Genomic DNA, 144,179 nt, shown 5'->3' with positions numbered 1-144,179 from the left:
GGACCCGAGTTCGATTCCAGCCTCGGGTGACTGTCTGTGTGAAGTTTGCACATTCTCCCCGTGTCTGCGTGGGTTTCCTCCCACAGTCCAAAGGTGTGCAGGTTAGGGTGGATTGGCCTTGGGAAATTGCCCCATAGAGTTAGGTACATTAGTCAGTGGGAAATGGGTCTGGGTGGGTTACTCTTCGGAGGGTCGGTGTGCACTTGTTGGGCCGAATGGCCTGTTTCCACACTGTAGGGAATCGAATCTACTTTGGGACATTGTGCAGAGATGTCTTCAATTGCACATCATTACTGGTTACTACAGGTACTTTGGGGTAAAAGCACCTAATCAGTGTTAATAGTTTTAATGCAAAAATATTCTCTAATTTATTTTTGTTAATTTTTCTCTCTTTCTCCCTGTTTTCTCATGTTAGGGGGCACATGTACCAACTGCCTGCTGCTAATGTTTCATCTAAACACATGAACTGAGGCAGTTGCTATTGAACTTGAGCAGGCATCGCAATAGAGTCTTATATATTGTGATGAGCAGCAGTGGTCAATGGAGCATTGGATCAGTGATCACAGTGGTGTGAAGCCCTACAGGGGCAATGGATTCCATGTTGGGTCTCCGGTCTGTTATGTTTCAACTGACTTTGGCCACTGGAATGATTGGGCTCTGAAATCACAGCCGGTCAGGCAGCACCCAAGGAGCAGCAGGAGAGTCAACGTTTTGGGCATAAGCCCTTCATTAGGATGACGTCGACTCTCCTGCTCCTCGGATGCTACCTGACCTGCTGTGTTTTTCCAGCGCCACGCTTTTCGACTCTGACTGTCCCGCGTCTGCAGTCCCTCGCTTTCTCCTGGTCTCTGAGATCACTCGAGTATCCACAGGCTAAGGAGAGGGAAAACAAATCGTTTAGGTTCCTTCTCCTGATTGCTGTCCCCTGGCCCCAGTGGAAAATGTGCACAGATAGATGCCAGGGGAGGATAAAATCAGGGTTGCTTGCACTGCCCCATATTATTGAATAACCTGTTGATGTCTCTATATACACACACACACACACACATGTGCGTGCATACACACACAGACACACACACACACGTGCGTGCATACACACAGACACACACAAACACACGTGCATGCATACACACACACAGACAGACACACACACACGTGCGTGCATACACACAGACACACGCACACACACAAACACACGTGCATGCATACACACACACACACAAACACACGTGCGTGCATACACACACAGACACACACACAAACACACGCGTGTGCATGCACACACAGACACACACACGCACACAAACACACGCGTGTGCATACACACACACCTGTATGCGAACATCTTGAGGAGAGAAGAGACTACAGGAAAATGATTAAAACAGAGCTTCTTCATTTCCAACCTAAAATATAGAATATCAGGAATTGGAGGCGTGGATATTGAATTGACCAGGGAGTAGGAGAGAGCAATAGTATTGGAAATGTTTTGTGAGTGGTACTATGTGCCTCACAGATTCCCTAGGGATCTGAGCTGGGGCACAGTTTCTCACAGTAATGATAAATGGCTTGCATGAAGGTAGAAAGCCTTTTCTGATGACACCACACTCCACAGTGTAGTAACTGTTGTGGGTCTATGTTTGCTTAACACTACTTTGTCAATCTCACAGCGGCCCTGGTAAACTAAACACAGGCTCTGTTTATTTGAAGCTACACAGCAGGATACACCACGACCTACAACTTCCCCTCCAAACCACACACCATCCTCACATGGAACTAGACTGTCGATTCCTCAGAGTCGCTGGGTCAAAATCCTAGAACTCCCTCCGACATGACATTGTGGTCTCCCTACCTCTCGCGGACTGCAGCGGTTCAAGAAGGCAGCTCACCCTCACCTTCTCAAGGGCAACTAGGTATGAGCAATAAAAGCTGGCCCAGCCAGGGATGCCCACATCCTGTGACAAATGAAACAAATTGCTTCGCAGACTGATTCACTATAAAGGTTCAGTGACTATAGTTACGAGAAGCAGAGCTGAAAAATCTCCCACACTCCATGGTGCAAAACTAGACCATCTATTGATATCATGCTCTACATTGCGGTTACTTCCTTATTAGCATATTCACTCGTAAATTGATATCAGAACAGGAAATAGAGGAGATGGAAACAGAACATTGCAAAGGGATTAAGTGTGTGGGCCAAACTGTGGAAAATGAAGTTCAGCATAGGAAAATATGAAGTAATTCACCATCAATTCAAGACAGATAGATCAGAGTACTTTGTAAACTATGAGAAGCAAACACTGTGGATGATTTGCGAGGTTTAGGAGGAAATTTCTGGAAGCTGGTGGGCAGGTACAAAAAGAAGATTTACATCAGTAGTGGGTGTAGGTGTGCACATTCAGGAACAGGCTGTGGATGAAGGATAAGGGCATAACACAGGACAATGTTCCCTTTAAGCTGAATGCAGCCGTGTGTTAATGTTAAAGGGTGTAAGAGCTGAGTGTGCAAAGCTAACAGAAGTTAGAGGGAACCTTCTTGACTACAGTGCCTTTGTAAAGGAATTGTTTTGCTGCAGGCTTCTTTATAAAGGGAGCTGACACGTGTTCACAAATATAATGCATCTCTGTACATGGAGGAGGACAGCAGCCACAATGCCCTGTTATGTTGGTCCCCTGGACCTTGTATATTAGTATCTAAGGGTCAGAGGACAATATCCACAATTTTTTTTGCCTCTGCCAGGAGGTTGATTTGATTAATTGTCACATGTACCTGAGTACAGTGAAAAGCTTTGTTTGTGAGCAGTACAGGCAGACCATGGCAAGCAAGGGCAGACAGATCAAAGTACAGATCACAGTGGACAGAGTAAGGCAGACAGATTACAGTAAACAGGACATGTGTGAGGCAGACTGCAGAGTTGCAATACGTTGGTGGGTGTGGGTCATAGAAATGATCCCATCTGGGATACCTTGTCGATCCTTTCCTTTCCCATTTAGCACGTGTGTATCTTAGTATGTTCCATGTATGGGGCATTCTACTCCATCTTCCATTTGGATCTAGAGATTTAATTCTTCTAATCTTCCCTGATTGTTACAGATTTTTGTTTTTTTAAATTCATCCATAGACGTCAGTGTCACTGGCTAGGCAAGCATTTATTGCCCAAGAGGGCTGTTAAGAGTCAACCCCATTGCAGTGGGTCTGGAGTCACATGTAGGCCAGACCAGGTAAGGATTGCAGTTTCCTTCCCTGAAGGACATTAGTGAACTAGATGGGGTTTTCCCAACAATTGACAATAGTTTCATGGTCATCATTAATTCTTAATTCCAGATTTTTATTGAATTCAAATTCCACCATTTCCCATGGTGGGATTTGAACCTGTGTTCCCAGCGCATTAGCTGGGCCTTGGGATTAATAGTCTTGCAATAATATCACCAGGCCATCAATATCCTTACGGTGCCTGTACCCTCTCCAATACAGAGACTTTATTTTGATTGCATTACGAAATGCTTCAGCAAATGTCCTGTACATTTCCTGTATACTACAGCCCTGGTGGTATAACCCATTAATCAATGGTTTCATTTTTACTACTGTATCACCACATTGTCCAGACATTGACAATGATAAATCAAAAATGGGTTCATTCCTAAAAGGCTGAAAGATGATGTGAATGCCATTCTAAGCCAGCCTGTGTTAATTGGGATTGTAGTTGAAACTTTATTGCTGGAACAGCACAGCAGGTCAGGCAGCATCCAGGGAACAGGAGATTCGACGTTTCGGGCACAGGCCCTTCTTCAGGAATCCTGAAGAAGGGCCTGTGCCCGAAACGTCGAATCTCCTGTTCCCTGGATGCTGCCTGACCTGCTGTGCTGTTCCAGCAATAAAGTTTCAACTTTGATCTCCAGCATCTGCAGACCTCACTTTCTCCTAATTGGGATTGTATACTTGTTTTGATCAATCTACATTATTCTGCATTGAGACTGTCTCAAATTTCATTTGCCTTTTATCTCCACAGTTGTGTAACAGATCCATTTCTTTCCAACATCACCTGTCACGACTACTCTGTTTATTTGAATATCAGTAGGAGTTTTTCCAAACTTAAACTTCAGTTTCAGATTCAACTTATTAATGTTTGTTAGAAATAGAAGTCTAAGCAACATTCCATGTACTTTCTTTAACTACATTACTCCCCAGTCTAATATTACAGCACCAGAGACCCCGGTTCGATTCTACCATCAGGTGACTGTGTAGAGTTTGCACATTCTCCCCGTATCTGCGTGGATACCTTCCTCCCACAGTCCTAAAATGTGCAGCTTAGGGTGGATTGGCCATGCTAATTTACTAGGAGAAAGTGAGTATTGCAAGTGCTGGAGATCAGAGTCGTGAATGTGGTGCTGGAAAAGCGCAGCAGGCCAGGCAGCATCCGAGGAATCCTGATGAAAGGGTCTTGCCCAAAACATTGTCTCTCCTGCTCCTTAGATGCTGTCTGGCCTGCTGCGCTTTTCCAGCACCACACTTTCTACTCATGCTAAATTACCTATAGTGTTCAGGGATGTGCAGGCAAGGTGGATTAGCCATGGGAAATGCAGGGGTACAGGGATAGGGGAAGGTTTTGGTCTGTGTGGGTTCTTCAGAGGGTTGGTGTGACTCAATGGGCCAAACAGCCTGTTTCCTCACTTTGGGGATTCAGTGATTCTAGGATTGCAGTAAACGGTATGTTTCCTACATTTTAAGCAACTCTCTTATAAGTTTAATTTAGTTTGATGTTGTCATAGAGAGATATAAAATGAGTGGTTATGTGATAGAGGTAACAATGAGGTAAACGTTTAGAGAAATGATCATTGACTACTCCCTGAAAGTTTGAATGCAGCGTGAGGGGGACACACAGCAACAAATGGAGACTTGCCCTGCTTTGTAAAAACAGGGCAGAAATGAAAGTGCTAGTTAAATGTTTGACTTCACCTCTTTTGGTGATATGATGTTCAGTTTTGGTCGTCTGCATTTCGATTGTTTGATTGATTGACTGTTGTCACATGTGCCGAGGTACAGTGACAAGTGTTGTTTTGTGTGTCACACAGACAGATCATACCATACAAACTGCACTAGGGTAGCAGAACAGAGTGCAGGAAACAGGGTTACAGCTGCAGAGAAGGTGCAGAGAAAGAGATCAACATTAACAATGAGAGAATCAAGATTAGAGTGGTGCTGGAAAAGCACAGCAGGTCAGGCAGCATCCGAGGACCATTAACAATGAGAGATCCATTCAAAAGTCTGATAACAGGGGGAAAGAAGCTGTTCTTGAATTTGTTTGTATGTTTTTTCAAACTTTCATATCTTCTGCCTGACAGAAGAGGGTGGAAGAGTTTTAGTGGATTGAGAGAGGTCTTTGATTATGTTGGTTGTTTTCCCCAGGCAGCAGGAAGTATAGTTGGAATCAATGGATGGAAGCTGGTTTGTGATGAAGGGCTTTTGCCCGAAACATCAATTTTCCTGCTCCTCGGATGCTGCCTGACCTGCTGTGCTTTTCCAGCACCACTCTAATCTAGACTCTGATCTCCAGCAACTGCAGTCCACACTTTCACCTGGTTTGTGTGGTAAACTGGGCTGTGTTCAAGACTCTCTGCAGTTTCTTGTGATCTTGTGATCTTACCAAACCAAGCTGTGATACTTCCAGATAGGATGCTTTCTATGAAGGATATTACAGCTGGGCACCACGAATGATATTTACCCTGAGATATGAAGGTACATTTGATGACTTGGATTTGCTCACCATGGAGAAACAGGGGTCAACCGGGGGACAGACATCCACAGTTCAGTCTTCATAAAAAGCGCAGATCTGAAAGCAAGACCTGTGTTTATATACAGCATTTCACAAAACAACCATCACATCAGGGCAGCATTTGCCCAAGTGTGGGATTGAAGAGCCCTGATAACATTGAAGTCGATGGGACTTGGGGAGAAATCTCCACCGGCTGGGACAACGGAAGGCCAGTTGTGATGGTTGGAGCCCTTCAGCTGTGATATCACTGACCATTATAAGGGACAGTCATGGTATTGTCACAAGTGCTAGGCCACCACCTCCAGCATGAGGAAATCTAACCACCTCCATTGGATCAGAAATGTCATTGGATCAGACACATAAAAACTGTGCCTCAAGATCACATCAGAGACTGGGAATCCTGCAGAGAGCTCAAGACTTCTCAAAGCCTCCTGTCCACCATCTTTAAGGCAAAAGCCAAGACTGGGAAGGTGATGGAGCAATCCCCTTTTTTCTGGGTGAGCGCAGCTACAGCAACACTTGATGAGCTTGAGGACCAGGACAAAGCATTTCACGGTGCACTTCATCCACCATGTTAAAGTTGTGCTGTCTCTGCCACCAGTGCTTAGTGATAACAGTAGATATTCCCTACAAAGTGCAGTGCACTAACTCACCAGGATGGCTGCACCTCCGAAGCCTACAAATGGTATTGTCTATTGGAATAAGGGCAGCAATGTATTCAAACACCACTCTCCTCGAGGTCCCCTCCAAGTTACACTCTGCTAACTGTGAGGGGACTGTGCCTTTAAGTAATGTTCTCTCCTGCTTCTCTTGCAGAGAGGTGTTGCCACAGTGGTGCTAGAATGGCTTTTCTCATAAGCAATTGCTAAACAGCGTTGAGTTCCCTGAGTGTTTATTTTAGAAGGCTGAGTGGGTGGAGTCAGGCTCGCGCACACCCAGGGTTTTAGTTTGTGGGGTTTGGAGTTGGCTGTTGAAGCTGATATATACAGCTCTCTCTCTCTGCTGCAGCAAAAAGCTTGTGTTCTCTCTCAACCACTAGATTGTTTGTTTTTGGTGTTCCTTTCTCCTGGGGAGGAGATAGCACAGAGGAAAATCTGCTTTGCTGCATTTGTCTTTGCCAAGGGTGTGTGTTTATGAAATACTGCTATATTGAAACAGTTGGTGATCAGTAGTTAAACAATATATTTTTTCTAACTATTTCATTAAAGTTATACCAATTCTTTTTTTTTGTTTTTATTTTAACTGTGTTATGAGAATAAAGTGTGTTTTGCTTCGAGCCAAGTAGTGGACCAATCGATTCACATCTGGAACACAGCACCTTACACTCGCCTTTAAACAAATTAACAAGTCAGGGTCGAGTCTATTTCCTTGATATATTTTGAGGGGGGTTTGGTCTGGTCCATGACATGACTTGGAAATATATCATTGTTCCTTCACTATATATCATTGAACCTATTCCCTAACTGCTCTGAACATGTACTGAAATCGCGCCCACTTGGGTGGTTCAAGAATACAGTTCATCGCCAGCTTCCCAAGGGCAATAAATGCTGACCCTGCCAGTAATGTTCATGGACGTGGAAAGGGATATAGTGTTCAGTTCCATTTGCAACTCCCCAATAATGAAGTAGCAAAGGTTGGGGAATATCTAGCACAAATGCTAGGCAATGACCATTTCCAACAAGAAAGATTAAAACCAATCTCTGTGGTTATTGAACGGCTTTGCCATTCTGTGCCTGAGGATCCCCATTGACTGGAAACTGCCATGTATAAATATTGTGAATATGAGATACAGTCAGGTCGGAGTATTCCACAGTGGGTGACTCATCTCCTGACTCCCCAGAGCCTGACCACCATCTACAAGGCATGGATAAGAGACTGATGGAATACCCTCCATGTGTCTGATGAGGGTGACTCCTCCAACTGCAGAAGCTTAATAGCATCCAGGATCAAACAACCCGCTTGCTTGGCTCTGCATCTGGTACCTCAATCTCTCCACTGGCAATGCCCCATGACCACAGTGTGTACCACCTGCACGATGCAGCCTGGAAAACTAGCAATGTACCTTCAGCAGCACCTTCAAAACCCTTACCTCGGAAGAACAGAAGGGCAGCAGTCACATTGGAACACCAGCACCGCCATCCCAACTCGGAATCATATCGCCATTTGTTGATTGTTGCTGGGTCAACGCTTGGATTTCCCTCCCTAACATCACTGGGGCTGCACTGACATATTGCAGTGATTCCAGTGGGAGTTCTATATCACCTTTCGAAGGGCAATTAGGAACGGCCAATAAATGCTGACCTTCTGACAACCCACTGCCCACGAATTGATGTTTTTTCCAAACGACAAGGAGCTGAGGCGTGGGTCTAGAAGCTTTACTTTTGCCGAGGTTGAGGATTGTGGAAAGCGAAACGACTGTGGATGCTGTAAATCAGAAACCGAAACAGTGATTGCTGGAAAAGCTCAGCAGGTCTGGCAGCATCTGTGGAGAGAAATCAGAGTTAACGTTTTGGGTCCGATGACCCTTCCTCAGAACTGTGGGCCTGGATTCCAGAAGAGGAGTGTCTGAGGCTGAGGGATGACCTTGTAGAGGTTTATAAAATCACGAGGGCCATGGATAGGGTAAATAGACAAGGTCTTTTCCCTGCGGTGGGGGAGTCCAGTACTAGAGGGCATAGGTTTAAGGTGAGGGGGAAAGACTTGAAAACACCTAAGGGACAACTTTTTCACACAGAGGGTGGTGCATGTATGAAGTGAGCTGCCAGAGGAAATGGTGGAGGCTGGTACAATTGCAACATTTAAAAGGCGTCTGGATGGGTATATGAATAGGAAGAGTTTGGGGGGATATGGGCCAAGTGCTGGCAAATGGGACTAGATTAGGTTAGGACATCTGGTCAGCATGGACGAGTTGGACTGTAGGGTCTGTTTCTCCTGCTGTACATCTCTATGACACTAAGAGGTGATTACAGCAAATGGAAGGGGAGACATCTTGGACAAGAATTCATGGTTTCCAAGCTCGGTTGAGGAGGGTTCAGAAAAGAACTTTTAATAACAAACTTGTGAATTGCTTTTTTTTGCCTTTCCCTGGAATTGGTGCCCTGTGTGAATGGAAGGAGCCACACATGGGTTTCTGTGGTGTTCAAGGCCTTTTCTCAGCCTTCAGATATAAAGGTCAACAAAAGCTTTTTGAAAGTCTAAGTAAATTATTAACAGATGTCACACTGCACTGTTACTGTCCTTCAGGTATTGCTATCCCACTCATCTCTGGGACACGGAACATTTCCTAGTTTAAAACCTTGGTCAACAAATCAATGTGCTTGTATCAATTAGTTCACTGCAACGGGATTGAAGGAATGAACCATTCTAACCTTTTTGTTCTGCCGCAGTTATAGGCCAGATCAAAGGGCCTCTCTGTTCTTATGAATGTCTCCCTGTGCTGTTTTATGTTTTTGTTCTTTAATGCTTAAGTGTAGTTAAAACAAATGTTTGTGGTATCAGCCGGTAATTGGTAATATTGACTGTCAATAACTGAGAATATTGTCAGGCAGTGGTAAACTGTGCAAAAGGACAGTCAGATAAATTGTTTATCCGTGAGGGTATATTTTGAATGTCTCAGCAACAATCCCCTCAATTGTTCTCACTATCCCATTAAATCTAAAGCCACAGTATACAAGGAGAGTATTAATTTCCTAGACAACTCAGCATATAAATTGTCACAAAACAACAACAGCAGGAAGGTAGCACCATCAAATCACTCTTCATGGGCTAGCTAGTTCACAGAATGCAACTTTGCCTCCTTAGCACATTCCTTGCACCTCAAGTAATTCACAGAAGGTGAGAGGCTTTGGGTTCTGGCAACACCAATGCAAGGAGAAATAAACTGCTCAGAATTAAATACCAAAACTGACGAGGAGTTCATGACAGCAGCATCCGCAGTACTCCCCCTCACTGCACAGCCTCACTGTGCCCTTTGAAGACCCTCTTCCTACCTTTGCAGTTCCTCTCCCACAGCATCTTTGCGGCTGGCTTCACTCCATGTGAAACTCCTCGACCATACTTTACAGCGACACTCCCCTTTCTATAGCCTCACTAAACCTCAGGCCTCACTTTCCATTCTAACCCTCCCCCATCCCCCTGCTGTGCTCTCTGACCATACCTTCCCCGTCCTGTATACTTGTCTTGGCAGCTCAGATCACTCACCTTCCCACTGCAACTCCAACCAGAGGCTTAGGCTGCTTCTGAAATAACTCCACAGAGGCTGGTATCCCGTCATTAGATCACCCCTTATTTACCCCTGTATCCGGGTGGCGTGCTGTCACAGTGGTTAGTACTGCTACCTCACAGTGCCAGGGATCTGGGTTCAATTCCAGCCTTGGGTGATTGTCTGTGTGGAGTTTGCACCTTCTCCCAGTGTCTGTGTGGGTTTGCTCCGGGTGCTCCGGTTTCCTCCCAAACATACTCAGGTTAGGGTGCATTGGCCAGACTAAATTACTCATAGTGTCCAGGATGAGCAGGCTGGGATGGAGTAGCCAGAGGAAATGCAGGGTTACAGGGACAGGGTAGGTGGGGTGCTCTTCAAAGAGTCGGTGCTGACTCAATGGGCTGAATAGCCTGCTTCCACACCGCAGGAATTCTATGATTCTAACTCCTTACTAAGAGGGCACTGGTGAGGGTAATGCTTTTAGCTCACGAAAGGGCAGGTGGATTGGGGGATTGAATGGAATTCAGCAGGATTCAGGGTTTATACACATTAATGACCTCGATATCGAAGTCACATGTAAGGTGGTCAAATCACAACAATGAGGAAATAGCCAGGCCAGTGGAAATAGGATCGAACAAAAGATTTTCACCAAAGATCCTCAGACAGCACCTTCCAAATCCACGGACAACTTCCAACTAAAAGGACAGGGGTGGCAGATACATGGGAACACCATCTTCTGCAAGTTCCCCTCCACTCACCATCCTGACTTGGAAATATATCGCCGTTCCTTCACTGGGTCAATACGCTGGAATTCCCACCCTCATGGGGTTGGTGGACTGCAGCAGTTCAGGAAGGCAGCTCATCATCAGCTTCTCAGTGGCAACAGGGGACAGGCAATAAATCTGACCCAGCCAATGACTCCCACATTCCACAAATTAATCTTAAAAATGTATAAAGTGGGAGAGATCCCTGAATTCTTTCCACTGCTTTAATGGCAGAGGAGTCTCCGTGGGACAGAACTCCCAGATACTTCTTATTTGTGATGAGATGCATGTCGGGGCCTTGAATGCAAGGCTTACTACTCAAACGTGACCATTGAGGTGTGTCATGAGAGCCAATGATCCCTTTAAGCTGCTGAGAGGATCCGTACACACCAATCAATGTGCAGACATATCATCTTCCAATTCCAGAAACTTCTGCTGCGCATGATCCCTGGAGATCGACACAGTGAATGGGAAAAGTTGTTGGGAACATGGATGAGGAGAGGATCTCATGGAAGACAGGCCTAAAGCAAGGAACTCCCAATAGTCTTTGCAGAAACGCAGAACCTATTCTTATAACCTGTAAATAGTTGCGGGGAGATATAAAACTACATCCTGTTTACTCTACACGGTTCCTATCTTGAGCCAGGAAGTGGTTGTGATTATACACACTAGACCACAGAGATCTCTGAAGAACCCCCACACTTAGGAGATATGGAAGGCAGCACATGCAACGTAGTGATTGATCTGGGATCTAAAGGTTTAATTTAGTACCAAAAACACTGGTAAGCCAGAAGGTCCTGAAGGAAATCAGATACTGCTGCCTGCCCAGGGCAGCAATCTCCAAAGAAACCTCACAGCATCTCTCAATGTTGAAGAGTAATTCAAAGAATGACACTGGAGGAGTTTCCGTCCCGATCATAGTGCTAGAACAGATGGAATCTATAGTGCCAAGCAGAGATAGAGATAGAGGCTACATATAGAGGTGGTCTGTGGAGGAGATCCATGAGACCATAATACACAGGAGCAGAAATTAGGCCATTCAGCCCATCGAGTCTGCTCCAGCATTCAATCATGGCTGATAAGTTTCTTAACTCTTTTCTCCTGCTTTCTCCCCATAACCCTTGATCCCCTTGATGCTCAAGAACCTACTTATCTCGGTCTTAAATATACTCAACGGCCTGGTCTCCACAGCCTTCTGTGGCAGTGAATTCCACACCTCGGCTGAAGAAATTTCTGTTTACCTCCATTCTAAAAGGTCTCCTCTTTACTCTAAGGCTGTGCCCTCGGGTCCTAGTCTCTCCTACCAATGGAAATATCTTTCCAACATCCACTCTGTCCAGGCCATTCAGTATTCTGTGAGCTTCAATTAGATCCCTCCCTCATCCTTCTAAACTCCATCGAGTATAAACCCAGAGTCCTCAAACATCCCTCATATGTTAAGCTGTTCATGCCTGGGACCATTCTTGTGAACAGGCTTAAGGGCCAGTACATCCTTCCTGAGATATGGGGCTCAAAGCTGAGTCCAGGTTCAGTGGTGAATGAACAGATACCAGAGGTTGCTTGAGTAAAAATGAAAAATCCCTGGTACAAGTGGAAATTTTAAACAGCGCAGGTATTCGTGGTACTGGGAGTGCTTGCTGCAGTCTGCAAATACCACAACAAGAAATAGATAAAACAAACAAAGCCAAGCGAGAAACTCATATAATCTAGGAGCAGAAAACTGAGGAAGTCACAAACCTGGTAATTTAAAGCAGATAAGTGTTGGCGAATTAGAATCATAGAATCACTACAGAATGGAAACAGGCCCTTCAGCCCAACAAGTACACACCGACCCTCCAAAGAGTAACCCATCCAGACCCATTCTCCTACCCCTATATTTATGTCTGACTACTGCACCTAACCTACACGCTCCTGAACACTATGGGCAATTTTCTTTGGCCAATTCACCCTCACCTGCACATCTTTGGATTGTGGGAGGAAGCCAACGCAGACACGGGGAGAGTGTACAAACTCCACACAGACAGTGGCCGGAGGTTGGAATTGAACCTGGGTCCCTGGTGCCGTGAGGCAGCAGTGCTAACCACCTCGCGACCATGCCATCCAAGAAGTGAATAGTTGTGATCTATAAAGAAAGTCCATTGCGATTAGATTAGATTCCCTACAGTGTGGAAACAGGCCCCTCGGCCCAACAAGTCCACACCGACCTCTGAAGGGCAACCCACCCAGACCCATTCCCCTACATTTACCCCTGCACCTAACACTACGGGTAATTTAGCATGGCCAATTCATCTGACCTGCACATCTTTGGACTGTGGGAGGAAACCAGAGCACCCGGAGGAAGCTAACGCAGACACTGGGAAAATGTGCTAACTCCACACAGACAGTTGCCCGAGGCGGGAATTGAACCCGGGTCCCAGGCGCTGTGAGGCGCTGTTGGAACCCATTCCAACAGTCACAAGCCATTCATCATTTTTTGACCTAACTGAACCAGCCTGCTGTTTGTCAGAATCTTTGGCTGATATTTCTTTCATGGCCATCTACACTTGTTTGTGAGGCTCATTGTGGTCAAACACTTCCATGCAAAATGACTTGGCTTCTCGCAGTGAAAACTCAGCCTCCTCCATGCTGGACATAACTTCTTACATTTCTTTCTGATGCTCTTCTGATGCTCTGCATCTTGGCCCTTCGCCATGATCTGTTTGCCCTTTGGGTCTGGAATGTGTATCAGCATCAAATAAGGCCTGGCATGTTCTTCTGTGAATGTGAACCACTTAAGGAGTCACAACTTCAGCCCTTCTGCACAAGTTGATCACTTTCCTGAGAGTGAGTTTCTCCTCCCACAGCAGATGTGCTCTCAGTGCAGGATCTCTCATGCCTAATATAATCTTCTGTTTAATTAATTCATCTTTTCGAGTTGTACAGTCAGAGGATTTTGAAAGCTGTTTTAATGCAGCGACATATTGGGCTCTAATATTGAACATGTACTGTTGATAAGTTATATTCACTTGACATTCAAAGCTTACCTTCAAGGCTTTTAAAAGATTTTGTTCTTTTCTATGCTTTAAGCAGATTTAAAGTGGATAACACTTTGAAACAGACTCTCTCCAATAGTAATAAAGGCATAGCTACATAGGTGCTTTGGCTTATTAATTAAATCTGTTGCAAACTGATAGTTTTGCCATTCTATGAATGAGTTCAGTTTTATTCCACATTTAATTTTAACCTGAGCTGGAAGAGGAACATTGATAGCCAGTGCTTTCAGCTGTGTCTTGCTTCTTTGTTCCTTTCTAAAATCCAATGTTAGCAGCTCCAAACATTTGTGTTCCTTTTTTAGTAATGATACTTCTATACAGCTCTTCAATGTCTAGTCTCAGCCCAACTCTGTTAAGAGCTCACAGAACAACAGTCTTGTTTGCATCACAAGGTTGAGGGCAGCTAATTCGGCAGAGGCTGGGAAATGCGCTGGGACCTTCTCAGTGTCTGAGACTTATATCATGGGGGGTTGCTAATGTCCACAAAACTATTCACAGATCCATCAATATCATATTGGAAAAGTATACCCAACTGGGGGCTTGGTTTGAATTGAATGCAGTTGTAACTCTTTCTTGCATACAATGTGACCGTTTGTTCCTTTCATGAAGGCCATGAATCCATACTGGCAAAAAAACAGGTAATACTTCAATGACAATATTTGTGATAGCAAAGGCCATGTTGTTTCTTTGTTACTCAGAGTGACAAGACCAACAGGGAGAGATTAGTTGGAAGCTAGCCAGGTATTAAGTAAAACATTGCCGATGAATGTGAAAAGAATGACTCACACCCTGTATTGTTAAATCTATCAAGTGTTTGGATAACGTCCAATGTCTTAAGAGCTTGAAGAATTTATTTTGTTGTGAACTGCAAAGCCACAGTTACTGAAGAACAGTAATATGCCACTGTTCAACCTCAAATGTCTCTCCTTCAGGACAGGACCCACCTCCCAATCCCCAATACATACAGTATCCCCAATACTTATGTGTTCCGATGGATACTAGAATTGACCTTGATATTCTTGAGTTAGTGAGGTTAACCTTCACCGAAGGTGAGAATAAATGGGCGTCAAGAACATAAGAGTTGAAAGAAGGAGGAGACCATTTGGCCCTTCAAGCCTGGTACTTTACTCAATGAGGTATTTTTGAAGCATGGCAGCATTGGCGTTAATGACTGGAATTAAGTTGGTACCAACCATTCAGAGAAACAAAAACTTGTCTTTGAAATCTGTTGCACAATGGTTCTAAACCGATGCACTGTTAGGCAATTGTTCACTTAAACCAAGTGCACCACCAGCTCTGTCCAGCAAGATACAATTTCACAAATATAAAATGTCTGTGGTTGCCTGAGAGCTCAAGCTAAGGAATGTTGCAACAACAGACCATATTGCCGTATCTGATGGGGGGGCTTTGTCTGCTGTCTGAGAGCTCTGTGTCGCCTCCTTCTGGTAAATATCCCAGGGGTGTTCAGCTGCAAACCTATGCAGTACTAGGCATCCTGGGGGGGAGATATCCTAACTACCCCCACCCAAGAATCTGCCAAATAATCTGAAGCACCGTCCAGTCCATCTAAAAGCTTCCCCACTGTCTCCAAATAAACCTCAGGGAAGGGCATTAAATTACGCCCAAAATGCAGACTTCCAAGATTTAATTTTGCTGGCACTGTTTGTTTCTTTGTGGTTCTTTAAGTACCACATGAGCCAAATGCTGGCAAGTGGGACTAGATTAATTTAGAACATCTGGTCAGCATGATGAGTTGGGCTGAAGGGTCTGGTTTGGTGCTGTATATTTCGATGACCATGACTCTAACAATTTATAGTTTAGCTCGAGAATAAGCTTTTGATTTTACAAAGCTGTGTTGGTCCTGGTGCTCTTTGCTGCTCACCAGATTTATGGAAAATTTAGCATGAAATGAATCAGGTTTATTCAAGTGCAATTTCTGGACCAAAGGTTGCAATGGTTTTAACGCAATTCTAATCTTAATAAGAATGGTCATTTTAGTAATTAACTACACTGAATTTCTTCAGTTTTGCAAATGCTTCTTCTACACATTTCACTCATAAATAGCAGCATGACAGATCAATGGGCCTCACCTGCTTGAGCCATGGCTGGGTTGCTGTTTTTAAATTGTTGATTTCTTTTTGGTAGTATGACAAAAGAAGGATATTATTAAACTTGGAAGCGGGGGGGGGCGTGGATTCAGAAAAGAATTACCAGGATGTTGCCAGGAATGGAGAGTTTGAGTTATAAGGAGAGGCTGGATAAGTTGGGACTTTGTTCACTTGAGTGTAGGAGGGTTGTAGTGGTTTACAAAATCATGCTAGGTAAAGATACGGTGAATAGCAAAGGTCTTTTCCCTAGGGTAGGGGAGTTCAAAACCAGGAGGCATTTTTTTAAGGTGCGAGAAGAAAGATTTAAAAACGGACATGAGGGGCAACATTTTCACAAAGAGAGTGTTCCGAGTGTAGAATGAATTTCCAGAGGAAGTGGTGGATGTGGGTACAGTTGCCACACTTAAAAGACATTTGGATAAGTACATGACTAGGAAAGGTTTGGAGGGACAGGGGTCAGGAGCAGGCAGCTGGGACTAGTTTAGCTTGGGATTATGGTCAACATGGAGTGATTGGACCGAAGGGTCTGGTTCCATGCTGGATGACTCTATGACTCGATTACATTTTTATTATCTTTATTTCGAATTAGCGTCTTGTGCAGCTTGGTTTGTCTGAATTTTTGCTCAGGCCTTTACACAACCATATATCTTTGCATTTTGCTGGTGGATAATAAATTTTAGCTTATAAAGTTGATAGCCTTGGAATTCATTGTGTTGCTCCTGACAGATAACGTGGATTGGATTGGGAGTGTTGGGGAACAAACCCTTCAGGCTCAATGGACTGGATTTTTCCGTCTCCATGAGGTTTTAGTTTGAGAAAACAGAATAAGGACAGTTCCTTGAAGTGTTCTGGCCCGCTCAGGAAACTTTATCAGGTTCAGTCTGTGAGTTGGGCTGCTTGACTGTCTTATGGAGATTGGCAGCCAATTCACACAATTAAAGTCTCACTTAAAGTCTACTTTGGACAGGAAAAAGGCAGCTGACCAACTGATCCTAGCCCACTTAGCTATGGTGCAACTTAAGCCTTGCAGTTTCAACACAGAAAAAAATCCTTTGCAACTTTTTAAAACTTTTTATTTCAGGTCAAGGTGAAGTGACCACAAAGCTTCTGGCTTCTAGTTATCCATTCTTGAGAGGAGTGAGTGACCACAGAGTGAGGGGAGGTGAGGATCCTGAGATTAAGTGAATTATTTAAACTATATTTTTGAGCCAGGAACATGTTACTGTGCCTAGAACGGCAAGCAATGGAATAGGGTTGTGTAGCGTTTGGGATGAACACAATTATATAAAGATTCTGTCAAAAGTGTAATTGTACAATGTTTAAGGCTTCACTTGATATTCAGCTATTTTCTTCCTCCTCAAATTCTTTCTCCTCTGCACTTTCAAAGTATCAAACAATAAGGGTTGAAACATCAGATTAGTTTTTCTCATAAGACGTCCATGAATATCAATTCTGTATTATAAATGATATGAGGTCATTATCTCACCTGCTTGCCCACCAACCCACTAGCAACTCTGTTCACTCCTGAATGTTTTCTTTTAATTCTTACAGTGTGGAAACAGGTTCTTTGGCCCAACAAGTTCACACAACCCTTCCGAAGAGCAACCTGCCCAAACCCATTTCCCTCCCCTATAATCCTACATTTACATGTATCAAAGAAAAAGAAAGATCCTATAAAGTGGCCAAGAGCACTGGGAAATCAGAAGATTGGGAAGGCTACAAAAACAAACAGAGGATAACAAAGAGAGAAATAAGAAAGGAGAGGGTCAAATATGAAGGTAGGCTAGCCAGTAATATTAGAAATGATAGTAAAAGTTTCTTTCAATACATAAGAAACAAACGACAGGCAAAAGTAGACATTGGGCCACTTCAAACTGATGCTGGAAGCCTAGTGATGGGAGATAAGGAAATAGCAGGAGAACTTAATAAGTACTTTCTGTCAGTCTTCACAGTGGAAGACATGAGTAATATCCCAACAATTAAAGGGAGTCAGGGGGCTGAGTTGAGTATGGTTGCCACTACAAAAGAGATAGTGCTAGAAAAGCTAAAAGGTCTTAAAATTGATAAATCTCCTGGCCCCGATGGGCTACATCCTAGAGTTCTGAGGGAGGTGGCTGAGGAAATAGCGGAGGCGTTGGTTGAGATCTTTCAAAAGTCACTGGAGTCAGGGAAAGTCCCGGATGATTGGGAGACCGCTGTTGTAACCTCCTTGTTCAAGAAAGGATCAAGACAAAAGATGGAAAATTATAGGCCAATTAGCCTAACCTCGGTTGTTGGTAAAATTCTAGAATCCATTGTTAAGGATGAGGTTTCTAAATTCTTGGAAGAGCAGGGTCGGATTAGAACAAGTCAGCATGGATTTAGTAAGGGGAGGTCGTGCCTGACAAACCTGTTAGAATTCTTTGAAGAGGTGACAAGTAGGTTAGACCAGGGAAACCCAGTGAATGTGGTCTATCTAGACTTCCAAAAGGCCTTTGATAAGGTGCCAAATGGGAGGCTGCTGAGTAAGGTGAGGGCCCATGTGTTAATCACTGAGCCACTGTACCTGAATGTTATCTATCTGCTACATTGGTTGAATACAAAATAAATCTGTAATGGCCTTTGGCTGGAGCATAATTTCCAGTCTGAAGAGACAGCCTGTATCAGAGTGAATTAATTTGAATTTATGTATCAGCTTTCATGCCATTTGAAAGTGCATCATAGCTAATAAATGAGTCTTGAACAGAAGTATAATGTCTGCAATACATGGCAAGGTCCCACCGACAGCAATGGGATCAATAATTGAATCATACATTTTGGTGCTTTTGGTAAAGAATTAAATGTTGGCCGTAGAGTGAGAAGTCACACGACACCAGGTTATAGTCTAACAGGTTTATTTGAAAACACAAGCTTTCAGAGCGCTGCCCCTTTGTTAGGTGAAGCCATGTTGGCCACAGAGTCATTGAGTCTTACAGAACAGAACTCTACAAGCTCACCCTCAGCCTCCACTGCTCCGGGGAAAAAAGCCCCAGTCTACTCAGCCTCGTCAGGAGTGTGATGGAATACTCCCCATTTGCCCTGGATGAGAGCTGCTCCAACAACACTCAAGAAGCTTGACACCATCCAGGACAAAGCAGCCGCTGGATTGGCACCACATCCACAAGCATCCACTCTCTCCACCACCGACGCTCAGTAGCAGTAGTGTGTACCATCTACAAGATGCACTGTAGAAATTCACCAAAGAACTCCCCTACCCTAGGGAAAAGACCTTTGCTATTCACCATATATCGCCATTCCTTCACTGTCGCCTGGTCAAAATCCTGGAATTCCATCCCTCAAGGCATTGTGGGTCAACCCTCAGCAGGTAGACTGCAACGGTTCAAGAAGGCAGTTCACCACCACCTTCTCAAGGGGGCAACTAGGGACGGGCAATAAATTCTGTCCTAGCCAGCGAAGCCCACGTCTGACAAATGAACAAATTTTTTAAAAGCCTCTGTCTATAGCTTAAACTCTCCAGTCCTTAGGAGAACTCCTTCTGTCTTCTTTCAACTAGTTCCATGTGATCTATCTGTGTCGTATAGTACAGCTTAAAGTTAATGTCCCAACTAAAAGGCAGTACCTCAATTTTGCTTCGAGTGGGTGCTCAGTCTTAAAACATGGCTTGAGCAATCAATATTCTGATTCAGGGAAAGACGCAAAAGCCCTAATCTAACATTACCAGTATTATCCTATACCCATACAGCTAATATATTTGCACAGTTAACCTTGACTGCCTTTTGTTGTTGCTTCCTACTAGCTCCACATCCCCCTTTCACTTGGGATTTACAAATAATACCTGTTCCGTAAGTTACTTTCTCTGAACTGATGGGATTTGTGTTTGTGTGTATAAGAGTATATTAATGCATGGGATTAAGGAGACTCAGCGGAAAGGCTTCTCATTAAAGCTCTTGATAATGCATAGCTAAGTGTTGGGTCAAAATATTCGAGCACTTAGGAATGCTTTTGAAAGGCAGCTCAAAATGAACGCTGACAGTTGTGCATACACCCTACCAGTTTATTTTTCCATGCATTTGTCTAATAGATGGAGGTGGTGGGAGAGGGAATTGAGGTGGGCGATAGTTGCGGAGAGGCTTGGATGTTTTTATGCCAAGATCTTGAAGAATTGCCTGTGGGTTTATCTGTCTCAGCACAGTGGTTGGACCAAATGACTGTGTCATCACTGGGTCTGACTGAGCCATCAATGGGCCTTCTGTCTGCAGAACGCTAACTGTACAAACTTCATCAGCCTGCAAAAGGTCAAAAATCTACTGGGTTTGACTGAGTTCAAGTGAAGTGTATTTTACCAGCAGCAGGGTGTTATCCAGTTTCTCAGTAAATGGCACTCAGTTAGTTTTTGTGAAAGTGTTCCAGGATAGATTCGTGGTTTGTGTTCGAGCTGCAGGACATGTGGAAAAAGTACCCGGTATTTTCCAAAGTTGACACTGCCTGGAAAAATCAAAACAGCAACTGATTTGCTGATGAATACATTTCACACACGTTCAATGTGATCATATTCAGGGGATTGCTGGCTGCATTCAGTCAGTTTGTTATAAGGGGTTTGAAGTGTTTCCTGCACTGACTCTGAAAACATTCCATTTCAAAAGACATTTATCAATAAAGACTAGGGAAGTAAAACCAGAAAGTCTTTTAACAGAAAGCAATGTGAAATAGTTTCAAATCTACGATAGATTGGAGAGAACAAAGTCTTTTGATTCAAAGACTGTCAGTAAGTTAGTTTTAACTAAGCTTGGCTAGTCCTTTGAACAAATGTAGCCTTGTGCTACATAAACAGGCAGGTTTATTCATAGGGATTATTTTGCAATTGGTGAGTTATAGCTTCTCAAAGGCACTGGATCTTTTTGTTTCAGTCTGGATGGGGGTGGAGGGAATCTCACACAAAATAGGATGGATGTCCTGCCCATTTCATTTCTATCCAACCTCAAACTCATCTCCATAACTTGTTTGATGTACGCATGCAAAAATTAGCAGCACCATATTAATAGGGCACCATATAAGAACTAATTGGGTGGCATGGTGGCTCAGTGGTTAACACTGCTGCCTCACAGCGCCAGGGACCCAGGTTCATTTTCACTCTTGGTTGACTGTTTGTGTGGAGTTTGCATGTTCTCCCTGTGTCTTCCTCTGGGTGGTCCAATTTCCTCCCACAGTCCAAAGATATGCAGGTTAGGGTGGATTGGCTTTGCTAAATTGACCATAGTGTCCAGGGATGTGCAGCTTAGGTGGGTTAGCCATGGGAAATGCAGGGTTACAGGGATAGGATGAGGGGGGAGGTCTGGGTGGGATGCTCTTCTGAGGGTCGGCATGGACTTGATGGGCCGAATGGCCTGCTACCACAGTGTGGGGAATGTATGAATATAAATAACTAAGGATTATGCAGTTTGCAAACAAGCCATTTCACCCTAATAATGCGCTGCTTCATTGGAGTGGGCAGCCTGTGCTTTTTATAGATATTTTTTAAATGACAATGGGGAGAGGGAGTTGTGCTATCTTCCAGGGGTGTCCTTCTTCCTGTCTGTCTGCTGTCAGAAATTCACCCCCATCCTCATCCTCTACCCCCAGCTGACCAAACACTTCCCATCTGACATCTTGAACTCATCTCCTTCAGTCTTCAAATCAATGGGTTGGGATTGGTTGCAGTGCTCACACTGTCGGACTCCTGGCACTGCCAATGCAGTCCCAGTGACAGACCTTCCTCCCATGACTGTGAGGGAAGTTCTATTCTTGACCAACTTAGCCCACCTGCAACACGTTATGAGGTTCTGGGGTGATCTTTTCAATCTGTTGGTTTCTGGTGAGGTGGGTGGTCCATCAATCCCCTGTGTAACAATTTTCCCAAGACTCCTTACCTGGAATCTAACCCATGCCACACCTAACTCACAAACAGGTAAGGAGGTAATGTGCAGCAAGCTTTACTCTCCATCTAAGCCTTCCTATAGGTGACCTGGAATTGTCCAAGGGGACAATGGAGATAGAGCTTTCGTCACAGAATCATGTAGATGTACAGCATGGAAACAGACCCTTTGGTCCATCCCGACCAGATATCCTAAACTAATCTCATCCCATTTGCCAGCATTTGGTCCATATACCTATTCATGTACCCATTCAGATGCCTGCAAGCTTTAATTTGACCTGGACCTTTTTTGATAAGGAGCCAACGGATTTGAAACATTAACTGCTTTCTCCCCACAGATGCTGCCAGACCTGCTGAGTTTCGCCAGCAATTTCTGTTCTTGTTCAGATCTTGAGCATCCACAGTACTGTACTTTGTTTTATTCTGGCCTGGCATAGTTTGGTGAAACAGTAGAGGGAGCTTTACTCTACAAATACAGAGGGAATGAGCTTTCATAATGATGGTGGTGAATTTCGAAAGTGAGACTGTGTATGATACCTTTCTCCTCACAAAAGGAAGCTAAAGAAGATTGTTCAATTTAAATTCATCCAACTTTGCGCAGCTTAGCAAATCACGCAGTTGTTTCAAATGGCTACAAAGTTGAGAAAGAATAAAACTCGGGTGAAACCACCAGCATTGAACTAAGCACCAGAAATGGTCAAAGGCAACCACTTCCAATTGTTCTTTCAAGATATTCCACAGTAACATTTGGAGAAATGTGCCAGAATTATTTTTTATTCATCCATAGAAGTGTCACTGCCTGGGCCAGCATTTATCACCCATCCCTAATTGCCCAGAGGGCAGTTAAGAATCTACAAAATTGTAGTGGGTCTGGAGTCACATGTAGGCCAGACCAGGTAAGGATGGCATTTCCTTCCCTAAAGAACATTAGTGAACCAGTGGGGGTTTTCCTGACAGTCAACAATGGATTATGGTTATCATTAGACTTTTAATTCCAGATTATTATTGAATTCAAATTACACCATCTGCCGTGGTGGGATTCAAACCCATGTCCCGAGAGCATTACCTGGGTCCCTGCATTAACATTCTAGTGATAATACCACTCAGCCATCATCTTTTTTAATTGGGAGATTGGTTGAACTGAAGGCATTGAAAAATGTATGTCAGACTGTAGATGGAGCTGTTCATCCCAGTGTTTGTTGGCACAGTGGAGACAAAGTCACATCTAAGTATTAAACCTTTCTTGGTGTTATGAGGTACTCCCACCGCACTGAAGTGATGAAGAGGTTCAGAATAGATCTCACTGCACAAAACTGGATAATCAGGAGCACTGTGTCCAGCAACGGCAGCAGAAATGTATTCAACAAATATATTCTGTAACCTCAAATATATTCTGTAACCTCAAATATATTCTGTAACCTCATCCCTCACTTCATCATTATCATCACACCAGAGAATCAAATGTGGTTCAAAGAGGAATGCGAGACTGCAGACCATAGAGTCACAGAGTGTTCGAGATGAACAGCACAGAAACAGACCCTTTGGTCCAACTCGTCCATGCCAACTAGATATCCCAACCCAATCTAGTCTCATTTGACAGACTTGGCCCATATCCCTCTAAACCCTTTCTATTCACACTCCCATTCAGGTGCCTTTTAAATGTTGTAATTGTACCAGCCTCCACCACTTCCTCTGGAAGCTCATTCCATACACGCACCACCCTCTACGTGAAAACTTTGCCCCGTATGTCCCTTTCAAATCTTTGTCGAAAGGTATGGCACTGGAAAAGCACAGCAGGTCAGGCAGCATCCGAGGAGCAGGAGAATTGATATTTCTCCTCGGATGCTGCCTGACCTGCTGTGCTTTTCCAATGCCACACATTTAGACTCTGATCTCCAGCACCTGCAGTCCTCACTTTCTCTTTTAAATCTTTCCCTTCTCACCTTAAACCTATGCCCTCTTGAACTGCCCCACCCTGGGAAAAACCTTAGACTTTCACCCTATCTATGCCTCTCATGATTTTATAAACCTCTATAAGGTCACCCCTCAGCCTCCAACACTCCACAGAAAACAGCCCCATTCTATTCAGCCTCTCTCTGTAGCTCAAACCCTCTAATCCTGGCAATAGCTTTGTAAATCTTTTCTGAACCCTTTCAAATTCCACAACATTCTTCCTACAGCAGGGAGACCAGAACCGAATGCAGTTTTCCAAAAGTGGCCGAACCAACGGCCTGTACAGCCGTAACATGACCTCACAACTCTTATGCTCAATGTCACTGACCAATAAAGACAAAGAAGCAGCACAAGGCATATTGCCAAGACCCATTGAGGCACCACACCATAAATTGAGCCCTGTTAATCCTAATCTATTATTGAAAGATTTTTTAAGGTATGTACAGTGTCCAAATTCAAGCTTGACAGAAAGCACAGACCAGGTTTCAGTAGAAACAAAAATTATTATCTATTATACTATAGTTACAGGGAAACCAATACAAACCATTGGCATCTAACATTACTAACTAAAACTTTAATTCCTTTATCAACTGTTCAAAAATAGATTCTTGGTGGAGGGAAAGAAAAACTGGAACATTAGTTCACTTCATTTGCTTCACTATTCTGATATTTCTTTGGCTAGCCTGAATCTTGGTGTTGAGTTCTCTTTCTCTGGATGTTTCCTACTGGTTTGTAGGAAGTGCAGAGGGACTGGTTCACTTGGATAATGTCCCTGATTTGTCATTTCAAAAGTCACAGCTCACAGCAACTACTGCAGGGAAGTTAAACAATTTTCTCCAAGTTTACTGCAGAGAACAGGCAGCTTCTGCTGGGGAGAACAATTGCACACACTTCTGCATCTTTCTCTCTCTCTCTCTCTCTCCATGTCTGTGTCTCTGTAACTTATTTCCAGTTCCAACCTGATCAGTTAGTTGAGAACCAATCAGCTTCAAGTTTAAACACCTCCTCAGCTCCTCATTGTCTGCACATTGCAGGAACCCATAACGACGATAAAAACAGAATAGACAATCGATGCCTAGTTTCTTCCTGTGAAATTAAGCAGCCTTCCTGCACAATTTAAAACAAAACAATTCTTTCTCCTTGCAGTGCATAGTTTTTAAAGACTGAAAAATAAAAATGATTTGGAGACGCCGGTGTTGGACTGGGGTGTACAAAGTTTATTTGGAAGCCATGGTTCTTGCAACAGTCGAAAATGAGATTTCAGCAGGTGAAACTAAACACCAAACTACTTGTATGTTAAGCAGTGGAAGGCGGCAGGTAATGTATAAAGTAATCCTGCACCAGCGAATCAGATGAAAGCTCTGCAGCCCTTTAATCATGAATGGAGTCGATAATTAAATAAATAAGGGAGGCTCCACCAATGTCCCCATCCTCAATGATGGGAGAGCACAACATATCACTGCAAAAGACGAGGCTAAAGAACTTGCATCCATCTTCAGCCAGAAGTGTTGAGTAGATGATTCAGCTTGTCCTCCTCCAAAAGCAGGTAGACAGGGAGGAGGCTGGAAGAACACAGCAAGCTAGGCAGCATCAGGAGGTGGAGAAGTCATGTTTCAGGTTTAACCCTTCTTCACAACTGGGGGGTGGGTATAAGGCGGGCCGAAGATAAAGTCGGGGGGGGGGGGGGGGGGGGTGGGGGGGGGGTGGTTGGGGGAGGGTTTTGGTTGGGGAGAGGGGCGGAATGGTGAGGTAGTGATAGGTGAACATCGGTAGAGGGTGCGGCCGAGGTACCAGTTTTCAGACAATTTGATTCACTCTTTGTGTTAGGAAGGAATTATTGAAGACTTTGGATACAGCAAGAGACAATATCCCAGATGTGGTCTTGAAGATGTACGCTCCATAATTAGCTGCATCCACAACCAAGCTGTTCCAATATAACTACTGCCAGTTGTGGCAAATTTGACATATGTGTTGATTCTGATGAGCACAAGATACAAAATTCCAGCACAATAATCTCTCTTGTCAGCAATATTCAAGTGGGAATTGGAACATTACCGATCTTATTGAAGCCATGGCCTTGGTGGCATGACTTCATTCAAGATTATTCTTTTCAATTAGATTATGCTTTTTGAGTTGACCATGGGATAAAGTCACATTTTTCCAACTTGGTAGGTGTGGTTGTTTCTTAAATTGACCACGAGCAGAATTTTATTTCAAGTATAATTCTGCAAAGGAAAGATTTATAATGCAGTAACATGTCAGACTGGGTCACCTATCAAACAGTAAACGTGTGACCCATATTCAATGACCAATACCCTTCAGGATAGGCTATGGCGTGGTGGTATTCGTGCAAGACAATTAATCCAGAGACCCAGGTAATGTTGTAAGGACCTCGGTACAAAGCCTGTGGCAGGTAGTGGAATTTGAATTCAATAATAACTTGGAAATAAGTGACTTAATGATGACCATGAATCGGTTGCTGATTGTCAAAGGGGGAAAACACATCTGGTTCACTAATGGGGAAGGAAATTTGCCAGCCTTACCTGATCTGCCTACGTGTAACTCCAGACCCACAGCAATGTGGTTGACTCTTAACTGCACTCTGGGCAATTAGGAATTGGCCATGAATGCTGGTCCAGTCAGCGACACCCATATCCATGAATGGGAAAAACACCAAAAAAAGTGATGGCTGAAATCGGTGTGTCAGATTCATTTTCTATGGTTTCGGTGATCAAACCTTTTGGCACTTGGATTGGGCTGTCTACTCCTCAAATTGATCAGACAGGACCACTTGAGAAACATGCAAGGATACTGAAAGAACAAGTGGAAATTGTGTCTGCACTGGCTATAATGTTCTGATTTTTGACACATAGGGATGCTACTATGTTCCACCTTTGTCCAAACGTGATTGTAAAGGTAAGTCCAGCAACTGCAACACAGTCAGTTTAATCTTGATGATGGGGAACATGTTAGAAACAATAACGTGGACAAAGTTTGTACTTAGGCAAATGCAGTTTAGTTATGAAAAGCCAGCATAGATTTGTTAAGGGCCAAATCATGTTTAACAAACTTCCTTGAGCTTCTTGATGGGATATCAGAGACCATTGTTGAGGGTAGTGCTGTTGGATGAAGTGACTGACTGGAGAACGGTATATTCTGGTGATCACCAGGGATCAATATTAGGACACTCTTGATTCCCAATACGCATTGCTAACCCAGATCTTGGTGCACAGGCATAATTTCAAAATGCAAAACTTGGAAGCATTATGAATCATGATATAATGGAAATCTTCAATGAGACATAGATGGGTAGAATAAGTGGCAGACGAATGTCAATGCAGGAAATTGGAAAGTGATACATTTTGAAGGAAGTGCAGAGCAAGACAAATAAAGGACCTAAATCTAAAGAGAACATAGTGGGAGGGGGACCTGTGTGTATTTGTACATAAACCAGGACATCACAGGATAGATTAAGAAGGCAGTTAATAATGCATATGGCACCTTGGGCTTTATAAATAGTGGGGGAAGGTGAGGACTGCAAATGCTGGAGATCAGAGTCGAACATTGTGGAGAATGGACCTTTTGGGCATAAGCCCTTCATCGATTCTCCTGCTTCTCGGATGCTGCCTGACCTGCTGTGCTTTTACAATGCCACACTTGACTCTTTATAAATAGTGGCATGGAGTACAAAACTGTTTAACCTTAGAGAATAGTTAGGAGTTGGAAGGCACTCCCCAACTGGGGACAGGTTAAGTTGAGGTCTTGAAATGGGAGTATTTGCAGGATGAGAATTAGAATTAGGTATATTGTCACATACTCACACGAGTACAATGAAAAGTTTGTAAAGTGGCTGGTTACTGCACCATCTTAGGTACAAAGGTACCTAGCTGCAGATTCTTAGGAATAAATTACCAAAAAAATTCAGATTTCAATAGTTCACTGTCGGTGACACAGCTGCCTCACAGCGCCAGAGACCTGGGTTCGTTTCCTCCCTTGGGTCACTGTCTGCGTGGAGTTTACATGTTCTCCGTGTGTGTGTTTCCTCTGGGTGATCCGGTTTCCAGACATGTGCAGGTTAGGTGGCTTAACAATGCTGAAATTGCCCATAGTGTGCAGGGATGTGCAAGCTGGGTGGGTTAGCCATGGGAAATGCAGGGTTATAGGGATGGGGTGAGTCTGAGTGGGATGCTCTTTGAAGGGTCAGTGTGGACTCGATGAGCTGAATGGCCTACTTTCATAGTATAGGGATTCTATAATTCTACAATCCTTCCAGTCTGCACTGGGCTTCACCTTGAGGGTGGGTGTCTGTGCAACGTAGGGAAAGACAGGGAGGGAGACAAGGTCAATTGCTCCTGCTGATGGCCAGGTCAGAAACAGCAGCATGAATGGCCTCATTCTCTCTCTTATGTGAAGGATGTTGTGAAACTTGAAAGGGTTCAGAAACAATTTACAAGGGTTGCCAGGGTTGGAGGGTTTGAGCTACAGGGAGAGGCTGAAAGGGGCAGTTTTTCCTGGACCGTCGAAGGCTGAGGGGTGACCTTACAGAGGTTTATAAAATCATGAGGGTCATGGATGGGGTAAGTAGACAAGATTTTTTTCCCTGGGATGGGGGAGTCCAGAACTAGAGGCAATAGGTTTAGGGTGAGGGGGAAAGATTTAAAAGGGACCCATGGGGCAACATTTTTCATGTGGAGGGTAGTGTGTGTATGAATGAGCTGCCAGAGGATGTGGTGGAGGCTGGTACAATTGCAACATTTAAAAGGCATCTGGATGGGTATATGAATAAGAAGGGTTTAGAGGGACATGGGCCAAGTTCTGGCAGATGAGACTAGATTAGGTTAGGATATCAGGTCGGCATGGACAGATTGGATTGAAGGATCTGCTTTATTGCTGTACAGCTCTATGACTCGGCTGTACCTGTTCCACGATTTCACATTTCTGGAAACATCTGGGGGTGCTCGTGGAACAATCCCAACCTCCCGCTTCTCCATTCCCCCGCTCCCATTGTTTTTCGAAAGATCTGAATTGGAAGGGTTTTCAATCAAAAGAAATGCAGAGAAGGGGAATTGCGGAAAACGCGAATAAGATCCCAGGAATAATTATAATTTAATAAGATCCCAGGAATAATTATAATTTAAGAGGCACAAGGGAAGGATGAGTGACCAGGGTCTGTTCCCTGAGAAATGTGTTAGCGTAGATGCAAAGATCTCCAGGGGCCGATGGATTCCATCCAAAGGGTCTTCAAGGGCTGGAGGCAGGAGGTGCATTAGTTTAAATTTCCTGAGTTTCCCAAGATTCTGGAAAGTTCCAACAGATTGGGAGCTGGTGAACGTGACCGGAGTGATTACAGGGCAGTTTAACATTAGTCACTGTTGGGAAGGAGGTTTATAAAAGGGCAGCACTTCAGAAATCTCCAATGTCAGAGGGAAATATTGGGGAAATTTCCACTTATCAGTGACTCTTCCCTCCCCATTCAATCAATATGGAAAACAGATGTGGGCGGGCGGGGACATGACAATCCAGGCAAAATATATAATGATTTTATTTTTATTTACCGCCCGACCGCACAGCGGCGACAATCTTTCGGTTGAGGTGGCGGCGGGAGGCGTGGTTTGGTGAGCGCAGTGACGCGATGCGACGGGAGGCGGGGTTTGAGGAGCGCGGTGACGCTATCCCGTTGGAAGGGTGGGGTAAGAGGTGCGCGGTCACAGGTGATCGCGGTGGGAGGCGGGGCCAGGGCCTCGCGGTGACGTCGGGTCCCGTTGGGAGGCGGGGTCAGAGGTGCGCGAAGATGAGTAAACGCGTTGGGACGCAGGCCAGGGCTACGCGGTGACGTTATAAGGAGGCGGGGTCGTAGGTGCGCGGTGACGGGAGGTCGCGGTTGGAGGCGGGGCCAAGACGACGCGGTGGGAGGTGGGGTCGGTGCTGCGCGGTCATGCAAGCGCTGCTGAAGGCGGCGGTATCTGAGAGGTGCGCGGCGACAGAGAGGCGCGGAGGCAGGCGGAGCTTGGGTTGCGCGGTGACGGGGAATCGCGGTGTGAGGCGGGGCCTGGGTGCGTGGCGACGTAGAGGCACGGACGGAGGCGGGGCTAGGGTGCGCGTCGCGACGCAAACGCGAAGTGGGAAGCGGGTTTCGCGATGGGCGATGACGTGATGGCGCGCGGGAGGCGGGGCTTGGCTGCGCGGTGACGTCGGCGCGCCGTCGGTGCGTGGTGGTCACGCGTCGAGCCTCTCGGATGTGCGGAGCGGCAACATTGTAGCGAGAGTGAGTGTTCTAGAACGCGGTGTATCCGATATCGAACGCAGTGTATCCAGTGGGAATGTAGCAGCCGGCGCCTGGCAGCGTGCTCGCTGTCTCTCTCTCTGTGTGTCTCGCTGCACTTTGACTAGCAGCTAACACGCCTTTCCATTCCTTTAGTTATTTCTCATCTGCCTCCTTTTTTTTAACCTCCTCTCTTTGTATTTCCGGTAGGATCAGCCTCGCTGTGGGAACCAACAGGAAGCAGCATGGTTTAAGAAGCCGGAGCACTTTTTGTGAAAGGGAGGCGTTTAAGGTAATGATTAAATGCAGCAGTGACAGGAAGGGGGGGGGGGTTTCCCCCTCTTTGTTTAGGGAAGAGGACTGAAGCGCACATCCGCTGTAATCGGTGCCTGTTTGTAGTGAGGCAGTGTTGCTGCTGATCTAAACTTTCCAAGGCCCAGCTCGGGTAGGGTCTGAAAATTGTTCCAGCTTCTTTGGGTCGTGCAGGCTGGTTTACTCTGTCTCGAGTTAATCGCGTGTTATTTCAGGTACACGAAACCAACCAGTTCCCAGGAATGCGAATTGAATTGAAAGTACTCCCTCATCCATTTGTAGCTACTTCAGCTGCAGGATTGCAAAGACTGACTAGGTTTTCACTTGCGCTTTGAGGACGAGTTATTTGCAGAATTTTGTTTGATGTTGCTCTTCACCTTTTATGATGTGACGCTGCGGTTTTAGCCCTTTGCACCATTATGTAAAAGTTGTAGTCTAAATGCTGACTTCTGGCTAATCTTCACTCTCAAAGAGGTGCAAGAGACATCCCAACTTGTGTCATGTGCACTTGACATCTCCCTGAGCATTGAAGGAGCAATTCCTGCAGTTAATTTAAGTATTTGGGTTCAGGAGGACATACTGTATGGAAGTGCTGTTACCCCTAGATCCCCCTCCAAGTTGTGCACCATCCTGACCTGGTGGTTTATTTAACATGACGTGGATCTGGAACAGAAAGTGATGTGAAGAAGGGCTAATGCCCGAAATGTTGATTCTCCTGTTCCTTGGATGCTGCCTGACCTGCTGCGCTTTTCCAGCAACACATTTTTCAGCTCTGATCTCCAGCATCTGCAGTCCTCACTTTCTCCTAACAGAAAGTGATGGTCTGGGAGCAGATGTGGGAAGAAAACGGGTAACATTTTGACTCCAGCAACTCGTCATCAGAGTGACCTACCAAATAGCACTGTGGAATCACCTGAACCATGTATGACAAAAAGGTGGCTCAACGTCATCACCTCCAGGGTAGCTAGGGATTGAATAAGGCATTAAATAATATTGCCAACAATTTTCTTCCAAGAATCCTCTCATTTTAAGCAAAATTGGTGGAAGTGACCTTAGTAACTGTCTACAAAAGGTGTCCATTGGATTGAGTTAGTGTGCAATCGTAATAAAAGTTGGTTTGTTTGTTTCCATGGAAGATGTTAGGAATCACTGACCAAGATCCCTTGAAGCACATACAGCTAATAGAACAGATCAGTTCCACTCATTGTAAATGCCTGGTTTTGATTATGAATCTGGATGACATTGTTGAAATGACCGTTCCCTCACTAATTGAGGCCACTCCTCGGAAAGGCTGAATGTCTGAGTTTTAATATCTGGTACCAAGTCTACCCAGCTTTCTTGTAAGTTGAGAGTGGTTTATTATTGACGTCTGTTTAGGAATGCACACTCCTACTACCCCAGGTAGAGGGGAATTATAATGCTGAGCTGATGTTAGTCAGAAGTTGAGGATGCTATAGAGACATACAGCACAGAAGCAGACCCTTCAGTCCAACCAGTCCATGCTGAACATAATCCCAAACTAAACTAGTCCTGCCTGCTTGCTCCTGGCCCATATCCCTTCAGAGTTTTTTTATTTCCTATCCATGTACTTATTTTCATCTTTTTAAATGTTGTGATTGTACATGCCCCCACCACTTACCCTGCATGTAAATAAAGTTGCTGCTCACGTCCATTTTAAAATTTCCTCTTCTAACTTTTAAAAAAAGTTTTGATCTCCCCCACCCCAGGGAAAACACCTTGTCGATTTTCCCCCTATCTATGCCCTTCGTGATTTTATAAGCCACCTATAAGGTCGCTTCTCCACTTTCTTCTCAGTCCCAGTCTATCCAACTCAATGCCTCCATTCCTGGTAACATCCTGGCAATCTTTTCTGAATCCTCTCCAGTTTAATAACCTTCTTTCTCTCGCAGGTTGATCAGACCTGCACACAGTACCCCAGAGAAGGCCTCTGACGTTTCAGGGCGTTCAGCTGTATTGAATCACTATTGTTTCATACTCATGAAAATATTTTGGGGTCAGGAGCCAGTAAATAGTGAATGTGTTACTGGGTTGATATAGTTTGAACATTTGCTTCACTTTTGAGAATGAGAGCATGAACTCCTTGTACACAATACATGTTTTGTTTTGCCCACCTGTTAAAATTCTTCTGTGTGGCTTAATGACTACATTTGTGTTTATTCCATCTGTCTTTTAACAAGTATTTCCTCGATCCCAAGTTTCTCTCTTTCTGGTCATTAGTGACCTGTTTTTTGAGACACAGACATCATGTGGCCTTTATTTTTAACAGGTTCCCCTTGTTGTATTATGGGTCTGTATTCAACTGAGCCACACTCGGCCGAATGTCTCTGTCATGCTCATTTTCTCCAGAATACTCGCATGCTTTAATACAGGGTTCCTGCCTAATCATTTCCCCTTTTGCTTCCCCTCTAGTTGTATGTGGTGTGGCCATTTCTAGTCATCGGCAGATAATTTTATTTTGTGAAGCTATGAAGGGTTAATTGTCGAATGGAATTGCAAGTATTTTTGGACACATGGAAACCACTGAGGCTGCTGTAGCGGTTGTAGAAGTTTGAATTAGTTTAAAAGAGCTGCTGTGTACCTTGTTTTCTGCTAAATTGGCTGATTTTAGTCAAACTGGTCATGGCTGTCGCAGGAAGCTGAATGTGTTCATGAAGCTCTGGCAAGCCACGATTTCTGTTTCTATGTGGTGTGCCTGGTAATGGGATGTGCTCCCACCCGCTCGGGCAGCACGGTAGCTAGCACTACTGCCTCCCAGCACCAGGGACCCGGCTTCGATTCCTGACTCGGGTGACTGTCTGTGGGGAGTTTGCACTTTCTCCCCGTGTCTGCGTGGGTTTCCTCCGGGTGCTCCGGTTTCCTCCCACAGTCCAAAGATGTGCAGGTCAGGTGAGTTGGCCATGCTAAATTGTACATCGCGTTCGGTGCATTAGTCAGGGGTAAATATAGGATAGGGGAATGTGTCAGGGTGGGTTGCTGTTTGGAGGTTTGGTGTGGACTTGTTGGGCCAAATGGCTTGGTTCTATACTTTAGGGAATCTAATCTAATCTCTCCAATCACATAATCTCTTTAGATAAATCAGGCTAGATTCTATCTCTGGTGTGAGCTGAGTTAGCTGACATCAGTTGGTTCAGTGGTCAAGGGTGGGTGGAGTATAGTTTGAAATCTATCTCTCCTTTTTAATTCATTCCTGAGATGAGGGAGTGTCTGGCTAGTGCAGCATTTATTGCCCATCCCTAATTGCCTGGGGCGGGGGTAGTTAGAAATCAACCATATTGCTGTAGGTCTGGAGTCAGGTATAGGCCATACCAGGTAAGGATGGCAGTTTCCTTCCCTGAAGGATATTAATGACCCAGATGGGCTTTCCCTGACCATCGATAATGGACTCATGGTCATCATTAGACTCTTAACTTATTGAACGTAAATTCCACACATCTGCTGCTGCGGGATTCGAGCGCAGGTCCCCAGAACATTACCTGGGTCTCTGGATTAACAGTCCAGTGGTAATACCACTAGGCCATCGTCGCCTCTTTTGCTTGGCCCTTAATTTCCAACATTGATCTCCCTTATGATGATGTCTAAAATATTTGTAACCATCACAAGGCAGGTAGACATGAGAGATAATTAGACAGAAAACCAACCGCAAAGAAAGAGGGAGTGAAGGATAGAAATGGATTTCAACACCCTCTTGGAGGGTAAGATTTAAGTCCATATGGGGTGAGTTTCAGAGCACAGGAGTCTCCAATCCACAGTGTAGCTGCCACCCCCAGGACACAGAGGGGTGCATCAGACCAGACTAAAGAGCAAGTTAGAGATTGAGAGAGGCTAAGAAGATGTAAACATGAAGATGTATATTATAAATTCAAGGGGTTAAACTGAGGTTTAATATGTCAGCAAGAAAATGGGAGAACTTGGTGTGTGATTGGATAAGGGTATCTAAGGTTTGGTTAAGCTGAAGGTCACTATGAAAAATGAGAATGTTGGAACAGTCAAGTCTGGAATTGACAAAGATGTGGATGAGTGTTTCAGCTCTAGATGGGCACTAGGAGACGATTATATAGAGGTAAGCAACTTAACTTTGTGTTTTATGCAACACTGATCATCATTTCTATTTACAATAGATAGTTTTAAAAAATCCCAGGATGTTCCAGGGAACGTGACCAGACAGAAATTGACAAAGCTAAGTAAGGAAATATTAGGGAAGCTGATCAAGGGAGTATTAAGAAACATCTTGACGTAGGTAGGCAGCTTTACAAAGGGAATTCTAGAGTTCTTGATACCCAGGCCTCAAGATTCTAGAGCAAGAAGTGTATGGAGAGATGGTCGCAGTAAGGTCATTGATTTGAGCATGAGGATGGAAATTTTAAAATCGAGGCATTTTAGGTTCACAGTCATACAGCACAGAAACAGACCCTTCAGTCCAACCAGTCCATGCGGAACTTGATCCCAAGCTAAACTAGTCCCACCTGCCTGCATTTGGCCCATTTCCCTCCAAATCTTTCCTATTCATGATTGTATCCAAATGTCTTTTAAATGTTATAACTGTACCCGCATCCACCACTTCCTCAGGAAGTTCATTTGCACACTAATTAAAATAAAAGTTGCCCTTCATGTCTCTATTAAATCTATCTCCTCCCATCTTAAAAATATGCCCCGTAGTTGTGAAATTCCCAACATGAGGGAAACAAACCTTGCCATTCACCTTATCTATGCCCCTCATTATTTTATAAACATCACCCTTCAACCTCCTACACTCCATTGAAAAAAGTCCCAGCCTTTCCAGTCTATTTTTATGTCTCAAACCCTGGAAAATCCTTTCTGAACCCTGTCCAGTTTAATAATGAGTTCACGGTATGGAAACAGTGGGCAAATGTGAGCTAGAATAGAAGCAGCAAAGTTTCAGATAATCCTGGGTTTACAGAAGGTGAAAGGGTAGCGAGAAGATTATCTGAATAATTTCAGAATTGACAGTGTAGATTAGTCATACATTCTGCAATTGTCTCTGGTCTATGTTTGCAGCTAGTGACCCGGAAGCTGTGTGTTTACTTAGGAAACTATACTGTAAATAGAAAAGGGCCATTTAATTAATTTCTGTGTGTCACTTGCTATTGCATGTTTGAGGTTCAAATCAGTTCGGGATGGTAAGTGAATGGTGTCACATGATGTTGGAGGATTGTCATCTTTACATGCTAATGTCTCACTTGCAGGTTTGAGCCAGGTGATCATTAAACAGGGGGAAAGGAAAATTCTACCTGTACTAACTGTTTAAATTTATCTTTTTTATTTTCATAAACAGGCAAACGAGAGCTTTTGGAAATACTGAAACCTGTGACCCTTCTCTGATGCCTCCAGCTCTTGCAGTGGTGAACAAAGTAATCCACCCTCAGCCATCACTGTGCTGATCCCTGATCTCTAGCTGTAATGTCTGTGCCCGTAATGGACAAACACAAAGTAAAACGTGCGCGTCTTGATCGGATTTGCGAAGGTAGGAGGTTGAAAAGGATATCCTGTGAAGTCCTATTTGAAATTAAGTTTGCTAGTTCTTGTATGCCATTAATTAATTCTTATCTCAGCTGAATTTTGTTTTGGTTTAACATGGAGGGCTGGCATTTCAGGATGCCCTCACATTTGTTGGCGCTACCCAGCTAGCGTGCTTAAGTTCTGAACCGTGTTGTGTGGGGAGTTGGTGATTTATATTCAGGCCTGAGCTGGAATGTGTTAAAGGGACAGCTGTGATGCATCTTGATAAAGGCCTGACCTTCCATCGGATATGTTCATTGCATTGTTCTAAAGGACCACCGCAAGCAAATCAAAACCGTTTCAGTCTGCCAAATACTCAGTTGACTTGGGTTGTATTCAGCTATAAAGTTTCCCTTTGAATAAATTTGGAACCCACTCCTCCCCACACGAATAGTACGAGTTTACTTGGTGTCAAATTTTCTAACTAGAAATTCTTCTAGAGGAAACTTGCATCAGTGATGTGTGAGGAAGCTTAGTGATGGAAATGGTAGCAGCCCTGGGTTCATATTTAATTCAGTCCTGCTGCTGAACCGTTCCTGATTTCAGGTCCCAAGGTGAAATGACTGCAGGTGTTTTCAACAATCCAAGGATTTTCGGAGACCTGGCATTTTCACGTTTACTTGTGTGATGTGGATCATAGAATCATAGACATGTGCAGCCTGGAAACAGACTCTTTTTGGTCCAAATTGTCCATGTCGACCAGATATCCCAACCTAATCTAGTCCCATTTGCCAGCACCCGGCCCATAGTCCTCCAAACCCTTCCTATTCCTATACCCATCCAGATGCCTTTTAAATGTTGTAATTGTACCAGCCTCCACCACTTCCTCTTCTTAAAGTGGCTTTCAAACTGGAAGTAATATCCCAGCTGAGGCTAAGCTAGTGCCTTACTTAATTTCAATATTAACTAATATAAATATAAATCTTCTCAAAAACCTTAACTACTAAATTTTATACTCTATACCTCTACTAGTAAAACCTAAAATATTATATGTTTAATTGGCCTATCCTGTCACCATTTATGCATATAAATACCCAGGTCTCTGTGCTCTTGAACTCCCTGACTCGATGTTACTCCCATGTTCTTCCTTTCAAAACTAATTACCTCATATTTCCCCACATTGAACTTCAACCACTTGTCTGCCCAATCTACTGACTTGCTAATGTCCTTTTGAAATTCTACTCTCCTCCTCGTTCATATCGCTTCCAAGTTTAGAAACATCGACAAATTTTGAAGTTGAACTCTCTGTGCCAAGAGAATGTAAAAAAAAACAATATTACCTGTCTGGAGATGGTTGTGTATTAAGTTGTTGAAATTGTGCTACCAATATTTTAGTTATGGAGAAATCACATGCCATTGTAGTAAATGACTGAAATCTTTTTCGTTTAGTTTGTGTAAGTAATTTTCCTCGTCAGCTTGCCTAACTTATCTTAGCATGAGATGGTTCTGCGTTGCAGAAGCTCATACACTTTCATTTTACCTTCCACCTTTTCCCAAACCTGTGAACTTCTTGTCCTCAACACTTTGCAGTCTTTGCTCGTTTTGCTAGCAACATTTAATGTAATATAGGCCCTAATTACAAGATCTTTCTGATGATCAACTATGCGAAGTTATTCTCCCAATACCATTGCCATGTTTTAGGTGACAAAAAGATGAACTGACTGTCAGTTAAGTCATAAGCAGTGCATTCCACTTGTATAACTGCTTCAGTCAGATACTGACTCGACTTTGCACAGAAGCAAAAATGTCCACATTAAGACCTGGTCCGCAACACTGACATTCATGAACAAAATAAAACAAACGGTTCTTTTCTCGTTCAGAATTTTTTTTCCCTCTTTGGCAGCATGTCACCTCATTGTTGTTTTCCTTTTGTTAGACCTGTACAAAAAGAAACCATGTTTGGCAATGACTTTAACGATCAGGATCCTTAAGGATGTTGTTGGTTAGGGCCAGTGATTAATGCCCATCCTTAATTCGCCTTGAGCAAGTGACCGTGAGCTGTATCTTTAAAACATTGCAGTCCATTTGGTGTCTGGAACACGTGTGCCACAATCCTAACCCGGCGACAGTGAGGGAACACTGATATAGTTTTCAAGTCAGATTATACGTGGCTTTGGAGGGAAGGTTATCGTGGTGATTCCATACACCTGCAGCCCTTAACCTCGAGCGTGTGCAAGGACCTCTGCTTGGAAGATACTGTTGAAGGGCTCCTGCCCAAAAATGTCAATTTTCCTGCTCCTGGGATGCTGCCTGATCTGCTGTGCATTTCCAGCACTACTCTAATCTCCAGCATCTGCAGTACCCACTTCAGCCTCGGGAGATAACGTTGAAGGTGCAGAGCTGAGCTGCTGGAATGCACCTTGTGGAAGCTGCTGCTGTGGTGACGGGAGAAGAGTGAAAATCAAAGATGGTGAATGTTACTGAGAATCCCAGTGTTCTTGAGCTGGTCCCCATTCACAAGATGGAGAGTGTTCAGTCGCACGTTCCTGATGTGTGCCGTGTAGATGGTGGAAATGCACTGAGGGAGTCAGGCGGTGACTTGCTTGCTGAAGATTTCCCAACGCCTAATCTACTCTTATGGCCGTGAATCTGTACGGCTGGTCCAGTTTAGTTTATGATCAATGGAAATGCTGTGATGTTGGTGTGGAATCCCGCGATGGTGATGTCACCTAATGTCGTTGAGAAGTGGTTAGATTTGATCTTGTTTGTAATGATTGTCTGGCACAAATACCACTTGACTCTTATCAGCCCAAGCCTGGATGCAGTCCAAGCTGTGCATATTGATCAGAAACTGCTTCATTGCCCAAAGAATTGCAGAGCACTGTAATTGTCAAGTCTTCCTTTTCTGATTGTGGGTAGGAGCATCTTTGAAACAATTGAAGATATTGGATCAATGATACTGATGATTCCTTCAACAATATCCTGGGCATTGGCATCTTAGAAACCTACTTTTTTCTTTCAATAGATGCGCTCCAACCTTTGGAGTTAATGGAGGTTTGGAGCCTAAAGGGGAAATTCCAACTGGATTGTCAGAGACCGACCTATGGAATTGTGATTGGCAGAGCACTGTGCAGGGACAGAATCGGAGGAGGTTCGCCTTCAATCACAGGTTCACTCCTTCCTTACTGAAGGGGCAGAAAGTCTAATGGGTAAAGAAGATGGTGTTGGAGGGGGCAGCCTGTGACTGGAAGTCGCGGCGCGTTTATTCTGCCTAATTGGTTTTCCATTGACTGCTGGACATGGAGAGCGAGAACCGGCACACTGAAAGAGGGAGGAATCTCTGGCAAATCTTTGAAGTAACGAAGCCAAGAGCAGATCCAGGAGAGCCATTGCTCAGTCTTGTGTCAGTCTGGACTGGGCTGCCATTGGTCCTCATCGATTTGGTTTATTATTGTACCCGAAGTACAGTGGAAAGTTCTTTGTTTTGTGTGCAGTAGAGGCAGATCACACCATACAAAGTACATAAGAGTGATCGAACAGAGCGAGGGATGCAATGTCACTGGTGCAGAGAAGGTGCGCAGAGAGTGAGATCAACATTAGATTTGAATTTGTAGGGGTCCACTGAGTCAAATAACAGCGGGGGCGAAGCTGTCCCTGAACCTGTTGGTGCATGTGTTTAAGCTTTTGGATCTTCTGCATGATGGAAGAGGTTGGAGGAGATGGTGAGAGGGGTAGTTGTTGTTGGCTGCCTTCCTGAGGCAGTGGGAAGTGTAGATGCAGTCAGCGGATGGAAGGTTGGGTTGAGCTGCTGCTGGCCCTGCCTTGGTGATTGGCAGAACCAGAGGGATAGTCCTGACATGATGGAGATCACACTTCTGTACAAACCACATTCCAGAATCCTCGAACTAAAAGGGGACAATTGAACTTCATTTGACTTCCTTCAGACCTAGGTGATGCCAGGAGGATGAAGTGTCCCACCCCTTGAGGACTGGGTTGAGCCATTGAGAATGTATGACCATTCTGCCCCTTGTTCTCTGCTGAGCTCCTCAGGTTGTCGTTTCGTGGTATGCAACCTGGCCGCCATCTCTCTTCCTCCCCCCCCCCCCCCGAACTGTCAGTCTTCTGCCTGGCAGGATTCTGGGTGAGAGGCTCCGACAGCGTCTCTCTGCATCACTGAGGGGGCTGTTGCGTCAGACAGATGCTGAATTGAAAAAGACATGACCAACTCTCGCTTCATCCGATCCCTCGGAATGTCGGTGATTGCTCCAAGTGGCGGAATTGTATGGACACAAATCAAATAGGCCACTCAGCCCTTCAAACCTGCTCTACCGTTTGATGCAACCATGGCTGTTTTGGGTTTAATCTCAACTCCTGCATCTTTCATCTGCTTTTGTCATCGAGAGAAAGTGAGGACTGCAGATGCTGGAGATCGAGAATCTACCGCTACCTTTTAAAAATAAAGATACTGCGTGCATTGCCTTTTTTTGAGGATGGAACATCCAAAGACGGTCCGCTCAGAAAATCTTCCTCTCTCATCCCTTCCTTAAAGGGACACCCTCTTGTTTTTAATTGCTGACCCTGGTTCACGGACCTTCCTCAGGAGGAAATCTCCTTTCCACGTCCATCAGGTCAAGTTCCACCAGGATCTTCCAGGATTCAATGACATCACCTTCTAAACTGGAGGGTACAGGCCTTTACTTCAGTCATATTGCTAATGCCTTTTGCTCATGTAACCTTTGAGAAGTGTCTGTGTCCATGAGGGCTGACTCTTGTGGGACCAGGCAAGCAGGGTTTGTGTGTAAACATGACCTCCACCTATTCTGAGCCCAGCTATCACTGCCAGTCGTACCTGTTGTTTGCAGGGTAAGGGAGCGAAGGGCTGTGTTAGTTCCCTGTTCTACGTGCATCGCTTTCTAAACATGAACTGATTCCTGTTGAGTGATGCTCCAGATGGCACCCCCACACCAACAGGAGTGATGTGTGCCAGTCGAAGTTTAGAGAGTGCTTTTTTTTTCCCCTCGTTTGGTGAAGTTTGGAAGAGATGTTGCATGCTTTTGACCCTTCTTGCCTGAGGAAGAAATTTGATTGGGGCTTCAGTGTGTTCCCGTCAGTGTTGATACTCGTTTTTTCTTAGATTGCTAATGGATCCTAGCTACGTCACACACATGTCAGCAGAGCTCACTATTTATAACCTTTTTTAGAAAACTGGTCAGGCCACTTTTGGAATACCGCGTTCAGTTATGGTCACCCTGCTATCAAAAGGGTTCAGGAGAGATTTACAAAATGGTTGCTGGACTTGGACAATTGAGCTTCATTTGACTTCCTTCAGGCCTAGGTGATGCCAGGAGGCTGAAATGTCTCGCCACTTGAGGGCTGGGTTGAGCCGTTGAGAATGTGTGGCCGTTCTGCCCCTCGTTCTCTGCTGAGCTCCTCAGGTTGTCGTTTCGTGGTACGCAACCTGGCCATCTCCCAACCCCCCCCCCCCCCCCCCCCCCGAACTGCCAGTCTTCTGCCTGGCAGGATTCTGGGTGAGAGGCTCCGACAGCGTCTCTCTGCATCACTGAGGGGGCTGCCGCGTCAGATGGATGCTGAATTGAAGAAGACATGGTCGGGTTGGCCTGAAGGGTCTGTTTCTGTGCTGTACATCTCTGATTGTATGATTGAGTGTATCCAAAAGGCATGTGTTATGACGTTGGTCTGCCCTGCAGAGGTCCCTCTGCGTCACCACCTGGACCCAACCACTCCCAGTTGCTTTATTGTCCTTCAGTCATAAGCTTATGAATGGACCACCTGATTGTAAACTCTGTGGTGATCACCTCTGTTCATAAGTCAATAGATGTGTTGCTGGAATAGCACAGCAGGTCAGAGAGCAGCCAAGGAGCAGGAAAATCAATGTTTCGGCCAAAACCTTTAGTCAGGATTCGGCCAGAGATATTTGGTTTTCCTGCTCCTTGGATGCTGCCTGATCTGTGCTTTTCCGGCCTCACACCTATTGGCTCTGGTTTTCAGCATCTGCAGTCCTTGCTGTCTCCAGCCCTATTGATAACTTCACCCACAAGCAAGCGGGTGCAGACTGCTTACAATGGAATCTAAATAATCAGGCTTGCACTGACCACGTTCACCTCACCTACAAAGTCAGTCTCAGTTTTGTGAGGCACCCTCACCTCCCAGCTAGAAGGTTTTGGCTCTGTCAGCGACTCGAGTACAGCCCTGAGCTAAGGGGGGGTTTGGTGAGAAGATGCATCAATCAAAATGTCCCGTTTTTTAAAAAAAAAAAGAAGGATTCCGTCTGCACTGAAGGATAGAAGATATGGCCCAACCCAAAAATGGAACAGGGAAGTTGTCCTGCTCAATACTTATCGCTCAGCCAACGGCACGAAGGCAAATTATTTAGGAGCAAGTTACTGCAGATGTCGGAACCTGTGTTGAAATCAAGAAATCTGGAGATCACAGGAGGTCAGATAGCATCCGTGAAGAGAGAGAGCAAGCTACAGTCGCAGATAGAGAGGACAGTGAAGGTGGTGTTTGGTATGCTTTCCTTTATTGGTCAGAGTATTGAGTACAGAAGTTGGGAGGTCACGTTGCAGCTGTACAGGACATTGGTTAGGCCACTGTTGGAATATTGCGTGCAATTCTGGTCTCCTTCCTATCGGAAAGATGTTGTGAAACTTGAAAGGGTTCAGAAAAGATTTACAAGGATGTTGCCAGGGTTGGAGGATTTGAGCTATAGGGAGAGGCTGAACAGGCTGGGGCTGTTTTCCCTGGAGTTTCAGAGGCTGAGGGGTGACCTGATAGAGGTTTATAAAATTATGAGGGGTATGGATAGGATACATAGACAAAGTCTTTTCCCGGGGGTTGGGGAGTCCAGAACTAGAGGGCATAGGTTTAGGGTGAGAGGGGAAAGACTTAAAAGACTCCAAAGGGGCAACCTTTTCACGGAGGGGGTGGTACGTGTATGGAATGAGCTGCCAGGGGGAGTGATGGAGCCTGGTACAATGACGACAATATTGAAAAGCATTTGGATGGGTATATGAATAGGAAGGGTTTATAGAGTCCTAGAGATGTACAGCATGGAAACAGACCCTTCAGTCCAACTCATCCATGCCGACCAGTTATCCCAACCCAATCTAGTCCCACCTGCCAGCACCCGGCCCATATCCCTCCAAACCCTTCCTATTCATATACCCATCCAAATGCCTTTTAAATGTTGCAATTGTACCAGCCTCCACCACTTCCTCTGGCAGCTCATTCCACACACGTACCACCCTCTGCGTGAAAATGTTGCCCCTTGGGTCTCTTTTATATCTTTCCCCTCTCACCCTGAACCTATGCCCTCTAGTTCTGGACTCCCCCCACCCCAGGGAAAAGACTTTGCCTATTTATCCTATCCATGCCCTTCATGATTTTGTATAAGGTCACCCCTCAACCTCCGACGCTCCAGGGAAAACAGCCCCAGCCTGTTCAGCCTCTCCCTAATCACCTGGAGGCTAATATAATTTCAACCATTAACAGGCCTTTCATTGCCTTCAGTTTTATGACGTGGTTTTGGTGCCATGCTCTGTATGTTACTTTGATGTCGAAAGCATCTAAACAGCAGCTCCTCTTAAGCAAAGCTAAAGAGCCACAAATGGAGCGCTGTACTGTTGTAACCGGGAGCTGATAGGATTGGTGTTTTGGAAATAGACTCAGTGGACTGGAACATTTTCGACATATAAACTGATCTTTTGGTGAGTGCACTGCTGTGTTTAATTCAAATGGAGTAGACTTGAGTGTAGTGTCGTGCTTTGTGTCAATATAGTATTCTGAGTAAGACCTTCGGTGCAGTATGGTTGTCTGTTTAGCTGGGTATGTCCCCAGACGTTTCATGACATAAACTTTGCCTTGTGTCCCTGACATTGGACAAGCTGAGTTAGATTAGAACAGGCCCTTCAGCCCAAAAGGTCCACATTGATGCTCAGAAGAATTATCCACCAGATGCATTCCCCTAACACTACGGGCAATTTAGCATGGCCAATTCAGCTTAACCTGCACATCTTTGGACTGTAGGAGGAAAGTGGAGCACTCAGAGGAAACCCACACAGACACAGGGAGAATGTGCAAACTCCACACAGTCGCCCAGGGCAGGAATCGAACCCAGGTCCCTGGCGCTGAGAGGCAGCAGTGCTAACCCCTGAGCCACCGTGCCACCCTGTGCTGTGCCAGTTGGAAAAGAAATGGTCTTCATTACTCAGTTGCAACATCTTGGCCCCTAGTCACTGTAAAACATATAAACGAAGGTGTCCAAAAAAGTGAAAAACGCTTTTCTAATTCCTGAGCATTTCTTTCTTCCATCTGGTTGTTTGCACCAGTGTTCTGGGGATCCTCCTTTCATTGATGCAGACTCCAGGAGAATCCTCGAGGGTTGTTCAACCGATTGTTAAAAGTTTGACGATGCGATGAAAGTTGGCTCCAGATCACATGAGCTCCCTCCTTAACAGCAACGTGGAGTTACCTAAACGAAAGAGACTGCAGTGGTTCAAGACCTTGCCACCACCTCCAGGACAATGAGGGACGCAGTCATTGATACAAACATGCCACAAAACTGTGCACAAATAAAAATTAAGACAAACCAACGTTGTTTGATGTTTGTGAACTAAAAATATTCAAAACAACGAACAGCAATTGCTGGAAAAGCTCAGCAGGTCCGGTACCATCTGTAAAGAGATATCAATTAACGTTTCAGGGTCTGATGACCCTTGCGGGCTGAGGGGGCAACTTTGGACTTCATTTGAAAACAGTCATACAGCATAGAAGCAGACCCTTCGGCCCAACCAATCCATGCCAACCATAATCCCAAACTAAACTAGAACTACCTGTTTGTGCTTGGCCCATATCCCTCCAAACCTTTCCTATCCATGTACTTATCCAGATGTCTTTTAAATGTTGTAATTGTGCCCACATTCACAACTTCCTCAGGCAGTTCAGTCCACCCTCGAACCACTCTGTTTTAAAACAAAAGTTTTCCTCATGTCCTTTTTAAAACTTTCTCCTCTCGCCTTAAAGATATGCCCCTGGTTTTGAACCCCCCTAACCTTGGGTAAAGACCCTTGTCATTCACGTTATCTCTCTGCCCCTCATGGTTTTATAAACCTCAGTAAGGTCTGATGCTGGCATATTGAGTTTTATCTTCTCACCAGCGTTTCAGTTCAGCCGAGGGTGGCTGGTTGTGAACTTCCCTTCTGTTGGCTTTGAGCAGGTCTCAAGATGAAGTGGGATCCATTTGGTTACTGACTGTACAAATGAGGAACGAGTAGAATAAGATCAAGTAAAAGTTATGTTGATTAACTGGGCCATGCTGTAGGAGCTTAGGCTGAGTATGAAGTCTGGAACTAATTTGATGGATAAAATCCCCGGGAGCTTTGAAACGTTTCAAATGAGTACGTTAATATATCAGATGGGCAGCCGTGATCTCCTGGAACTTGCTTGATTGCTTTAGGGAATTGGAGTGGAATTTTCCAAAGTTCCTTCCTGCAATTATTGGGAGGTTTTTGTATGCATCACAAGGCGTTAGCATTGTTAGTGATTGGGGAGGCTGGTGTACAAGGTTCCTCTAATGTTTAAAGGCGGCTGCGTTGGGTGACATTGGCCTTAATTTGCCTTGTTGCTTGTACGTCCATGTAATGAGTGTGGGGTAGACTTGATCACAACATGCATTGGCCTGTAATTTGACCCAATCCGGCACTACCACTTTGCTTCCCACAGCCAGTACTATCATTTCTACCTCCCGGCATTACAGTCATTGGGATTTTTCGGACAATTGTTGGGAATATTGTGTTTCCAAGCCTTATCATCTTGCTCTCAAACAAGCTTGTGAATTAGCGGATTGATTCTGGCGGTATGTTCTGCGAAGGTATTTATCAGCTTTTAAGAGGGTTCATGAAATATCCTATCTTTAAAAAGTCTATTACAGGTCGTTCTGCAACACTCACCTTTCGTTAACTAGAATTTACTCCCGTGCGGTTACTGAATTGGGGACACGGTTTCTACAGTGTGAATTTTTGAAATGTGTGTTGGCTGTAATGCGATTACATTAAGCGCTGTCTCTGAAGTGCAATTTTTCTATAATGTGGGGTTGCACAACAACACAACTGCTGCATTATAGAAGAACTACTTGGCCTGCTTTTCAAACTGATCAGCTACACAGGCTACAGGTTGAAGAGGGAAAGTTTTTTGCATTTTTAAAGCCCCCTTATTCTGTCTTCAGTTTTGAAAAGTGTGAAGGTTATTTATAGACATTTGCAGTGATCAAGGACCGAATGACTAACTGACTCCCCCTGATTTGGAAACTGAAACAACTGTGAATCGGAAAAGAAAACCAAAGTTGCTGGAAAAGCTCAGCAGGTCTGGCAGCATCTGTGGAGAGAAATCAGAGTTAACGTGCAGTCACCCTCCCTCAGAACTGATGGCTGCAGAGGAAGGGTCATCAGACCTGAAATATTAACTCTGGTTTTTTTTTTCCACAGATGCTGCCAGACCTCCTCCTCGTTTTTGTTCATATACTCGCTCTGTGGTCACAATTTCTTTCAGCTTATATACTCTAGCTCCTGGGAGCCCTCTACTCCTTCAAAAAAAAAAGTCTATCTCTGATCAAGCTTTTGATCCCTTTATTGGACTCAGTGTCGAAGTTTTAGCGTGTGCTTGTTAAATGCCTTGAGATGCTTTAAATTAACTGAGCTGCATACTGACAGGTTGTCAGTATCCTGTCCATTTGGTGTTTCTGAACTTGAATTGTTGTTGAGTTCCTGCAGTTCTGTTTGGCAGTAAGTGGAAACTCTTCCCAGTGTCCCTCCCGTCAGCTGGACTAAAAATAAATTGGAAGTGAACTTCGTTCAACACTGTCACCATCCACCACTCCGAGGACAGGAACAGCGTGGGGCTCCCCATGATGCAAAGTGCTTTTGTGCAAACAGGAGAAAATAATAATGAAACAGCCCTCACTGGGACAGCACATTGTAGTCAAGGGCAAATTAATAAGCTGGATGGAAATGTACAGAATTAAATAAAGATAACAACATTGTCAGGGATGATGGTGCACTCCAGGCCCTGGTCTCTAAAGGCCTTGACCATGCCGGTGAGCAGAATCTGCTCCCTGTCCAGGAACACCCGTGCATGGACGTAACCCCAAAAGAGGGGCCAACAGTCAGGATGGGGGACTTCTTCCTCAGCCCGCGCTCTGGGCCTGTTAATGGTGAGTTGGGCCACGCCCCGGGCCAAGAGGGTGAGAAGGCCCGCCGACTTGTCCACCCCTCCCTGCATGGCGTTGCCCATCGATCAGGGGGGTGGGGTTGAAGTGCAACCCAAATGTAAGCAGCAAGCTCCTTCAGAAAAAAAAACTAAACACAACAAGGCAGGCAGCATCAGGAGGTGGAGAAGTCAATGTGCCGGGTGTAACCCTTCTTCAGGACTGGGGGTGGTGTAAAGGGAGCTGCAGATAAAGGGACTGGGGGTGGATCAGAGTGGTAAAGTGGGGATAAGTGAAGATAGGGAGAGGGTGTGACCTGGTTGGTGAATGGGAGGAATGCATCTAGTTGGTGGCAGGGAGGAGAGGAGCTGGAGAGGGACTTGGGGGATGGGAAGGGAGGTTATTTGAAATTGGAGAACTCAATGTTGAGTCGTCTGGGCTGTAGGCTGTCCAGGTGGAAGCTGAGGTGGTGTTCCTCCAATTTGCGGTGTGGTTCATTGTAGCAATGGAGGAGGCTGAGGATAGTCAAGTTGGAAAGGGGAATTGAAATGGACGGTGACTGGGAGGTCCGGTCGGCCCCTGTGGACCCGGCTGAGATGCTCGGTGAACCATTCCCTGAGTTGGCGCTTGGTCCCTTTGATGTAGAGAAGGCCAAGTCGGGAGCACCTGATGCAGTATAAACTAGGTTGGAAGAGAGGCAGGTGAACCTCTGCCTCGGGGGCCCTGGATGGAGGGGAGGGGCATGGTGTACTGGCAGGTTTTGTACCTGTTCTGGTTGTATGGGAGGTAGACCAGGGTAAGGAACCTGCCTGAATAGTGCAGGACCAATATCCTAGAATGGGCACGTTGTCTAATGACTGAAGCTTGGACAGGTGAGGCTTACACCTGCTTTAGAACGTAGTGTTAAGTGTTCCTGCTGCTGATCCAGGGTACAAGTCCCACCTGCTCCAGATGTGTAATTACATCTTTGGTGAGAAGGCCCTGTTTCAATGCTGACTGAGTAGAAAATATCCAAGCAGAAGGGAGGTCTGAGCCCTGCTGTGAATTGGTTCCCACTCCAGGAGAGCACAGTTCAACCGGGAGATATCCACATCACGCAACATCAGTGCACAGAATCATAGAATCGCTACAGTGTGGAAGTGGGCCATTCAGCCCATCGAGTCTGCACTGACCCTCCGAAGAGCATCCCACCCAGACACCCCTCCACCCCGTCTTATTAACATTGGAAACTTATTCCAATGAACAGGGTATTGTACAAACCCCAGTTGTAAATTGAAATAAAAAGATGTCTCTTGTGGCATAGTAGTAATGTCCCTATCTCTGGGCCAAGAGGCATTGGTCCAATCTGCTTCAAAGACATGTAATAAAGAAAAATCTATGAGTAAGAGGCACCTTTGATGGAAATGTATAAAATCCTGGGACTTTAAGAGGCTAGATAAGAAAATGGTAGTTCCTTTTCTGGGGATATCTAGAATTCAGTGTCACTGTTTCTCAGCAAGGGATCACTAACTTAAGACCAAGTGGAACATTTCTGTCACTGAGGGTTGCAATTCCTCTGAAATCTCTTCAGAAGCTGATGGAAAGCAACATCTTTGACCAATCTTAAGGCAGAAGTAGATAAGTGGCTGAAAGGTTATTGGGAACATGGAGCAACCAGATCCAGCCTTGATCTGATTGAACAGTGAAACAGGTTCATGGGGGCAAAGCCCTACTTGTGCTCCAAGTTTGTGTGTTTGTATCCATTCCATGGTTTCTGTGTGTGTAAAGCCCCTCAGTTTGACATGTTAGGCCTCCAGCCCCACCCCACCAATTCTGCACTGTAATCTGATTGACCCCCTTTCTGACAGCAGGTCTAGCTACCACAGAGTGTCACGATGGATTGCTGAGTGGTCACTTACTTGGACTTTGGATGAGATTCTGCAGGCACAGTGCAGTCCTTTCCATTCAAGATGAAGTGTGGTACTGCCACATGTAGAGTTACCTGGTTATCCCCAAGTACACGGCATGCGATGAAGCTGGAAAAGAAAGCTGGAGGCAAGATCCAAATAATGTCGAGGAGCACAGAAGCAAGAGGACTCCAGGAAAGTTTGAAATTGAGAGCAAAGATTGGCCAATAAAATCTCAGTCCATGAACAATAGTATGAGGGGGTTGGGCCATAAGATAACTTGTGCGTGGGGTGTGGAAGTTGTGGAGTGAGCTCTTGATGAGTATTTTGCCTCTCGTCACAAAAGAGAGGGCTGTTTAACATTCTCATCACAGAAAGAATGTGAACTATTACAAACAATTGGGGTAATGTGAGAGGTTGTACTCGAGGGATGGGCATTCACCAGGGTGGATTGATCAGCGGGCCGAAAGGGATTGCATCCTAGGGAACGAGGGAGCAAATACCGATGTTTGAAGGAGCAATTCCCAGTTCTGTCCAAATACAGGCGAGGTAACAGGATTGGACACCAGCCAATGTCGTGTGCTATTGTTTAAAAAGGGTGTGAACAAGACCAAACAGAAAAAGGAAAGTCAGCCTCTGGCAAAGAACAAGTAATTAGAATAGATTCTGAGAGAGGCTGTTAGAAAGGCCTGGATTAGAGAGCGTCCGTGTGGCCTCGGCAGGGGAAGGTCTTGTTAAGTTGATTTGGATTTTATTACGGGAAGATAATGAGGATTGTTCGTAGTAGTGCTGTGGATGTCATCTACGTGGATTTTAGTGAGACATTTAACAAGGTGGCACACTAGTCAGGAGAGTAACAGTCGGATACGGTGGAATATGGCAAGCCGGAACCAAGGTTGACTTAATGGCGGGAATGGTTGGTGTTCCTGCAAACAGAAGGTGGTTTCCAGGGATGCATTAGGGGTCGGTGTTGGTTACCTTTGCTGTTCCCTGGGGCGAAAGTGAGGTCTGCAGATGCTGGAGATCAAAGTTGAAACTTTATTGCTGGAACAGCACAGCGGGTCAGGCAGCATCCAGGGAACAGGAGATTCGACGTTTCGGGCACAGGCCCTTCTTCAGGAATGACTGGCCCTGGGGCGAATGATTTGGACTTAGTGTGGGAGATGTGATTGGGGGGACCTGCAGATGACATGGGGAATGGCTGTGTATTTGCTTTGTGAAGACAATAGCGTCATTTGAATGGCAGCATATTGACTGGGCAATAAGTGCGGAATAGAATTCAATTCAGAATTGAGAGCTGTGGGAGGGTAAGGAAGGAAGGGACTGCACAGTAAATGGAAGGATATTGAGAGGGCTGGATGGAAGAGATACTTCAGAGTGTACATCTGCAACTCCTTGAAAATGACGTGGTCGATGGTCTACAAGCATAGAGAGTAGCTTCCTTTTTTTGGACAAGGAACCGAATACAAAAGCAGGGATATAATGCTGAAGCTGTACAAAGGGAGGGGCCCTGTTGTATACTGTGGTAACCCCCTCAGCCGCTGGGAGACCTGGGTTAAAGACCTACCTGGTTCAAAGATGTGCAGTAACATCTCTGAACAAAGAAACCTGCACTCCATGGTCTCTGTCTCCATGAAAGTGGAATCCCAGTTCGACAGGATAGGAAAGAAGGCCTTTGGTATACTTGGCTTTATTGGTCAGTGCATTGAGTACAGAGGAAACTCGAGTATCCGAATACCAATTATCCGAAGGAGACCTCAAGGTCCCAATAGACCTGTTTGCGGCAGTGATCGCGTCTTTTGTTTAGAGTGATTAAACAGGCACCGTCTCTCTCGCGCTCACGCTCTCTCTCTCTCGCGCTCACGCTCTCTCTCTCTCTCTCTCTCTCTCTCGCGCTCTTGCTCTCTCTCTCGCGCTCTTGCTCTCTCTCTCGCGCTCTTGCTCTCTCTCTCGCGCTCTTGCTCTCTCTCTCGCGCTCTTGCTCTCTCTCTCGCGCTCTTGCTCTCTCTCTCGCGCTCTTGCTCTCTCTCTCGCGCTCTTGCTCTCTCTCTCGCGCTCTTGCTCTCTCTCTCGCGCTCTTGCTCGCTCTCTCGCGCTCTTGCTCGCTCTCTCGCGCTCTCGCTCGCTCTCTCGCGCTCTCGCTCTCTCTCGCGCTCTCGCTCTCTCTCGCGCTCTCGCTCTCTCTCGCGCTCTCGCTCTCTCTCGCGCTCTCGCTCTCTCTCGCGCTCTCGCTCTCTCTCGCGCTCTCGCTCTCTCTCGCGCTCTCTCGCTCTCTCTCGCTCTCTCTCGCTCTCTCTCGTGCTCTCTCGCGCTCTCGCTCTCTCTCGCGCTCTCGCTCTCTCTCGCGCTCTCGCTCTCTCTCGCGCTCTCGCTCTCTCTCGCGCTCTCGCTCTCTCTCGCTCTCTCTCGTGCTCTCTCGCGCTCTCGCTCTCTCTCGCGCTCTCGCTCTCTCTCGCGCTCTCGCTCTCTCTCGCGCTCTCGCTCTCTCTCGCGCTCTCGCTCTCTCTCGCTCTCTCTCGTGCTCTCTCGCGCTCTCGCTCTCTCTCGCGCTCTCGCTCTCTCTCGCGCTCTCGCTCTCTCTCGCGCTCTCGCTCTCTCTCGCGCTCTCGCTCTCTCTCGCGCTCTCGCTCTCTCTCGCGCTCTCGCTCTCTCTCGCGCTCTCGCTCTCTCTCGCGCTCTCGCTCTCTCTCGCGCTCTCGCTCTCTCTCGCGCTCTCGCTCTCTCTCGCCCTCTCTCTCTCTCTCGCCCTCTCTCTCTCTCTCTCGCCCTCTCTCTCTCTCTCGCCCTCTCTCTCTCTCTCTCGCCCTCTCTCTCTCTCTCGCCCTCTCTCTCTCGCCCTCTCGCCCTCTCTCTCTCTCTCTCTCGCCCTCTCTCTCTCTCTCGCCCTCTCTCTCTCTCTCTCTCGCCCTCTCTCTTTCTCTCTCTCGCCCTCTCTCTCTCTCTCTCTCGCCCTCTCTCTCTCTCTCTCGCCCCTCTCTCTCTCTCTCTCGCCCTCTCTCTCTCTCTCTCTCTCTCTCGCCCTCTCTCTCTCTCTCTCTCTCGCCCTCTCTCTCTCGCCCTCTCTCTCGCCCTCTCTCTCTCTCGCTCTCTCTCTCTCTCTCTCTCGCCCTCTCTCTCTCTCTCTCGCCCTCTCTCTCTCTCTCTCGCCCTCTCTCTCTCTCTCTCTCTCTCGCCCTCTCTCTCTCTCTCTCTCTCGCCCTCTCTCTCTCGCCCTCTCTCTCGCCCTCTCTCTCTCTCGCTCTCTCTCTCTCTCTCGCGCCCTCTCGCTCTCTCTCGCGCCCTCTCGCCCTCTCTCTCGCCCTCTCTCTCGCGCCCTCTCGCCCTCTCTCTCGCGCCCTCTCGCCCTCTCTCTCGCGCCCTCTCGCCCTCTCTCTCGCGCCCTCTCGCCCTCTCTCTCGCGCCCTCTCGCCCTCTCTCTCGCGCCCTCTCGCCCTCTCTCTCTCTCTCGCTCTCTCTCTCTCTCGCGCCCTCTCGCTCTCTCTCTCGCCCTCTCGCCCTCTCTCTCGCCCTCTCTCTCGCCCTCTCTCTCGCGCCCTCTCGCCCTCTCTCTCGCGCCCTCTCGCCCTCTCTCTCGCGCCCTCTCGCCCTCTCTCTCGCGCCCTCTCGCCCTCTCTCTCGCGCCCTCTCGCCCTCTCTCTCGCGCCCTCTCGCCCTCTCTCTCGCGCCCTCTCGCCCTCTCTCTCGCGCCCTCTCGCCCTCTCTCTCGCGCCCTCTCGCCCTCTCTCTCGCGCCCTCTCGCCCTCTCTCTCGCGCCCTCTCGCCCTCTCTCTCGCGCCCTCTCGCCCTCTCTCTCGCGCCCTCTCGCCCTCTCTCTCGCGCCCTCTCGCCCTCTCTCTCGCGCCCTCTCGCCCTCTCTCTCGCGCCCTCTCGCCCTCTCTCTCGCGCCCTCTCGCCCTCTCTCTCGCGCCCTCTCGCCCTCTCTCTCGCGCCCTCTCGCCCTCTCTCTCGCGCCCTCTCGCCCTCTCTCTCGCGCCCTCTCGCCCTCTCTCTCGCGCCCTCTCGCCCTCTCTCTCGCGCCCTCTCGCCCTCTCTCTCGCGCCCTCTCGCCCTCTCTCTCGCGCCCTCTCGCCCTCTCTCTCGCGCCCTCTCGCCCTCTCTCTCGCGCCCTCTCGCCCTCTCTCTCTCGCGCCCTCTCGCTCTCTCTCTCTCGCGCCCTCTCGCTCTCTCTCTCTCGCGCCCTCTCGCTCTCTCTCTCTCGCGCCCTCTCGCTCTCTCTCTCTCGCGCCCTCTCGCTCTCTCTCTCTCGCGCCCTCTCGCTCTCTCTCTCTCGCGCCCTCTCGCTCTCTCTCTCTCGCGCCCTCTCGCTCTCTCTCTCTCGCGCCCTCTCGCTCTCTCTCTCTCGCGCCCTCTCGCTCTCTCTCTCTCGCGCCCTCTCGCCCTGTCTCTCGCGCCCTCGCCCTCTCTCTCGCGCCCTCTCGCTCTCTCTCTCTCGCGCCCTCTCGCTCTCTCTCTCTCGCGCCCTCTCGCTCTCTCTCTCTCGCGCCCTCTCGCTCTCTCTCTCTCGCGCCCTCTCGCTCTCTCTCTCTCGCGCCCTCTCGCTCTCTCTCTCTCGCGCCCTCTCGCTCTCTCTCTCTTGCCCTCTCTCTCTCTCTCTCTCTCTCTCGCCCCACACATTCCCTGGTGTTCTACAGAGGGTTGTACCTGAACCCCATCCCCCACTTCCCAGGACTTCCAACATTGTCCTGTGCAGGGCAAACATGGAACCTGTCAAGAATTTGGACTGTAGAGTTGTGTGAGGCTGGAGCTGTGTGTGTATGTGCGCTATTTGGAGACTTACCCCACAAAGACAGCAGCAGTCTTATTGTTGGTGTGCAGTCTGGATGACCCGGATAGGAGACTGGGACTGTGTGCGCTTTGTGCTGGCGGGTACGGGGTCTCTAGCACTGTGTCCTGCTGCAGTCTCCTGAATAGGGACTAGACTTTAAAGTCCAAGCCCCAGAGGAAAGGCATTTAATCGATTATCCGAACGAAATAGTGCCCGCCCATCACGTTCGGATAATCGAGGTTCCACTGTATAAGAGTTGGGAAGTCACGTTGCGGCTCTACAGGTTATTGACGAGCCCACTTTTGGAGCAGTGTGTTTAGTTCTGGTCTCCCTGTTACTGGAAGGATGTTGTGAAATTTGAAAGGGTTCATAAAAGATTTACAAGGAATGAAGGGTTTGAGCTATAGGGAGAGGCTAAACAGGCTGTGGCTGTTTTCCCAGGAGTGTCGGAGGCTGCGCGGTGACCTCATAGAGGTTTATAAAATTATGAAGTGCACGGATGGGGTGAATAGACAAATTATTTTCCCTGGGGTCGGGGAGTCCAGAACTAGAGGGCATAGGTTTAGGGTGAGAGGAGAAAGATATAAAAGAGACCGAAGGAGCAACTTTTTCACGCAGAGGGTGGTACGTGTATGGAATGAGCTGCCAGAGGATGTGGTGGAGGCTGGTACAATTGCAACATTTAAGAGGCATTTGGATGGGTATATGAATAGGGAGGGTTTGGAGGGATATGGGCCAGGTGCTGGCAAACGGGACTAGATTAGGTTGGGATATCTGGTCGGCATGGACGAGTTGGACCGATGGGTCTGTTTCCGTGCTGTATATCTCTGACTGTGTATAACCGGTTGATTAGGAAAACTGGTAAAACTCGGTTTTGGCCACAGCTGGAATTTCATGTGCAGTCTTGGTCACCGCATTCCAGGAAGGGCATAATTGCTCTGGAGAGAGTTCAGAACAATTTCGAGACACACTGCCTGAACGTTGCTGATACAAAGTGACATTGGATAAACCTTTAGAAAGAGGGGGCAGGTGCTGATTTAATGGAGATGCACATAATGTGGAGGGGACAGGCAAGACGGGTTAGCCTTTTGGAGAGGTCAGTGATCAAGGTGACTGATTAGCAGGAGAAGTGAGGGAAAACTCTTCGCCCAGAGTGTGGCAAATGCCTGGGATTCATTGCCTGGTTTGGTGGTGGAGGCAGAAACCTTGATGCACTTGAACTGAGGCCTGGCCCAGAGGTAGATACGCTAGCACAGAAACCTCCCCATTGTCTTCATGTCTTGTTACACCTGGGTTTGTAAAGTATCCTACTTATTGGTATTTTTAGAAGATTCCCTTTCGTGGTACCTACACCTGAAGTCTTGCGACCTTCAAGGCTCTTTCTTTTGGGTTGGCACAGACACAGAGGGCCGAATGGCCTAAATCCGTGTTATAACTTCCTTTACTCCAGGTTGCCCACAGCCAGAGCTCCTTCACTCCTGTTACCTGTTCTGTTAAAGCAGGGTTTTAAATGACTTCAAAATATTTCTACCAGAAGCTGTTGTGTATTGTTTTGATGAAGACAGTTGAGCGAGGGGCTCAATGTTGAGCTAGTGTTGGAGGATTCTAATCTAAAAATTGAAGGTGAGGCATGTGCCCCACCCTCCTCCTGGAAAAGTGATTTTTTTTTTGGAAGTGTATTAGGAGAATTAAACAAGAAAGGGGCATACAGTTGGGTTTTGGTGTTCTAGCTTCTCAATTACAGAGGTTAGGTTCGAGTCTGCAGAGGTTGATGAGTAGTTGAATTTCACTTATGCCAATGCACCAAGTTCAGCGATAGTCCTTTACATTGCCCACTGGCACATTTTTGTGGCATCAAATTACCCCCCCCTCTGCAGGAGGTTATTTGCCAACCTTGAAAATACCTCTCACGGGCGAATTTCCCAGTGGCAGATAGCAGCACGCTGGTGAGAATGCTGTCCTTGATGCTGAGGGGCTTGGGGAATTCATGAGAATCCCTACAGTGTAGCAGGCCACTTAACCCATCAGGTCCACACTGACCTCTCCCACCCCCACCCCCAGCCTATCCCTGTAACCCTGCATTGCCCGAGCTAGCCTGCACATCCCTGGACACTACGGAACAATTGAGCACGGCCAACTGTCTTTGAATTGTGGAAGGAAACCCACGCAGACACTGGGAGGATGTGCAAACTCCACACAGACTGTCGCCCGAGGCTGGAATCGAATCTGAGTCTCTGGCGCTGTGAGGCAGCAGTGCTGTCTATTCCTCTGGGAGTTACTCTGTGCTCCTTTCCCTTCCCCTTTAAAATCTGATTCATTGGATGATGTTACCCTCCATCAACCGCTAAACGGTGCAATTCTCACTTGTGAAATCACTTTGTACAGAACACCCTTGATTCTCTGAGCGAGGTGGCCAGGGAGTATTTTGTTCGGATAACTGATGACATTTTTACGGGACCTAAGATCTTGTTTGGATAATCCAAAACTTGGATAATTGACGTTTGAATAACTGAGGTTGTTCTGTATCGGTAAATACAGAAGTGCAGTCATGGTCTGTGGGGGCCCTTAGGCGAGATGTGCTGAAGTAACCAACTAATAAAACTGATGCCTGGTTTCAAAGTAGTGCGTTGTATTTACCCGAAAATGAAATTGTGCTGTATCTAATTTGGAGTAGAGTTGTAAAACTAGTGAGGTTTTGCCTCCAACTTACTGCATGGTCCTTCAGTCATTCTCACCCCTGTATGAGTTTTGAGAAAAATGGAATGATATAAAAGGATGTGCAGGTTTTTAGGGACACACTAACAAGTTTTGCTGAACGAGAGACCTTAAGTCCTGCCCTGCCTTCGGATCTCTTTGATTTTAAAGTTGGGAATTTGTGGAACTCTCTGCAGTTTTCGTTAAACTGATGAGTGCTCTTGAGAAATGACCTACAAATTCCCTGTTGAGTAAATACCAGCACATTGCAGTAATTATTCCTGTAGGTTGTGTGGGCTGGACAGTCAAGGTAGTTATTTTATTTGCAGGGCAGCAGGCACTGGGATTGGCTGAGTGAATTACCTCAAATACACGGCTCTGTTCCCGACATCTTATCCTTAACCTCTCCCGAGGGAGGCTGGCCCGCGCTTTATCCTGATGGGAATTAGTGGCTTTTTCTCTTTCTTTATTTTTAAAAAGAGCCCCACTGAATAAAATTCACTGTTAGTAGTCCGGGACTCTTTAACGAAAAGAGCAAGATGTATAGCTAATGAGCTTTGTCATGGTTGGCTGCCACTGAATAATGTCTGTGTCTGATTGGTTTGTCTTGAAGCTGTGTGTGTGTGTGTGTGGAACACACACTGCACATTCTCCATTGCTTTCCCGAACTGGCCTAGCAGCCTGTGGAGAGAACCGTAAAGACAGGAATGCAAGGTTAGTTCCTCCCTTCCCTTGCTGTCACACTCCGTCTCTGGCTCGCGCTCTCTCTCTCTTTCTCTGCTGCTGCTCTTTCCTGTGCTTTTTGATGCAACCCTTTAAATGTTTGCTGTGTTCCTTTGCGCCGTACTGATGTTGCAATGGGTGTAAGTTGACCGGGGCGGTGGGGTGTGGGGGGGGAAGGGAATTGATTTCATTTTCCCTTCCCTTGGTAAGGTCAGGGTGGGGTTGTAGCAGCTGGCTTGCTACTGTTTGAAAACAGACTTGAACAGAGGTTTCTGTGTACTCCTTGAGCTTATTGGCAGGGACCTCTCTACTTTTATTGTTGCAGAAACGTCGGGCACCATGTTGCTGCCGTGATGGGAAACTGATCATTCAAAACTTACGATTTACTTTTATTTTTGAGGGGGGAAGCAATCTGCCGTTACAGGCCAAGATGTCAGATAGTAAATACGGTTTTAACATCCTGTGTTTTTTTTTAGAAAGTAAAAGCCCATCTGTTTTTCTTTACTCTGCTTCACAAGATAGAATGTTGGGGACATGTGTCAAATATTTGTACAGTGATCTTTTGGGGGAAAAAAACTTCTACAAGCAGTCAAATGAGCTAAGTGCCCTCTGTCAATCAAGTGTGGAGTGATTTAAGTGTTGTGTAGGGGATACAAACTGCAGTGTGACACTCGGACGCTGATCTGAGGGGAGAGTGGAGAATACAATAATAATCGATAGGATTGCCTGTTCGCTGGGGAATCAGCAATATTCCAGTCAGCAAGTAGCAGGTAAGGTGATCACATGGGAGAGAAACTAATGGAGTTGAAGCTTCAGTGGCATTCAGTACATGGTGGTGATGTTTGCTTTCTGGCTGGGTTCTATACCAACTGATTGGGTTTAAGTGTGTAAATGTAAGGATCTGGCAGTTCTCCTGTGGTTCAGATGGTTTGGCTCGTGCAGTTTGTTGCTAGAGGGTAATTGGCTGGCTGACTGACTGCTTCCACTCATCAATTCTGTTTCAAGCAACCTTGCCCGAAATAGAATGGGTGGGGGCTGCTGGGAGGACGTTAGATAACGTTTTTAAAAAAAAAACTTTTCTTTTTAAAAGACGTAAAGTAAGGGATCTTTATGTCAGTACTGTTAACTGTTAGATAAGTTCACTCCCACGTTATCACCTTATCTGCTGGTTTGCATTGTGGTATTTGGGCAAATTTGCCCCCTCCCCATTCCCCACCTCTTGCTCCTTTTTTGACCTTTATTCCCACACCCTCACCCCACATTCTCCTCAAAACAAATTGCCAAGTAAGGGATCTTCCTTTCAGTGCTGTTAAATGTGTGTTTTAATGCCACACTGACAGAGAATGTATTCTGATATTCTGTGATAATCCAATAATTGATATCTTACTGCCTATTGGAATAAGTTGGCTCTCCAATAATGTGCTTTGTGGTATATCCCCCCCTTCCAGTGCCCACCTCTTCTCCTTTTTGACCTTTTATTCCCACACCCTCACTCCATTCTACTGACCACTCAGTTTATCTAATGGTTTCCTTGTTAATGGATGTAGTGATTGATTTTTCTCTGCCTAACATTCCCCACCTCTGTTCCCCTTCTCAAATTAGAAGCAGCCAGTGATCTTACATCTGTCCTTGTGAACGACTGATGTCCTCCACCTCTCAAGTGCTTAAGTCTGCCCAGCTCAAAGCCCAAGTTTCCGGAGTTCCGTATTGAAGTTCCTTCAGCCTGGTTTCTGTCTGGCCATGGCAGTGCTGAAACCGTTCTTACCAAGGTCACAGAGAACATCCTAGTTAATTGTGTTGAGAGTTGTTTCTTCCTATGTGCAACCTTTCACATGGTTGACTGTGCCATCCATTTCTAAAGCCCTCCCCATCATTGCCTGACTCAGTGAGACTGCATTTGCCTTGTTTGATTCGTAGGGCATGAAACAGTACAGGCCCTTCGGCCTTCAATGTTGTGCTGGCTTTTTATCCAACTCTAAGATCAGACTAACCTACATCCCCTTCATTGTACTATCATCCATGTGGCTGTCCAAGAGTCGCTTAAATGTCCCTTATGTATCTGACTCTACTACCACCGCTGGCAGGGCATTCCTCTAGCCCCCCACTCCCTGTGTAAAGAACCTGTCTCTGGCATCTCTCCTAAACCTTCCTCCAATCACCTTTAAAATTATGCCCCCTCGTGATTGACATTTTGGCCCTGGGAAAAAGTCTCTGGCTATCTGTGCCTCTCATCATCTTGTACACCCCTATCAAGTTACCTCTCATCATCCTTCACTCCAGTGAGAGAAACCCTTGCTCCCTCAACCTTTCTTCATAAGATATGCCCTCCAGTCCAAGCAGCATCCTGGTAAACCACCTCTGCACCCTCTCTAGAACTTCCACATCTTAAACTATACATTCATAACTAGAGAACTGCCTGTAGAGATTTCCCTTCCTGCATCACTTTTGTCCATCACTGAGGGTTTGTCCTTGGCCATGTTCCACTATTCCCTGTGTGTCAAGTGTCAGCAACAGCACCTAACAGCATTTTTCTCACAAGGCTACGTGGTGTGATGGAAGCATCCACATCTTCTACTTGACCACTATTGAAATTGTTAGACCACTTCTCTAATATCCAGACTTTCTCAGCAAGCATTACCTCAAGTTGCATACACTGCAAAGATTGAAGCCACTGTTGCCACCCACTCATTCCATCTTTCTCTATCTTCAGTTTGAGACTTTCCTGTTTGGACGTGTTGCCAAAATTACAACTCCACGCCTGTGGTCAGATTGCCTGTGCCATGTCCTAACTGTCTGCCTGCCTCATCTGGTCTGCTGCTGAAGCCCTCGACTATGTCTTTTGTTACCTGTAGACCTCACGGTTCCTGAGCGTTTCTGCCATGCAACGTGACGAGCAGTGGAGCAGAGCTCCTTCAGTGCGGCTGGAACTCCGGTCTCTGTGACACTGTGGTGGGGGTTCTGCAGCAGCCAAGGCTGACACCAGTAAAGCACCTACTCTGCACTCTGGCAGTAAGGTGACACCAAAATTGGAGGTGTAGTGGACAGTGAAAAAGGTTACCTCCTGATTACAACAGGATCTTGACCAGACGGGCCAATGGGCTGAGGCGTGGCAGATGGAGTTTAATTCAGATAAATGCGAAGTGCTGCATTTTGGGAAAGCAAATCTTAGCAGAATTTGCACACCTTAATGGTAAGGTCCTAGGGAGTGTTGTTGAACAAAGAGACCTTGGAGTGCAGGTTCATAGCTCCTTGAAAGTGGAGTCGCAGGTAGATAGGATAGTGAGGAAGGCGTTTGGTATGTTTTTTTTTATTGGTCAGAGTATTGAGTACAGGAGTTGGGAGGTTATATTGCGGCTGTACAGGACATTGGTTAGGCCACTGCTGGAATATTGTGTGCAATTCTGGTCTCCTTCCTGTCGATGGGAAGATGTTGTGAAACTTGAAAGGGTTCAGAAAAGATTTAAAAGGATGTTGCCAGGGTTGGAGGATTTGAGCTACAGGGAGAGGCTGAACAGGCTGGGGCTGTTTTCCCTGGAGCGTTGGAGGCTGAGGGTGACCTTTATAGAGGTTTATAAAATTGAGGGGCATGGATAGGATAAATAGACAAAGTCTTTTCCCTGGGGTGGGGGAGTCCAGAACAGAACTAGAGGGCATAGGTTTACGGTGAGAGGGGAAAGATATAAAAGAGACCTAAGAGGCAACTTTTTCACACAGAGGGTGGTACGTGTATGGAATGAGCTGCCAGAGGATGTGGTGGAGGCTGGTATAATTGCAACGTTTTAAGAGGCATTTGGATGGGTATATGAATAGGAAGGGTTTGGAGGGATATGGGCCGGGTGCTGGCAGGTGGGACTAGATTGGGTTGGAATATCTGGTCGGCATGGACGGGTTGGACTGAAGGGTCTGTTTCCGTGCTGTACCTCTCTATGACTATGACTAAATATTAAGTTTCACCTGCTCTTGCTTTTTTTTTTGTAGCCACATTTCTATTTCTTTGTCAGTTCCTTGCTGCAGGTTTTGTGCAACTTGCAGCAACACCAAAATGCACTTGTCCTATTCATAAAAGAATGTTTTGTTAAAATCGATAGAATTCACTGCCTTGGGAGGGTGTGGAGGCTAGCTCATTGAGTATACCTAAGATGGGGAAAGACTTGTTTTTGATTTTGATGGGGATCAAGGGTTACGGGGAGAAAGTGGGTTTGAGAAACGTATCAGCCATGATTGAATGGTGGAGCAGACTCGATGAGCTGAATGGCCTAATTTCTGCTCCTATGTCTTTAGTCTATCACTTTCTTTTCAAGGTAACATACAGATCTTTCTGACTACAGGCCTTAGTGCATCTGATGGATTTACTTTGGCACAAGTCAGATCTGCTATAATGCGTGTTTTTTCAACACCAGTTGGCTTTAATGCAGTTGAAGAATTTAGGCTGTTATTTGTAGAAGGCGAGCTTTCCTTGTCTGTGGCTACAATGCGGTTCTGGCCCCATTAGTTTAACTGGCTCGGCTATTGTGCGATTTTCTTATAACGTGAGATCACATGAGAACTGAACTAACGCCTTACATCAGAACCGACTGTATTCCCAAATGTACTAAGATGTTCCAAATGCATGTTTAATCCTTGGTGATGTTGATTTCAATAATTGGTTGTAGAATGTGCTCGAGAAAGGAGGAGCCTTCCGTAACACTTTCTGATGGTGTAAATTTGTGAATGGTTGTTCAGTATTTTTTAAAAATTAACATTGTTCAAGGTATGCTTAAAATAACTGTGCAGATGGCTTGCTAAGTGAGTAATATCACCATCCGATATCTGATTTATCAGTGTTTTGGGTAATTGTGCCCTGCTATGAAATGATAGTGCTGATCTGACGTAAAACTCACAGCATAACTATGCATTGATCTAGAGTTCGTTGAGTGCAATTTTACACTCAAACAAATTGTACACTGCATTGCTCTGCCAGAGATATGCTTACCAACTCGAGAAACGTCCATTTTGTCGAAGGCTTATTGTGTTTAAAGAGTAATTTTTCAGTGAAAAAAGTGATATTTGTTTGTATACCTGCATCATTTCTTGAAGGAGATCTGTAAGTTATGGGCAACAGGATCTGGGTGCATCTCTCTGTCTCGACTTGAACATATGACTGTTCACTTCCTTCTGACTGAACCTCTGGGGTTGTCTGTCTAATAGCATTGTGCTGTCACTACATGGACTGAAGCCGAGCAGGAAGAAGAAACCCCCACCCGACCACCTTTTCTAGGCCACTAGGGGTAGGCATGAAGTGCTGCACTTGCTAGCAATTCCCACAGCTAAAAAATGAATTTTTAAACTCCTATACATTTCCCGAAAGACTGCGTTGCCATTTTGCAGACATGTCAGAGGTTTGATGGTCCGCGTATGAGGTACTTACATCATAATAGTTATATCCAGTCCAATCCAGAAAGCAAAGATTGCTCAAGGTTTTGAAGATCAATAGGGTGCGATTGATGCATTGTTTCTGAAAGCAAAATCATCTGTGATACCCTGAATGATATTGCAGGCTTTATATTCCAACAGGGTGCACTTCTGTTCCAGAATATTAAATATTCATAGTTTGAAGCAGTTTATTAACTCCTCGCGCTCTCCATTAAGAGCTTGTTCTGCTTGGGATCTGGTTTTTATACAAAGTGAACATGCACCGCTACACCTGTGTTTCCACACGCACACCCACCAACTGTAATTGCACTGTCAACACTGGACAGGAAGTGATGGAAGGCAGAGTTAACCTGAAATCTCATGCAAGTTTGATTCCCTTATGTGCTTTCATCAACCCATCCTTTCCATGTCAATCAACAATGATCCAGCTCCAAAGATCCAGCTTGTGCTCCCATAGCCCTGGAGGCTATGGCGATGCAAGGGGGTATCTAACTACTGCTTAAATGTTAGTTTCTGACTTGACCATCCCTTCAGGACTGAGTTCCACGCTCCCAAGACTGGGTGTGTAATAAAGCATTATCCTCGACCCTCCTTTTAGAGTCAGATGTCCAGCCCTTTTTCCTTTAAATCTATACCTCTTTTGTTTTGACCTATCTACTAATGGATAAAGTGCCTTTTTACCCACCCTACATCTTGTACATCCCTATTGGGGCCTTTCCCAATCTTAGCTGTTCCAAGCCCAGCCGATGCAATCTTTCCTGATAGCTCTGACCATCTAGCCCAGGCAGCATCTTAGCAAATCTCTTCTCTTCTACCTCTTGTGCAATCTGCTCTTTCCTACAATGCGGTGACCAGAACTGCATCCACTTCTCCAGCTGTGGCTGAACCAGCATTTTATGCAGTTCCAGCATGTCATCCTACTGTTGTATTCTGGGCCTCAGCTCGTAAAGGCCAGTATGCCTTCTCTGTCACCAGATCTGCCTCCCTGCTATCTTCAGGGGCCTGTGGATACATACATACTAAGGTCCCCCTGAGCTTCAGTACCTTCCTGGGTCCTGCATTCATATTGTAACTTCTGCATTTTTCACCCTCTTGAAGTGCATTATTTCATGCTTTTTTCAGGATTGAATTCCATTTGCCGATGCTCTATCCACTTGACTGGTCTGTTGATGTTACTCATTTTATATGCACAGTCTAAGGTTTATTATACAACAAGGTCGTGTCTAAATACTGCTGATTACTTCAAACTAAAATGCCCACATTCAAACGAGCCATGTAACAGGTTGACATTAGTCTTGAAGGGCAATCTAGTAGGTAATGGGATCTCCGGTACATCTGCAGGAAGCCACAACTAGTTCTAGACGTGTGCATACACGTGTAAATGTGCACGCACACTTTATTCAGTGACACAAAGAGAGATTAAGCAACACAGTTTATTGTAGAGATGTCAAATGCAATCCTTTCATTTTATTTTACAGATAAACCTAACAGTTGTATTTAGCTCTCCTTCTGGGATTTTGTGAGGTGACGCCTTCGCCTTCTTGCTCCTTTCACCATTATTGATCAGATTAAGTGTTCCTAGTTTATATATGCTACCCCATCAAGTACGAGGAGGTTAAGTCTGGGTTTGTTTGCAAGCACAGTCCAGCAAATGCTAACACTGTTAAGTGTAAGGCTCCTCTGTCCCCTTCAAGTACTTCCATGCCTTGCAAAATATTCCAGGTTGGGTGCAACTGAACGTTGTAACTATACTTATATCTGTTACTGCCTCGGGAAATTCATTCCTCACACAAAACGCCACTTGTACCTTTTCTAAATCTTTTCCCTCTCACCTTAAAAGATACACCTCCTAATCATGAAATCACCCACCCTAGGGAAAGATACCTGCCATTTACCTTATCTATATCCCTTGCAATTTTATAAACCTCTATAAGGTCACCTCTCAACCTCATACCCTCTCGTGAAAAATATTTCAGCCTGTCCAATCTCTCCCCATAACTCAAACCTTTCATTCTTGACAACATCCTTGTAAATCTCTTCTGAACCCCTTTCGCCTATAATATCCTTCCAGACCAGAACTGCACACAATACTCCAGATGAGACTATACAATTTCCTTTGCAACCTCAACATCGCGTTCCAACTCCTATATTCTAAGGTGTAATTGAATATTTAATTAATGAATCTGATATTAAGCTTGAGACTGGGAAAAGCGACTGAACCTGACAGAGTCAAGGCATGGGCTAATATTCTACAGGGTTGGAGTTAATAAACAGGCTGAGTGAAGCCAGAAGCAGTGCAGTGATACTGAGAGCTGAAGTAATTAAGTCCTTTTTCATAAAAAGGGTTGTATTTCTAACTTGCCACTTGAATGAGTCAGAGTCCCTACAGCACAGAGACAAGCCCTTTGACCCAAACTGGTCCATGCCGACCAAAATGTCCATCCATGCTAACCTCGTTTCCCTGCACTTGGCCCATATCCTTCTAAACCTTGCCTGTCCATGTATTTGTCCAAATGCCTTTTAAATGTTGTTAATGTACTCATCTCAACCACTTCCCCTGGCTACTCATTTCATAAGCGTACCACCTATGTAAAAATATTTCCCTTGTGTTCCCTTTTAATTTTTTCTCTTCTAATCTTAAACTGATGTCCTCTAGTCCTCCATTCCCCAACCCTGAGGGAAAAAAAGTGCATTCATCCTATCCATGCCCCTCATGATCTTTTAAACACTTCTATAAGGTCCCCCCTCAGTCTCCTATGCTCTAAAGAAAATAAAGTCCCAGTTGTCCCACCTTTTCCTATAACTCATACCCATAAATTCCTGGCAACATCCTTGTGAATGTTTTTCTGTACTCTTTTCCAGTTTAATACCATCCTTCCTATAGCAAGGTGACCAAAATGGCACGCCATACTCCAAGTGTGGCCTCACCAACATCCTGTACAACTGCAATATAACTTTCCAACTTCTCTACTCAACGCCCTGACTGATGAAGGCCAGTGTGCCAAAAGCTGCCTTCCCTGCCCTGTCTACCTTTCAGGGACTCCACTTTCAGAGAACCGTGCATCTGAACTCCAAGGACCCTCTGTTCCACTACACTGCTGAACTGTTCTGCTTACAAGAGTAGAGGATGCCAAGCCATTTGTATCCTGCCCTACCTAAATTGCGGGATAGCCCATCAGCACACTGTCTGCGGTGGGTGGGGGGGTTGCATTTTAATGCCATTTATCTGTAACTTGCTTAGCAAGGTCTTGGTCTTTTTTAGCAGCTGCAATTGCCCATCGAGCGCGGCAGTGTAAGAAATTAGAAACTGGCTTTGTTCCAAGGCTTTTAGTATCTGCTTCCCAAAGGAAGGGCGTTCTGATCTGGAGGAAGTTGGGCTTTGCTGTACAAACTGGCAAGGAGAACTTCCCCCACCCACTCTGACGTGCTGAGACGGAAAATTGTGTGTATAAGGTGGGGTGGGGGGTGGCAGAGTCCCATTCCCCACTGCACAGGGTTTGTATAATTTACATCGGTGTGTTTGGGCTGTCTGGAGACCATGCAACATGTCAGATCTCATGGCCTGACCTTAGGATCGGTTTACATCCGGTGTCTCTGAAGTTTTATATTCATTCAGACATTTCCAGGGCAAGTATTGAGTTCTGATGAGGGGGCATCTTTTTAGATTAGATTAGATTCCCTACAGTGTGGAAACAGGCTCTTCGGCCCAACCAGTCTACACCGCCCCTCCGAAGAGTAACCCACCCAGACCCATTTCCCTGTGACTAATGCACCTAACACTGAGCAATTTAGCATGGCCAATTCACCTGACCTGCACATCCTTGGACTGTGGGAGGAAACCGGAGCACCCGGAGGAAACCCACACAGACACGGGGAGAATGTGCAAACTCCACACAGACCATCGCCCGAGGCTGGAATCGAACCCGGGTCCCTGTCACTGTGAGGCAGCAGTGTTAGTCACTGAGCCACCATGCCGCCCATCTGTTAATGAGAAAATAGTAAGGATGGCAAAGGTACCTCGCCATTAATCATTCTGCGGCTGCAGTGTTGAATTTTTGCATTGGTTTTTACAAAGCAGGCCTCACTGTGGTGATTAACATGTACCTGAGTTAAAGGAGATATTTTCTGGGGAAAGGTTGGTGAGGTTGCACCAGTATTCAATGGAGTTTGGAATAGTGAAGGGGTGATTGTCTGGGTGAAAGCTGGAAGGATCGTCTCCCTTGTAGGTCGGGGATATGGGTTACAAATTAAAGGTCTCCTAATTGAGACAAAGGCAAGGAGGTGATTTCTGGGGGTGGTTGGTCTGTGGATTTGATTAATTTTAAGGCAGAGGTATTTAGATTCTTGATTTGGAGGTGCCAGTGTTGGACAAAGTTTAAAACATCACACAACAGGTTATAGTCCAGCAGGTTTATTTGGAAGCACACTAGGTTTCAGAGCGCTGCTCCTTTATCGGATAGCTATCTACTTGATGAAGGAGCAGCGTTCCAAAAACTTGTACTTCCAAATAATCCTGTTGGACTATAACCTGGTGTTGTGGGATTTTTAACGAGATTCTTGAAAGCAGCCCCCAAGCCCGCGGGTGATGGACAGGATGGTACAGTTGAGGCTGCAATCCGATCAGCCATGATGTTCTCGAATGGTGGGATGGCTTCCAAGGGGCTGAATGGTCTCCTTGTGCTCTTAATTTGCACGTTTTTATGTTAGATATGCTGCAAAATGCACATAATTCAGCAACAAATGGTTACACATTATCCAGGGACATTTTGCTTATTTACCCTGAAATAATTAGTTCTGCAGCATTTCCATTCATTCAACTATTTGTCATTTCTTTAGAAACCTTTGGGCCATAATCTCATACAGGGTGTGTTTATAGATAGAAACAGACCCTTTGGTCCAACTCGTCCATGCCCATCAGGTTTCCAAAACTGAACTAGTCCCATTTGCCTGCTTTTGTTCTATATCCCTCTAAACTTTTCCTGTCTGATGACAGCACCGTGTCCCTCTGCAATTTAAAGTAGAAATCACTGCATCTGGGCTTTTTTCTAAATTTAAAAACCAGTATCTAGCATCCTTGCTGATTCAACCCTGTTCCATTTCAGACATTCACAGATTCCCTATTTACATAACGCTGTGTCACTGAACTTGACGGTATAAAAAACATGAGAACTAGGAGCAGGAGTAGGCCATCTGGCCCATCGACGCTGCTCCCCCGTTCAATAAGATCATGGTTAACCTTTTCATGGCCTCAGCTCCACTTTACCCGCCCGCTCACCGTAACCCTTAACTCCTTTACTGTTCAAAAATCCATCTTTGCCTCAAACATTGTGAAGTAACCTCAACTACTTCACTGGGCGGGGAATTCACAGATTCATAACCCTTTGGGTGAAGAAGTTCTTCCTCAACTCAGGCTTAAACCTGCCCCCCCCCCCTTTTATTTTGAGGCTGTGCCCCCTAGTTCTAGTTCCACCCGCCAGTGGAAACAACCTCCTGCTTCTATCTTATTTATTCCCTTCATTGTTTTATATCTTTCTATAAGAGGCCCCCTCATTCTGCTAAATTCCAATGAGTATAATCTGACTCGCGTCATAAGGTCACCCCCTCAATTTCGGAATCAACCTGGTGAATCTCCTCTGCACTCCCTCCAGTACCCGTCCCAGAACAACCCCGATTATCCGAACGAGACGGGCAGGGAGTAATTTGTTCGGATAACGTTTTTACAGGACCTAGACATCTTGTTCGGATAATCCAGAATTTGGATAATTGACATTCAGATAACTGAGCTTGTCCTGTATGACCTTTCTCTGGTAAGGAGACCAAAACTGCACACAGTCCTCCAGGTGTGTGGCCTCACCAGCACCTTGTACAACAGCAGCATAACCTCCCTGCTTTTAAACTCCATCCCTCTATCACGATGAATCGGAATCTATAGAGTTGGTATTGGAGGGTGCTGTCTGGATTAGATTACTGAACGGGCTGGTACGATGAAGGTGAAAGTGAGGACTGCAGCTGCTGGAGATCAGAGTCCAGATTAGAGTGGTGCTGGAAAAGCACAGCAGGTCAGGCAGCATCCGAGGAGCAGGAAAATCAACGTTTCGGGCAAAAGCCCTTCGTCAGGAATGATGGTATGATGAAACCAGCAGAAGTACAGTCAGTGTTGCTGGCTAAGTACTTGAGTTGGATGGTCTAAGGGATCATTCCTGTCCAACACTGAAACCTGAGGGCCAAGTCACTGGGGCAGTCTAGAGTCGTACGTGGGCTTTGTATGATATCTCTGTCTCTCTGTGACCAGTCACATTTATTGTGGAACAAACACAATAACTAACCTTTTAAAGGAAGTTTACCATTGGATACAATTCCATTTGTTTACTGGGCTTGGAGACGTCCTGCGGAAGATGTTGGAAGTAAGGGAAGGATGGGAATAATCAGCGTGTAGTCCACTTTAATCTCTCCACCCAAAGCTGATGGAAATAAATCAGGACAGAACAGTCAGCCAGAGCACTGGCAGAGATCAGACCCACTGGCTGGAAAAGTCAAATTAAGGTATTACAGCTTCCCAATTAGGGTTAAGTACTTTGAAGGGAGAAAGTTCAGCTGTCTGTCAGTGGGTGTGTGTGTGTGTGGATTTGCCTCAGGGTCGGGTGCCTGGCAGTTTGCCCGTGGGAAAGTATCTGTGTACGTGCTAGTAACTTGCCTGAGGAAGTACATGTCTGCGGCTTGCTGTGTTCAGTGATTTTGAGAGGTGAGGTGACTTGAGGTTTAGGTTAAGTTGGTGAAGGACAGGAGCCCAGTGTCCATGTCGTACTGTGACTCAGTCTAATTGAAGTTGAGCTGTTTTGAGTTTGCTTTTGTTTTTTTTTCCTTTCCTATCACAATTGTCGCCTTGTGCTTGACCCACTGTTACTATGTCAGATGTCTGGAACTCCCTCCCTAACAACACTGTATATCTCGAATGGAATTCCCAAGACCATCTGTCGTTTGATCAGCCTGGGGGCTACACCTGGGTGCATATGGGCCTTCAACCCTGGTCCTCCAGGCGAAGGTGAGGTCTGCAGATGCTGGAGACCAGAGTCCAGATTAGAGCGGTGATGAAGGGCTTTTGCCTGAAACATCGATTTTCCTGCTCCTCGGGTGCTCCCTGGTCCTCCCAACTCAGTCTATAGTTTAATCGGCTTGGGACAGTACCATTCTTCCACAAGAACCCTAAGTGCAAATGTCCATAAGACATAGGAGCAGAAATTAGGCCATTCAGCCCATCAAGTCTGCTCTGCCATTCAATCATGGCTGATAAGTTTCTCATCCCCGTTCCCCCGTTTTCTCCCTGTAACCCTTGATCCCCTTGATACTCCAGAACCTATCTAACTCAGTCTTAAATATACTCAATGACCAGGCCTCCACAGCCTTCTGTGGCAGTGAATTCCACAGATTCCCCACTCTCTGGCTGAAGAGGTTCCTCCTTATCTCCTTTCTAAAAGGTCTTCCCTTTCCTCGAAGAAACCGATTCCAGTACAAAGTAGGGCTTGCAGCCAGCTCCACATCCCCTCACCGCAGCTTTAATAATGTGACTGCCCAGCTTTGAACCAGGGACCTCTTGCGTTTGAGGAGCGTGTGATAACCATTACATCTGTAGCAGCATGGTGCTCCAAGACATTTCAACGCTGCGCCTGATTGGCTATTTATCATGACGAGTGTCCAGCTCCAAATCCCAATCTAATGGGCACATGGAAGCGCACACTTCTCCCTTTTTTTGTCTGCCGTATTAATGCATCAAAGGAGAGCACGGGGAAAGAGCTGCTCATTCATCAGGCTATCCCACCCTCCTCCACCATGGGATTCGCTCAAACCCCATGTTAACCAGGTCACCAAGCAACATTGATGGAAAGGTAGAAAACAATTCTTAGGCTCATTCCGAAAAGCTCTCTGATATCCTTCTCTGGATACCGCACCCTTGAAAACAAAGCTGTAAGTCAAGGAGATCACAGTGAGTGAGAAACACAATCCCCAGTAAGCCCACCCATCTTCCTCATACCTTAGTCATGGGGGCTTGAATGCTGCAGGGGATGAATCTACATTTTCAGCAGTTGTCATTCTGCAGTGACATGTCCGTCCGCTCTAAGCGGAGTGAGAATTATGTGGCAAATACAATGTAGGTTAGCCTTCATCTTTCAGCACACCCATGGGTAATGCTGTAAAGTCACACTGACACACATCCCTCTGTGGAGTTTGCACATTCTCCCTGTGTCTGTGTGGGTCTGCTTCAGGTGCTGTGGTTTCCTCCCACAGTCCAAACCTGTGCAGGTCAGGGTGGATTGGCCATGGACAGAAACCCCCGCCTTCCACCCCATCAACCTCTGTATACATCACAACATCTTCCACATACAAATGGACTCCACTAACAGAGATATATTTCCCTCCCCACCCCTATCCCTTTCCATAAAGATCATTCCCTCTGCCACTACCTTGTCAGGTCCATGCCCTTTCCAGCACCTTCCCCTGCCATTACAGGAATTGCAAAACCTGCGCCCACACCTTCTCCCTCACCTCCATTCAAGGCCCCAAAGGAACCTTCCACATCCATTAGAGTTGTACTTGCACTTCCACGCATGTCATTTACTCTGCCTGATGCTGTCTCCTCTACACTGGGAAGACAGGACATCTACTCGCAGAGCACTTCAGAACATGGATGGCTCAGTGGTTAGCACTGCTGCCTCACAGCACCAGGATCCTGGGTTCGATTCCCGTCTGCCTGTGTGGAGTGTGCGCATTCTCCCTGTGTCTGCGTGGGTTTCCTCTGGATGTGCAGGTCAGGTGAATTGGCCGTGCTAAATTGCCCATAGGGTTAGGTGCATTAGTCAGGGGTAAATATAGGGTAGGGGAATGCATTTGGTGTGTTATTTTTCAGAGTGTTGGTGTGGACTTTTTGTGCTGAAGGGCCTATTCTAATCTAACTCAGCTTGACCAATGTCAGGGACACAAGGCAAAGTTTATGTCATGAAACATCTGGGGACATACCCAGCTAAACAGACAACCACAGTACCCACAGTGTTAGGTGCATTAGGGGTAAATAGAGGGTAGGGGAATGGGTTTGGGTGAGTTTCTCTTCGGAGGGGTGGTGTGGACTTGTTGGGCCGAAGGGCAAGTTTCCACACTGTAGAGAATCTCTGGGACACCACACCAATCAACCTTACCACCCAGTGACTGAACATTTCAACTTCCCCTCCCACTCTGCCGAGGACATGCAGGTCCTGGGCTTCCTCCATCGCGGCTCCCTCACCACTCGACACCTGGAGGAAAAACTTCAACCCCATGGCATCAATGTGGGCTTCACCGGTTTCCTCACTTCCCCATCTCCCACATTATCCCAGTTCCGACCTTTTAGCCCTTTTTTCTGGAGTGGGGGGGGGGGGGGGGGTGGTTTGATGTTAGCCATTGGGACTGTGGATTTACAGGGATAGGGTGGGTGCGGTGCTGTTTGGAGAGTCGGTGTGGACTTGATGGGCGGAATGGCCTGCTGCCACACGACAGTGATTGTATGATCTGTTGTTACAGCAGACTATTCTGTGCTGAGTCTGGGGCTGTTTGATGCGGCAGCGTCGATCGGATGCTTAGCTCCAAGATAATACATTTGTCCCTTGAAATGTACCAGTCGGGACATTCTAATGTTCATGTCTCCTCTTCAGAAGAAGGCCATTCGGTCCGTCCTATGGCTGTTAGCTTTTTGGTGGATTTACACGATATTTCACCTTTCCCTGTGCTACACCCAACTCGTTCTAACCCATTCCTGCTGCCAGCCCTGCCCTCAGACAGCTGACCCTTGGAGTCACTTATTGTCACCTCCCCACAAGGAAAGTGAGTCTAACTTTTTTTTGCTTATTATTTCGTGTGATGGCAGTGTCATTGTCGAGGCCATTATTTGTTGCCCATGTCTGAGTGTACTTGAGAAGGCACTGTTGAGTCACCCAGCAGGGAAACAGACCCTTTGGTCCAACCAGTCCATGCTGACCATAATCCCAAACTAAACTAGTCCCAGCTGCCTGCTCCTGGCCCATATCCCTCCAAACCTTTCCTCTTCATGTGCTTATCCAAATATCTTTTACATGTTGTAACTGTGCTCGCATTCGCCACTACCTCTGGACGTTTACTCCACATTCAAGCCAATCTCTGAATATTTAAAGTTGGCTCTCATGTCTTTTTGAAACTGCCCTTACAAAATGTCCCGTCGGCTTGAAATCCCCAACCCTAGGGCAAAGGCACCCACCATTAACCCTGTTTATGCCCCTCTAAGGTCATCCCTCAACCTCCTACACTCCAGGGAGAAAGGTCCTAGCCTATCCAGCTGCTCCTCAAACCCTCCATTCCTTGGAGTCGTAGAGGTACACAGCACGGAAACAGACCCTTCGGTCCAACTCGTCAATGCTGACTAGATATCCCAACCTAATCTCGTCCTATTTGCCAGTATTTGGCCCATATCCCTCTAATCCCTTCCTATTCACTTGCCCATCCAGATGCCTTTTAAATGTTATAAATGTACCAGCCCCCCACCACTCCGATACACCTTTACAGTCCATAGTGGATCGGTCAACCCACAGTGCTGTTAGGGAAGCAGTTCCAACCACCTGACTCTGGAACAGTGATACATTTCCAAGTTCAGATCGTGAAGGCTTGGTGTTGCTGTGTATCTACTGACCCTATCCTTCAAGATGGTCAGGATGACAGGCTGTGAAGCAACCTTTGGCAAGTTGCTGACAGCTCAAGAACCTGAGCAATTCTTCTCCTTATTGATTTCCAGCTGTTAAAATTACAGGGTGAGTTTGCTTCGGTTGTGAAAAGTTGCTGTGAAGCACTCAGCGAAAAGGGGAAAGAGGTAAAAGAGGTGTTATCCAACTCAGCCACATTGTCTTGTGTAGGATGTGGTCAATCTTCCACTTCCTTGTGAATGGAATTTTGGGTCAAAGTGTAATTGCAGTTCAAATGTGAAATCTCCAGAGAGCAACCAAAAATAAATTGTATTTAAACTCTGAATCACTGCATGGCTAATTAATCTGGCTGTTTTTAAGAATTCGACTTTAATTTATCTGTCTCCCTCTCTATCTCTCCCTCTATCTGTCTGTCTCTCTTCCCCCTCTCTGTCTGTCTATCTGTCTCTCTTCCCCCTCTCTGTCTGTCTGTCTCTCTTCCCCCTCTCTCTGTCTCTTTCCCCCCCACCATTTATCTTTCCACCCTGGAGGCTTCCTACCTCTATTTCTGATGAAGGGCTTTAGCCCGAAACGTCGAATTTCCTGCTCCTCGGATTCTGCCTGACCTGCTGTGCTTTTCCAGCACCACTCTGATCTAAACTCTAGTTTCCAGAATCTGCAGTCATCACTTTTGCCTCTTTCTTTTCTCTGTCTCACCTTGCCTCACCGATCCTTTCCCCTTCCTCTGTCTACTCCATCCTCTCCCCTCCACCTGAAAATGTAGGAGGGTTGTTCGTCTTCAGAGGGCATTACAGCTCTGAGCCCTGTCCTGTTCTAACAGGATAGTCACAAATGCCGTTTTGAGGCGGGTGGGGGGAATTGCTGTTTGTGACTTAGCTCTAACCCAAGGTGGCTGCAGGCTGGCTTCATTAACCCAGAACTATCCGAGTTGAGATCTTCCATGTCTGTACGCAGTGAGGACTGTTGAGCTTTTAAATAGACTTTAGTCCAAATTCAGCTTTAGAAAATAAATACTCAAACAAATAAGAGGCAAAATTCAGGCTCAAATCAGAAGATTGATCAGAATCTACACCTTTTAGGTAAAAGGCAAGGTATCTTTTTTTTTTTCTGGAGCCATGGTAAATGCTTTGTCGGGAGAATGCAGGAGTGTATAGAATGTTGTCCTAGTTGTGTTGTATAGTTGCCCTTATTCGTTCAGATCTTTCCAGTAATATTGTACCTGAGACTAAGGAAGTGAGACACACACCCACAGCCCAATGTGACCAATTAGAACAAACTGGAGACTTGATTTGGCAACTTTTGGGCGGCACGGTGGCCCAGTGGTTAGCACTGCTGCCTCACAGCGCCAGAGACCCGGGTTCAATTCCCGCCTCAGGCGACTGACTGTGTGGAGTTTGCAGATTCTCCCCGTGTCTGCGTGGGTTTCCTCCGGGTGCTCCGGTTTCCTCCCACAGTCCAAAAATGTGCAGGTTAGGTGAATTGGCCTTGATAAATTGCCCGTAGTGTTAGGTGAAGGGGTAAATGTAGGGGACTGGGTCTGGGTGGGTTGATCTTCGGACGGTTGGTGTGGACTTGTTGGGCCGAAGGGCCTGTTTCCACACTGTAAACAATCTTAAAAAAAAAACTTTCCATTTGCAGAATAACTTAAGTTGGCTGTTCCTTCATTGACAAAATGTAAAGGTTTATCTGCTGTTAACACTCCTTTAGGTATTTTTAATCAACCTGTGCAGATATTTCATAACATCCATCTGGAACACATGGCACTTGAGCCTGGGCCTCCTGGTCCACAGCTGGGGACATGACCATTGTGTCACAGGAGCCCCTTTATACTGTGGTGATGCTGAATTCGCGTGCATCCAATTCTTTTATTTTCTCACAAAAAAAGATGAAAATGCTGAGACATTTGCATGGATACTTTGCCAGTACTTTACTGCAGGTTGATTTCTGGGAAGCTTGCATATTGAGAGATTGCAATTCTATTTGTTATGAGTGTTGACCAGAATTCCCAATCCATTCAGGCAGCGAGAGAATGTGAGTGAAATGGCCTCATTCTCCTCTCTGCTATTGTACCAAAACAGACATAGGAATGTGAGAACGGCCCAAACGAGATCATAGAATCCCAACAGCGGGGAAGCAGGCCATCAAATCCACACAGACACTCCAAAGAGCATCCCATCCGGCGCCCCCCCCCCAATCTCTGTAACCCCGCATTAGCCATGGCTAACGCACCTAACCTACACATCCCTGGACACTATGGGCAATTCAGCACGGCCAATCCACCTTAACCTGCGTATCTTTGGCCTGTGGGAGGAAGCCGGAGCACCCGGAGGAAACCCACGCAGACACAGGGAGAATGTTTGTGTGGAGTTTGCACAGTCACCTGAGGCTAGAATTGAACCCAGGTCCCTGGCGCTGTGAGGCAGCAGTACTAACCACTGAGCCACCTGATGGCTGATCTTTCACCTTCACACCCTTTCCCAAGTTATTTCATGTCTTTTGAAATCTTCCCTATCTAGACTACATGCAGATAATTTCCTATGTTTGTGAAGGCTTCTGAGCCTATCTGATCTTAACTCTAACTCTCATGATCTGTTGTTCTCTGTTGCAGTGTTGATTTTAATGTTGCTTGGCAGAGACTGGCACGATTTCCTCAGTTACCCAGTAACTGAAGTGACCACCGTTCAGTGGGTTGAATCCCAGGATTGCTCAGTACTGAAGCAGTCCTACTGTGTGGCCAAGTGCCTGCTTCCTTCAGCAAGGCAATGAGCACCGCCTGAGAAAATGCAGCAGGTCAAGCAGCGTTAGAGGAGCAGGAGAGTTGAGGGGAAGGGTCCTGACCTGGCACGGGGACTCCCCTGCTCCTCTGCTGCTTGACCTGCTGTGCGTTTTCCAGCTCCACACTTTATCCACTCTGACTTTCCCGCATTTGCAGTCCTCACTAGCTCCCACAGTCCACCTCGCATCAGTCCCACCCCGTGTTGGTTTTGTAGCATGGTCCAACAGGCTGGTTGTCAACTTGCAAGTCCTTCAAGTACCCCTGGAGTGAGGCAATAACAGCAGGAGACTCCATTGGTAAAATTAACCATTGAGTCTTTGACTGCGTCTGATCAGCAGAGTATAGTTTGAATCTAATGTCAATAATTGAGCGATTTTAGTTCAGTTGTTAAATCGCGCACACACAGCATACTTATTATGATCTTTTGAATAATGGAATGAAAATGTTTATTATTTATTAATAGAATTTACATATTTATGTGCACACTTAATGTTTGGTCAGTATTATGGAAGCATGCAGCATTTTGTAGGGAGTTATTGGGGCAGTACTTTCTGTGCTCGAGAAAGTCACGCTGCTCTATTTTTAATGCTACCCAGGGTCTACAAAGGTTTGCTTCTCAAATATCTCTGGAATTTACATGTTCTTTCTCTACCAATTCAAGCTTCACCTGATGAATTAGCAGCGCTCTGAAAGCTTGTGATTTCAAATAAACCTGTTGGCCTATAACCTGTTGTCATGTGACTTCTGACCTTGTCCACCCCAGTCCAACACTGGCACCTCCACATAATTCAGGCTTGGCTTTTCAGTCGTAGAGTCTTTGGGATGTACAGCACAGAAACAGACCCTTCGGTCCAACTCGTCCATGCCAACCAGATATCCTAAATTAATCTCGTCCCATTTGCCAGCACTTGGCCCATATCCCTCTAAACCCTTCCTACTCATATACCCATCCAGATGCTTTTTAAAAGTCCACTTGGGAAAGGAAGGTAAGAGTTATAGAGGGGGCAGTGGGCAACATGAGTGGTGTAAAACTCCAAAGATGATTGGCACTGAGGGCCCCAAGAATTCCACAGAGGCTAATGGATGCAGGAGTCATGTGCTGACCTTGCTATAACAATTCACTTTGACCAAGCAGAGATTTACGGTCAATTGCCAAATTTATTATCCGTGCAATCCACAGTGTGCATTTTTTTTTTGCTTCAGATACATAAAATTTTAACATTGCATTAAAGTTTCTCAAAATTCCTAATGCTTCTGGGGGTGTAATGGATCGTGAAACTGAAAAATTAATGAAGGTGGCATTAATATCGGACCTGGGGGTGTTTGTTGTTGACTGCAGTATTGGAGAACTGGCTGAAACAGGGTGTGGATGAAATCAAATAGAAAATGACTTCCTGCATAAAACTGTGTGTAAATTGATTTTGTTTTGATTTTCACTTGTGGGATGCACGTGTCACTGGCTAGGCCTGCGTTTATTACCTATTTATAATTGTCCTTGAGTAGAGGTTGGTGAGCTGCTGCTGGCCTTGGGGTGTAGAAACCCTGTTGCTGGGGAGGGAGTGCCAGGAATTTGACTCTGTGACTCGGAAGGATTGGTGGTGTGGTTCCAAGTCGGAGTGAAATGTGACTTGGAGGGGAACTTGCAGGTGGTAGTATTCCCAGTCTAGAACTAGTCCCACCTGCCTGCTCCTGGCTCATATCCCTCCACACTTTTCCCATTCATGAACTTATCCAAATGTATTTTAAATATTGTAACTGTAGCTGCATCCACCACTTCCTCTGGCGATTCATTCCACACGCTAATCACTGTGTAAAAATGTTGCCTGTCATGTCTCTTTTTGAATCTTCTCCTTAAAAGTATGCCAACTAGTCTTGAGATCTCCCACCATGGGCAAAGTGCACCTGCCATTCACTTTATCTAAACCCCACATGATTTTATAAACCTTTGTCAGGTCACCTCTCATCCTTTCGCTCTGCTGTAAAAAGTCCCAGCCTATCCAGCGTAGTTTTCTAACTCAACCTCTCCATTCCTGGCAATGTCCTGGTAAATCTTTTCTGAACCCTCACCAACTTAATGATATCCTCCCTTTAGCAGGGTGACCAGAACTGCATACCAGAAGTGGCCTTACCAATGTCCTATACAAGCTCAAGGTGACAGCCCAACTCCTGTATTCAGTTGTCTGAGCATTGAAGGCGAGTGTGCTAAACACCTTTAGGGGCGGCACGGTGGCACAGTGGTTAGCACTGCTGCCTCACAGCACCAGAGACCCGGGTTCAATTCCCGCCTCAGCCGACTGACTGTGTGGAGTTTGCACGTTCTCCCCATGTCTGCGTGGGTTTCCTCCGGGTGCTCCGGTTTCCTCCCACAGTCCAAAGATGTGCAGGTAAGGTGAATTGGCCATACTAAATTGCCCGTAGTGTTAGGTAAGGGGTAAATGTAGGGGTATGGGTGGGTTGCGCTTCGGCGGGTCGGGTGTGGACTTGTTGGGCCGAAGGGCCTGTTTCCACACTGTAATGTAATCTAAAACCTTTAACCACCCTATTTACCTGTAACACAAATTTCAAAGAATTGTGTACCTGATACCCAACTGTTTCTGTTCTACAAAACTACCCAGGGCCCTATCGTTAATTGTGTAAAGTCCTGCCCTTGTTTGTGTCACCAAAATGCAATACCTCGCATTTATCCAAATTAAACTCCATCTGCCACCCCTCAGCCCATTGACCCAATTGATCAAGATCCCCTCGTAATCTTAGATAACCTTCTTCACTGGCCACCAATTTTGGTGTCATCCTCAAACTTACTAACCAAGCCTCCTATGTTCTCATCCAAATCGTTCATATAAATGGCAAGCAAAAGTGGGCCCAATACCGATCCCTTTGGAACATTGCTGGTCACAGGCCTCCAGTCTGAAAAACAGCTCTGCACCACCACCCTCTGTCTCTTACTGCCAAGCCAACTTTACATCCAGTTGGCAAACTCACCCTGAATCCCATGTGATCTAACTTTACTGATTAATCTACCCCAAGCGGAACTTGTCGAAGGCTTTACTGAAGTTCATGTAAACAACTATTGCGTTGCCCTCATCAGTCTTTTTGGTTACTTTCTCAAAAAACTCAATTTTGTGAGGCTTAATTCTCCCCCCTCAAAGCCATGCTGACTATCACTAATCAGTCCTTGCCCCTCCAAATACATGTCAATCCTATCTTTCATAATAACCTCCAACAACCTATTCACCACTGATGGCAGACTCTCAGGTCTATCGTTCCCACATTTCTCCTTACAGCCTTTCTTAGCTAAAGGCACAACATTAGCCACCCTGAAGTCCTCTGGTACCTCACCCCCGGTCATAGACCATACAAATATTTCTGCTAGGGGGCCGTGCAATTTCTTCCCTAACTTCCCACAATGACCTGGGGTACACTTGATAGGATCCTGGAAATGTATCCACCTTTGTTTTCTAAGTTAAAAATCACACAACACCAGGTTAGAGTCCAACAGGTTTAATTGGAAGCACACTAGCTTTCGGAGCGACGCTCCTTGGATCACCTGATGAAGGAGCGTCGCTCCGAAAGCTAGTGTGCTTCCAATTAAACCTGTTGGACTATAACCTGGCGTTGTGTGATTTTTAACTTTGTACACCCCAGTCCAACACCGGCACCTCCAAATCATTTGTTTACTAAGATCTCCAGCGCTTCCCCTTCTGTAATATGAACTGTTTTCAGAACATGAGTATTTATTTTGCTGAGTTCTGTAGCCTCCGTTTCCCCTTCAAGGTGGGAGACTTTGTGACCTTGTTTGGAGGAACCTTGCTGTTACTGCAGTGGCTCCTGTAGCCCCTGTAGATAGTCACCATCTGTGGCACTGTGCACTGGTGATGGAGGGAGTGGTTGTTGAATGTGATTATGGACCTGGAGGATGTCCAGGAGTATTGTTGGAGCTGCAGTCATCCAGGGCAAGTGTATTCCATCAAACTGTTGGCTTGTGGCTTTGAGGATGATCCAGTTCACCCTCCCTGATCTCTAAAAAGCATGAAAGAAATCTTTGTTTTATAGAACCCTTGTCACTGTCTCGGCCAGCCTAACACTGTTATTAATGAAGAACCTTTTGAGGTGCAACCATTGTGGTAGATGCTGATTATCCTGCTATCTGAAATGCCTCATCAATATTTCTGTCACTGGATATTTTCTCCCGACTGTTCCAGTTCCTGTTTGAGCTGAATCATCTCAGTTTGTAAGTGAGACCGTTTGCCCAAATGACCTCTTCAGAGCTGAGGTGTTGGATTGCCGATTATATTTTTCAGAATCACTTGAATTCTGACTGTGGAAGCAGGCCATTTGGCCCATTGAGTCCATGTTGACCCTCCAGAGAGCATCCCAATCAGACCCACCTCCCCTTCCCCTATCCCTGTAACACTGCATTTCCCTATGGCTAACCCACCCAGCCTGCACATCCCTGAACACCATGAGCAATTTAGCATGGCCAGTTGACCCTAACCTGCACATCTTCAGACTGTGGGAGGAAACTGGAGCACCCGGAGGAAACCCACGCAGACAAGGGGAGAATGTGCAAACTCCACACAGTCGTCCAAGGCTGGAATTGAACCTGGGACCCTGGTGCTGTGAGGCAGCAGTGCTAACCACTGAGTCACCATGCCACCCCTAGGTACCTGTTTGGTTGGTTCAGCTGGACTAGGTTCCAGACGTGTTCTGTGTATGCTAATACATGTAAGCTCATACTGTTCAGTACACAATGGAGAATTGAGTGCTAGACTTGGCTTATGCTTATGCTGAGCTCAGTTAGTCCCGGCATCTACTCTGTCAGGTTCCTGTTTGCGCCAACTGTTCGGAGTCCCCTGTTGGGCGAGCTTGTGGCAATTGCCCCAGGGTGAGGTTCAGGCTGGGTTCACCTGAGGTATGGGCTTGGAGTGGTTTACTTATGCACCCCCACAGTTACTTGTTTAAGGGTTTTAGTTGTGGGAACTGTACCCATGGAACCACTTGCCCTAGGTCACTGCCGCTGGGAGTTGGAGGATGTGGCTAATGTGCTGTCTTTACTTCATGGCTCTGTGCTTTAGTTGGAGTGGCACGGTGGCTCAGTGGTTAGCACTGCTGCCTCACAGCGCCAGGGACCCAGGTTCGGTTCCAGCCTCGGGTGACTGTCTGTGTGGAGTTTGCATGTTTTCCCCTGCGTGGGTTTCCTCTGGGTGTCTGGTATGCTCTCATACACTCAAAGCTGTGCAGGTTGGGGTGGATTGACCATGGTAAACCATCCCAGAGTGCCCAGGGATGTGTAGGCTAGGTGGGTTGGCTATGGGGAATGCAGGATTAGAGAGATAGGGTAGGGAAGTGCATCTGGGTCAGATGTTCTTTGGAGGGTTGGTGTGGACTTGATGGGCCAAATGGCCTGTTTCCACACTGTAAGATTCTACAATTCATGTAAGAATCTCCTTTTTGACATGGTCTTTCTGGTAGATATCTAATGCTTTTCTGTGAGGTGGTGTGATCGGTTTTTTGGCCAAGTCCGATCAAGCCAAGTTTAATGTACAGTTCTGAGGAAAGCTCACTTGACCTGAGAAGTTTAACTGATTTCTCACCACAGATGCTGCTAGACCTGCTGAGCTTTTCCAGCAACTTCGGTTTCTGTTTCCAAGTTCAAAGTAGGCAGGAAATGTTGTTACTACTCTTGAGTTGCGAACTGGATTTTAAAACCTGGGCTTGTTTTGTCCTTCTCTAACTGGGCTGTGTCTGGTGAAAAATAAATCATTTACCAAGTCGTCATTAACAAAACCAGACCGGTAGAGCTTAGTCCGCCTTGACATGTCACTCACTCCCAGATTCTGTCAAGTTTGATTCCAAGTGAAGCAGCGATGAGAGCTGGTCCTCTGCAGGAGTGTGTGACAAATGTACAAAGCATTTTATCTCTAACATCACCACTTTCAATGACCTTGCTGAGGTCACCGGGAATGTGTTGTATTAATACAATATGTGTTTATAATAAATACCTGGTAAGGGCTTTAATGCTCAAATTAAATATTTCACAGATATTAATAAATATGTGCTTATCTCTCTCGCAACCTGATGCTAAGATTACTCCGTTTAATGTAACTTGGCCTTCATTAGGATTTATTTTTTTCCAATTCACAGCCCAATCTATCACCCTATGTGTCTAGTCCTCGACGTGGTGTGCGAGTCACTGTCCCTCTGTCTTGATTCTGCACAGTTGCTTCTTTGTTGGGTCACTCCCAATGCCTGAAGTCACGTTGGAAATGTACCGTTTTAGCCTACGCCTACCATATCCCAATTGATCTGTGCTTCTGCACTAACCGTCACTCATTGCCAGCAGTGTCGTGGACAAAAGTGGAACCTGGTTCAGAAATGGTTATTCTTTCAACGAAAATTATGAAGTGAAAATGTACATGTTTCCTTGTATCATGTGATCAGTGTGTTTTATGTGTAATGTGTATTTGTGTCTTGACCATAGTTGTACACATTAAATAATTTTGTGCAGCCCATCTTTTGTTGAGTTTTTGAGACAATATTATGACACTTACTTCAGATATTACAAACCAATAAACGCAATTTCACACAAATTAGATACAGTGAAGATAAACAGCGCAGTTCCTATGGATTGTCAGTTTATCTTTTGGAGCAGTGCTGTAGTTTCTTAAGTGAGTTGACATTATTTGATGTGAAAACAGAGGGCTCTTAATAAGCTGTGAAGATTCTTGTGCTTGAATATTCAGGTCTTTTCTCTCTCGCTCTCTCTGTCTCTCTCTCCCTCTCTCTCGCGTCCTCTCTCCTTCTCTCCTTCTCTCCTTCTCTCCTTCTCTCCTCTCTCCTCTTCTCCTCTTCCCCTCGCTCTCCCCCCCCCTCGCTCTCTTCCCCCCCCCTCGCTCTCTTTCCCCCCCCTCGCTCTCTTTCCCCCCCCTCGCTCTCTTCCCCCCCCTCGCTCTCTTTCCCCCCCCTCGCTCTCTTTCCCCCCCCCTCGCTCTCTTTCCCCCCCCTCGCTCTCTTTCCCCCCCCTCGCTCTCTTTCCCCCCCCCTCGCTCTCTTTCCCCCCCCCTCGCTCTCTTTCCCCCCCCCTCGCTCTCTTTCCCCCCCCCTCGCTCTCTTTCCCCCCCCCTCGCTCTCTTTCCCCCCCCCTCGCTCTCTTTCCCCCCCCCCTCGCTCTCTTTCCCCCCCCCCTCGCTCTCTTTCCCCCCCCCTCGCTCTCTTTCCCCCCCCCTCGCTCTCTTTCCCCCCCCCTCGCTCTCTTTCCCCCCCCCTCGCTCTCTTTCCCCCCCCCTCGCTCTCTTTCCCCCCCCCTCGCTCTCTTTCCCCCCCCCTCGCTCTCTTTCCCCCCCCCTCGCTCTCTTTCCCCCCCTCGCTCTCTTTCCCCCCCTCGCTCTCTCCCCCCCCTCGCTCTCTCCCCCCCCCTCGCGCTCTCCCCCCCCCTCGCGCTCTCCCCCCCCCTCGCTCTCTCCCCCCCCCCCTCGCTCTCTTCCCCCCCCCTCGCTCTCTCCCCCCCCCCTCGCTCTCTCCCCCCCCCTCGCTCTCTCTCCCCCCCCCTCGCTCTCTCTCCCCCCCCCTCGCTCTCTCTCCCCCCCCCTCGCTCTCTCTCCCCCCCCCTCGCTCTCTCTCCCCCCCCCCTCGCTCTCTCTCCCCCCCCCTCGCTCTCTCTCCCCCCCCCTCGCTCTCTTCCCCCCCCCCTCGCTCTCTTCCCCCCCCCCTCGCTCTCTTCCCCCCCCCCTCGCTCTCTTCCCCCCCCCTCGCTCTCTTCCCCCCCCCTCGCTCTCTTCCCCCCCCCCCGCTCTCTCTCGCGCTCTCTCTCGCGCTCTCTCTCGCGCTCTCTCTCCCCCCGCCCCAGTTTAAAAGTAGAACATTAAAAGGCATCTGGGCAGGTATATGAATCAGGCGGGTTGGCAGGGATATGGGCCTAGATGTACCCAGGGTACCTGTTTCACATGGATCAAATGGTCTGTATCCCTGCTGTATGTCTCATGATGCTGTCATCTGTACAAGTTCAACATTCAGCCTTGGCCCGAGCTGTTGACTAACGTTTGGCCCTGTCAAATGGAAGTATCCGCAATAATTACCAGTCTTTTTTGTAAAAATGAGAAGATGGCAGATAACAGACTTGCACTTATCTGGCAGCTTTGCAAGTAGGAAACTGTCCCAGGGCAACATATTGGAGCATAAATGTGCAAAATCTGAGTCTAAAAGCAATGTCCAGGCAGGTGACCGGGTTTTATGGTTTTATACAGGAGAATAAGGGGTGTCATTCTTGAGGTTGCAGACCAGATAGCCACATGCACCATTTTAGTCCTGAATCAGGTTGGAAGTGGGCAAGATGCCAGAGTCAGAAGTTTGCAAAGATCATAGATGGTTGCAGTCCTGGAGGAAGGTAGAGAAAAGTCACTGATGGATTTGTGTGGCCAGTGAATTTTAAGCTCTCTATTGAGACCGGTGCAGACGAGCAAGCGGGGGAATTCCACACAGGCCGTGTTTCTGGCCTCTGCCACCTGGTGCTGGTGTTGAGTCTGTGTACTGTCACATCATTGCTTTAAACCCTATCTTCAACAAACTAAATGTAAGCAAGGCCATTGGGGTGAGAGGAAAGCAAGTATGTTTGGGAGGATTAGTTCCGTAACACTTGCAGTGAACTCTGGTTTATCATGCTGGTGGTAGCAAGCCTTCTGTAAGGGGTAGTGTTTGGGAAGGGACTTTTCCAGCCAGCACTTCCCTCCCTTGTCTCTTCGCATCAGACAAACAGAGCGAGTGGTTAAGTACAGCCTTTATGGCTGCATTTTACTAATGGTTATGTCATAGTCGTGGAGTCATACAGCATGGAAACAGACCCTTCGGTCCAACTGTGATACGGCACGGTGGCTCAGTGGTTAGCACTGCTGCCTCACGGCGCCAGAGACCCGGGTTCAATTCCCGCCTTGGCAACTGTGTAGAGTTTGCACATTCTCCCTGTGTCTGCGAGGGTTTCCTCTGGGTGCTCCAGTTTCCTCCCACAGTCCAAAGAGGTGCAGGTCAGGGTGAATTGGCCATGGGAAATTGCCCGTAGTGTAAGGTGTATGGGAATGGGTCTGGGTGGTTTGCGCTTCGCCGGTCGGTGTGGACTTATTGGGTTGAAGGGCCTGTTTCCACACTAAGTAATCTAATCTAATCTCGTTCAGGCCGATCTAATCACCCCAAACTAATCTGGTCCCATTTACCTGTGTTAGGCCCATATCCCTGTAAACCTTTCCAATGCATGTGCCCATCCAAATGCCTTTTAAATGTCGTAACTGTACCTACATCTACCACTTCCTGTGGCAGCTCACTCCACATCTGAACCACTATCTGTGTGAAAAAGTTGTCACTCAAATCCCTTTTAAAATATTTCTCCTCTCACCTTAAACCAATTTCCTCTCCTATAGAGCTCTCTCACCCTAAGAAAAAGACTTCGCTATTCCACCTTATCGATGCTCCTGATAATTTTACAAATCTCTGTGAGGTCACCCCTCAGCCTCCTATGCTGCAGGGCAAGAAGCATCAGCCCCTCCTTATGACTGAAACCCTTGATCATGGCCGTGCCCTATCTTTAGTATTGTGAACGCACTCTGGTCTAAATATGCCTTAGGATGTTTCCCTGTCTGTTGCAAATAGTTAGCAGTTAGATTAGATTATTGGTGGAGTTGTGGATAGTGAGGAGGGCTGTTGTCAGCTGCAAAGGGACTTCGATATGATGCAGAGCTGGGCTGAGGAGTGGCAGATGGAGTTCAACCCTGTCAAGTGTGAGGTTGTCCATTTTGGAAGGACAAATAAGAATGCGTAATACAGGGTTAACGGTAGGGTTCTTAGTAAGGTGGAGGAGCAGAGAGATCTTGGGGTCTATGTTCATAGATCTTTGAAAGTTGCCGCTCAGGTGGATAGAGCTTGTAAGAAGGCCTATGGTGTATTAGCGTTCATTAGCAGAGGGATTGAATTCAAGAGTCATGAGGTGATGTTGCAGCTGTATAGGACCTTGGTAAGGCCACATTTGGAGTACTGTGTGCAGTTCTGGTCGCCTCACTTTAGGAAAGATGTGGAAGCTTTGTAGAGGGTGCAGAGGAGATTTACCAGGATGTTGCCTGGAATGGAGAATAGGTCGTATGAGGATAGGTTGAGAGTGCAAGGCCTTTTCTCATTGGAACGGCGAAGGATGAGGGGTGACTTGATAGAGGTTTATAAGATGATCAGAGGAATAGATAGAGTAGACAGTCAGAAACATTTTCCCCGGGTACAACAGAGTATTACAAGGGGACATAAATTTAAGGTGAAGGGTGGAAGGTATAGTGGGGATGTCAGGGGTAGGTTCTTTACCCAGAGAGTGGTGGGGGCATGGAATGTGCTGCCTGTGGGAGTGGCAGAGTCAGAGTCAGAATCATTGGCGAACTTTAAGTGGCAATTGGATAGGTACATGGATGGGTGCTTAAGCTAGGACAAATGTTTGGCACAACATCGTGGGCCGAAGGGCCTGTTCTGTGCTGTATTGTTCTATGTTCTATTACTTACAGTGTGGAAACAGGCCCTTTGGCCCAACAAGTCCCCAGACCCAGTCCCCTCCATTTACCCCTTCACTTAACACTACGGGCAATTTAGCATGGCCAGTTCACCTAACCTGCACATTTTTGGACTGAGAGAGGAAACCGGAGCACCCGGAGGAAACCCACGCAGACACGGGGAGAATGTGCAAACTCCCCGCAGACAAGCCCCCATGTCACTTGTGTCAGAGCCAACTTATTGTTGCCTGAGCCGAAGGCATTTTGGCGTGGGCTCTCATATATCTCCTCACCTGTCCCACTCGCTGTCACGTCAAATGTTTGGGAAAGGGGGGCTTGTCTGGGAGCTTCGAGATCAATGAATTAGGAAGGAGAAAAATCAGTGAGCTGAAAGAAATGACCTGTTCCATTTACAGATTTAACTTTGAGTTATTTTCATTTATGAATTCAGGAACACAGTGTTTCGATTTGCCAGGTGTAATGTTGTTTCTCTGATGGAAGATTTGTAGAGTCGTAGAGATGTACAGCACAGAAACAGACCCTTTGGTCCAACTTATCTCCTGCAGAACCAAAGCTTTTACAACAATTCACTTAAAAGTTGTTGCACTTAGGACTGCAACGACTTCACCACCGTTCCAAACTCCTGTTTCGTCAGCTGCCTTCAGAAAGTCATCAGTCCGACTGCAAGCTGGACTGTTTTCCCTGGAATGGCGGAGGTTGACAGGAGACCTGATAGAAATCTATAAAATTATGAGATGCATAGATGGTGTTGATGGTCAGAATTGTTTTCCCAGAGAGTTGAAATGCCTAATACTTGGAGGTATGCATTTAAAGGCGAAGAGGAGGGGGGAGGAAAGTAAAAGAGTTCAAAGGAGATGTGAAGGGCAAGGTTTGCAGAGAGTGGTAGGAGTCTGGAATGCGCTGCCAGGGGTGGTGATGAAGGCAGATACGATAGGGGCGTTTAAGAGTCTTTTAGATGAGCACATGGATATGCAAGGAATGGAGAGATATGGCAGGCAGAAGAGATTAATTTAATTTGGAGTCATGTTTGGCACAACATCATGTGCTCTGCTATACTATTGTGTTCTCAGTCATCTGAGTAGCCAAGGTAATAAATAGCAATAAATGTGTTGCTGGAAAAGCGCAGCAGGTCAGGCAGCATCCAGGGAACAGGAGAATCGACGTTTCGGGCATAAGTCCTTCTTCAGGAATCATTCCCGAAGAAGGGCTTATGCCCGAAACGTCGATTCTCCTGTTCCCTGGATGCTGCCTGACCTGCTGCGCTTTTCCAGCAACACATTTTCAGCTCTGATCTCCAGCATCTGCAGACCTCACTTTCTCTCCTAATAAATAGCAATACCTTGAAACAGAGAAGGCTCTCCTCAATATGTGGAAAAAGTGAAGACTGCAGATGCTGGAGATCAGAGCTGAAAATGTGTTGCTGGAAAAGCGCAGCCGGTCAGGCAGCATCCAAGGAGCAGGAGAATCGACGTTTCGGGCATGAGCCCTTCTTCAGGAATGAGGAGGGTGTGCCAAGCAGGCTAAGATAAAAAGTAGGGAGGAGTGACTTGGGGGAGGGGCGTTGGGAATGCGATAGGTGGAAGGTGGTTAAGGTGAGGGGTTGGGGGCGGAGAGGTCAGGAAGAAGATTGCAGGTCAAGAAGGCGTTGCTGAGTCCGAGGGTTGGGACTGAGATAAGATGGGGGAGGGGAAATGAAGCTGGAGAAATCTGTATTCATCCCTTGTGGTTGGAGGGTTCCTCGGCGAAAGATGAGGCGCTCTTCCTCCAGGCATCGTGTTGCCATGGTCTGGTGATGGAGGAGGCCAAGGACCTGCATGTCCTTGGTGGAGTGGGAGGGGGAGTTAAAGTGTTCAGCCACGGGGTGGTTGGGTTGGTTGGTCCGGGTGTCCCAGAGGTGTTCTCTGAAACGTTCCGCAGGTAGGCGGCCTGTCTCCCCAGTGTAGAGGAGGCCACATCGGATGCAGTAAATGATGTGTGTGGAGGTGCAGGTAAATGCAGTAAATGATGCTTGGCACACCCTCCACACTCCTGAAGAAGGGCTTATGCCCGAAACGTTGATTCTCCTGCTCCTTGGATGCTGCCTGACCTGCTGCACATTTCCAGCAACACATTTTTCAGCTCTCCAACTTTAAGTTTACCTCAGAACCAAACCCTGGGAAGCTCAACCACAAAAACCAGCACAATTTATTAAGTGTCCTGTGCCTTTCATGTCAAATAACGTGTCAACTTGCCTAAGATGGTGCTGAGCAACACTGAAAACCCCTCAAATTAGTCTTTCCTTTCCATCCTCCTGAAAATGCAGCTTTGACCATTTTAGTTTTTCTCCTGAACTGGGCTTTAATGCTTTGTATTATAATTGTCGGTGTTTGATTCAAGAATCCTGCTCCCTTTTTCTTTATAAATCACACCAAACTCCCAAAGTTTTGAAATTGTCTCTGAAAGAGTCTTGGTGAGTTGAGGAAACTAATCCCTGGAAAGTTGAATCATGTAGGGGGGGGAAAGGAATTAAATCGTTTTGGAGGAGGGGGCTTAAAATATTTAAAAGTCACAGCAAAAGACATCAGAGCAGTAAAAACGGCAGCCATTAATTTAGGAACCCTGGCTGACCTGATTACATGACACAATTGTCTCTCCCACCCCAACCCCAAAACCCATTCCTCTGTTGGAGTGTCAGAGTTTGTGAATGAGAGGCTTGTTCATTATCACAGCTTTTCAATACTGTCTGTGCTGAAGGAGGGGAAAGGGTAGTTGGGGGGTGGCTGTTGTTGGGGGGATGGGATAGGGTGTGGAAATGTAGGAGACTGTGCAGCTCTGACTAGTCTGGAAGAGTTCTGTTTACTTAACAATGCAGAGGCCTGTTTGAATATTGTGTGAGCTCCTGATTACATTTCTGGTTTCCTGTCTGTGGTGAGATTTCAAATCGGCTTAACCCTTTTGGTACTGGAATCTCAAATGTGCAAGTCAAAAGAAGGGCAGGCCTCTGCCTGAGCGACACATTTCCCTGGCCACTCTCCCAGTCTGCTTAACCCTATAGAGGTTTCCGGAATGCCAAGGTGTCAGCGCCAGTGCATGTTCTTGCTTCAATATCTGGAACCGGTGGGACAGTGGGGGTGTGTTATGCCAAAGCAGCTCTGGTTTAACTCACGGGCTGTGCAGTGAAAGTGTAGGCAGTACTTTCAGAATCATAGAAACACCACATTATGGAAGCAGACCATTCGGCCCAACAAGTCCTGCTGAATCTTTGACAGAGTTGAAGAGGAGCCTCAGCAGTGTAGAAACAAGATTAAAGCTGGTGTAGCCTATAATATTTGGGAATACGTGCATGGTTCCTCAAAGTGAGCTACCTTGAAATGCATTTACAATTGAACAGCTTGTGCGGGGGTGTGAGATACAGAAGGCATTAGCGTGTCAACCTAAGAAAGGCCTACATCTTTGTAGATCTGTTCCAACATTCAATCCCACTGTGTCTGATCTGAAATGATGTGGAGATGCCGGTGTTGGACTGGAGTGTACAAAGTTAAAACTCACACAACACCAGGTTATAGTCCGACAGGTTTAATTGGAAGCACTAGCTTTCGGAGCGACACTCCTTCTGATGAAAGCTAGTGCTTCCAATTAAACCCGTCGGACTATAACCTGGTGTTGTGTGATTTTTAACTTTGATCTGAAATGCATTCTGTTTACTTGCTTTCACCCCCACCCCACCTCCCACACACTTTGATGCATTTATCGAGCAAGTCTGTCAGTCACAAACTTTGAGCTTCTCAATTGACTGCGTCCACAACCTTCTGAATGGGAGAGTTTCAGATTTCTGCTGTCCTTTGTGTGTGGGGGTGGGAAAAAGAATGCTTCCTGATTTTACCATTAAATGACCTTGCTTGAATTTCCAGATTGTACCTCCTTCTGCATTGTCGCCACCAGCGGAAATAGTTCACTGTGTCCACCTGCTTTAATCCCTTAAACTCACCTGGGGGATACTCTCCCTAACATTCAGAATTCAAGAGAATACAAGTCAGGTTTATGGACCCTGTTTTCATCATGTAACCTTATAAGTCTTCTGAATGGCCTGGTAACTCTGAGCTACATGCCTTTCAAGACCAGGATATCTGTCATAGATTCAGTGTCCTAGTCGAGTGCTCTCGATTTTTAAAAAGGCATTTGTTCATGAGATTTTGGCTCAGCATTAATTGCTCATTTCTGATGGTGCTTGAGAAGATGGTGTTGGGCTGCCTTCTCAAAACACTGCAGTTCCTGGGTGGGTGTATACCTACAATACAGTTCATAGAAGCCCCACAGGCCATTCAGCCCATCAAGTCTATGCTGACCCTCTGAAGAGCATCCCACCCAGACCCAATCAATTCAAGGGCACTTAAAGCAATGTAGGGGTTCACTGATTGATGAACATCAAACTTACGAACGCTTACAATCGCGTACAGAGCTGTAATTTTCAATCTCCAATGTATGAACAGTTCCTATACTTGTGGACTTTATATTGTGCTCAGAGCTGAAAAATGTGTTGCTGGAAAAGCGCAGCATCAAAGGAGCAGGAGAATCGATGTTTCGGGCATAAGCCCTTCTTCAGGAATGAGGAGGGTGTGCCAAGCAGGCTAAGATAAAAGGTAGGGAGGAGGGACTTGGGGGAGGGGTGTTGGGAATGCGATAAGTGGAAGGAGGTTAAGGTGAGAAATCTGCATTCATCCCTTCATTTCCCCTCCCCCCCCCCCCCCCCCCCCCCCCCCCCCCCCCACCTTTTCTCAGTCCCAACCCTTGGACTCAGCACCGCTTTCTTGACCTGCAATCTTCTTCCCGACCTCTCCGCCCCCAACCCCGATCACCCTCACCTTAACCTCCTTCCACCTATCGCATTTCCAACGCCCCTCCCCCAAGTCCCTCCTCCCTACCTTTTATCTTAGCCTGCTGGACACACTTTCCTCATTCCTGAAGAAAGGCTTATGCCTGAAACGTCGATTCTCCTGTTCCTTTGATGCTGCCTGACCTGCTGCGCTTTTCCAGCAACACATTTTTCAGCTCTGATCTCCAGAATCTGCAGACCTCACTTTCTCCTATATTGTGCTCAGCCTTCCTTACAAATCAAGTTAAAAACGGTCTCCGAAATGGACACTGCTGACAAGCTGGGGCCTGCAGCACTGTTGACATCCCACGAATGAATGAATTTTCAAAAGAAATCTAGCAGCATAGAGACGGACTGCATCAATATAGTGCTGAGCTTTTGCAGTCATCAGCAAATATCCCCGTTTCTGACCTTGTGACTGGCTGACACACATGTACACAAGTACGTACGTACAAGTAAACGCATTCACAAGCACAAATGCATGTGTGCGCGCATGATCACGAATCCTCCCCAGTCCAAGTTCTTGTTTCACCGTGAGCGTTGGTGCTCTGAAAATTCAAAATTGTCATTCCTATCAGATCTAAAAGTTGAAGTTCTAAATTGGAGGAAGGCCAATTTTGACCGTATTAGGCAAGAACTTTCAAAAGCTGATTGGGGGTAGATGTTAGCAGATAAAGGGACGGCTGGAAAATGGGAAGCCTTCAAGAATGAGATAGCAAGAGTCCAGAGAACGTATATTCCTGTCAGGGTGAAAGAAAAGGCTGGTAGATATAGGAATGCTGGATGATTAAAGAAATTGAAGCTTTGGTCAAGAAAAAGAAGGAACCATACGTCAAGTATACACAGCAGAGATCAAGTGAATGCTTAGAAGTGTATAAAGGCAGTAGGAGTATACTTCAGAGGGAAATCAGGAGGGTAAAAAGGACATGAGATAGCTTTGGCAAATAGAGTTAAGGAGAATCCAAAGGATTTTTACAAATACATTAAGGACAAAAGGGTAACTAGGGAGAGAATAGGGCCCCTCAAAGATCAGCAAGGCAGCCTTTGTGTGGAGCCGCAGAAAATGGGGGAGATACTAAATGAATATTTTGCATCAGTGTTTACTGTAGAAAAGGATATGGAAGACATAGACTGTAGGGAAATAGATGGTGACATCTTGCAAAATGTCCAGATTACAGAGGAGGAAGTGCTGGATATCTTGAAACGCATAAAGTGGATAACTCCCCAGGACCTGATCAGGTGTACCCGAGAACTCTGTGGGAAGCTAGAGAAGTGATTGCTGGGCCTCCTGCTGAGATATTTGTATCATCGATAGTCACAGGTGAGTTGCCGGAAGACTGGAGGTTGGCAAACGTGGTGCCACTGTTTAAGAAGGGAGGTAAGGACAAGCCAGGGAACTGTAGACCAGTGAGCCTGACCTCAGTGGTGGGCAAGGTGTTGGAGGGAATCCTGAGGGACAGGATGTACATGTATTTGGAAAGGCAAGGACTGATTAAGGATAGTCAACATGGCTTTGTGCATGGGAAATCATATCTCACAAACTTGATTGAGCTTTTTGAGGAAGTAACAAAAAGGATTGATGAGGGCAGAGCGGTGGACATGATCTGTATGGACTTCAATAAGGTGTCCGACGAGGTTCCCCATCGGAGACTGATTAGCAAGTTTAGATCTCGCGGAATACAGGGAGAACTAGCCACTTGGATACAGAACTGGCTCAAAGGTAGAAGAAGAGGGTGGTGGTGGAGGGTTGTTTTTCAGACTGGAGGCCTGTGACCAGTGGAGTGCAACAAGGATCGGTGCTGGGTCCACGACTTTTTGTCATTTACATAAATGATTTGGATGCGAGCATAAGAGGTACAGTTAATAAGTTTGCAGATGACACCAAAATTGGAGGTGTGGTGGACAGCGAAGAGGGTTACCTCAGATTACAACAGGATCTGGACCAGATGGGCCAATGGGCTGAGAAGTGGCAGATGGAGTTTAAATGCAAGGTATTGCATTTTGAGAAAGCAAATCTTAGCAGGACTTATACATTTAATGGTAAGGTCCCAGGGAGTGTTGCTGAACAAAGAGACCTTGGAGTGCAGGTACATAGCTTCTTGAAAGTGGAGTCACGGGTAGATAGGATAGTGAAGAAGGTGTTTGGTATGCTTTCCGTTATTGGTCAGAGTATTGAGTACAGGAGTTGGGAAGTCATGTTGCGGCTGTACAGGGCATTGGTCAGACCACTGTTGGAATATTGCATGCAATTCTGGTCTCCTTCCTATCGGAAAGATGTTGTGAAACTTGAAAGGGTTCAGAAAAGATTTACAAGGACGTTGCCAGGGTTGGAAGATCTGAGCTGCAGGGAGAGGCTGAACGGGCTGGGGCTGTTTTCCCTGGAGGGGTTGGAGGCTGAGGGGGGACCTTAGAGAGGTTTACAAAATTATGAGGGGCATGGATAAGATAACTAGACAAGGTCTTTTCCCTGGGGTGGGGGAGTCCAGAACTAGAGGGCACAAGTTTAAGGTGAGGAGGGGAAAGATATAAAAGGGAGCAAGGACCAACTTTTTCACACAGAAGGTGGTGCGTGTATGGGATGAGCTGCCAGAGGAAGTGGTGGAGACTGGTACAATTGCAACATTGAAAAGGCATCTGGATGGGTACATGAATAGGAAGGGTTTGGAGGGACATGGGGTGCTGGCAGGTGGGACTAGATTGGGTTGGGATATCAGATCAGTATAGACGGGTTGGACCGAAGGGTCTGTTTCTGTGCTGTACATCTCTGTGACCATGTAATCTTTCCAGTAATTTCTGCCCATCCAGTCTGAGGTTGCTACTCAGTACACTTGCTTCTGATACGCTCTCAGCACAAGTGCCTGGAGGAAGCTGGTTCTGATTGGCCAAGTAGTTCTACAAAATCTTTCAAAAAATCGGTCTGTCGTGCTCCTTCCGTAATGTGGTCAAAGGAACCTTCTGCAGGTCACGTGACCAATGCTGATTGGCTGCCTGTTGGACAAACCTGGTCTAGATTGTCAGGAAATACACACTGTGCTGTAACTTTACTGGAACTTAGTCCAGTTCATTCGTAGAGAGTCACAGAATGCCTACAGTGTGGAAACAGGCTATTCAGCCCATTGAGTCCACCCAGACTGTCCAAAGAGCACCCCACTCCCATGTCACCCTGCATTTCCTACGGCTAATCCACCCTAACCTGCACACCTTTGGATTGTGGGAGGAAACGGGAGCGCCCGGAGGGAACCCACACAGACACAGGGAGAATGTGCAAACTCCACACAGACAGTTGCCCGAGGGTGGGAATGAACCCGGGTCCCTGGCGCTGTGAGGCAGTCGTGCTGACCACTGAGCCACCGTGCTGCCCCAAGAATATTTTATTCTTTAAAATATTTGAGCAATTCATGCTGTCACTGCAAGTAGCAGAGTTTCCACCACATACTACCACCAGGAGAGTTATCAACGTGCTGCTGCTGTTGTCATCTCTCTCAGATGGAGATCACTGTGTTGAAGTCTAGCCAAAAGTGATCATTCTGCACATCTTTAGCTCTTTCATATGTGACCTGCTATCTCTGAAACTCTGACTGGAGCCAGCCCTGCCTTGTACCCTGCTTTGGTTACACGTAATGGATTATGTACATGTTCCTGCTCCCGCAATCCCTGCTAAAGGTTTGAAATGAATCTGGCCCCTTCCATGCTGGCTGTGCTCCAGTACCTTTCGGAGGGAATGAAACCGTTCTGGTGGAATAAAACCTCCTACGATGGAATGATTGAGGAAAATTTCCTTTCACTTGAGTGGTGGAAGAGGCCTTGCAGGTTTTTTTCCTGGTTAAAGCGCACAGCTGTTTCAGGGAGAGCGAGCAGTGTTGTTATGCAATGATGACTAATTGAGATTTTTAAACTGGGTATTGTTTCCATGTGTTTCCATGAATCGCATCAAATTCCTTTCCGTTCTGTTTGCAAGGAGCAAGTGACACAGCTGGTAATGATTCATTTGTTTGCTTCAGGTGAAATATGGCACTCCAGAGGCTCAGCCAGACAGCTAACGAGGCTTTCGTTAGCACCACACTGTTGTGGGAAGCAAGAGACCTCATTTACTCCCGTGTTAGAAGTTGCTTCACAAACGGTTTCGAGAAATGCTTTTTTTTAATGATTCTATTCCTGTGCTCTCAGTTCGAGGACATGTGTACTTTAATAGCTGCTGGAGGAAAGGATGGTGTAATTTGGGCAATCGCCTTTACTTGCTTTCAAAATAAAACTAGCCAAATAGAAGAAAGAAGCCAAAAGATTCATTCAGTTTGCTTTTTGAATCCTAATTTTATTTCAGCAATGATCCCTCTAATGTGGGAGCTATGATTTGAAACAGTGAATGCATCTACTGTTGTGAAGTATAAATGCATGTGTTAATATGGTCTCTGCCATCTCTCCGGGAATTCCAGTCTGCTCCATTGTCCCACTGAACTCCCACAGGTCTCCACGTTTTCTTCCCTTAAGTGCTCATCCAGTTTCCTTTTGAAATCTTTGATAGTTTCTGCATCCACCAGTTCATTTCCACGTGTGTCAAAAAACGTGTCCCCTCACGTCTCCCACACACCTCCAACCCAACCTCTTGCCTGAAGTGTGAAGTCTGTGTCCCTTAGTTATAGAGGAGAAAGTGAGCACTGCAGATGCTGCAGAGTCAGAGTTGAAAAGTGTGGTGCTAGAAAGGCACAGCAGGTCAGGCAGCAACCGAGGAGCAGGAGAGTTGACGTTTCAGGCATAAGCCCTTCATCAGGAAAATCATCAGGAATGTTCCTCATGAAGGGCTTATGCCCAAAACATTGACGCTGCTGCTCCTCGGATGCTGCCTGACCTGCTGTGCTTTTTCAGTGCCACATTTCTTGACTCGTCCTTAGTTGTAGAGTCATTCAGCATGGAACCAGACCCTTTGGTGCAACCGTAATCCCAAACTGAACTAGTCCCACCTGCCTGCACCTGGCCCATATCCCTCCAAACACTTCCTACTCATGTACTTAGTTTGTGAACCTTCAGAAACTGGCAAAAGCTTTGTTTGCTTACTTTATCTAAAGCTGTCATAATCTTGTACACCTCAATCAAACCTCCCTCCTTGCAAGTAGAGCAATGCTTCAGTTTGGCAATTGCGTTCCTCACTGTTACTGTCTCCCTCAGACCACAGCCGTTGCCATGTGATAGGAACTGTTGGTACAAAACTTGGCAGCAACTATTACCTGTCCAGGTGACATTGCTGTGATCTGATTTAATACTCGCTTCTTACAGTGGACCCTAACCTTATGGTCTCTGTTTGTTCAATAGCAAGCAACTGAATTACGGGAGTGAAGCCTTTTCTGAACCGAGCTCTTGCAGTGTGTGGTGTAAATTTATTTGTCTTTCATTTGCCCAGGACTTTCCTGTACCTGCTGTGCACACTGTCCTGCTCTTACAGCTCCACCTTCCCCATTAAAACAGTTTTCTCTTCCAGCACGGCACTGTGGCTCAGTGGTGAGCACTGCTGCCTCGCAGCCCAGGTTCAATTCCAGCCTCGGGCGACTGTCTGTGTGGGGTTTGCACGTAGTGTTCAGGGATGAGTACGTTAGCTGCATTAATCAGGGGTAAATGTAGAGTAATAGGCGAATGGGTCTGGGCGGGATACGTTTTGGAGGGTCAGTGTGGACTTGTTGGGCCGAAGGGCCTGTTTCCACACTGCAGGGATTCTATCATTCTGTGGTGCTTTGATTTGACTTTCCCTGTCTTCCTTCCCTTCCACCAACCATCTGCCCTGCCCTTGCTGTTGCTTGTGTCTCTGTAGCCTGCAGCTCTCTGTTTGCGAAGGTGGTAACATTGACGTGCAGGTCTTGGTATGGTTCCAAAGCAGAGGTTGGTGCGGCTTCACATCTTTGAAGATGGTAAAAGTGTGGATGTTGTGGTTGAAAAGAACATACAGGTTAACGAGAAGAGACATGTCATACTGCAGCAATTATGTTGAACTTTTAAATCACTAGTAAAACCTCAATACTGTCCAACTCTGGAACTGCACATCAGGAGCGATATGTGAAGAGGGTGTGGAAGCAATTGAGCAGAATGAAACTCGGGTAACAGTCCTTAGATTCATTTTAAGGACTCAAGGCTCTTGTCAGAGTCTTTTGTTGGTGACTGTATTGGTGTTCAGCACTACATCCAAGTGTTAAATGTCAACATGCACCCCATAGTCTCAACTAGCCTGTCCACCTCACATTAAACCTTAAAATATTAAACTCTATTGTAAAGGATATAATAGCCCGAGCATTTAGAAATACATAATATGATCTCTCTGAGTCGACATGGAGTCATGAAGGGAACTCATGCCTGATAAAGTTAGTAGAACCTATCGAGTGGGGACAACAAGCAGGGTAGATAATGGGAAAGCAGTGGATGTAACACAGTTGGATTTTCAGAAGGCATTTGATAAATTACCATGGTCATAGTCTTGGAAATTGTATATCAGCAGGCATAGATTGGCTAACTGATACAATAGTGGTAAGAGGGGGCATTTTCAGCAAGTATCTTGTTACAGGGAGCAGTGCTGGCGCTACAATGATTTACATTACACGTTAATGACCCAGATGAGGGAAGTGGATGTACCACAGTCACATTTGCAGATAACACAGTATTAGAACATGAGACCTATGCCCTTCGGTCCTATCGGTATGGTGGGGAGCTAAGTGGTGAGGATGACACAGATAGTCTGCTGAGGGACATCGACTGGTTAAGCGAGTGGGCAAGACCTTTGCAAATGAATAAATGTGAGGTCATGCACTTTGACAGTAAGAATAGAGGAGCTGAGTATTATTTGAATGGAAAAGGACTGCTGAAAGCTACTGAACGGATGGATTTGGGCTTCGTTGTCCATGAATCTCTCGAAGCTAGCGTCCACGTTCTGCAGATAATAGGGAAGACAAACAAAATGGTCTTTATTTCAAAGGGAGCAGAGTATAAAAGTAGGGCTGTTTTACTAACACCATACAAACACTCACTATTCAGATTGTGTGAACAATTCTGGACCTACTATCAAAAGAAACGTTTACTTGTGTTGGAATCGTGTTCGCTAATCCAGGTGTGTCCTCCTGGCCTGGAGTGGTGGGCTCTTGGCCCGGTGTGGCTTCACCATGGGTGTCCAGCCTCAAGGTGATTCCCGAGTGGGCTCCCTGCTCGAGAACTGAGAGGTGAAGCCCATCGCGATCTGGAGTCGTGGACTGGAGCTTGGGTGCTGGCGTGGGCTGGGTTGGAAGAATTTTTATTCTGAGCTTTCTCTATTTTCGAATTTATTCCGACGATCTCAAATGCTGGATTCCTTATTTCTCTGTCTTCTGATATTTAGTGAAGAAGCTGTGCCTAGGTACCTTTGTGCTTAAGATGGTGCAGTAGGTGATGACTCCTAACCTTTTCCCTGTACACATGGTGAAGACATGTGACAGTAAAGCTAATTCTATTCAATTCTGGTATCAAGGGATCATTTTGGGAGGAGGGGTTGAGTAGGTTGGGCCTGTACCCGTTGGAATTTCAGGGAATGAGACCCAATCTAATGAAGCATTCATGGTTGTGAGAGAACTTGACAGAATAGGGGCAGCAAGGTTGTTACCCCTTGTGGGGGAGTCGAGGGCCAGGGGGCATTATCTCAGAATAAGGGATTGCACATTTAAAACAGATAAGGAGAATTTCCGCTCTAATTTACCTTCGAGGCTGTGGATACTAGGTCTTTAAGCATTTCGAGGCTGAGATAGATTTTAAATCAGAAAGGGAACCATGGATTATTGGGAAAAGGCAGGAAAGTGGAGCTGGAGATGTCGGATTAACGGTGATCTCACTGAATGGCTGAGCAGACTGAATGGGTGAATGACCATCTCTGTCCTGCGGGCTGATGGTTTTAAAAACCCCAACCCCTTTGCTGTGTTTTTCTTCTTTTTTTGGCTTGATGGTCTATTTTGTTGAAAGTTACCGTGTAGTACCTGGGTCTGTTTCACTAAAGAATAAGTGCAATTTATTCTTGCTACAACGATGCCACATTTTCAGTTTTGGAAGACTCCAGTGTTTGAGTAGTTCAGTGCATTGATTGTTTGGCCAGGTTGGGTAAATGTGGTGTAGCCCTCTAACTGGTTCATTACCCAGCCTCTGTTTACTGCGATTTGAATCGTTGCCATGGGCAGTGTATTGAACCTTATTGCCTGCTGCTGGAGTGATGAGTATCTTTTTTTTGGACTGCAGGAACCATCATGTGACTAAATGTGACTAAACTACCAACTTCAGATTCATTTTGATTCACAATGACCTACACTCTTCATAGTGAAAGCAGTGGATACCCAATCTGCTTGGAGACCGAAGGGAGGGAATCTGTTTCCACTGGTGGGTGAAACTGGAACTAGGGGGCAGGGCCTTCAAATAAGGGGGAGCAGATTTCGGACTGAGTTGAGAAGGAACTTCTTCACCCAAAGGGTTGTGAATCTGTGAATTCTCTGCCCACTGAAACAGTTGAGGTTTCCTCGTTGAATGTTTTTGAGGCAAATTTAGATTTTTGAACAGTAAAGGAATTAAGGATTACTGTGAGAGGGCGGGGACGTGGAGCTGAGTCCACGAGAAGATCAGCCATGATCGTATTGAATGGGGGACCAGGCTCCAGGGGCCAACTCATCCCCGGTCTCTGGCCCAAAACGTCGATTCTCCTGCTTCTCAGATGCTGTCTGACCTGCTGTGCTTTTTCAGCACTCTGATCTCTAATATGTGCAGTCCTCACTGTCTCCTTGATGGGCCAAATGGCCGACTCCTGCTCCTATTTCTCATGTTCTTATGCTCTTTGGTCTCTCTTTAGTTTTCGACTTGCTGTTGCTTGTTTAGTGCTCACATATGTAATTTTAAGAGTGTATCGGTGAAGCTGTTATACTTTTGGCGCTGGTGTCATCTCTGAAATAATGTTAGAGTGCCCTGCCTGGGTGGTGGAGTGAAAGGGACACCCTGGCAGTATCCATGGTTGGAGCAGTGCTTTATATTCTAACAGCTCATTTTACCACTTTTTCAGAGAATCCCTGTGGTGCAGATAGAGGCCATTCAGCCCTTCAAGTCTGCACTGACCCTCCAAAGAAAATCTACCCCCCCCCATTTCTGTATTTCCCATGGCTAGCCCACCTAGCCTCCACATCCCTGGACACTGTGGGGAAATTTCCCATGGCCAATCCACCCTAACCCGCATATCTTTGGAATATGGGAGGAAACTGGAGCACCTGGAGCAAACCCACGCAGACATGGGGAGATTGTGCAAACTCCACACAGACAATCGCCTGAGACTGGAATTGAACCCAGGTCCCTGGTTATGTGAGGCAGCAGTGCTAATCACTGAGCCCCCGTGCCTTCCATATTTAGTGGAAACTATCAGGATAAAGCCAGATTGGGACTAGATTGGGTTGGGATATCTGGTCGGCATGGACTGGTTGGACTGAAGGGTCTGTTTCCATGCTGTACATTTCTATGACTCTAATAGTATTTCCGAAGTGTTCCCAGTATAAAATAGGGCGGATGGTCTGAGGCCAAACCTTTGCTTCTTGCAGTGCAAGCCTACTTAACACCTGGACAGAAAAATAGCAGGCTACCTGGATTTGTTCATCCAGACCCAGTGTCTTCGGGAGCAGCAGAGAGGTCAGCACTGTCGCTGAGTCTTTTCAAATGTTACGCAGGGCAAATAAAGTTTTTGAAGTTTCCACTTGATTTCCAAAATCCAATTTCCAAGCTGTACGAGCTCTGTCCTTCCAAACTTTGCTAATGTCAGGAACCAGCCTTTGATATTCTCTTAACATGAGAACAATGTACTGGTGGTTACTGGTCAGTCACTGGTGGTGTTGGTGGTGAATCAATTTGAGGGAAAATGAAAGTCTCTCACCAGAACAATATAAATTTTAACGTGGTATAACTGCAAGTCACCAGATTACAGAATAAGTGCAGTTTATTCCAACTGTAAAGATGTTGCGTTTTCTTTCACTATTTTGGGAAAGTTTCTGTTTGAGTTTTCTGGTGACCTGCTGTTAGGATAGTGTTTATTTTAAAATACACTGAGGATGGAAGATACAACATGGATTTAATGGCTTCGTCAAAAGTGCCCGCTGACAGTGCAGCACTCCTTTGGTTCTGCACTGGAGTATCAGCCTCGATTGTGTACAACATCTCCCAGCCGTGACTTGGATGTGTGAATGTTAAAATTGAGTCAGTCTGGAAAGCGGATGGTGAAAGTGGTAGAGCAAGAGATTCAGGGCCGTCTGTGGAATTACCGAGAAAGGAACTGACTTTTCTTCCGGGGCGATGCAATCATTTATCCTTGTTCTTTTCGCTTCCCAGGTATTCGTCCTCCGATCTTAAATGGCCCAATGCACCCACGTCCTTTGGTGGCGCTGTTGGATGGCCGGGATTGCACTGTGGAAATGCCAGTCCTGAAAGACGTTGCAACAGTGGCATTCTGTGATGCACAGTCTACTCAGGAGATACATGAGAAGGTAAGAACATTCTCACTTGCTAGTGACATTCGGAATGGTTTAAAGTACTTTGGCAGGAGAGTGGGAACTGCGGGATGGTAATAAACAGGGATAGCAAGGTGTGGCAGATATTGGGAGAGACATGTAGCATTAGAATATGAAGTATTTGGTAAGTTCAGCAATGGGAGGGCAAGGAATAATGTTTAAAATAGGGCTGTGATGCCTGTACATCAATCTGCAGAAAGTGGTCAATAAGATTGAGTTGCAGATACGAGTACGATGTTGTAGCAGTAACAGAGATCTGACTCAAAAAAGAGCAGGACTGTGTATTGTGTGCCTGAGCACAAGGTCTTCAAGAAACAAAGGGCAGAGGGTCGTGGTCTTGATTAAAAAGAGCTCTGTGCTGCTAGAGGAAGGATGCTCCAGGATAGTCATAAACAGGATCTATTACACAAAACGTGCACTTACATCACTCTGGACAGGCCATCAGTTAGTATCATGGAGCTATACATCATGGAAACCACCCTTCGATCCAACTTGTTCATGCCGACCAGAAACCATGTTTCCCAAATTAAACTAGTCCCCACCTACCTGCTCCTGGCTCATATCCCTCCAAATCCCATCTATTTGTGTACCTGTCCAAACATCTTTTAAATGTTGTAACTGCACCTGCATATGCCATTTCCTCTGGCATTTCATTTCCACACACGAGCCACTCTTTGTGTGAAAAGGTGTGGAACAACAACTTTGTGAGGAAATTACAGAGAGGTGTAAGAACAGGGAGACCTGGGGTCCAGGTATATAATTCTTTGAAATTACAGGGTGGTTAAGAAAGCGTTTAGCACACTTGACTTCATTGCTCAGACCTCTGAGCATAGGAGTTGGGAAGTCACATTGAGGTTGTACAGGACATTGGTGAGGCCTGTTCTGGAATACTGCACCCAGTTCTGGTCGCCTAGTTATAGAAAGAATATTATTAAACTGGAGAGGGTTCAGAAAAAATTAACCAGGATCTTGCCGGGAATGGAGAGTTTAAGTTATAAGGAGAATCTGGAAAGGCTGGGATAATTTTCACTGGAGTGTAGGAGGTTAGAGGTGACCTTATAGAGGTTTATAAAATCATGTGGGGTGTAGATAAGGTGAACGGCAAGGATCTTTTCCCTGGGGTTGGGAATTTCAAACCTAAGGGGCATATTTTTAAGGTGAGAGGAAAAAGATGTAAAACAGACATGAGGGGCCAAGTTTTTAGAGTGATTTGTGTGTGGAATGAACATCCAGAGGATGTGGTGCATGCAGGTACAGTTACAATGTTTAAAAGGCATTTGGATAGGTAAGTGTGGAGGGATATGGGCCAGGTGCAGGCAGGTGGGACTAGTTTAGTTTGAGATTATGGTCAGCATGGACTGATTGGGCCGAAGGGTCTGGTTCTGTGCTAGATGACTGTATGACCAGTATTGTGTGCTGTCTCTTTGACAGGAGGTGGAGTGATCCTTTTCTGTGCCTTGACTTTGTGGTTTTAAAACTTGCACACTTTGCGAAACGTTTTCTAGTCAGACTGTTTCCTATTTGATGCCACCAGCCTGTGGTTAAGAGCATTATTTGCCACGTGCTTGAGCACCTTGCAAAGTTGGCATCGTTTTGTACCTGATGTTTTGCTTCAGCCGCACTGAGATAGTTTCCTTCAATTGGAACAGGATTGCTGAATGTGGCTGCGTCTTGTGCTTATGTTACCAGCCTCTGGCCCTGAGAGAGGAAATGGACAGTGATATTTTCCTTGCCCATCCTTTAGTGAGGTCAGTGTTGGCAGTCTTACGGCCTGTAAGAAAGCAAGGTGATTCAGAGCAAACGCAGAGCCATTACAGCTCGGAACCAGGCCTTCTGTTCAACCAGTCCATAATCCCAAACTAGTCCCACCTGCCTGCTCCGGGCCCATATCCCTCCAAACCTTTCCTGTTCGTGTACTTATCCAAATGTCATTTAAATGTTGTAATTTTACCCAACTCACCACTTCCTCAGGAAGTACATTCCACATGCAATCCACCCTCTGTGTCAAATAAATTTGCTCCTCAGGCCTTTTTTTTTTGAAACCTCTCACCTTAAAAATGTACCCCCAAGTCTTGAAATCCCTATTCTAGGTAAAAGACACCTACCATTAATCCTGTCTGTAACCATCCATGATTCTATAAACTTCTATAAGATCACCCCCCTCCCCTCCAGTGAAAAAAGTCCCAGCCTCTCTTTATAACTCAAACCTTCCTTACCCGGCAACATCCCGGTAAATCTCTTCTGATCCCTCTCCACCTGGATTATATCTTTCCTTTAACAGGGCGACCAGAACTGAACACAGTACTCCAGAAGAGGCCTTACCAATGTCCTGTATTTTTAAACGTATGTGCTGCGTTATCATCAGGATTTCATTGAAGTGTAATGCATGGAACTTTCAGCAGCTGGATTAACTACCACGATACATGTGCTGTGTTGGCATGATGTGGGTCATTTTTCTGTCAGTTTGAACACTCCTCGGTTTGGATATTTTCATGGAATGATTGTAGCACAAGGGGATCCTGTGTAACCTATCACACACATACCAGATCACTGGAGGAGCAACTCCTCCAGTCTCATTGGCCCTGTCAACCGCTAATTCTCTCTCTCTCTCTCTCTCTCTCTCAGCTGATTGTCCTGCTGCCTTCTGGAGGGTCAGTATCTTAACTCCACCACATTTTGACTGCTCTCAGTGTAAAATAGCATTCCCTCCATGTCACCATTCTTACTGTTGCCAATTACCACTAAATTCATGTTCTGCCAATGGAAGATATTCATAGAATCACCGCAGTGTTGGAGGAGGCCATTCTGCCCATCCAGTCCCAGCCAGCTTATGCTGCCAACTCTCTGAATAGTCCTACACAGTGCATATGTGCATATGGATCATAGAATCCCTACAGCATGGAAGCAGGCCATTTGGCCCCTCGAGTCCACACTGACCCTCTGAAGAGCTTCCCACCCAGACCCATCCCCCTGCCCTATCCATGTTTCCCATGGGGACAGTTTAGCATGGCCAATCCACCCTAACCTGCACATCTTTGGACTGTGGGAGGAAACCGGAGCACCCGGAGGAAACCCACGCAGACACGGGCAGAATGTGCAAACTCCCCACGGACGGTTACCCGAGGCTGAAATCAAACACGGGTCCCTGGTGCTGTGCTAACCATTGAGCCACCGTGCCACCATATATCTGAAGCCTCCAATTTCTGCACTGTCACCTTTTCCGCTGTCATTCGTTTGGAGAGCGCATGTTGGAGGTGATGGAGATTTATGCAAGTTTTTACTGGAGCCTGATGGTAGAAAGGATGAGTTCAGAATGTGGTGTTGCAGTTTCTGGACTGTGTGCGAGCGTGTATCTGTTCGGTCTCATTACTGAAGGGTACCCTGACCTTGTCGAGCTGCACTGGGTACGACTCAGCGGTTTTCTAGTCACTCCAACCCGGAGGTGCTATTGGGAATGAGTGGAACCTGATCCGGATGGACTTGTGGGGAACTTTGGAGAACGTTGTTATTAAATTATCCATTTTGTAAGCTGAGTATTTAATGGAAAGTGTGGTAAACCGTTTTACTATAGCCTTCTGTTATTCCCCAACACAACAGACCTTGCAGAATGCAGGGTATTTTGTGTTCTTCAACTTGGCATTTCTTACTTTGCATTGACAGATATTTTGGAAAACCTGCCTCTTTTTTATTTGTGCTATTGGATAATTAAGATATTTTTCAGAAAGGTGAACTGTACAGACGTCGAGGTAGAGGGAGACGTTTGACTGCACCCACACTGTGTCCACCTGACTGTGCCTGGCAAACAAGCCAAATTGATCGGATTTGTTTCTTTTCTCTCTGTCTGTAGGTACTAAATGAAGCAGTGGGCGCCCTGATGTACCACACCATTACATTAACACGAGAGGACCTAGAGAAATTCAAAGCACTTCGAATTATTGTCAGGATTGGCAGTGGCTATGACAATGTCGACATCAAATCAGCTGCAGACTTAGGTACGGTGGCCTACTCAGAGAGCTGAGTGATGGGGCAGGATCGAGCTGATTGCCAATCAATAACTGAGCTGTGCTGTCCTACTGGCTACATTGCACTTGTCCAGTGGCTGATGGAGACTTTGTTAGCACACAGTGCAGACTGATTTGTGCTCTTTTTGATGCTTGAAAATTGCAGGTTGTCCCAACCTGTTGTTTGTATTAGCTGTTTATTGATTTGGGTGAGAATCATTGAATAATTAAGGACAGCAAGCTTAGTTCCCTTTTGTTCCCTGTATTGCTTTCCTCTAAAACACTGTCCCTTTCGGGGCAGCACAACGGCTCAGTGGTTAGCACTGCTGACTCACAGCACCAGGGACCCTGGTTTGATTCCAGCCTCAGGTGACTGTCTGTGTGGAGTTTGCACATTCTCCCCGTCTCTGCATGGGTTTTCTCCGGGTGCCCCGTTTTCCTCCCATAGTCCAAAGATGTGCAGGTCAGGGTGGATTGGCCATGCTAAATTGCCCCATAGTTTCCAGGGAAAAGCAGGCTAGGTGGGGAGCCATGGGAAATGTAGAGTTACAGGGATGGGGTAGGGGTTTGGGTCTGGATGGGATGCTCTTTGGGGAGTCAGTGTGGACTCAATGGGCCGAATGGCCTGCTTCCACACTGTCGGGAGTACACGGCAGCTTTCTGTCACGTTCAAATATTTTAGCTGTCCATCCTGAACAGATTGGTGAGTTCCAGATCTTGTCCCACTTTTCAAAGAGTGGCTGAATGGGCATTGAGAGAAGATAAAGTTTTGAATGTACGTGTAAACTATTCTTTATGGCACTTTGAGGGAAGTCCGCTACCAACCCTGTTGCTTTGTGGAAACATTTGATGGACTGACTGAAAATGTCAGTTTGCTAAACCTATTACTGCCCCCACTGTTCACTGTCTCACTACTCCATTAGACTTAGGAGCAGAAATTAGGCCATTCAGCCCATCCAGTCTGCTCCGCCCTTCAATCATGGCTGGTAAGTTTCTCAGCCCCATTTTCCTCTTTTCAGTCCGTAACCGTTGATCCCCTTGACACTCAAGTACCTATCTGTCTCTGTCTTAAATGTACTCAATGACCTGGCCTCCACAGCCTTCTGTGGCAGTGAATTGCGTAGATTCACCGCTCTCTGGCTGAAGGAGTTCTTGTGAAGAGTCGCAGAAGAACTGACTGTGCAGCACGGGAGCAGGCCCTTCAGCCCTTCAAGCCTGACCTTGCAGCATAGCTGTGCAGAATGTTGTCAACATCTCTTTCTTTAAACTTTATTTAGTTTTGTTTTATTGTTTGCAGCTCAGTTAATATTGCTGGCAAAGTTGATCGATAGGTTTGATAGTAAGGTGAACATGAGGACTGCAGATAAAGCACAGCAGGTCAGGCAGCATCCGAGGAGCAGGAAAGTCGGCGTTTCGGGCAGGAGCCTTTCATCGGGTTTGCTAGTAAGTGTGGTCTTTTGACGGGCGTGTGGTGATAATGCTAAATGTTGTGACCCTTTGTGTTACAGGGATTGCCGTGTGCAACATTCCCTCGTCATCGGTGGAAGAGACAGCAGACTCCACACTGTGTCACATTTTAAACCTTTACAGACGATCGACATGGCTGCACCAGACTTTGCGAGAGGGGACGAGGGTGTCGAGCGTCGAGCAGATCAGAGAGGTTGCTGCAGGAGCAGCTCGGATCCGCGGGGAGACTCTGGGCATCATTGGCCTGGGTACAATGGACAGACACTGTGGTTTTGCATGAGTATCCACCCCTTTACCCCAGCAGTTTCTTATCCTTCTCTTTTTGCAAAGGCAGTCAGTTCTCCAAACTAGAAAACACAGAGGCACTCTGCAGGACAGAGCAGCGTCCGTTGAGGGGATGGACAAAGCTGTTGCTTTGAGAAATTATTTTCTGTCAGAACTGAAAGTTATCACAAGCAGCGTTGAAATTGAGAAGGCCACTTTGCCCATCCCTCCCTTCCCTCTGTCCTGGATGAGTCAAGCTTGCAAAAGGGAAGGAAATAATTTAAAGGTTTGTGTCAGATTAGAAAGAAAAATACTAAGGCATACATGAAAGATGTGTAAAATGCGTAATTTTCAATAATTTAAAGGATTGAGGAAAGAGCAAATGTGAATAGTTTGCTAAGCAGAACATGTTGCCAAAGCCTTTTGGAAGTAGCAGCCATGTTGGGGAGGTGCAGGTGTTGGACTGGGGTTGACAAAGTCACATGACACACCAGGATATCGTCCAACAGGTTTATTTGAAATCACAAGCCTTGGGAACGTCGGGTGAAGTGAGGGGCAGTGCTTCGATATCCTGGTGTCAAGGCTTGAAGAAATAGGTAGCTAGGAGGAATCAGATTGTATTGCCAACGCTGTACCTGTATTTGGACCTGTCCTACCCATAGCTACTTTCTTGGTCTCCTGAGCTACTGGATGGTGGTCAGTAGTAGGAATAGTGTCCACACAAAACATTAAAGCCCAGTCTGAGCTCAGCAAATGCTGCACAGCTTAACTCAAAGCTGGTGCCACTGGTTTTGTACAAATATTTCCCCCCCCTCCAACCCCACACCACCCGTCCCGCACACCACCCATCCCCCACACCTACCATCCCCACATACCCCACATACTCCCTTCTCCCACAAAGCCATTTCCCCACGCCACACTTCCCCCATTCCCCACACCGCCATCCCATCCCCCTCTACCTCATCCCTCACACACCCCACAATCCCATCCCCCCACACCCATTACTCTCCGATTGCTAATTTGTTTCTCACATATGAGAGATGGAAAAAGCATCAAGTGTGACCCTTTTCTGTTGCAGGCCGTGTTGGTCAGGCAGTGGCTTTGCGGGCAAAAACGTTTGGATTTAATGTGATTTTCTATGACCCGTACCTGCCGGATGGTGTGGAGAAGTCGCTTGGGCTCCAGAGAATAAGCACCTTACAGGACCTGCTGGTTCACAGTGACTGTGTGACCCTGCACTGCAGCCTGAATGAGCACAATCACCACCTCATCAATGACTTCACCATCAAACAGGTAGAGAGGGGACAGGGTCCAGCGTATTACTGTGTTGGCACGTCACCCACAAAAACACTCCATTCAAATGCGTGCAACACCTTGGAGGCTCTCGGCCTGTTGGAATGCAAGTCCGAACCATTTTAAAACACTCAATCCACAAATTTCTGTCAATTGATTAGGATAAACATTGTGTGTAGTTTTACAGGATTTTTTTTAGGATGTGGATATCACTGTCCAGGTTGGTGGAGTAAACTCGATGGGCAGAACGGTTTAATTCTGTTCCTGCGTCTTATGAACTTATTTACCATCCCTAAAGTCCTCCTTGAATTGCTGAAAAAAAGTTTTTTTATACTTTGGTACAGTTATAGAGTCGTAGAGATGTACAGCACAGAAACAGACCCTTCAGTGCAACTCATCCATGCCGACCAGATATCCCAACCCAATCTAGTCCCATTTGCCAGCATTTGGCCCATATCCCTCCAAATCCTTCCTATTCATATACCCATCCAAATGCCTTTTAAATGTTGCAATTGTACCAGCCTCCACCACTTCCTCTGGCAGCTCATTCCGTACACACACCACCCTCAATGTGGAAAAAGTTGTCCCTTAGGTGCTTTTTAAACCTTTCTCCTCTCTCTTTAAACCCATACCCTCTAGTTTACACTCCCCCACCCCAGGGAAAAGACCTTGACACTCACTCTATCCCCACTCACCCTCATGGTTTTACAAACCTCCATACCTCAGCCTCCGACGTTGTAGGGAAAACAGCCCCAGGCTGTTCAGCCTCTCCTTGTAGCTCAAACCCTCGCAACATCCTTGTAAATGTTTTCTGAACCCTTTCAAAGTTTCACAACATTATTCCGATAGCGGGGATTGAATGACTTGCTGGGCCTCTTCAGACTGGAATCCAGGACCCCCTGATGCTGTGAGGCAACATTGCTAACCGTTGAGCCACCATGCTTCCCATTAACTGTGTTGGTGTGTGACTAGAGTCAAGCCAGATACGGAAGGCAGTTTTCCTTCCCTCATGGGCATCAGTGAGCCAAATGGCTTTTTACAACAATCCAGCAGCTCTGTAATCACGCTCTGGTGCTTATTTCCTTTTCTTTTATTCAACATAGTTCAAATCCCATCACAGCAGTTCAACTATGTTCAGAATTATTCTAGCAATATATAACCATTGTACTCCTACTTCCATCCAGTGTAGCTCTTCAATGAGCAAGTGACAAAGTATGATTTAATCGAAAACCAAAAAAAAATCTGATGCTTTCCTGTGGCTCAGTCACTGCAGGCAGAAGATCCCAGGTTCTATCCCTTATCAGCACTGAGTTACTTCACCTGTGTGATGTCAGATGGCCATGATTATGTTGCTCACAGCTCCTCCTCTTGGCGTCCATATGCATCATAGACTGTCAGCGCCATCTTGCTTTTCCAAGATGGCGGCGGAGTAGGCTGCGTCAGCCGGAGCTCATCCGCTCTGTCTTTTTATTTCTCTTTTGTGTTTTTTGTTTTGTTTTCTCTCCTCTTTCTTCTCGGTGACATCCTGAACTCCCAGCCTCAGCGCGGACTTGGATTCCCAGCCCGCGTGGCAATCTTTTGGCCCGGCCTGGCCTTAGCGTGGACCTTGGGCCTTGAGGTGATTTTGGAGCAGTCTCTCTGCCTCAAAGTGAAACCCTTTGCAGGAGTCAAGGCTTGCCGCAGACTAGAGGCTAGGTGTCTGTGTGGACTGGGTTGGAAGGGCTGTTGTTCTGAACTTTTTATCTCTCTCTTTTCTAACTTATTCTTACCATCTGCAGTGCTGGCCCTTTTATATCTTTATTTTTCTAATATTTTTTTCTTAAGCATTCGTACTGAAGTATCTGTACCTAGTTACCTAAGATGGCGCTGTATTGGCGACTTGTCAACATTCCACTCTACTCATGGTGAATACATGTGACAACAAAGCTAATTCTATTCAGTTCAATTCATCTCCACCATAATTATCTATTAAAACTGTGAATTGTTATATTTTATGGCGACTCTGTAGATTGTTGGAATGAGCTAATTGAATACTTAATTATTTGCCAAATCCCCAATTAAAAGTGGGATAGTTTACAAAATTGCCTAATTGTTCTAGATGACACGAGCATCACACTCTGCTGTTTGTGTGTGTAAACGAATTAACTGCTATCTCAATTTTGAGTGAAATCAATACTGTTTGGGTGGCTCCTTCTGCCAGCTCAGGTGGTAACTGTTCTGTGTCATTGAATGCATTTTGCGGTCGTTTATCATGTTATTTGATTTACTTAGCAGTAACCTGTACGTCAGAGAATCTTGCTGCCCTTTTTATAGTGCAGTACGTTTTCCAGCCTGCCCCCGTTCACTGTGCAATGAGTTGCTCCGTTTTGTGTTAACTTGGTTGATGGGACTATTTCACTGCTGTCTGCCTGTGTCGTCCTGTTGTAATGATTGTGAATCCAATTCACAGATGCGTCAGGGGGCGTTCCTGGTGAACACAGCACGAGGCGGGCTGGTGGATGAGAAAGCACTGGGCCAGGCACTGAAGGACGGACGGATACGAGGGGCAGCTCTGGATGTCCATGAATCCGAACCTTTCAGGTAGGGGGGGGCACCACACACATTGGGGGGGGGGGGCACCACACACAGGGATGGTTTTGGGCATGGGTTGGTCAAGGCAGCTTGGTTTCCTTCATGTCAAGTTTTGTTTGTCGGTGGGAATTTTTATTTTGTGTGTGGTGGGGATTGGTGGTTCGGAGAGGAGCAAGATCTATTTTCTTTCTCACGATATCTTCCTGTACTGCACCTCGGCCCCTCCCCTCGCCAATGCCTGGGTGAATGGTTGAATCAGTGAAGATGACAGGACTTGGTTCCTCATCAGTGCTGCATTTTTGTCGATAGCAGTGGTTTGGAGACGGTGAGAAACACTCTGGGCGTGTGTTGTGGTCAGTGGTCCCTGCTGGGATTCCACATGCGAATTCTGCTAAAAAATAAATTACAGTTCTTTGAATGCCCTGAGCGTACACATGGCTAATAAGCATTTGTCTGCACCTTCAGGAGAGACCAAACATCAGCAAGGGGAAATACTGCATAAAAGAAAGTAAGATACAGATAGCGTCAGAGTAGTACAGGAGTGTTTCTGGACTGAGAGAATGAGATTCAGGTTTACTGTGGAACAGGACAAAGAGGAGTCCAGGGTACAAATAGTTAATTAGGGGAAGGCCAGGTCAGTGAGTTGAGAAGCGATTTGACCAAACGTTTGTCCACAAGACATGATGGAACAATAAGCTGCCTTTAAAGAGAAGATAAATTCAGGTGGAGTTGAGGTACATTCCCATGATGTTGGGGGAAGGTAGGATAGTCAAAGCCCAGGCTTCCTTGATGACCAAAAAGTGCTGGAGAGGAAAATGAAGCAGAGAGAAGGTTTGTGTGAGCACTGTCGAGAGTGTGGTGCTGGAAAAGCACAGCTGGTCAGGCAACATCCGAGGAGCAGGAGAGTCGACGTTTTGGGCAACAGCCCTTCATCAGGAATGAGGAATCGGGTATCACAAGCCTCATTATACTCTCCTGCTCCTCGGATGCTGTCTGACCTGCTGTGCTCTCTCAGTGCCACACTCTGGACTCTGATCTCCAGTCCCCACTTTCTCGTTTCTGTGAGCAATGTCAGGTTGACAGTACACACTCGAACCAGGCTGAACGGACAACATTTATAGGATCTGGGGAGGAAAGGAAAAACTGGAAGTCAAAATGGTAGACTTCCTGCAAAGGAATTCAGAAGTCTCCTGTAGGTGTGTAAATAGTGAAAGGAGGAAGGGAGTTGATTAGGGACCTGAAGAGGATTTATGCATCTCTCTCTGTCAAGGAAGAAGCTGCGACCTGAGTTATAGTAAAAGAGGAGGTTATTAATGAAGGAGGTTTGGACCCAGCTGCAGTTTGACAATACTGAGCAATGTTGAGAAAGCTCTAAAAATAATCTTTCAGTCTTTCTCGAGTAAGGACTGGAGGCAGAAAACTCGGAAAGGGATCATGCTGTAAGGATGAGTGAAATAGGGCTTGATGGGAAGCGTGAGGGCAGTAACAAATTAAAAATACTATAATGAATGCACGAAGCATTAGACAAAAGATGGATGAGCTTGAGGCTCTTTTGGAAATTGGCAGATACAATATTGTGGGGATAACTGAGACGTGGCTTCAACTGGACAGGGCCTGGGAAATGAATATTCAAGGCTACACGTGTTATCGTAAGGACAGACTGACGGGCAGAGGGGGTGGGTTGGCCTGACCTTGTTGGTAAGGGAGGATATTCAGTCCCATGCGCGGGGAGACCTAGAATCAGGGGATGTAGAGTCAGTGTGGATCGAGCTGCGAAATACTAAGGGTAAAAAGACCCTCTTGGGAGTCATCTACAGGCCCCCAAACAGTAGTCTGGATGTCGGATGTAAGTTGAATCAGGAGCTGAAATTGGCCTGTCGCAAAGATGTTAGTACAGTTGGTTATGGGGAATTTTAACATGCAGGTAGACTGGGAGAATCAGGATGGTGTTGGACCTCAAGAAAGAGACTTTGTGGAGTTCCTCAGAGATGGATTCTTAGAGCAGCTGGTGCTGGAGCCAACCAGGGAGAAGGCAATTCTGGATCTGGTATTGTGCAACCAATCAGAGTTGGTCAGAGACCTCGAAGTGAAGGAGCCATTGGGAAGTAGTGACCATAATACAATAAGCTTCAATCTGCAATTTGAGAGGGAGAGGGTACAGTCTGAAGTGACAATATTTCTGTTGAATAAAGGGAACTATGGAGCTATGAGGGAGGAGCTGGCCAAAGTTCAATGGTGCAATACCTTAGCAGGGATGACAGTGGAGGAACAATGGCAGATATTTCTGTGTATAATGCAGAAGTTGCAGGATCAGTTCATTCCTAAAAGGAAGAAAGATCCCAGGAGGAGGCATGGGTGGCCGTGACTGACGAGGGAAGTTAAGAAACATATAAAGTTAAAAGAGAAAAAGTATAACATAGCTAAGATAAGTGGGAAAACTGAAGACTGGGAAGCTTTTAAAGAGCAACAGAGGATTACTAAGAAGGAAATACGCAGAGAAAAACTGAGGTACGAAGGTAAACTGGCCAATAATATAAAGGAGGATAGTAAAAGCTTTTTTAGGTATGTGCAAGGCAAAAAAATGGTTAGGACTAAAATTGGGCCCTTGAAGACAGAAACAGGGGGATATATTACGGGGAACAAAGAAATGGCAGAGGAATTAAATGGGTACTTCAGATCTGTGTTCACTGGGGAAGACACAAGCAATCTCCCTGTGGTAACAGTGGCTGAAGGACCTGAACTTAAGGGAATTTATATTTGCCAGGATTTGGTGTTGGAGAGGCTGTTAGGTCTGAAGGTTGATAAGTCTCCGGGGCCTGATGGTCTGCATCCCAGGGTACTGAAGGAGGTGGCTCAGGAAATCGTGGATGCGTTGGTGATTATTTTCCAGAGTTCGATAGATTCGGGGTCGGTTCCGGTGGATTGGAGGGTGGCTAACGTTGTACCACTTTTTAAGAAAGGTGGGAGAGAGAAAGCAGGAAATTATAGACCAGTTAGTCTGACCTCAGTGGTGGGAAAGATGCTGGAGTCTATTATAAAGGATGAAATTATGGCACACCTGGATAGTAGTAACAGGATAGGACAGAGTCAGCATGGATTTGTGAAGGGGAAATCATGCTTGACTAATCTTCTGGAATTTTTTTGAGGATGTAACTCTGAAGATGGACGAGGGAGATCCAGTAGATGTAGTGTACCTGGACTTTCAGAAAGCTTTTGATAAAGTCCCACATAGGAGGTTAGTGAGTAAAATTAGGGCGCATGGTATTGGGGGCAAAGTACTAACTTGGATTGAAAATTGGTTGGCTGATAGGAAACAAAGGGTAGTGATAAACGGCTCCATTTCAGAATGGCAGGCAGTGACCAGTGGGGTACCGCAGGGATCCGTGCTGGGACCGCAGCTTTTTACAATATATGTCAATGATATAGAAGATGGTATCAACAATAACATTAGCACATTTGCTGATGATACAAAGCTGGGTGGCAGGGTGAAATGTGATGAGGATGTTAGGAGATTACAGGGTGACCTGGACAAGTTAGGTGAGTGGGCAGATGCAGTTTAATGTGGATAAATGTATGGTTATCCACTTTGGTGGCAAGAACAGGAAGGCAGATTACTACCTCAATGGAATCAATTTAGGTAAAGGGGCAGTACAGAGAGATCTGAGTGTTCTTGTACACCATTAATGAAGGTAAGCATGCAGGTACAGCAGGTAGTGAAGAAGGCTAATAGCATGCTGGCCTTCATAACAAGAGGAATTGAGTATAGAAGCAAAGAGGTTCTTCTGCAGCTGTACAAGGCCCTGGTGAGACCACACCTGGAGTACTGTGTGCAGTTCTGGTCTCCAAATCTGAGGAAAGTTATTCTGGCTATTGAGGGAGTGCAGCGTAGGTTCACGAGGTCAATTCCTGGAATGGTGGGATTACCTTACGCTGAAAGACTGGAGCGACTTGGCTTGTATACCCTTGAGTTTAGAAGACTGAGAGGGGATCTGATTGAGACGTATAAGATTATGAAAGGATTGGACACTCTGGAGGCAGGAAACATGTTTCCGCTGATGGGTGAGTGCCGAACCAGAGGACACAGCTTAAAAATATGGGGTAGACCATTTAGGACAGAGATGAGAAACTTCTTCACCCAGAGAGTGGTGGCTGTGTGGAATGCTCTGCCCCAGAGGGCAGTGGAGGCCCACTCTCTGGATTCATTTAAGAAAGAGTTGGATAGAGCTCTCAAAGATTGTGGAATCAATGGTTATGGAGATAAAGCAGGAACAGGATACTGATTAAGGATGATCAGCCGTGATCATATTGAATGGTGGTGCAGGCTCGAAGGGCTGAATGGCCTACTCCTGCACCTAATGTCTATTGTCTAATTGCACTTTGCATCCTTGTTCAAACCATCTGTAAGCCAGTTAGTGGTAGGAAAACATTTATGAGCAAGAATCTGAAAAGCAATTATATAGTGACTCGGATAAATGTGAGTGAATTGAGGAAAGCTAGTAAAGACTTGTTCAAGGCAAGGCATGCTTAATTAACTGGGTGGAGTCTTTTTGCTGGGGGTAAGAGGGCTGATGGGGGTAATGTAGTTGATGTGGTGAATGTGGAAGGGTTTATTAGGAAACTCAAAGCCTGTGAATGGAATGGAAAGTGACACCATGATTACAAGATTGGTTGAGGGTCAGGAGCAAGTTGTGGAGAATGGGTTGTCTTATCAGTCTGGAACAAGTACACAGTCTGGTTGGCGCTAAGAGCCCACCATTGCTTGATCTGTTTTAATGACAGATTTCGTTGTGCAGGAGACAGTGTCTAAATATACAGAGGGTGCTAACCTTGGAAGTACTGTCAACTGAGGGGAGAATATTGATGGTCGTCCAAAGGAACTTTGTTGAAATAGGTGGGTGTGTGAGAGGTGAGACCCAGGAAGTGTGAAGTGATGCATCTTGGAAAGTAAAGGAAAGGCAATAGAAAAATAAAGATACAGATCCATAAAGAGTGCAGGTGCAGAGGGACAGGGGGGTATTTGTGCATGATTTGTGGGAGATGGTAGGGTAGGTTGTGAAAATGGTTAAATGCCCTAGGAGCTCCAGCGCTTTCTAAATAGGAGCGGCAGTACGAAAGTGAGGAGATTCCATAGAACTGTTCAAAATCTCAGAAACTGGAGAGGGAACCAGAGCTTACTGAATGAGGGTGAAGAACCAATGGCAGTATTGGATAAAGCTTTTTTAATGCAGCAAGTGATTAAAGTCTGCAGTACAGTGCCCGTGAGGCAGATCCGAGTGGGAGTTGAAGAATTATCTAGAAAGAGAAAATGAGTACGGCCTCTGGGAAAAGCTAGTGGAATGGGACTCAGAGAATTACCCTCGGAGAGGATTGGCACAAATGCTAACGATTGGCTAGCTTCCTCCAGTGCTGCAATCCCGAAAGGGAGGGAAGCAAATTTTGTCCGGGTTTAGACACTTGTTAAGACCAGAAATGTATATTTGAAATTAGCGATCTATTAACCACAGCCATCACTGAGAGAGCAGATCACAGGCCTGTGTTAACCATGTTCTTCTGCGATAAAGCTGTGTACTTGTCTGCGGTGTGAAATTGTGGCATGGTTGAATTGAAGGGGGATGTTTTGGAAATCGAAAACAAGTCTGTGCATTGCTGGGGAAAAAAAAAAGTGTAGCTGTCTGTACCTGAAAAACACCGCCTTTTTAGTTTCTCCGTCCCTTTTCGGAGTTAGTTTTTCCCGTGTTTTTAAATGTTGTGTTCTTGCATTTAGTTTTAGTCAGGGACCCCTGAAGGATGCACCAAACCTTATCTGCACCCCACACACAGCCTGGTACAGCGAACAGGCTTCCATTGAAGTGCGGGAGGAGGCAGCTCGAGAGATCCGCAGAGCTATCACAGGTACCGGATTTCAAAGCTTCACAATGTCGAATGAACGAATCCACTAATGCCTTCAGAAGGCATAAAGGAGGGACACGGCAGGAGAGGTAGGACTGTGAACTGGTAGTAGAGCTGTACAGCATGGAAACATGGTCCAACCCGTCCATGCCGACCAGATATCCCAAATTCATCTCGTCCCACCTGCCAGCACCCAGCCCATATCCCTCCAAACCCTCCCTATTCATATACCCATCCAAATGCCTCTTAAATGTTGCAATTGTACCAGCCTCCACCACATCCTCTGGCAGCTCATTCCATACACATACTACCCTCTGCATGAAAAAGTTGCCCCTTTGGTCCCTTGTATATCTTCCCCCTCACCCTAAACCAATGCCCTCTAGTTCTGGACTCTCCCACCCTGGGGAAAAGACCTTGTCTATTTACCCTATGCACCTCATGATTTTATGAATCTCTATAAGGTCACCCCTCAGCCTCCGACACTCCGGGGAAAACAGCCCCAGCCTGTTCAGCCTCTCCCTGTAGCTCCAACCCTCTGACTCCAACAACATCTTTTCTGAACCCTTTCAAGTTTCACAACATCTTTCCTGTAGCAGGGAGACCAGAACTGAAAGCAGTTTTCCAAAAGTGGCCGAACCAATCTCCTGTACAGCCTCAATATGAACGACAAGACTATTTAAATGATCACTCTTTGAGCACTGTTGAGAACTCGGTACGATTAATTACTCTCGGTGTAGACAATAATGTTGAGCTGTTCCTCTGCTGTTTTCCAACAATGTACTCTCCTGCCACAAGAGGGGAGTGTTGCACTTTTTCTATCTGTTTGGAAATTGTAATTAAAACCGTCCTGAAATCGAAATAGAGGTGCAGCTCAAGCTTTGCTGGAAGTCCACTCTTCCAGGTAGCATTGGAGGACAGTGATGATCTTCCCTTTCCTGCTAGTTTGCTGTTTTGAAGTGATCCGTTTCGTCAGCAATCTTTAAATCAAAACCTGCTACATTTAGTAGTTAACAATTCTAAATGAAATTCCTCTGGCCCTTTGAAAGGTGTCAAAGTACAGATCGGTTAGCCGTGTAAATTTGGAAGTTTGGGGTGGCATGGTGGCTCAGTGGTTAGCAATGCTGCCTCACAGCACCAGGGACCTGGGTTCGATTCCACCCTCAGGCAACTGTCTGTGTGGAGTTTGCACATTCTCCCCGTGTCTGTGTGGGTTCCCTTTGGATGCTCCGGTTTCCTCCCGCAGTCCAAAGATGTGCAGGTTAGGGTGGATCAAGTTAGGGGTAGAGGGGAGTGTGTCTCCCACTGACAGTGCCTCGGACTGTTGACGGGCTGCAGTGTGATGCACGTCTTAGCTGCTCCTGTGACCTTCACTGTGTCCCTTTACTTCTCTACAGGCCGCATTCCGGACACCTTAAAAAACTGTGTGAACAAAGAGTATTTGGCAGCAGCTGCTCAGTGGACTAGCATTGACCCGGTGGCTGTACATCCCGAGCTGAATGGGGCTGCTTACAGGTAGGATAGAAACTCGGCGTGGATTTGTGATGAGCATGTGCTCACTGCTCTGAAGTGCAGACCTGATCTGCTGTGTCTTCATCCGAGTGCACAGTGACCACAGTGTGCAGCCTGAGTAATCTATTTCGGTCATCCATGCAATTAATTATAGAGATGTACAGCACGGAAACAGACCATTCGGTCCAACTCGTCCGTGCTGACGAGATATCCCAACTCAATCTAGTCCCATTTGTCAGCACCCAGCCCATATCCCTCCAAACCCTTCCTACTCATAAACCCATCCAGATGCCTTTTAAATGTTGCAATTGTATCAGCCTCCACTACTTCCTCTGGCAGCTCATTCCACACATACACCACCCTCTCTGTGAAAAAGTTGTCCCTTGGATCTGTTTTGTATCTTTCCCCCCTCACCCTAAACTTGTGCCCTCTAGCTCTGGACTCCCTCAACCCAGGGAAAAGACCTTGTCCATTTACTCTATCCATGCCCCTTGTGATTTTATAAACCTCTATCAATGGCAAAGAGTTGGCTGAATGATTTATCAAACGAGGATTTAGGGAGCAAGTCCTGCTCTACTCTCCCATTTTGCACATTGTACAACTGCAGATCATGTTACAGTGGTGCAGCCCTTCACCTTGGGTATTAGGAAAGGGGCTGTGTTTATCCCAGGACATTTGTGCTAAGTGTCATGAAAACTGAGAAATAAAACCAGTGACATATGAACCTCAGTTCAGCGTTTCCTTGCAATATTGTTATACTGACAGTGTTAAAGATTTATTTCTGGATCAGTCTGTTGACCCCAGCGCTGAGTTACATGGGAGAAGGAATAACCCTCGCTTCTGGTCCACCATTTGGTGAGTTGGTGGTTGACCTATTCATCTGCCTTTGGCCCATATCCCAGAATATCTTTTGCGCAACTGGAATTAGTTGATCTCTGAATGAACAGTTGATGTGGAACCATGCTGCTGAGTTTCTGTATAACTCCTGGTGTGTAGAAGTGTTTTCTGCTTTTGCTACTGAAATGCCTGGCTGTAACTCTTATACTGTACCCTCCATCCTGGACTCCTGAATCAGTTATCTCTATTTACCATGTCTGTTCTCTGTTATGTCTCAAACTTTGACTAGGTCGCGACTTAACCCCTTCTGAGTTCAACTAGAATCTGTACAATCTCCCCTTGTCATTTAACCCTTAGAATCCAGCGGTCATTCTGGTCAACTTACAGTGTGCCATCTCCAAGATGTACGTTCTGTGAGAGAATCCGAGTGCAGGAGCTGGGGGTGTCAAGGTCCAGTCCCTGAGCCGAGGGTCTGGAGGTGGAGGATTGGTGTGGGGGGTTGGGGGGAGGGGGAGGGGGTGCTATTGTCTGTGCACTTACGGCCAAGTCTGAGTGACGGGAAATGGAGAGCTGCTTTTTGTTTTGCCTTGGGAGATTCTGTGTGCAGAGGGAGGCTGCAAGGATGGGGAAGGGAGATAGCCATTGGAATGACCAGTGGGAGGGGGAGGCTGGGAGTGAGAGGAGAGTTTGAAGATGAGTGTCCATGGAAGTGAGGAGGTTGGTGCTCAAGACGGACTGCACGGGAGGAGGGGAGAGTAAGAGGCCACAGAAAACTAGAACATAGAACATTACAGCTCAGTACAGGCCCTTCAGCCCTCGATGTTACACTGACCTGAGAAACCAATCTGAAGCCCATCTAACCTACGCTATTCCATTCTCGTCCATATGTTTATCCAATGACCATTTAAATGCTCTTAAAGTTGGTGAGTCCACTGCTGTCACAGCAGGGCATTCCACGCCCCTACTACTCTGAGTAAAGAAACTACCTCTGACATCTGTCCTATATCTATCACCCCTCAATTTAAAGCTATGGCCCCTCATGCTAGCCATCACCATCTGAGGAAAAAGGCTCTCACTGTCCACCCTATCTAACCCTTTGATTATCTTGTGCGCCTCTATTAAGTCACATCTCAACCTTCTCTCTAATGGAAACAGCCACAATTCCCACAGCCTTTCCTCACAAGACCCCCTCCATACCAGGCAACATCCTGGTAAACCTCCTCTGAACCCTTTCCAAAGCTTCCACATCGTTCCTGAAATGCAGTGACCAGAACTGTACACAATATTCCAACTGTGGCCACACCAGAGTTTTGTACAGGTGCAACATGACCTCGTGGCTCCAAAACTCAATCCCTCTACCAATAAAAGCTGACACACAGTATGCCTTCTTAACAACACTATCAACATGGGTGGCAACTTTCAGGGATCTATGTACATAGACTCCAAGGTCTCTGTTCATCCACACTAACAAGAATCTTACCATTAGCTCAGTACACTGCATTCCTGTTACTCCCTCCAAAGTGAATCGTCTCACACTTTTCCGCATTAAACTTCATTTGCCACCTGTCAGCCCAGCCCTGCAGCTGATCTATGTCCCTCTGTAACCTGCAACATCTTTCGGCACTGTCCACAACTGCACTGACCTTAGTGTCATCTGCAAATTTAGTAACCCATCCTTTCTATGCCCTCATCCAGGTCATTTATAAAAATGACAAACAGCAGTGGACCCAAAACGGATCCTTGTGGGACACCACTAGTAACTGAACCCCAGGATGAACGTTTCCCATCAACCACCACCCTCTGTCTTCTTTCTGATCCAAACCGCTAAATTACCCTCAACCCTATGCCTCTGTTTTATGTGCAATAGCCTACCGTGGGGAACCTTATCAAAACCTTACTGAAATCCATGTACACCACATCATTTGCTTTACCCTCATCCATCTGTTTGGTCACCACCTCAAAGAACTCAATAAGGTTTGTGAGGCACGACCTACTCTTCACAAAACCATGTTGACTATCTGTAATCAATTTCTTTCTTTCTAGATGATTAGAAATCCTATCTCTTATAATCCTTTCTAAAACTTTGTCACAACCAAAGTAAGGCTCACTGATCTGTAATTTCCAGGGTTGTCTCTACTCTCCTTTTTGAACAAGGGAACATTTGCTATCCTCCAGTCTTCTGGCACTGTTCCTGTAGACAATGACGGCATAAAGATCAAAGCCAAAGGCTCGGCAATCTCCTCCCTGGCTTCCCGAGAATCCTAGGGTAAATCCCATCTGGCCCGGGGACTTATCTATTTTCACACTTCCCAGAATTGCTAACAGCTACAGCTTCCAGCTCAGCAAGCAAATCTACATCCAGAACCTCAACCTGAGCTACAAATCTTCTCAAAACCCGCTACCTCCTCCTCATGAACCTCAATCCCATCTAATTGTCTGTATTTCTGTACTCTCCTTGACAACATTGTCTGTTTCCTGTGTGAATACTGACGAAAAATATTCATTTAGTACCTCGCCTATCTCTTCAGACTCCATGCACAACTTCCCAATACTGTCCTTGACTAATCTTATCCTAGTCATTCTTTTATTCCTGACATACCTATAGAAAGCTTTAGGGTTTTCCTTGATCCTACCTGCCAAGGACTTCTCATGTCCCCTCCTGGCTCTTCTTAGTTCTTTCTTTAGGTCCAACTTGGATACTTGTAGAGGGAAAAGATGTCCCAGAAGCCTCTGCAGTCTGTTCAGTTTTTAAATGGAGAATTTACCGACCCGACATCCCCCTGGTTTCCACACTCGCCGGTTCTGCTGCAGAAAACTATTTCAAATCTGTCATTAAAGGAACTCAGCTAAGGGCTGGGAAACTTTAAATCACTGAGGTAATTAATTACTTGCAAACAATTGTGGTGTCTCTAACTTGAGGCTGCGTATGTTCAGGAGGTATTCTGTGGGGAAGATTGTAATGGATGCTCTTGTAGTTAACACTGTCTGTTGGGGATAGGAAAGAAATGTGTAATTGAAGACTCACTTGTATCAACCCAAATTGACGAAAATGACCCCCCACAAAATCTCAAGTTATTGACTTTTTACCCGTGAGCTCACAGGGAGAGACAAGTCGACCTAATGATCACAAGTCACTCCGACGGGACACAGAGTTGTGTGGTTATATACGTTACAATCATTTAACAATTAGCAAACCGTTAATTGGAGTATAATGAGCAAGTGGGCACTCCACTCAGTCATTAGCCCCAGTCATGTGGCATCTGGCCAAGGCTGGTTAGTAGTTGATAAGTAAATGTCAGTATAACAACAGATTCTTGTAAAAGAAGAACATTCCCATTCTAGGAAAGAGTTCACTATCAGATGCTCGTACAGCTGCAAGGTCAGCTTCCACACTGAGCCTGGAAACATACAAGCAGACACTAACTAATATGAAAATTAAAATGGATTCCAGGCTTCTAATATGTGACAAGATGGCTGCTTTGATTATGACAAATCTCTCACACTGTGTCAATTATTAAATTTAACTCAAGACTGAGATTTGAGATGCAGTTTAAGAAAAAGCTATGTAAACTGACCTTGTCCCGTTGGCCTGCGTTTGGCGCCTATCCCTCTAAACCTTTTCTATTCATGCACCTGTCCTCATGTCATAATTGTACCAGCCTCCACCACTTCCTCTGACAGCTTGTTCCATTTCTGTTCGCCGAGCTGGGAATTTGTGTTGCAGACGTTTCGTCCCCTGTCTAGGTGACATCCTCAGTGCTTAGGAGCCTGGACACCTAGACAGGGGACGAAACGTCTGCAACACAAATTCCCAGCTCGGCGAACAGAACCACAACAACGGGCACCCGAGCTACAAATCTTCTCACAAAGTTTGTTCCATTAATGTACCACCCTCTATGTGAAAAAGTTGCCCCTAAAGTCCCTTCTAAATCTTTCCCCTCTCACCTTAAACATATGCGCTGTAATTTTGGACTCCCCTACCCTGGGGGAAAAGACCTTGTCTATTCACCCTATCCAAGCTGCTCATGATTTTATAAACCTCTATAAGGTCACCCCTCAGTCTCCTGTGTTCCAGGGTCAGAAGTCCCAGCCTATCCCGCCTCTCCTTATAACTCAAGTCCTCCAGTCTCAGTGGCACCCTTGTAAATCTTTGCTGCCCTCTTTCCAGTTTAATTGCATTCTACTTAGAGTAGCGTGACCAGAATCGAATGCAGTATTTCCAAAAAGGCCTCACCAATGTGCTATACAACGTAGCATCCTAACTCCTGCATTCTGACCGATGATGGCAAGGATGCCAAACCCTGTGTGTTCACCTCCCTGTCTACCTGCGTCTCCGGTGTCAAGGAACTTTGTGTTTGAGTGCCATGGTTTTGTTGCTGAGCTTAGCTCCCCTGTGCTCGGGACGGATTGCTGACAGTTCTTTGTCTGGTTACAGGTTTCCGAGTGGAGTGGTCGGGGTAACAGCGACAGGCATCTCGGCTGCTGCTGTCGAAGGAATCGTCACAGGCGCCATCCCAATGCAGCACGGGATACCTTCAGTAGCCCACCCTTCACACACACCATCCCCCAGCCAGACATCCAAATCAGAACCTGACAGAGATATCCCAGCTGACCAATAGCAGCTCTCAAGAAGAAAAGAAATGGCATTCCTCACCTTTTGACCTTTAACCTTCCGCCAGGAAGTTGCCCTGAAGTTCACAGCAAAAAAAAAAACTGGGACTGCAAAGTGTAGTTTGTGCAGTTAAACAGAAAGTGTGGAGGCTTTACCACATTTCCAATTGACGTATGTAATTCTGTGACTTTGTATGAAAAGGAAAAAAACGAAACCTTGTAGTACCTCAAGTCAGCCATGAATGTACTCTGTCTGTGTACAGTTTTGTAGAAACCACAAATTTGTTTAGCTGTGAATATACTTTTTAAAAAAAAAAGTGAAAATATACAGGACTTCCTACTTTTGCATACGGAGATGCTTTGTCAGTGCACAAGATTCTCAGGCGAAAACTAATAACTTCATGATTTTATTGTCTTAGTTCTCTTGGTGATTTGCCAAGTCCCTTCAGTGTCTGTGTTCACAGTGGCTGTAGCGGTTGAGGGAGACCCACTGGGCTAACGTCAGTTCTCCCAGTTACAAAACCCCATGAAAACTGCAGTGCATCGACGGACCCTGGTCTTCTTTCCAACCTCGCTCCCTCCCACTGCCCTCTCCATTGTCCGACCCCCCCATGAGAGCAAATCCCCAGCTGTGTATAATGCTTCTTGGTCTGTTCATAGTTCAGGAGAAAGTGAGGACTGCAGATGCTGGATATCAGAACTGAAAATGTGTTGCTGGAAAAGTGCAGCAGGTCAGGCAGCATCCAAGGAGCAGGAGAATCGACGGTTCGGGCTCATGCTGAAGAAGGGCTCATGCCCGAAACGTCGATTCTCCTGCTCCTTGGATGCTGCCTGACCTGCTGCACTTTTCTAGCAACACATGTTCATAGTTCAACTTGACTCACTCGGACAAGTTGGCATCTCCCTGTCCTTGCTTTGATGAAGATGAGGACAGATGTGCAGTCTGATTCCACCCGCCGCCCCCCCCCCCCCCCCGCCCATTAAATCATTCCTGCCAATTTACTTACACCTTGCTATTCCTCCCCATCTCGCTCCCTCTCCCCCACTCCCTGCCCCCCTCCCCCCAAAACGAAACGCAATGACTCGGGATTAGAAATGGGTTTTATTTAATAACCAGCACGTGAGCTTCTGTTTGGCTTATTGCATGGAGCACTGTGTGGGGATTAGGGGACTGGAAATGAGAGGTTGGATTTTATTTTTGTCTGCTTTATCCCTCAGTTTAGGAAAAAGAACAGTTTGTTGAAACGCTGTATTCTGAATCTGTGTGTAGGCAATCCTAAAGTAGCATCAGGTGTACCTGAAGGGACTTGAAATGACCGTACTATCTTCACAGCGTGGATTTTCACGGAACACCTTTTTAACATTAAAGGATTAAGAAACAAAAAAAACCAAGGTTATTTCTTTTTCTTCTGTTTTAGAATGAGCATTTATAATGTCAGTTGTAATGTGAAGTAGATCCCAGATTAGGAATTCAATCTCCTGAATCCCTCTCTTGCGTTGTTACGGCCATCGATACTGAGTGCCAGCATCTGATTGCTGAAGATAGTTTTATGCTTTCCCTCTTCACTCACATCCCTCTGCTCCTTGATCAGTTTCCTTTTTTGTTAGAAACAATCATGTTTGTGGCTGTAATCATTGGTATGAAATATTTTAATAAAACCAACAGCAAAAAGACAAACCTGGAGCCAACCTTCCAAGCGGTTACTGTCTGTTTCATTGTGTGAAGCTCGTGGTAATTTTCGTTGTGGTCTGTGGATGAGTTGTGTCCCTTGATCAAACCACAACCTCAGCAGCATTATGTCATGTTCCAATTGGTTTGATTCACTCCACGTGGCACTGGCAAACAGCAGAAAACGCGGCAAAGGTAATACCCATGAGGGTGTCTCCTCTACAATCCTGGGTCCCGAGCTAAATGGGGTCCCGAGCCAAACTGTTCCAGTAAAACTCCCTTGATCAGAAACTTAACTGGACTGGACACCGATACTGCAGTTTCAAAAACAGGTCAGAGATCGGGAATGCTGCGGTGACTGGGGATGAAAAACCCGAAAGAGGCTGTAAATAAAAGCATAAATTTGGTGGGAAAACTCAGCATTACGTGTGGAGAAAAATTCAAGTTAATGTTCCAGGTGCAAGTCTGAGGATTGCGTCTGCGCAGTCTTGCGTTCTGAGGAAGGGTCACTGGACCCGATACGTTAACTCTGATTTCTCTCCACAGATGGTGCCGGACCTGCTGAGCTTTTCCAGTAATCTCGGTTTTTGATCTTCTTGTGATTAACTTGCCTTCTGGAGACAAGTTGAAAGTGGGGATGGAACGTTGTCCGTTTGCTAGGTTGAGCGCACCTCCAACAGTACTCCCAAAGCTTGGCACCACACCCGCTCCCTCGATCTCTGACACTCAATAGCAGCACCGAGGTGGCATCTATAAGATGCACTGTAAAAACTCATCAAAGCTTAGTTAGCACTTTCTGAACCCACTGAGGTGCAAGTGATACATGGGAACACTGCTGTCACAAGTAATGTCATAGATTCCCTACAGTATGGAAACAGGCCATTCAGCCCAACAAGTCCACACTGACCCTCTGAAGAGTAACCCATCCCCCTACATTTACCCCTGACTAATGCACCTAACCTACAAATGCTGTTGGCAATTTAGCATAGTCAATTTACCTGTCCTGCCCATCTTCAGACTGTGGCAGGAAACTGGAGCCACAGACACAGGGAGAATGTGCAAACTCCACACGGACAGTCGCCAAGGCTGGAATCGAACCCGGGTCCCTGGCGCTGTGAGGCAGCAATGCTAACCACTGAGCCACCATTCAAGACCATCACAATCCTGACTTGGAAATTCCTTCAGTGTCAGTGGGTCAAAATCCTGTAATTCCCTCCTCGGCAGCATTGTGGGTGTATCTATAGAACATGTTTGAAAAGGTAGCTCATCACCATCCGAAGGGCAGCTGGGGACGGGTGTTAAATGCTGGTCCAGCTACGGAAGCTCAAGTCCTCGCAGTGAATTTTTTTGAAAAAATGGGCTATCCATGGAAAATTAATCAGAAGGTTGTATCCACAGATTAAGGGAAGATAGTGAGGACTGCAGAGGCAGAGTGGAGCTGGAAAAATACACAGCAGGACTGATGAAAGGTTCTGACCTGAAACATCCATTCCCTGCTCCTCCAATGCTGCTTGACCTCCTGTGCTCTTTCCAGCTCCACACTTTATCCACAAAAACAGGACAAATCCATTTGGTGGCAATCAGCTACCCGTCAGTCTGCTATTGATCATTAACAAAGGAAAAGGTTCACCTTTTGGGCTTTGACAGGATCACGTGACCCTGGGCCTCATAAATTCTGTGTCTAAATGTGGCTGCAAGAGCTACATTCCGGAGGTGAGATGGGAGTCCCCTGCCTCTGATTTCAACGCAAGCGAGTGTGGCGTCAAAATATCCCGGCAGAAACAAAGCCAGTGTGAATCAGGAAACCTCGTCACTGTTTGGAGTCATCCATTGCACAAAGAAGCCAGCTCATCCTATCGGAAAGATGTTGTGAAACCTGAAAGGGTTCAGAAAAGATTTACAAGGACGTTGCCAGGGTTGGAGGGTTTGAGATAAAGGGAGAGGCTGAACAGGCTGGGGGCTGTTTTCCCTGGAGCATAGGAGGCTGAGGGGTGACCTTCTAGAGGTTTATAAAATCAGGTGGGGCATGGATAGGATAAATAGACAAAGTCTTTTCCCTGGGGTGGGGGAGTCCAGAACTAGAGGGCATAGGTTTAGGGTGAGAGGGGAAAGATATAAAAGAGACCTAAGGGGCAACTTTTTCACACAGAGGGTGGTGCGTGTATGGAATGAGCTGCCAGAGGAAGTGGTGGAGGCTGGTACAATTGCGACATTAAGAGGCATTTGGATGGGTATATGAATAGGAAGGGTTTGGAGGGATATGCGCCGGGTGCTGGCAGGTGGGATTAGATTGGGTTGGGATATCTGGTCAGCGTGGACAGGTTGGACTGAAGGGTCTGTTTCCGTGCTGTACATCTCTATGACTCTATGACTATTAGAGGTTAATCATCTCAGCCCCAGGACATCATGGAGACATTCAGTAGTGATGCCCCTCTTCAGTAGGGGACATCACCACAAGTACTCTCTGTAATTTTAATCAACCTGCTGAGAGAGGCTATTACACAGGCCTGGGCAAGGGGGAGGGCACTTAAACACGGGCCTTCTGGCTCAGAGGTGTGGACGCCACCAAGTACCTTAGGGTGATCTCAGCCCAAATAACTAGAGCTGTGACATCAATGGCCTTTCCTCCAACATGAGTGGGGCCATCTTGCTGAATGCACTATTCTGCCCCATTCTCAGATGCTGAAGCACTCCATACCCCTGTGTAGCAAGAACTGAGCAACATTTAAGCTTTGACTGCCAAACATGATGTGCATGTGTCCTGTAATGACCATCTCCCTTACTTCCTGACTCCCCAACATCTGTTTACCAGCTAACATCATAGAATCCCTACACTGTGGAAGCAGACCATTTGGCCCATTGAGTCTACACCAGCCCTCCGAAGAGCATCCCACCCAGACCCACTCCCCTACCCTATCCCTGTAACTCTGCATTTCCCTTGGCTAATCCTGTACATCTTTGGACTGTGGAAGGAAACCCACGCAGATACAGGGAGAACATGAAAACTCCACATAGACTGTCACCTGAGGGTGGAATTGAACCTGGGTCCCTAGCGCTGTGAGGTAGTGGTGCTAACCACTGAGCCATTGTACTGCCCTATTTTAAAGGAGCCCTTTCTCCATCCCATCAACTTCCTTTTTTCCAATCTGAAGACTTGAGCAGGAATTTGTACACCGATGTAAAAAAAAAGCAAGCTCAATAAAGTCTTGGGTTCCACTTCATGGTGCGAACGCTCAAAATGTTAATAGATGCTGAAAAGCTAGCAACACAGTAACTGACCCAGGGGAACTTAAGGGGAACTCGAGAAAATTCCTCTCTCACTCCATAAGGCAATCAAACAAGCTGCCAGAGATTTGTGCCACATCACCACGTGACCTTAATTGACCCACACAGCTTGGCAATGTGTTCCACCACACATATATGAAATGGCTTCTTAAAGGGCTCATGGTACCTTCACTTACCACTCAGCAAGTGCCCTCTGATGGTTGGCTTCTCTGGTTTTAGCCTTTAACCTGTGTGTTTTAGACATGCAATCTTGTGTTCTTCCAAAATATCCAAATCTACATTGAATCTGTACAACTTAAAATAAAATCATTCATCGCTGATTGTTTTTGCAAAGTGAATGACCCAAACTCGCTTAGGTAATTCCACTGTTGATCTGAGGGGTGAGGTTAGGTGTCCACAGAATTGGGTTGGGTTGAGTGAATGTATGTGCATAGTCCATGTGCCCAAGATAGCAAGTTCCTCTACTCGTTGCCTTTTTAAAAGTTATTGCAAAGACCCAGGACGGCCTTCACTGAATTGCCAAATCATTACTATGTGGTGGTTGTTTTAGAAACTCAATCTGTTGCTGTATACAGAAACTTATGACCCAACCCAACCTAGAGGGTCATAGGTTTAAGGTGAGATGGGAAAATATAAAAAGGACCTAAGGGGTAACATTTTCATGCAGAGGGTGGTACGTGTATGGAATGAGCTGCCAGAGGAAGTGGTGGAGGCTAATACAATTGCAACATTTAAAGGGCATCAGGATGAATAGGAAGGGTTTAGAGGGATATGGGCCAAATGCTGGCAAATGGGGCTAGATTAGGTTTGGATATCTGGTCGGTATGGACGAGTTGGACTGAAGGGTCTGTTTCCTTGATGTGAAGCTCTTGGATTCTATACTTATCCTGATGATTTATATTTGAGGAACCCAAATTGATATATTTGTGACAAAAATGAAGCATTTAGCAACTGTGTGAGGGAGAATTACTCCTATTGCTTTGGCTTCCCATCCCCTGACTCCCCATCCTCTTTATCTGCAGCTCCCTTTACCCCCATCCCCATGTCCTGAAGAAGGGTTACACCTGAAATGTTGACTTCTCCACCTCCTGATGCTGCCTGGATTGCTGTGGTCTTCCAGCCTTCTACCTGTCTTCTCTGTTGGATTCAGGAACATTTGAAAAGTTGGTGGGGTTTTTTGTAGTGCTGGCTTGTTTTATTCATGGCAAGAATTGCGCAATTTCATTATCTTTGTCAGAACATGATAGTGGGCAATGGACTGATGGTCCAGACAAGACCCCCTCAAAATATTTTAAGAAGGTGGTCTAGACCCTAACTTTTCCTTATTTTAAAGGTAGATGTGAAATCTGTGTTCCTGATGCAATAGGGCTTAACTACTTGACATTAAGCAGAACATAATTTATTTCAAAACTGTAATTAAAATAGAAACAAAGAAAGATGAATTTAGAATAACAACTCTATTGGAAAACTTAACCGAATAACAGAAATAGTGCCTATTACTAATTAACTGTTCCAATATAGTAATATCCCATGGACACACCCTTTGGCAAAAAGGCACATTCAGACACAAATTCTCACATGCAGTTCTCCAATCCAGGAGGAAAAGCTATCAAGAGAAAATTCAGAGAGAGTAGCAGCCAGGAGACATTCACTGAAGCTTCTAACTCTGTCGAGACCCCAACAGCTTCTGATGTTACAGAGAAACCAAAACCCAGAGATCCTGATCTGTGAGAGCTGGCCTCACCAATTCAGGCTGTTAAACAAAACCCAACGCTTCCCAAACTGTTTAGGCGCTGGCTCGGTGCCTCTCATTCAATCTCTCTCTTAAAAGAAACCAGGACAAAATAAACTTATTAAAGCCACAGCATCTTTCACAATAAAGAGAGGTTGTGTTCACCAAAATAGTAAAATGTGAAGGAATTAAACCCATCTTGTCAGTACCAGCTTACTGGCAGGTGCTCACTCAACACGAGAGTGTCAGCCTATGAAGTGAACCCTTGGTGTATGCACCAAATAGAGAGATGTAAATGTGATTAAAAACATACACTGGGACTCAGTTATGACTAGACTTGTTGAATACCTTCCACCACAGTGTGTACGAAGTGGCAAACTCCTTTTGAATAACAGGGTGAACGTGAGGACTGCAGATCAGAGTCAAGATCAAAGTGTTGCTGGAAAAGCACAGTAGGCCAGGGAGCATCCGAGGAGCAGGAAAATCGACGTTTCGGGCAAAAGCCCTTCATCAGGAATGAAGGCAGGGAGCCTCGAGGGTGGAGAGATAAATGGGAGGGGGAGGGGGATGGGACTGGGGGGAAGGTATCTGAGAGTGCAATGGAGGTGGGGATGAAGGTGATAGGTCAGAGAGGAGGGTGGAGCGGATAAATGGTAAGGGAGATTGGCCGGTAGGACAAGTCATGGGGACAGTGCTGAGCTGGAAGGTTGGAACTGGGGTGAGGTGGGGGAAGGGGAAATGAGGAAACTGGTGAAGTCCACATTGATGCCCTGGGGTTGAAGTGTTCCAAGGCGGAAATTGAGGTGTTCTCCCTCCAGGCATCGGGTGGTGAGGGAGTGGCGCTGGAGGAGGCCCAGGACCTGCATGTCCTCGGCAGAGCGGGAGGGGTAGTTGAAATGTTGGGCCACAGGGCGGTGGGGTTGATTGGTGCGGGTGTCCCGGAGATGTTCCCTAAAGCACTCTGCTAGGAGGCGCCCAGTCTCCCCAATGTAGAGGAGACTGCATCGGGAGCAACGGATACAATAAATGACATTGGTGGATGTGCAGGTAAAACTTTGATGGATGTGGAAGGCTCCTTTGGGGCCTTGGATGGAGGTGAGGGAGGAGGTGTGGGTGCAGGTTTTGCAATTCCTGCGGTGGCAGGGGAAGGTTCCGGGAGGGGAGGGTGGGTTGTTGGGAGGGCGTGGACCTGATGAGGGAGTCATGGAGGGAATGGTCTTTGCGGAAAGTGAAAATGGGTGGGGAGGGAAATATATTCCTGGTGGTGGGGTCCATTTGGAGGTGGCGGAAATGTCGGCGGATGATACGGTTTATGTGGAGTTTGGTGGGATGGAAGGTGAAGGGGGGTTATGTCCTTGTTACGGTTGCTTTTGGATAACAGCCACCTATGTGACACAAACACTTTGAAACCACGAAGACCATCAGAAAGTTTCCGTCACATCCAGGGAGCCAAATTGTTTTACTCTCTGCTGATGACAGTATTGAAGTGCTTGAAGGTTCATATTTAGTGAGTTACCAATTTGCAAAGTCAGGAAAAGCTCACACCAAGGTAGAGGGACTTTTATTACCTGCATCGAAACCTTAACTCTGTCACTGCTATTAGAACATAGAACAGTACAGCACAGTACAGGCCCTTCAGCCCATGATGTTGTGCCGAGCATTTATCGTAATCTAAGATCAACCTAACCTACACACCCCTCAATTTACTGCTGTCCATGTGCTTGTCCAGCAGTCACTTAAATGTCCCTAATGTCTCTGACTCTACTACCACCACTGACAGTGCATTCCACGCACTCACCACTCTCTGTGTAAAGAGCCTACCCCTGACATCTCCCATAAACCTTCCTCCAATCATCTTAAAATTATAACCCCTTGTGGCAGCCATTTCTGCCCTGGGGAAAAGTCTCTGGTTATCTACTCTATCTATGCCTCTCATTGCCTTGTACATCTCTATCAAGTCACCTCTCTTCCTTCTTCTCTCCAGTGTGAAAAGCCAGAGCTCCCTCAATGTCCCTTCATAAGACATGCCCTCCAATCCAGGTAGCATCCTGGTAAATCTCCCCTGCACCGTCTCTAAAGCATCGATATCCTCCTGTAATGAGACGACCAGAACTGGACACAATAGTCTAAATGTGGTCTAACCAGAGTTTTATAGAGCTGCAGCATAACCTCACGGCTCTTAAGCTCAATTCCCCGTTAATGAAAGCTAAAACGCCATAGGTCTTCTTAACAACCCTATCAACTTGGGTGGCAACTTTGAGGGATCTATGTCCGTGGACCCCAAGATCCCACTGTTCCTTCACAGTGCCAAGGATCCTGCCTTTAACCCTGTCTGCAGCATTCAAATTCGACCTTCCAAGATGAATCACTTCGCATTTAACCAGGTTGAATTTCATCTGCCACTTCTCAGCTCAGCTCTACATCCTGTCAATGACATGTTGTCATCTGTAACAACCCTCAATACCATCTACAACACCACTGACCTTTGTATCATCGTCAAACTTACTAACCCACCCTTCCACTTCTTAATCCAAGTCATTTATAAAATCTACTAAGAGCAGAGGCCCAAGAACAGATCCCTGTGGGACACCACGGGTCACCGACCTCCAGGCGGAATGCTTTCCATCCACTACCACTCGCTGTTGTCTTTCGGCCAGCCAATTCTGTATCCAGACAGCCAAATGTCCCTGTATCCCATACCTCCTCACTTTCTGAAAGAGCCTACTGGCGGGAACCTTATCAAATGCCTTACTGAAATCCACATACACCGCGTCCACTGCTCAACCTTCGTCAACTTGTCTCATCACATCTTCAAAGAACTCAGTAAGGCTTGTGAGGCATGACCTGCCCCTTACAAAGCCATGCTGACTATCTTTAATCAAACTATGTTTTTCCAAATAGTCATAAAGCCTGTCTCTCAGAATCATTTCCAGTACCTTGCTTACCACAGACATAATACTGACTGGTCTGTAATTCCCAGGGATTTCTCAATTCCCTTTCTGAACTGAGTAACAACAGTCGCCCTCCCTCCAATCATCCGGTACTACTCCCGTGGACAGTGAGGATGCAAAGATCATCACCAGAGGCGCAGCAATCTCATTCCTCGCTTTCCGTAGTAACATGAGATATATCTGGTCTGGCCCTGGGGACTTACCTAGCTTGATGCTTCCCAGAATTTCCTGCACATCCACTTCCTTAATATCAGCGGTAATATCAAAGACGGTCAGCACCAGGAATATCTCAAAACACAGAGTTGACCTGATGAAGTTACAACACAAGGTGACTTCATGCCAAACAGTGGACACAGCTTGGAATGGGTAGACTAAGCAATTCCACAACCAACAGATCATATTTAAAGTCTGCAAACATATCATGTCCTATTAGCTCCAACAATATGCCAGTGATGATATTGACGATGTTAGTATGGACCCCTGGCCAAACTTTTCCAGTACAGCTCTGGCATTTAGCCATCAATATGGAGAATTGCCCTGCCTTGTCCAGTACATAAAGCGCAGGTTGAAACCAACCCAGTTAATTACTTCCTGATTGGTAAATGGTGATGGAAGGGGTAATCGATGGTGCTGGCAAGCAGTACTTGCAAAGGAATAACCTGCTCACTGATGCTCAGTTTGGATTCTGTCAGGGTCACTGAGCTCCTGACCTTATTCCATCCAGGCTTGGCCCTAACGTGCAGAAAACAAATGAATTCCAGAAGTGAGGTGAGAGTGACTGCCCTTGACGTCCAGGCCACAATTGACCAAAGTCAGGCATCAAAGAGCCCTGGCAAAACTGAAGTCAATGTAAAATGCACTCTCTTATTCTTAATTCCTCTGCCTCCGCCATATCTGCTCCCAGGAGGACCAGTTCCACCACAGAACACACCAGATAGCCTCCTTCTTCAAAGACCATGATTTCTCCTCCTATGTGGTCAGCAATGCCCTTTCATCCACTTCCCGCACCTCTGCCCTCAAACCCCACCCTTCCAATTGCAGCAAGGATAGAAACCTCCCCCCCCCCCCCCACCCCTGTCCTCACCTTCCATCCCACCAACCTCTGTATACATTGCATCATCTGCTGACATTTCCACCATCTACAAACAGACCCCACCACCAGGGGTAGATTTCCCTCCCCACCCCTATCCACTTTCCACAAAGACCATTCCCTCCACGACTCCCTCGTCAGGTCCACGCCCTCCCAACAACCCACCCTCCCCTCCCGGCACCCTCCCCTGCCACCACAGGAATTGCAAAACCTGCGCCCACACCTCCTCCCTCACCTCTATCCAAGGCCCCAAAGGAGCCTTCCACATCCATCAAAGTTTTACCTGCACATCCACCAATGTCATTTATTGTATCCGTTGCTCCCGATGTGGTCTCCTCTACATTGGGGAGACTGGACGCCTCCTCACAGAGCGCTTTAGGGAACATCTCTGGGCACCCGCACCAATCAACCACACTGCCCTGCGGCCCAACATTTCAATTCTCCCTCCCACTCTGCTGAGGACATGCAGGTCCTGGGCCTCCTTCACCGCCGCTCCCTCACCACCCGATGCCTGGAGGAAGAATGCCTCATCTTCCGCCTCAGAACATTTCAACCCCAGGGCATCAATGTGGACTTCACCAGTTTCCTCATTTCCCTTTCCCCCACCTCACCCCAGTTCCAACCTTCCAGCTCAGCACCGTGCTCATGACCTGTCCTACCTGCCAATCTCCCTTCCCACCTATCCACTCCACCCTCCTCTCCGACCTATCACCATTACCCCCATCTTCATCCACCTATTGCACTCTCAGCTACCTCTCCCCCAGCCCCCTGTCTGCTTGGATTTCATCCCACAGTCCAAAGATGTCCAGATTAAGGTGGATTGGCCATGGGAAATTGCCCGTAGTGGGCAGGCTAGATGGATTAACCATGGTAAATGTGGGTTTACGGGGACAGGGTTTGATGCTCTTTGGAGGATCAGTGCAAACTCTGTACTGTAAGGATTCTAAGTGGCAAGTCACATTCCCATCACACAAATGCGATAACTGCCTTCAACAAGAAAGAATCTAACCATTGGTCTTTGATATTCAGAGGCAGAACCATGAATGAATCCTTCACTATCAGATTTCTTGGTTAAAAATCACACAACACCAGGTTATAGTCCAACAGGTTTAATTGGAAGCACATTAGCTTTCGGAGCGACGCTCCTTCATCAGGTGAAGAAGTCATATGGCGTACTGGCTTTTATTGGTAGAGGAATTGAGTTCCGGAGCCCTGAGGTCATGTTGCAGTTGTATAAGACTCTGGTGCGGCCGCATCTGGAGTATTGTGTGCAGTTTTGGTCACCATATTATAGGAAGGATGTGGAAGCACTGGAACGGGTGCAGAGGAGGTTTACCAGGATGTTGCCTGGTATGGTAGGAAGATCGTATGAGGAAAGGCTGAGGCACTTGGGGTTGTTTTCATTGGAGAAAAGAAGGTTTAGGGGTGACTTGATAGAGGTGTACAAGATGATTAGGGGTTTAGATAGGGTCGACAGTGAGAATCTTTTTCCACGTATGGAGTCAGCTATTACAAGGGGGCATAGCTTTAAATTAAGGGAGGGTAGGTATAGGACAGATGTTAGGGGTAGGTTCTTTACTCAGCGAGTCGTGAGTTCATGGAATGCCCTGCCAGTAGCAGTGGTGGACTCTCCCTCATTATGGGCATTTAAGCGGGCATTGGATAGGCATATGGAGGATAGTGGGCTAGTGTAGGTTAGGTGGTCTTGGATCGGCGCAACATCGAGGGCCGAAGGGCCTGTACTGCGCTGTATTCTTCTATGTTCTATGTTCTATGTTCTATGTATGTTCTATGTATAACCTGGTGTGTGACTTTTAACCTTGTACACCCCAGTCCAACACCGGCATCTCCAAATCAGTTTTCTTGGTGTTACTGTCAACCAGAAACTGAAATGGATTTGCTAATTAAATACAGTGGCTGCAAGGGAAAGTCAAAAGCTAGGAATCCCGTAGCAAGTAACTCCCCTCCTGACTCCCCAAAGCCTGTCCACCACCTACAAGGCACAAGTCAGGAGTGTGGTGGAATACTCCCCACTTGCCCTGGATGTGGGCAACTCCAACAACATTCAAGAGGCTCGACACTGTCCAGGACAAAGCAGACCACTTCAATTGCCTTCAACTGCCCTCAATATTCACTCCCTCCAACAACGACCCTCAGTAGCAACAGTGTATGCCATTGACAAAACACACTGCTGAAATTCACCAAAGATCCTTTGACACTGTGACCACTAGCACTCAGAATGAGCAGGGCAGCAAATGATGGAATCACCTGCAAGGTCCCACACCAAGTCACACACCATCCTGACTTGGAAATGTCCTTCACTGTTGCTGGGTCAAAATCCTGGAATTCCCTGTTTGAGCAGCACGGTGGCTATTCCAATATCTCACGGAGTGCTGCGGTTCACCACCACCTTCTCAAGGGCAATTAGGGACGGGCAATCAATGCTGACCTTGCCAGTGACATCCACGGCCCCTGAACACATAGCAAAAAAAAAGGCCAAATTCGAAAAGGGAAACACCTTTCCCCATTTTTCTGTCTGTTGCCGGGTAAAAGTCTCCAGCAGATGAGTTTCTGTTTTCCAAGTCAGGAAAATAAAGAAGGATTGCTTTAAAATTGCAAAAGTGAAAGTAGTTATACAACAAGGAACCAGGCACCTTGAACAAAGAGAGTCCCTATTCTTTTTCCATATAGAAATCAATATGTTACCATTTGTTTTTAAACTCCACTAAAATCAAATGATTTACAACAAAATAAATTGTCTCCTGGAGGAAGATGGTCACCTTGTGAATGAGCCAACATGCTAACTGCAAAGAGAACTGATAAAATTTACTTCAGTACAAAATGATCTCAGAGAAAAAAAATCATTGAAAGCAGCGTTTTAAAAATAAAAGGCTTTTATTTTCTCATCTGCAACCTGAGGTTTATTTTCTTTTCCCCCAGTGCTCTCAGTTTGAGGTTTATCGCTCTTTCAGTTCAAAGTGATCCCCCTGGATCCAATCTTCGAAAGGTGTCGGAACCAAGTCCAGCACCACCACCGACTGATTAAAGAGATCCCACTGGGTCTCATTCAGACTGCACTCTGCCAGGAATCAGCACTGTCCAAACACCTCAATGTCCAAATCTCAGGAAAGCTGTCCAATCATTTCAAAGGAGCTGATTCAGCACAAAAAGAAACCTCACTAATTATGACAAACCAATAATTAAAATGCTGAGCTGGCCGTAGTTGGGTAACCTGTCTCAGCAGTTTGATTAAGTGAAGTTCAATTTTTATTACGAAGATTTCCAACTATTTTGTTTGTGTATGAAACAATGTCAATGCCCTACATGACTCCCCATTTAGGTTCCAACCCCACATCTTCTCCATTATCAAAACTGACTACCTCTACCTCTGTAATATCACTCAGTCCTGTCCCAGTCCTCCAGTTTAGTCCCACCCAGCTGGGAGATGGAGTGGCAGTGTCGAGGGAGGATAGTGCAGTCAGAGCTCAGGCCATCACGGAATACAACCTCCCTTCCATAGACTCCTATTACACTTCTCAAAGCTGACAACATCATCCCACTCCCCTCCTAACTCAGTAATGTTCTCCTCCAACCTCTTCTGCCAGGCAGAAGATACAGGAGCCTGAACACACACCAGCAGGTTCAGGAACAGCTTCTTCCCCGCTGTTATTAGACTGCTGAATCGACCTCTCTAACTTCACTGCTGCACTCAAGAACAACAAAAAGCAGAAGAAAAATATCTATACAACGTTTTGAAGAAAAATGGGTACCAATAAACACATTAGGGCTTAGTGGTTGCCACTGCTGCCTCACAGCACTAGGGACCCGGATTCAATTCCAGCCTCGGGTGACTGTGTGGAGTTTGCACATTCTCCCCGTGTCTGTGTGGGTTTCCTCCAGATGCTCCGGTTTCCTCCCACGGTCCAAAGATGTGCAGGCCAGGTGAATTGGCCATGAGAAATTGTCCGTAGTATTAGGTGCATTAATCAGAGGGAAAGTGGGTCTGGGTGGGTTAACCTTCAGAGCGTCGGTGTGGACTTGCTGGGCCGAAGGTCCTGTTTCCATACTGTAGGGAATCAAATCTAATCTAATCAAAATGAACATAATCCGCCGATTCCTCAGAAACAAACCCAAACAAGCAGACACAACGCAACCATATTACCCTACATCAAAGACATATCAGAAATGACTGCCAGACTACTCAGACCCTTTGACATCATGGTAGCCCACAAACCTACCAACACACTAAAACAGTGACTAATGAACCTAAAGGATCTATTAGATACTACCAGCAAAACTAACATCATGTACAAAATACCATGCAAGAACTGTAAAAAACACTACATCTGACAAACTAGCAGGAAACTTGCTTCCAGGATACATGAACATCACTTGGCCACCAAAAGACAAGACCCACTCTCACTAGTTTCTATATATACAGGCAAAGAAGGACACCACTTTGACTGGGACAACACCCACATCCTCATACAGGCGAAACAAAGACACACACAGGAATTCCTAGAGGCATGGCATTCTAACCAGAACTCCACCAATATAGACATCAATTTAGACCCTATCTACCATCCCTTATGGAAAAAGAACAGGAAATTACATCATCCACCTTAAGGAACCAAGACATATAAATAGAGAGGCGGGACATACCACCGGAGACTCTCACTGATGATGTTACCCAGTACGGTGACGAAATGTCTGAAAACAAACTTTCCAGCTCAGTGAGCTAACTTACAGACTTATCATCAACCTGAGCTACAAATCTTCTCAAAAATTGCTAACTTCAAATAATCTTGATCATGCTTTGCACCCCTCCTGTGCAGTGTGACCCTGTGTGCCTCACTCTATCTGAGCTCCCCCAAAAATCTGCTTGTCCTTGTTTGCTATGATCTCTCTGTACTGCTCGCAGCACAAAACGTTTCACTGTACTTAGGTGCATGTGACTACAACAAATCAAATCAAAAACTGTGCCTGAGGCAGCAGGTGTGAAGGATGGAGTGATGTAGTATACTATGATCACAGTTACATAGAATGTCAGGTGTGACCATGATCAGAGCTGGTTTGAAGTTACATTGTGTTGTGTTTGATGTACAAACTTGAACCATTCCCCCTCCCTGCTGCTTAACTAGACGTTGATCATTAATTCTTAATGAGGACTGCTACTCGTTAGCATCCTTGATACTCCATAAGCTCAACACATTCATTTCCCAGCTCCTGCTCTTCCACACACAGGATAGAAACTAAGTCCTGGGAATCCTCAACGTGGAAGTCGGAGCGTGGTTTCCTGGTAACTCCAGCCCGTCCAGCGCTCCATCTTGGGCACCAACATCTCAGGGGGTGTTCAGGGCAATGGTACGTGTCCATAGCTGATGGTGTTCAACACATGCCAGCCTGTATGCTGCCATCATGGCACATCACTGATGTCTGTATGGTACACGTCTGTACATCAATGTTGCATCTCGGATCTCCCCAGCCCCCTCTCGGGGTCACAATGCTGACGCAAGACAACTATGAGCCTAAGGTCAGGAGACCAGCTGATGGAATGGACCAAGTTCCATATCAGGGCGCTCAGTCACCAACTACTGGGATCTCCACACCATCACTGCCCTACCCATTCAGGGCTTTACAAACTCAACCACAGCTAACAGGAGCTCAGTCCTTGTACCTTCACTTGACTTTTAGTGTGAGCTCAAAACCCAGGAATCCCGACACAGCTGTCAGCAGTGACCAGTCAAAGGGGTGGGCGTGTTGTTGTATAGCAGTGATGTTATGTCAATGGTACACTTACACCACATACCAGCTAACTCACTGAGTGTACTTTCACCAAATGGCCATGTCTCCGAGTCTAAAGGCAGACCCACTTCAGTCAGTGGAGGGTAATCTCCAGGGGTTTGGGTACAGCTACTCGGGGTGGTCAGAGTCAGGGTCCTCTCTTTGAAGGGAGTGAGAAGCTGAACACTGGAAAGCCCACCACCCATATTGGTCCTGAGCCCGGGCCATTTCATTCTGGGCTGGATGAAAGGGAGGGACTGAGTGAGATGGAAGTGGATGTTAGTGCTGGTGCAGTGCATCTACACTAGCGCCCAGTTCAGAAACACTTTGAGTTTAAAATTCTCATCTGCCCCTTCACATATCAGTGTGTCCTCATCCCTCTCTATCTCTGTAAGGTCTGCGCAACAGGAAGGAGACTCTTGGAAAGAACATACCTGCACCATGCCATAAATAATGAATTAAAGCCAATTATTTACCGTAACCAGCCACACAGTTTTCTGTCATTGTGGTCAGACTTCTTTGGCAGGGAGAGTGTGGGAAACGTGGAATTAAATGGTTATTTTCTACTGAGGAGGCAATTTAATTCGTTACTCTTGTTGCTGTGATGATCTCTCTCACCCAGCCTGCATTTCTATTCCGGGACTGGGTTTCCGAAATAGACCAAAAAAAAAACAGGCTGTCTTTAAATCGAAGCTGCCTGTTTTCCATTTCTGTAAGTTGTTCTACCTGGCTCCCGTCCTAGGGCCGTATCAATGGCAATTCGACTAGCTTCCAGCAGTGTTTTAATGAGGGAGAACGAACAAATAATCTTGGTTAAAACATGATTTAAACCAGTTGTTAGCTCCGTCCTGCTTACAGGACAGCTTTGTTTTCAGTCTGGAGCTGAATTGCTCGATCTGGAATGGACCAGTTACTCCACCTTGGCAAGACCTTGGCAAATAAAAGTTAATTGCAAATAAGTTGGAAACATAGGAAAGTACAGAATGCAATAAAGGACGTGCAACCAAACTAACAAGTCCTAAAACGGAATACCTTTCCAAATTTTGTTCTGGTCCTTCCATATACTTTTCACACCATCTGTGTCCACTATCTCCCTGAGCAATGAGACTAATATAGTTATCAGCTTAATGGGAGGTACGTTTATCAAGTAACATGTGCATCTCCAGTACATGTAACTGCAAGGACTATCTTCCTATCAGAAGACCTGAGCAATTATTGAGTTTTTTTCAGATTCATATTGTGGGATGTGGGCTGGGCCCATCATTTATTGACCATCTCTAGTTGTCCCTTGAGAAGGTGGGGGGTGAGCTGCCTTCTTGAACTGCTGCAGCCCACCTGCTGTGGGTTGACCCTCATTGCCCTGAGGGAGGGAATTCCTAGATTTTGACCCAGCGACAGTGAAAGGACAGCGATATATTTCCAAGTCAGGAAGGTGAGGGGCTTGGAGGGGAACTTGCAGGGGATGGTGTTCCCATGTATCTGCTGCTCTTGTCCTTCTAGATGAAAGTGGTCGTCGTGGGTTTGGAAGATTAATGTAGTTTAATGTGGAAAGAAAAGAATGCAAAACCTAGATCCTAGTTTTAGGAAAGGGTAGAACTTTAGCTTTTTTCATCATTTCTCTATTTTTGTACCTAGTCTGTTTTAGTAACGAGGATTTGTAACTAGGTCTGTTTGTAACTAAGGTGGTGCATGAGTGGTGACATTGTGAACTTTACACCTGTACCTTTGTACTTGAGTACATGTGACAATAAAGGGGATTAGAGTGGTGCTTGGAAAAGCACAGCAGTCCAGGCAACATCAGAGGAGCAGGAAAATCAGGAATGAAGGATATTTGCCCGAAATGTCGATTTTTCCTGCTCCTCGGATGCTGCCTGAACTGCTGTGCTTTTCCAGCACCACTCTAATCCAGAATCTGGCTTCCAGCATCTGCATGTGACTATAAACCCTAATTCTAATTCTAATTCTAAAGAGAGAGAACAGCAAACTGGACAGATCTGTTCCAAATAGCATATATATATATATATATATATATTTCACTTGTAATATAATAATATATTCTCAGGCTCTACAGGAGCATTAATATGATGCTGAGGTACGATAGGAGGTATTTAGTCAGAAAACTAAGAGCTTGGTCCAAGAGGAGATTTTAAGAATTGTTTTAAAGGAGAAACAGGAGATACAGAAGAAGAGATTTTTTTCGGGAAGGTGGCTCAGAGCTTGAACCTAAGACTCGGCCACCAATGGGAGAGAGATTACAACTGGAGGAAACACAAGAGGTCTAATTGAAAATAGTTCCAATATCTGAAAGTGTTAGGTGCCTAGAGGAGATGACAGAGATAGGCAGGACTGAGTGAGGATGTGGAGAGGTTTGAAAACAAGCATGAGAATTTTAAAAAATCTGGATGTTTCTTGACTGCGAGCCAGCGTAGGTTTCAGCTAACACAGTAATGTGTGAACAGGACTTGCTGAGAATTACGGCACAGGCGACAGAGTTTTGGATGACCTCAGCTTTACTGTGTTTAGAATGCGCGAGAACAGCCAAGTCAGTCGAGTCAAAATCAAGAGGAGATGAAGGGATGAACTGCATGTTTCCACATGGCTATGTCAGGGCAGTGGGAAGTGTTCACAAAAACGTAAGTGTTACATACTGATACAACCAATGCTGTCACTTTACTCCCACTACTCCATGGGTCACAACTATCCTGATCCCTGATCCTAACACCAGCTCTCCAATGCACATATCAAATTTTGTCTACAATGTAAAAACTGAAAGAACTGTGTATGCTGTAAATCAGAAGCAAAAACAGAAATTGCTGGAAAAGCTCAGCAGGTCTATGGAGAGAACCCAGCGTTAATGTTTTGGGTTGAGTGACATTAACTCTGATTTCTCTCCATAGACCTGCTGAGCTTTTCCAGCAATTTCTGTTTGGTTTTCATCTGTAATATGTTTATTTTAGAAAAAGGACATACATCTGAAAGTTGATACATATCTAACTTCAGTGTCTGTCTGAAGAAAGAGGTCCTGGAATATCACACCTGATAAAGTGCCAAAGAAGCTACAAAGGGACAAGCTGAATTAGTAATTTTTTGGGAGTATTTAAACTGTGAACATGATGGTAAAAAATTATAGCAGACTGGGTGATAAACATGTCCATGTTCCCCATTTCGAGAGTATACCGGGACAGGGGTTTGACCCTGGTCAATGTCCTTTAGTGCCTAACACCCTGGACCAAGGTACTATGACATTGTTTCTCTGTGGTAAGCCATTTAAACAGCCATTCACTACAGGTCAATCCAATGGGACAGCTCGCTTGCTCTAAGTGCTGTGACTGCCAAAAGGAATGGGGAGGAAAGAGTTTCAATCGACCTATA

General features: G+C 46.2%; 1 protein-coding gene across 4 annotated transcripts; it reads left to right on the top strand.

Moving 5' to 3' along the window:
* Window positions 1–29,919: 29,919 nt before the first annotated feature.
* Window positions 29,920–125,986, top strand: LOC122556844 (C-terminal-binding protein 1-like). Of its 4 annotated transcripts, XM_043704085.2 has the most exons (11): window positions 29,920–29,983; window positions 30,191–30,272; window positions 35,607–35,795; window positions 101,676–101,830; window positions 105,702–105,846; window positions 107,364–107,570; window positions 108,665–108,879; window positions 111,329–111,459; window positions 117,215–117,342; window positions 118,734–118,851; window positions 124,121–125,986. In XM_043704085.2, the coding sequence occupies exons 3-11, from the start codon at window positions 35,732–35,734 to the stop codon at window positions 124,302–124,304; spliced, it is 1,347 nt and encodes a 448-aa protein (XP_043560020.1). In that variant the 5' UTR covers window positions 29,920–29,983; window positions 30,191–30,272; window positions 35,607–35,731; the 3' UTR covers window positions 124,305–125,986. The 4 variants fall into 4 exon arrangements, with proteins under 4 accessions (XP_043560020.1, XP_043560024.1, XP_043560022.1 ...); XM_043704089.2 differs by lacking the exon at window positions 35,607–35,795 and having other exon boundaries at window positions 29,957–29,983; XM_043704087.2 differs by lacking the exons at window positions 29,920–29,983; window positions 30,191–30,272; window positions 35,607–35,795 and adding an exon at window positions 56,792–57,050.
* Window positions 125,987–144,179: the final 18,193 nt, after the last annotated feature.

The sequence above is a fragment of the Chiloscyllium plagiosum genome, unplaced genomic scaffold (assembly GCF_037043375.1).
Source record: "Chiloscyllium plagiosum isolate Xiang-an unplaced genomic scaffold, Cpla_swu_hap1 HiC_scaffold_16, whole genome shotgun sequence".
In the NCBI taxonomy this organism is placed as follows: Eukaryota; Metazoa; Chordata; class Chondrichthyes; order Orectolobiformes; family Hemiscylliidae; genus Chiloscyllium; species Chiloscyllium plagiosum.
This window is presented reverse-complemented; position numbering and strand designations above follow the sequence as displayed.

What these genes read in the sequence shown, in the direction of transcription:
- LOC122556844 (XM_043704085.2), top strand. Translation starts at nt 35,732, where the DNA reads ATGTCTGTGCCCGTAATGGACAAACACAAAGTAAAACGTGCGCGTCTT. An exon ending in ATGACTTCACCATCAAACAG is followed by an intron (nt 108,880 to 111,328) that starts GTAGAGAGGGGA and finishes TCCAATTCACAG; the next exon opens with ATGCGTCAGGGGGCGTTCCT. An exon ending in CTGAATGGGGCTGCTTACAG is followed by an intron (nt 118,852 to 124,120) that starts GTAGGATAGAAA and finishes GTCTGGTTACAG; the next exon opens with GTTTCCGAGTGGAGTGGTCG.